This window comes from Squalius cephalus (genome assembly GCF_949319135.1).
Source record: "Squalius cephalus genome assembly, chromosome: 24".
Classification (NCBI taxonomy): Eukaryota; Metazoa; Chordata; class Actinopteri; order Cypriniformes; family Leuciscidae; genus Squalius; species Squalius cephalus.
In genome coordinates, this window is record NC_137145.1 from 20,000,601 (window position 1) to 20,144,779 (window position 144,179).

The 144,179-nt window shown below is 38.2% G+C and overlaps 5 protein-coding genes across 8 annotated transcripts; 1 reads left to right on the plus strand and 4 right to left on the minus strand.

Annotated features, from left to right (window-relative positions):
- The first annotated feature begins 27,724 nt into the window (after positions 1 to 27,724).
- ppp1r3c2a (protein phosphatase 1 regulatory subunit 3C2, duplicate a) lies at positions 27,725 to 30,047 on the plus strand. Of its 2 annotated transcripts, none has more exons than XM_079862045.1 (3): positions 27,725 to 27,927; positions 28,122 to 28,187; positions 28,645 to 30,047. In XM_079862045.1, the coding sequence occupies exons 2-3, from the start codon at positions 28,174 to 28,176 to the stop codon at positions 29,624 to 29,626; spliced, it is 996 nt and encodes a 331-aa protein (XP_079718171.1). In that variant the 5' UTR covers positions 27,725 to 27,927; positions 28,122 to 28,173; the 3' UTR covers positions 29,627 to 30,047. The 2 variants fall into 2 exon arrangements, with proteins under 2 accessions (XP_079718171.1, XP_079718172.1); XM_079862046.1 differs by having other exon boundaries at positions 27,809 to 27,927; positions 28,125 to 28,187.
- Positions 30,048 to 47,272: 17,225 nt separating this feature from the next.
- Positions 47,273 to 52,678, minus strand: prkab1a (protein kinase, AMP-activated, beta 1 non-catalytic subunit, a). The gene is made up of 8 exons (XM_079861067.1): positions 52,514 to 52,678; positions 51,117 to 51,322; positions 50,819 to 50,988; positions 50,363 to 50,456; positions 50,168 to 50,282; positions 49,914 to 50,047; positions 48,602 to 48,670; positions 47,273 to 48,511 (listed from the first exon to the last, which is right to left on the minus strand). Exons 2-8 carry the CDS (start codon positions 51,261 to 51,263, stop codon positions 48,434 to 48,436), a joined length of 807 nt encoding a protein of 268 aa, XP_079717193.1. The 5' UTR covers positions 51,264 to 51,322; positions 52,514 to 52,678; the 3' UTR covers positions 47,273 to 48,433.
- A 6,467-nt stretch (positions 52,679 to 59,145) lies between these two features.
- phf24 (PHD finger protein 24) lies at positions 59,146 to 97,639 on the minus strand. 3 transcript variants are annotated; one of them, XR_013820094.1, is made up of 10 exons: positions 97,236 to 97,639; positions 81,804 to 82,231; positions 75,483 to 75,668; positions 67,729 to 67,807; positions 67,342 to 67,544; positions 66,633 to 66,799; positions 63,938 to 63,973; positions 62,948 to 63,037; positions 60,832 to 60,990; positions 59,146 to 60,215 (listed from the first exon to the last, which is right to left on the minus strand). XR_013820094.1 is itself a non-coding variant. In XM_079861988.1 (9 exons), the coding sequence occupies exons 2-9, from the start codon at positions 82,227 to 82,229 to the stop codon at positions 60,894 to 60,896; spliced, it is 1,284 nt and encodes a 427-aa protein (XP_079718114.1). In that variant the 5' UTR covers positions 82,230 to 82,231; positions 97,236 to 97,639; the 3' UTR covers positions 60,399 to 60,893. The 3 variants fall into 3 exon arrangements, 2 of the variants coding, with proteins under 2 accessions (XP_079718114.1, XP_079718115.1); XM_079861988.1 differs by lacking the exon at positions 59,146 to 60,215 and having other exon boundaries at positions 60,399 to 60,990; XM_079861989.1 differs by lacking the exons at positions 59,146 to 60,215; positions 63,938 to 63,973 and having other exon boundaries at positions 60,399 to 60,990; positions 97,236 to 97,637.
- A 26,123-nt stretch (positions 97,640 to 123,762) lies between these two features.
- Positions 123,763 to 125,169, minus strand: ccl19b (chemokine (C-C motif) ligand 19b). The gene is made up of 4 exons (XM_079861917.1): positions 124,949 to 125,169; positions 124,596 to 124,716; positions 124,388 to 124,497; positions 123,763 to 124,170 (listed from the first exon to the last, which is right to left on the minus strand). Exons 1-4 carry the CDS (start codon positions 125,025 to 125,027, stop codon positions 124,148 to 124,150), a joined length of 333 nt encoding a protein of 110 aa, XP_079718043.1. The 5' UTR covers positions 125,028 to 125,169; the 3' UTR covers positions 123,763 to 124,147.
- Positions 125,170 to 132,549: 7,380 nt separating this feature from the next.
- On the minus strand, positions 132,550 to 143,098 carry pigo (phosphatidylinositol glycan anchor biosynthesis, class O). The gene is made up of 11 exons (XM_079861068.1): positions 142,892 to 143,098; positions 141,769 to 142,250; positions 140,026 to 140,169; positions 139,747 to 139,870; positions 139,480 to 139,639; positions 138,707 to 138,886; positions 137,028 to 138,573; positions 136,314 to 136,517; positions 135,944 to 136,131; positions 134,837 to 134,907; positions 132,550 to 134,324 (listed from the first exon to the last, which is right to left on the minus strand). The coding sequence occupies exons 2-11, from the start codon at positions 142,247 to 142,249 to the stop codon at positions 134,195 to 134,197; spliced, it is 3,228 nt and encodes a 1,075-aa protein (XP_079717194.1). The 5' UTR covers position 142,250; positions 142,892 to 143,098; the 3' UTR covers positions 132,550 to 134,194.
- Between the last annotated feature and the right edge of the window lie 1,081 nt (positions 143,099 to 144,179).

Below are 144,179 nucleotides of genomic sequence, written 5' to 3' on the forward strand. Positions count from 1 at the left end.
TATTTTAAAGAACTTTAGAGTTTTTTTTCCTGCATACAATGAAAGTCAATGGGGTCCATTGTTTTTTTTGTTTTTTTGGACCCCCTTGACTTTTATTGTATGATGGGGGGAAAAACATATATCTTTTTTTAGCTCCACAGAAGAAACAAAGTTATACTAATGTAAAGCATCATGACATTTTAATGTTGGGTAAACTATAATTTTACATTTTGCTCTAAAAATGTTTTAAAAATATATGTTTCTCTCTCGCTTTGCCCACGTTTAAGATGCTGAACTTAGAAAATAAGTGCCATGATTTCTTAGACGTGTATAATTTCCATCAAGAAGACTTTGTGGCTTAATTAATCTCTCTGGCTCGCGGCTCACTTCCTCGCACCCTGTCACTTCTTCCTCCAAAAACACAAACGTCTATTTGTTAAATCAATTATTCCAGGGAGGGAAATGAGGCATTTCACACACACGTATAAAGTCTAGAAGAAAAATGGGGATGTGTTATATGCAGGGCTGTCAATTTAATGTGTTAATTTAGTTAATGGAAGAGAATTTATGGGTCTCAGTGCATTTTTCCTCTTAAAATGTAGTATAAATTTGGTGCTCCGGGCGTGAGTTGCTAAAAATGTTGCATTCATCTTTCTTATGTTTAAATAGACAAAAAAATCTAAAACTTAAGTCTACCTGATAAGGAAATATAACAGTATTTTGACATTTAAAGCCACATTTTGTCTATTAAATGATTCACTTGTCGGCCATAATAATATAATGTGTTAAAGTGCCCCTAATATGCTATTTAAAAGGTTCCTAATTCTGTTTTGAAGGTATCCTACAACAGGTTTACATGCATCAAAGGTCAAAAAACTTAAATTTTTTTATAATATATAATGCACATCACCTAATTTCTCAAAGAGTCTAAAACGACTAGTTTAGAGATTCAGTCTCTCTAAACCCGTCCTTTCCGTGAGCCTACTCTGCTCTGATTGATCAGATGACCCAGTCTATTGTGATTGGTCGACCGCTTACAGCGCATGTCAGAAATTAAACGACCTTTACCATATCTGAATTTCTGCTCCCGAGGCTTCCTCAGTCCTCCACTGTGAGGATAGTAACGATGGCATAGATTTTTTTGGAAGAACTTGTTATTTAGCAGGATGTAACATTAAAGTTTGTACACCAAAATCTTGCTCCATCCTTTATCATTACTCAAAGTAATAAGAATGACAGACAATCTGCATTAATCAACACCATTTTAGGCAATAGTGGTCCCACAGCTACAGTAGCATAGTCAGCAGAACTATTTCAGTAAGCCAATAATAGTGTGAGTTAGCCGATTAGTTGGAGACCCATAGCAGCACAACTGTTTTGAACACTCAGTAGAAAATATAAGCATTAATAATTAAAGCCTACTTACAGGTTGTGATTCAGGGAAGCAAGTTCCACATAAAGGGGTACTGTCCCTTCTTTAATGGACTACGCATTTTGCAAATCCTGCGTTGAGCTCGATGAGATTTTGAGAAGCAGTCATTGGTATGACGGAAACACAACAATACTGCTGTTGTATCGCTGTGGTCATTTTAACCACTGACTCTTCACATCCTTATCTTTTGGAAGTGTATAAGAAGAGAATTTGCTTTTGCAGTGCAGAGAACAGCGTCTTCTCAACATGTACACAATATGAACAAAGCTACAGTGTTTGAGGGTGGGTCATAGATGTTGTTTGCAGTCAGGAAAAGAATCAATTCTTTCTTTTGGGAGACAATAACTATTGTGCACTTTGATGCACTCTTTAACACTTTCCAGAACTTTTACATTCACAAACAGCTATATTATACACTGCATGAAAGGTCCTTTCTGAAAAGCATAATATGGGGACTTTATTTCAGAGCTTTTCTCAGCAATTGTTGGTATATAATGCATTTAATTCAACTAAAATGGATTAATAGCACTTGTTATATGTCATCAGCAAAGGGAGGCTTGTTGACTATAAGTGTTTGTGAAGTGTGGAGTGGAGTGTGAGTGTGCCTCTTCTCAGGGCACACAGCCACATGAAACAGGGAAACAAGCAGCATGGATTAGAAAAGGAAACTAGGAAATGTGGGATTTGCCCCATGGAGCTCTGGAGGAGAATTTGTAAACACCAGTGCTCTCGAATTTGTAAACACCAGTGCTCTCGAATGTTGTCCTTGGCCCTTTTTCCCTCTGTCAGTGCAAACAGAGCCTTAGGCCCCCCAGGAGACCCCATCACCACACAAGGAGAGACACTAGGAGAAAGAAAGAGGCGTGTAGCAAATGTCCCAAACACACACAACAAAAATTTGAATCAAGAAGATCAAGGAGAATAGTAATCAGTGTTAAAATCAACAACAAAATTACTGACGGAAGTGTCTGGTGGTAAATGTTTTTTTTTTTGTTTTTTTTTTCAAGGATAAAGAAGACAATGCAAAAATAAATAAATAAAATACGTACTGTACCATAACTATAATTAAATGAATCGGAACATTCTGTTCATGTAAAAAAAATAGAAAAAAGTGGACTAACAAAGACTTTCTTTAAAAGAAAAATGTAGAAATAATTTCATAATTATAATATAAATAATTAATCCACTCACACTGTAATACTGAACCACTTGAGCTGAAAGCCAGTGAACTGAAACTCTTCCCTAGTTACTTAATTAGCTCACTCAATCACACATCAGATATATATCATATATATATATATATATATATATATATATAACCAGATCCTCCTGATCAACAGTTCCTCCTGCTCAACTGTGGCGGTCACTAGTTCCTCCTGCTCCACTGTGGTGGTCACCAATTCCTCCTGATCACCAGGTCCTCCTACTCCACTGTGGCGGTCACTAGTTCCTCCTGCTCCACTGTGGTGGTCACCAATTCCTCCTGATCACCAGGTCCTCCTGCTCCACTGTGGTGGTCACCAGTTCCTCATGATCACCAGGTCCTCCTGATCACTAGTTCCTCCTGCTCCACTGTGGTGGTCACCAATTCCTCCTGATCACCAGGTCCTCCTGCTCCACTGTGGTGGTCACCAGTTCCTCATGATCACCAGGTCCTCCTGATCACTAGTTCCTCCTGCTCCACTGTGGTGGTCACCAATTCCTCCTGATCACCAGGTCCTCCTGCTCCACTGTGGTGGTCACCAGTTCCTCCTGCTCCACTGTGGTGGTCACCAGTTCCTCCTGATCACCAGTTCCTCCTGATCATCAGTTCCTCCTGCTCCACTGTGGTGGTCACCAGTTCCTCCTGATCACCAGTTCCTCCTGCTCCACTGTGGTGGTCACCAGTTCCTCCTGATCACTAGTTCCTCCTGCTCCACTGTGGTGGTCACCAGTTCCTCCTGATCACCAGTTCCTCCTGCTCCACTGTGGTGGTCACCAGTTCCTCCTGATCACCAGTTCCTCCTGCTCCACTGTGGTAGTCACCAGTTCCTCCTGATCACTAGTTCCTCCTGCTCCACTGTGGTGGTCACCAGTTCCTCCTGATCACCAGTTCCTCCTGCTCCACTGTGGTGGTCACCAGTTCCTCCTGATCACCAGTTCCTCCTGATCACCAGTTCCTCCTGCTCCACTGTGGTAGTCACCAGTTCCTCCTGATCACCAGTTCCTCCTGCTCCACTGTGGTGGTCACCAATTCCTCCTGATCACCAGGTCCTCCTGCTCCACTGTGGTGGTCACCAGTCCCTCCTGCTCCACTGTGGTGGTCACCAATTCCTTCTGATCACCAGTTCCTCCTGCTCCACTGTGGTGGTCACCAGTTCCTCATGATCACCAGTTCCTCCTGATCACTAGTTCCTCCAGCTCCACTGTGGTGGTCACCAGTTCCTCCTGATCACCAGTTCCTCCTGCTCCACTGTGGTGGTCACCAGTTCCTCCTGATCATCAGTTCCTCCTGCTCCACTGTGGTGGTCACCAGTTCCTCCTGATCACCAGTTCCTCCTGCTCCACTGTGGTAGTCACCAGTTCCTCCTGATCACTAGTTCCTCCTGCTCCACTGTGGTAGTCACCAGTTCCTCCTGATCACCAGTTCCTCCTGATCACCAGTTCCTCCTGATCACCAGTTCCTCCTGCTCCACTGTGGTGGTCACCAGTTCCTCCTGATCACCAGTTCCTCCTGATCACCAGTTCCTCCTGCTCCACTGTGGTAGTCACCAGTTCCTCCTGATCACCAGTTCCTCCTGCTCCACTGTGGTGGTCACCAGTTCCTCCTGATCACTAGTTCCTCCTGCTCCACTGTGGTGGTCACCAATTCCTCCTGATCACCAGGTCCTCCTGCTCCACTGTGGTGGTCACCAGTCCCTCCTGCTCCACTGTGGTGGTCACCAATTCCTCCTGATCACCAGTTCCTCCTGCTCCACTGTGGTGGTCACCAGTTCCTCATGATCACCAGTTCCTCATGATCACCAGTTCCTCCTGATCACCAGTTCCTCCTGATCACCAGTTCCTCCTGCTCCACTGTGGTGGTCACCAGTTCCTCCTGATCACCAGTTCCTCCTGCTCCACTGTGGTGGTCACCAGGTCCTCCTGCTCCACTATGGTGGTCACCAGTTCCTCCTGCTCCACCGTGGCGGTCACCAGTTCCTCCTGCTCCACCGTGGTGGTCACCAGTTCCTCCTGCTCCTCTGTGGTGGTCACCAGTTCCTCCTGCTCCTCTGTGGTGGTCACCAGGTCCTCCTGCTCCACTGTGGTGGTCACCAGGTCCTCCTGCTCCACTGTGGTGGTCACCAGTTCCTCCTGCTCCACTATGGTGGTCACCAGGTCCTCCTGCTCCACTGTGGTGGTCACCAGGTCCTCCTGCTCCTCTGTGGTGGTCACCAGTTCCTCCTGCTCCACTATGGTGGTCACCAGGTCCTCCTGCTCCACTGTGGTGGTCACCAGGTCCTCCTGCTCCACTGTGGTGGTCACCAGTTCCTCCTGCTCCACTATGGTGGTCACCAGTTCCTCCTGCTCCTCTGTGGTGGTCACCAGTTCCTCCTGCTCCACTATGGTGGTCACCAGGTCCTCCTGCTCCACTGTGGTGGTCACCAGGTCCTCCTGCTCCACTGTGGTGGTCACCAGGTCCTCCTGCTCCACTGTGGTGGTCACCAGGTCCTCCTGCTCCACTGTGGTGGTCACCAGTTCCTCCTGCTCCACTCTGGTGGTCACCAGCTACTCCTGCTCCACTCTGGTGGTCACCAGTTGTTGGCCCCTTGTTGACCACCTTGTTGCCAAGGTGCTTTAAATTAAGAAACTGATGGTTGTTCAGGTGGTTAACTGACTCTTACATTTCCATAGCTTCAGTCCCCTGTTTCTGTTTCATTTTCGTTCATTCACTTTCCATTTTACCCATGTATGCGTGATTGTGTGTATGTGTATGTTTAGACTAGTTATGTGTTTATGATTTAGTTAAATAAAACTTTTGTGCACAATCACACGAGTGTTGATTCTGTTGTCACTGCTTGCAAAACAAAGTCCCTTTAAAGATGTGATTACAGCTATATGCTGTACAGCACTAGATGATTCATTCAAAGTGTTTGCTGGACAAAAAAAGTTAATCCTAAAACAGGCAACGTGACCTGGGAATCACATAGTTTTTATTGTCTTTTTTATTATTCTTATTGGGGTATAAGAATGATTTTTTCATCAGATCATTTTATCATTTATCACAGCCTGGTCTGTCTTGAGTATGCTGGTCACATGATTTGCTTGAAGTTTTTTGTGATAAATTAGTCAGCCTGACCTAAATCCAACATGGCTACCGGTGGTGCAGGACATTCAGATTTTGTACATACAGTAACAGATGAATTTATGACCTCAAAAAATCTACATCATAACAGGAGTTCTGGCTTTGTCACAAAAAGTCGACGCACACACTTTTAATACTTGAAACTTTGGTTTTCATGCTAAAAGTTCATAATAAAACATATAATATAGTATTTGTCAATAAAAAATTATAAAATAATATTATCCTCTAAAAAGTATAATATACATATTATCCTCTAAAATATAATATTATCTTGTTTATCGCCTTTTTTTACATCACATATTTTAGTAGTTATCATAAATTAGGTATCATTTGAAAGCTTACAATCTCAGAATTCATCCTGTGAAAACTTTTGAAATTGGACGTTGCGTTACCATAGAAACGGTACTCTAAATTCTTTTATCTGGCTCCACCCCTTTTGGGCGTAATCATGTTTCATAATTTATGATCAAAACCTTTTCTAATCTTGACAAAATATTGTCAGAAAGGTCTGAGTCTCAAGGTTCGATATTTTGTGACAGAAGTGATATTTGGACAGAAATTTATTCATTTGTTACGGCAGAATGCAATTAAATTCAATGGAATGTATGTCACCCGGTGGCTATTTTTGGTATTACGCCTAATTTGGAACACAACTTGGTTAGCTATATGGCTTTGATTTTATATTAATTTTAGAATATATATTTTATATAAAAGAATATTAAGTACAGTATATTTGATTTACTGTAAATTTAAACTTCCATAACTTTTTCATATTTTCAATTTTTTTGAAGTGCTTTCACTTCAGCAATAATCTGCTGAGTGTTTTCTTTAAAACTTAGGTCTATACCCATATGCATTCTTGAATTACAACCATTTAAGTTTGAATAGTGCATTTTAATGTCCATTCTCAAAAAGGGGGCTGAGAGTTAAGGGGTTAAAGTATCATTTTTATAGTAACGCAAGGTCTGATTTCAAAACAGTTTTCACAGGCTGAATCTTGAGTATAGGATATAATTGTTTTAAAAATGCAGTGGCAAGTGGGCCAGTAACAGTTAACAGATTAATGACTTGGTCCTTTTTTTATACCCTAATCAGGCAACGTGACCTGGGAGTCACAACTCATAGAATCCAAAATATATCAAATATTTCACAAATTCTTTTGGATGTGTTTTACTTAAGTCCAGATGATATAAAAAATTACATGAAATGATTTTTTGCTTATCATTTTCCACTCTTGCCTGTTTAAGGGTTAATTGATTGAATATTAATGCTGCAACATCAAGTTCATTTTAATAACTGATCCAAATATTATGAGTTTTGATTAATTATTAGAATATTTCCCTTGAGCTACTTTGCTGGATCATTAGTCTTGATTGTTCCCAGGTGTGTCGTGTTATATTGTTAGCCCTTGTGGACTTAAACCCCAGTGTTTTCCCATGTTCTTTGTCAGGTCTTGTCCTTTGTGGATGTTTTGTTGCTGCATGTGCTCCATTCGGTTTCCCTAGATCCCTGGATTTTTTCTTGGTTTGGATTATCTTTGTTTAATACTTTAGTATATTAATTTAGTATAGCATTAAAATAATGGAAAAAATATATATATATAATGTAAATAAAATTATATTTTATTTAAAGATTAGTGTAAAGATTTCCAGTGTCCTTGTTACATATGTTAAATGTACTTCCCGTAGTAATTAACCCAATTAACCCTCAACCAAAACCTAATCCTGCCCTAACCCTATAATAAGTACATGTAGTTAATTATTATTACTTAGTACTTAAATACTTAATTACACTGTAACTTTGACACCTTAAAATAAAGTGTAACTGATTTTTTATTTAAATGTATTCACACATGGAATCCACTGGAGAGCTAAGCTGAGGACATGAAGACTAAATGAAAATGTTCTTTGCCTTTTTCTTTTTTACCTGAAAACACATGGTATGTTTCCCCTGCCCAGGGGGCCAAATTTGATGCTACTTGATGGTAGAGCACGTTTTCTGACAGGTGAATTAAAATATCAAAGCTGTATTCACAATGTTGTGTGTGCGTTATTGTCGCCTGTTGTTTTTGTACTTATTAGAGAGTGTATTCAAATATCTAACAGCTTGTCAAACATGGAAAGCAATTTTCATTTACTTTATCTAAATATTATGCAGAATCAAGTATGTGATGTACACTCTGAAGTGGGGAAATAGACTATTTCTAGGCTCATTTGAGGTAGAGAAAGGCAAGCCTGGCTGGTTCAGTTTAAATCACTTTACTCTATCTTGTCATGGGACACATTTCATTAAGCAGACCAGCTGGGGCAACGGCGTGCGATGCATCCGCTGATCCGTCACACAAATACATCTCTCTCTCTCTCTCTCTCTCGCTCACTCATTCGCTTGCTCTATTTCTCCCACTGACAGAGTGCGAGTGATCGGTGTCGATCCGTCTGATGAGATGACTGACTGCTAGGACATATTTATTTCCCTCTCACCCTCCCACTCGCACCCTCCACCTTTTCTCGGCTTTGTTTATTTGTCCATCAGACTCATATGTTGCCGTTTTAGAGCCTAAGTCAAACACAGATACTGTGCTTTTCATGATTATTAATGTTTGTTTGTTCTATTCATTTTGCTTACTCTAGGTGAAAAAACTTTACCTTATGATGCATAATTCCAGTTGGTGCTACAAACATGGATGACTCCTCAAATCATAGTTTGCTGAGAAGAGGTGTCCTATTACTTTTTTAAGCGAATGGATATACTGGTTTCATCTGTAGGACAATGTAAATTCCCAATGCAACAAATTCCCATAGTCCAGGGTTTCCAACCTGAAGTCACGACACCCACATAATCAAATGACCTGGGCTAAAAAACTTTTGTTATCTGAAAAGAGAAGAGTATATATTTATAAGTAGTTTATCTATCAGAGGGGTGTATTTGGTCTTTGTGTCATGTCTTGCTGTTTATTTCTCTGTATAAGACAATGCGTTCAATTCAAAGACAGTAAGACTCTGTGTTAAGTTCAAAGACAGTTCAACTGTGAAAAGCGTGTCTCGAGACCCTTTGCGTTCTGTTCCATTCCATTGCGCTCCGTCTGTTTCAAATGCAAGAAAGCATCTTGTGTGAATGGCCTCTAATAGATCAAAAAGCAATGACTAAATACCAGACAGAATACAGCCCCTGCCACAAAGAAAATACTCTGCATGCAAGAGCAAATTCATCTAGGGGCCAAAATATCAAGTGCGTGCATTTTAAATTCCAAAAATAAATTCTTAAATTGGAATTGAGGTATAGCAAACAGGATGCAGAATTGCAATTTAAAATTGAATGTAAGGAAACAATTTACACTCATTAATTGGACTCATTAATTAAACTACTCATTAGTTTAAATTCACACTCATTAATTGAAAGGTAGCCATTTTGATAATTCTGAATTTTGCACAACCTGGCTGTCCACATAGCAACATGCTAATGTGTTAGCTCATGTGTGAGCACTCTGGACACCTTACTACCATGGTTCGAATTACGTGGGAGCCAGTGGGAGCTGAGCTCCCATGAAAGCAGTAAAATCATACACCTGTGGGGGTCTCTAAAAATCATCAGCACCATTATTTTAAATTACAAATAAAGCACTTTTTCCTTCAGACTACTGTAGCATGACTTGAAGATAGGACAAGACGCCAAACACATGGATCTCACGGGATCTCGGATCGTCACACTACATCCTTATGCTTAAATCAAGTGATCAAAGTGCTCGTTGCCGCTGCGATCAGTGGCGCGGATACTGTGTTTGTTTGTGGCTCGCGCACAGTCTTCACTCGGACGCGCGCTTCAATCCGTTGTGTAGACTCTCTATTCGTTCCAGTGAAATTACAAAACAAAATGCTCACAAACGTGTCTCTGCCTGATATACAACCACTGATAAACATAATCGGATTTGATAAAAAAAACAACCTATATGAGTACGGATTCGAACTCAGAACCTCTGACACGCTTGGCAAAAGTTCTACCATTGGACCACTTAAGTACATGCTTAAATCTGTCGGATTCTCACAACTTACAACATATACGATAAATTAAACCAAATGTACTATTTAAATTGAATTGTGTTACCAAAGCTTTTTTTTTATTAAATTTGTATTATATTTACAAATTTTTATATTTTTATATTACATTATTAAGTTACACCGTGCCTGCTCATAGGCTACTTTTTTTTTTTTTTTTAAAGAGACCCCCACAAAGATGAAATCATAATTCGAACCCTGCTTACTACACATGTGGTGAATTGTGATAGTGAGTTTTCTGTGGACCACTCAAATTGTATTTTAAAGCATAATTTCAGTGGTAGAAACTGTAACTCCTGCTCTTTCATTCTATTTCAATACATACACCAGCTCTGATGGCTTAATTTAGTCTAATTGGAACAGGCCAGCAGCAGGAGGGGGATGAATTTCAGGCCGATAGCTAAGAAAGGTCAGGAAAGGTGAGTAGACTGGTACGTGAATGAAAGTTTTATGGTTAATAATTAAAGGGAAGTCTCTGAAGCAAATTGAACATGAGGCACTTCTTTCATCTAGCTTAAAGTCCTTATACATGAAAGGCCAAATATGTTTGCGACAGTTTGCATCTGTTAATTGTGCACAGGTATCTCAACGGAATATCTGTTTCCAAGTCCGACATTTATATCTTAAGAGATGTCAAATATCCCTCTGAGGGGGAATAGAAAATGGTATTCCGCACCTTTTGTTCCCTCTGGAACAAATACACAATGAGCCCTCCCATTTTAAAAAGAATAAGCAATGATTTCCCTCAAGGAATCACCTCATGTGCTCTTCCTTATGGAGGATGCTATGCTAGGGGGCATATGGGAGGGGGAATATAAACAGAGGAGAGAGAACATATAAGTCACAAGCTCACTAAAGAGAATTCCGTCAGAAAGAGGGACAGGGGAAATGGGAGAGGAGAGGTGAGGTGAGATGAGGAGAAAATGAAATTGCAAGTAAATCCCTCAACAGGCTGGCATGTTACAGGGCAGAAGAGGAAGGGTGGGCGGAAAAAAAGTAGGGGGGGGCAAAAAAAACAGGGTGGGAGGGACGAATGGAACAAGGAAAGAAGAGGTGTTTGATCGAGATATGGTGGCGAGACTGTTTCCCGAGCCAGCTGTGGAGTTAATCCGTTTAGAGGCCTGAAGATTGAGGGAATTGCGTAGAGGTGCGTCTGGGTCAGGGAAAGGTTTCTGCAGCAGTCCTGCAGGTCTCCAACACACTCCGGTCCAGTCGACCTGGCGAACTGAGGTTTGTGTGTGTGTGTGTGTGTGTGTGTGTGTGTGTGTGTGCATGTGTGTGGGTGGGTGTGTGTGTGTTCATGCGTTCTGCCTCTGACCCTATTTAACGGAGTATAATCCAAAAGCCTCAGTGGGTTGACTCCTCGACAGCACCAGATGTGAGCCTGAAACCCGGCTGATACTCAGCAGCCCGCTAAACACTCACGTGTTAACTGACTTTTAGAGGACATCCAATCAAATGGCAACATCTAGGTTGATTCTGCCAGTAGAGTATCTGTCAAAATAAGCCAGCTGCATCAGTGAGTCAGTGTTATGTTATGTCCAAGTACACAGGCTGGTATTGACACAGGGATAGTCCACCCAAAAATGGATATTCTGCCATAATTTACTCACCCTTATTTCTTTCCAAACCCATGTGACGTTCATTCTTCTGTGAAACACAAAAGAAGATGATTCAACTAATGTTTTTGTCCACACAATAGAAGTCAATGGGGTTCAGAAACAACAGTTTTGATCCCATTTACTTTCATTGTATGGACAAAAAACTGATACATTTCTAACCTTTTTTTGTGTTCCACAGAAGAAAGAAAATCATACTGGTTTGGAACACATTTCACTCAGTGGCTCAGTGGGTAGCAATGTCGCCTCACAGCAAGGTCCCCCATTCAAGCCCCGGCTTAACCAGGACGCCTTTCTGAGTTTGCATGTTCTACCCATTTTGGGTTTCGCCCCACCCATTACGTCCAGAGAGGGGGGGCTGGATTTCAAGCTCCACTCATTGGCTCTGCAGTGAGCAGCCTCTCCAAGCATTACCCAAAATCTAAAGCTTGTGGCCTGAGATGCTGGGTTAGGTTCCAGCATCCTCAAGACATAGTACAAGCAGATGGATGGATAAATGGATGTTTGTATATATTGGGCAAATATGCCAGAGTACAGAAGTAAAATGGGTTGCATTGCAATAGCATTTCACATTGACTTCAGGAAAACTCAGCCCTCATTGGTCCTGTGCTGCAGGGTAACGTTAAATCAAAATTTACAGCCGAAAATTTATTTACCATTGAACAGACAAAATTGGCCGCAGAGGATGTTTGCTTAACATTAAAAGTGAGGATGAAGCAATCACTGGGGGTAATTGAGAAAACATCGAAGGCCAGTGGTGCTTAATGGACATATGACTCTATGCATGAAACGCTAGCCTTGCTCATTTGCAAAATCGCTCTCTTCTCTAGTTTGCTGTTTACCCCCGAGGTGCCACATCGCTCCCAATCTGGTTGTCTTAGTCTAGGGTAAACCCTATTAAAGGCATTGAATCCCAGAGGGAATGCAGAGCTCCCTGTGCGCTAACACACAAACTCAAACACAGACACAGCCAGACAGCAGGCTAAATCTCTCAAACACCTCTACTCACCAGCCGGGCTGCAGCAGCGCAACATCCTATTCAGTTGTTTTGACACTGCTGTCAACATACTGTTAGTCCCCATATGAAACCTTGACAGTAAATATCATTACGTGGGTAGCAAAGAGGTCCCGAAACCCATTCCCTATAATTAACATGTGCTTTCTCTTGGTTAACAACAGTGGTCCACGAAGAGTAGATTGTGTTAAAGGAACCAGTCAACACACATGACATATAAACTGAGCAGAACTACGGCGAGTGATGAAAGAATTTTTCGGTGTGTGTGGTATTATACTGATAAAATCTGACGAAAACAGCAGCAATGTTAAAAGATTACACAGGGGAGTAGAAGGTCTTTATTCTGAATGTGTTAAAGCAGGGCTGCCAAAAACCACTAAGGATGGTTAGGACAATTCCAGGGGCCATGATCAGAGAGCCACCACCCCTGGAACGCAATTTCGAAAGGGCCCAGAGGCAATAAGCTGTCCAGGGGGGCCAGAAAACCTGTCGGCGCCACTGGGTTAAAGGATAGATCACCCAAAACAAAAAAAATCTGACATAATTTACTCACCCCTTGTGGTGTTCCAAACCTGTATGACTTTCTATCTTCTGCTGAACTCAAAAGAAGGTATTTTGAACTGTTTTTGTTCATACAATGAAAGTCAGTGGAGTCCAGTGTTGTTTTAGACCTCACTCAAAAACCTGGGCCCCAACCACTTTCATTGTATAGAAAAAAGCAGCGTGAACTTTCTGTGAAACTTCTTTTGTATTCCACAGAATAAAGAAAGTCATACAATGTACGTATACAAAGATTTGAAGATTTTATTGTGGTTTCCATACATTTTCTTGGAAAAGTCTCTTTTGAGATCCTTGAGTTGAGTTCTTTTACACATAAGAGGGATGAACTACAAATTTCACAGTCTTTTTCTCAAAGGAAAATGGCTTGTGTGATTGGAAAGAAAACTCATCTCAGCTCACCAGCAGCCCTATGGTGGAAGGTCAGGTCTCAGCCAAAGCAATCCCAAAGACTGCATTTGGCTCATCATCTCGAAACACAATCGTCAAATAAGCAGAGGTCCACCGCTATTGCGGTTTATCTTGGCAATGACCAAAGTCATCATGACAAGGGGCGAGGGGAAAAAAAAGTATTTACGAATCCAATTACTCAAAGAATACTTTCTTTCAAGAGGTGAAGGGTTGCGAAAGTGGCTCCAGTTTGTGGTAAAATCAAAGTGGATGATATTCATTCCTGGAGCCAATTGCATTTTCAAGTCAAAAGTTCTGCACCAAAGACTGCTGCTAGCCGGAGTGAACAATCACTAGGCATGCTTTTCCTGTGACTGATAGCTATGAATCATTGTCTTCGGTCTTTGAATAATCAGTGCATTTGTCACACATAATGTCCACACCTAATTGGCCTGGGCTGCTATGCAACAAAGTGTATGAGTCATAGCAAATATATCTAAAGCCATTGAGAACATACAGTTTGGTTTAAGAACATTAGCATGACATTACCTCCTAGTACACCTTGCCATGTACTCACAGTTTTTGAAGAGCATGTCTCAGCCTTATAGTGTATCCTGTGATGTAAAATTGCAAAAAGGGAAAAGAACATCATTCAAAAGGGTCGTGGGGTACTGGGGACTATCTTTGTGCTCTGAATGACTGATATGTGCTCACAAAAGAGCTCTTTGACAGGAGTGCCATGCTTCAATAACAGCAAGTAGCATTTTCTTTCTCTTATTCTATACTGTGACTCGCTTTTGCTGTCGGGGAGTATCGATGTACTATGAAGCCTGATAAGGTGCGGTCTGTAACCACTGATTGCCTGACTACAGCTGTGATTGGCATGTTAAGGACAACATTCCTCCTGTAATTCACTGCATATACAGTAGGTATGGTTAACTTTGGCATGTTGCCCATTTTTAATGTAAGTTTTAAATTAGCAAACATACAAACCAATCCCAGTTGTAATCCTTCTATTCTTGGTTCCTAAAGTCTTAAGGGTTTTGTTGTTGTACATATTATATGGCCTTATTGAGTAATTCAAAAGAAAACTGAAAGGAAATGAAATCATTAGATGCTTTTTAGGGTCTTGGCACTCTAAATGTGTCATAAAAAGAAATCTGCTCCGTTTCAAAACTTAGTGAGCTGCCAACAGGTGCAGCATTTTAAGGCACAAAAAGAATGCGTTTTGAGTTATGCTGAATTTGATGGCTGTATCACGTATATCCTACATAGCTAAAACAATCCTACATGCATTTAGTTTGTTTAATATGGAAAAGGATTCATAAAAATAAATGTTTAAAATAATTAAAACAGTATTTAACCCAAAATATTTGTGTGCCATGTATATTTATGCAAATAAATGTATCATGCTACGTCACATTTAGATGCTCTTGACTAACATGTGGCAGGGGATAATATTAACTTCACAGTTGTGGCCAATATATTTCTTTATTCACAAGTAAACCATTTTCTTTGGAAAACTTAGGTTCTCTGGCATGGACCCTGTTTTGGTTTTCTGTAAGAGCTCCTTGTGAAGCTCCTTTAGGAGACTCTTAATGGAGCAACAGCTGTGCTGTAGCAGTTCCTCATTTAGATCACTTAGGGCCTGTTTTCTCTCTCAGCCCTTGAGTAAAGCACAGCATAGCTGTTTTCTCACTGTCTCCTGCCCCCTGACCTGATTGCCAAACTTCTGTAAATAGTAGGAAGTAGATGATATTCTTCTTCATTTGTCACGTTCCTGCAATAATGAGGACACCATCTAATACACTCCTGAATAAGGGTTGGTCAGGACTCATACATTTACAGGGTTCATACATTTTGTTCAGTGTAGTGGTACACATGCAAGGGACCGGAGCCCTTTTGGAGGCCCCAGAAAATGTATTAAGGGCCACAAGATTACTTATGAGGATTTAAAATAAGTGTTTTTAAAAGAATCTCACTTAATTGAAATTGAAAAGTGGGAAAAAGTGCAAAAGATCTACAACATGTAAATTGCCATCACATTTCTCACTCTGGTGAAAATATAATCAGACCATTTAAATGTTTTTCACTGCAATATAAAGGTCTGTGCAGACTTGTTTTTATAGACTACTGCGAATCTCATTCCACACCTGCCCATTCCCACAGAGCGGTACACATGGTCCCTGCTCACTATGAATTTGTTCCTGGCTGAACCTGCTTATTTTAGGTCTCATTACTGTAATCCTGCATTTAATTATTTTACTTTTTTTTGTCTTTTTTTTTTTTTTACTTACTTTGGATAAACCAAATAAATTGTCAAGTGGACACAAAGCTGTTTATTCTTTTCAATATAATGTCAGTAAGACTAGTGGCCTATAGTATTGAAAGCTACACATTTTTATAGCCTAAAATTAAATTAAATGTTTAAAGGTAGGGCAGCAATTTTTTAACACTTTTTGTTATACTGGTTAAAACTATCTTTACATCCTGAAAGCACTCATCAAAAAAGTGGTCAAAATATTAAAATATGTTCATGTCCTCACTCTCGGATTTATGCATTTAAATGTCAACGCCGAAATGAATCTGCAGCAGTCGGTACATTAAGAGCTCTGTAAGTTGTTAACGTTCATTATTATCGTGATGTTATGTGCTTTGAGACATGAGGTAGTGGAGGATGGGATCTCATGCTTTCAAAGCTAGCTCATTGCTAGCCTCTCCGAACTTGCCTACCCTACCTTTAAATGTTAAATGTTTAAATTAATTGTCAGAATTGCAGTCTGTTTGTTTGTGTGGCTCAGACACAATGACATAGCGCAGATATCACATTTGGGAAGGGGGCTTGGGACCACTTATATGTAGAAAGAAATCAACTTTTTTAGAAATGATTGATGCATTAATGCATGATTCGTGGCCGTCCCTATAAAAAAAAACATCAGAAATGTTTTTTAAACCACTTACCGACAGTGCACAAAGGATGTCATTACAGAAACCTGTTATCAAGCATTGTTGAAAGCCATTTTAAGGGATTGCGCCCACTCATTGAAAATTAATTATGTCCTAGAGCCGTGGATAACTTGTTCCGAACAACTCTCTGTCTTATACATCCCCTTCTCACTGCAGCTGTCTGTCGGCCCATGAGAAAAGTCTCCTCACCTGCTAGATGTCAGATGTGAAGGAGGAATGAATGTTAACGTGATGTAGATATGTAATGTAGATATCAAGTTAAACTGCAATATATAATCCAACCAAATGACTACCAGCTTCCTTGTTTATTAAAAAACAAGAATAACTAAACGTTATAATAAACACTGAATGAATGAATGAATGAATGAATGAATGAATGAATGAATGAATGAATGATTGGACAACTACATATTATATTAAATGCTGATTGGTTGATCTGTCAGTCAGTCGATTGGTCAATTGATTGATTTGTTTGTTTGATTTATTTATTGATTTATTTATTTTGTATTGTGTGATCTTTATTTAAATATCTGTGAATTAAAATTTTCAAGTGATCATTTATTTTAATTTGTTTTGTTTTTTTAACTAGAAACTATATTAAATGCTGATTCGTACTTATTTATATACTTATTTTTTATTATAATTGAATATCATTTAAGGATGATAATTTGTATATATATATCTTTGACTTTAAATTGTCATGATTGTAACCATCAAATTAAAGGCTGATGTTTTTATTATTATTGCTATTAATGTAATAGTATTTAAGTCTGATATTTATATGTATCTTTGACTTTTAAAATATTTTTTAGAAAACATTGTTCATTTGGTTTATGAAATGTGGTTAATATATATATATATATATATATATATATATATATATATATATATATATATATATATATATATATATGTGTGTGTGTGTGTGTGTGTGTGTGTGTGTGTGTGTGTGTGTGTGTGTGTGTGAACACTTCAGATGCAAATGCCTCTAAGTCTGTCTATAGTTTTTGTTTAATATTAACATTTGTATCATTTAAAAAAAAAACATAAATTTGTATCATGTATAGGTTTCTACCCAAGTATCGGCATTTCTGAATGGGCTGAGGCTGGGATTTAGTGAGTTTGAAGTGAAAGTATTTGATGAACATATACTATGTGCGGGGAGCATACAGTCAATATTATTATCACATTTTTGACAGAGGTGGCTTTTAGAGGCTTTTGCATCGGTGCTCTTCACAAATATATATACATATATATATATATATATATATAATTTGATTATTTGTATATATTTCTTTTTATATTTTATAATGTTCATTTGTGATCTATGTATGTATATAAATTTGAGTTACAATTACTTTTTAAGTATTGCACAGTAAGTAGTATGGTAGTAAGGTGGTTATAACATCTTTGATCTTAAGAAACTCGTAAACGTTTTTGTTGTTCATACGCATAACATTATGTGTCAAATAGTTAACCCTCACCCTTCCCTTTTAAACCGGAATTTATTTTTTTTTTCATTTTTTTTTTTTTTTTAAATCGAGTATTCATCAGTGGGGTCCAGGACCCCTTGACTTTTGTCGCACTTGAACCACGGATACACAACACCCCCCACCCCCCCACCTCCCCACTCCCCCACTATAATCATAGGGCTTTGGGTCATTTTGACCCATGAGGGAAGGATTTGTTACAAAACGCGAGGGAAGGATAAAGTTAAAGAGACTGTTGCTCAGTGGCAGATACAGAAAGTGGATGATGAGTGAGCCTCTAAAAGTGTGGGTGGAAAAATTAGCATCACCAAAAGTCTTTCAACCAGCTTAATTTGAAAAAAAATTATTTGACGGACCGGTCCCTGCGCGGCACTATAAATGTAATATGACATTCATGGGTTTATCTCCCCTAAAGTGTAAACATTGAGCCTCCCAGATGCCATCAAAACATTGAAAGCGGTCCGCTCAGATCTGTTAATCTCTTGCCAGCTCAACCAATAGTGTGAGTTTGGGGGCGTGGCTACTGGAGCAGGCAGAGCCAGAGGGTGTTTATCCACTATGGGACCATGGCTGATGCGTTAAAGTAATTCAGCTTCGGTTGCAGCAGTGCAAGACAAAGTTTGCTGCATTTATACCTTAAAAGATTGAACAGGTCATGAATTGGGCATTGTAGATTCACCCAGGCCCACACATAGCTGCTGTTGATACTAATGCTGGGTACTCACCAAAAGATTTTTTACATCTCATAAGATTTTCAAAATGTGATAGACCACAAACATGAGGACAAAAAATCCTAGATTTAACCGTTTTTGCTCCTATAGTGTGTGGTGTGCCATGATGTGACAAAGACAGCACACCACACACGAACAGACTTTCAACCAGAGTCTCGACTGTGAACACAGGAAATCTCACGAGACTTCAGAATAAGCATGGCGGACGATATGCAGGAAGAAATTGCGATGATAGTGTTTGGAATGATCTTCACAGAAAATTCACGGGAAAAAAGAAAAGTTTTTTTTTCCATCCCTCCATCTCTGCTGTCCACATCAATTTCACTGTGTATTTGTGCAGCGCCATGACTCCGTTTCTTATGCTTCTGTCTTCCATCATCTCACTTTCTGATTGAATATTGTTTCGTTTCACGTGGTAATATCCAGAGCGTGCGTTTGTCCTCGGGGTTCCCCCCACACATCAGGTTTTCTGATCGTTCGATTCGCGATCGGGGCGGCTCCGACGTTCTTCCGAGCACGTTCGGACACTTAACACACCTCACACCAAGGGAAAATCTGATAAGATAATCTGTAGAACCATCAAGATAATCGGGACATAGCTAGGATTGTTGGAAGGGGGGAAATCGGCCCAAAATCAGACCGATTATCTTTTGGTGTGTACCCAGCACAAGTCACTGAAATCAAATATGGAAATAATCTACTGTGCTCAAATGAATGTGACTAGCACAGACAAAGAGAACAGAATTCAGTGCCATAAAGACAAAACCGATTAGGCTGAATGATTAAGGTATTTTCACAGTAAGAATAAAAATCCAAGTCGAAAGCAATTTCTTCTCTATACTCCTCTGCACTCAGCCTTTTCAGCTCCAATATGAGCACAAGAGACTCACGGCCCCTACTGAGGTTCACCTGGACCTGTAGTCAGAAAACCTCGGCCGGGGTTTCATTCACAGCCCTTGAACACAACCCTCAGCGCTCAATGGCAGTCACTCAACAGACACAAAGGAAGTGCCTTTAGAAAGAGCTTTCGCACTTTACAGTAGTAAATGGTAGGAACGTCTGTTCCTCCTTGACTTTTCATCTGGTTCCGTTTTAACCTCAAGCCCTCAAGAGTATCTCAAAAACCATTGCAAACACCAGACTCACAGCAGAGGCTGCTCAGTGTGCACAAAAAAAATGAAGTATCATGCATTAGCACGTTTATCACTTCATCAGCAGCCCATATGTTCTTATGCAAATGGGTTTATGTGCATTATCAGTCCAACAATGTTATAATGAAGATTTGTAAGAGGAGGTTTGCACATGGGAAGCAGAATGGTTCCTATCGAATTTCAGTTCCCAATAAACACCTCTCTCATTTCTCAAGCAATTAAACGCTTCATCATTTAAAACCAACACAATGTGATTTCAATGATATTATTAAAAATCGAGATGGAATTTCTGGTCCCTCTGGTTTTGAGATTCATTTTGAGATAATATCATTACCTTTCCATTTAAACCTTTAAAAACTCTTTGTATGAAGGCAAAAATTGAAAGATCTCAGAGGATTAAACAAAACCAGGCTTTGCAGTTGTCAGGCAGCATAGCTGAAGATAAGTTGGCTTCACGACTAGCAGTTGAGTGCTAAGCGTTATTTGCTGATGCGACTTATAGTGCACTTATTACAGGGACTGTCCTCCTGGAGCAACTTGAGGTTAAGTGCCCTGCTCAAAGGTTCAATGGTTCATAGATCAACTCTTGCGGGATCTGAACCCACAGCTCTTCTGTTAGATCTTTAACTACTAGGCTTTGCTAATTTCTTTGACCTGTCGCTATGTTGGCATGCCGGTGCTGCTAATAAAGCACAAAAGGAAACCAGTCACTGTGATGTAAGATTTCCTTTCAAACAGAGATGATCAAACAGCTGCCAAGGTTTACATAAAGAGTGAGGGAGCAAAATGAGCTGTGATTTCCCAGAGTGCTCCGCTAACATGCTAATGAAAGGCAAATTCTAAATGGCATTACTATTTTCATCCTCAGAAAGCACTGTGGTTTTCAAACAAGAGCGAACAATGGAGTCACTTCATAGAGGGCCCTTCGACAAAGCCGTACTGATGTAACTGCTTTAAAGACCAGCTGAAAACAGCAGTTGTTTGTCCTGCATTGACTGACTTCCTTTTAAAACACGAAGTTGGGGCCAATGGATATATCACAGAAGTGAATCGTGTTTTGCTACATGCTTTTGTTAGTTAGGCAGGTTGTATTAGTGGGAGGGGCATTTTCATAGAGAACATTTGATTGGACAAAGATGTGGACACACCCACAAGTGCAGAATGACTCATCCATATTTTTATTCTGAATAGAATAGAAAGACATTTTAAATGCATATACATGTCACATTTCAGGGTTTTTTGTAGTGTGAAGGTAACATGTAACGCTTAAAATGAAAAATGACAGTGAGATTATATGGCGCAGGGTGTACCAAATGTGGCATGAGTAGGGAATAGCGCTCAAAAAAATGGCACATGTCTCATCTTTGGGAAACAATCAGTCTAGATGCAGCACAGCTGTGACCAAGGGCGGCGAGGGATTTTGTTTTAGCATTTCAGCAGGTTCAAATACCATTGATGGCTTCAAAATCTTTAATGGCAAATTATTTGTAGGTTAAAAAACATGCTTTAACCAGCATTACCTAGAGCGTCACACTTTCATTATGTCAAGATCACACATATGTGAATCACTTGGAAAAATCTCTGATTCCATCAAGCATAAGCTTTTCCAGCACAAACACAACAACATAAGCTTACCCCCTTTGTGTCAAATAAGGAAATAGCTAGACAATGCAATAGAGCCTCACTCAGGTTCTACCACTTACTGCGTATAATATCACAGCCGTGAACATTTGAATTCGGTCTGTGATGTTTCTGTGAAACACAACTGTGCAGAACCTCAAAGATTTGATACAATTTTCACAGGGTGCTGCAATCAATCAACTCTTCCATCAGATCTGTTCTATAAAAATGGATCACATAACAGTTTTCCTCCTGTGAGGCATTATTTTGCATGGTCAGTTCCACAAGCATGGGCAAGCATATTTAAGCCTTGATTACGGTGATATAGTTTAAAGGTAGTTTATTTTGTGCTTCCTGTACTGCACTGCAGATTGAAAGTGTGTGTGCGTGCGTGTGTGTGCACTTAAAAGTTGTCTGGTGCTTTGCTGCCATCATGTGGTTACACATTGTCATTTGTTGGTTGTGACCATATTGACTTAATGATTCTCAAGCCCTATTGTTTTAGCTCATATTTTCATATGCACCAGAAACTGTAGACTTGGAAAATCTTGTTAATGATTTTATCACCAACAGGGTTGACTATATTGTAATGGACTCCTCACTGGCCTTCCCAAAAAAAGACCTGCAGCTCATACAGAACGCCTCTGCCAGGATTCTGAGCAGAAACAGAAAATCTGAACATATCACACCAGACCTCGGGTATTTACACTGGCTTCTAGTTACATTGTACATCTAGAATTGATTTAAAATACTATTACTTGTTTATAAATTCCTCAATGATCTAGGACCTCAGTAGTACATTGCAGATAAGCTCATTGAATATAAACAGATCAATAAGTCCACTTTTCCAACAGGAACCAGATTCAAATCCAGACTCAAAACACATCTGTTCACTGTGCTGCTGTACGTCTGACTGAATGCACTGCATCTATGTAATACTTTTGAAATCAATTTTTATAATTTGTATTATTTGCTTTTATAGTCAATTTGCATTTGCTGTGATTATTTTATAATTATTTTCTTTTTATTCTTTTCACGAAAAGCACTTTAATAAACTTGCCTTGCCTGTCTAAAACCTGTTTAAAGACTTCTGATTCATTGATTAGTTTGGCAGATTAATGATTTTTTGGGGGCATGGCCCACATGACTAAGCCTGTATTTATTTCCGAATGCAACGATCAATCTTTTTGGACATTTTGAGGGCATGCAACAAATTTGGTCAAATTCTGCCTAACATCTAACTCTACTGCCATTTAATTGAGACTCTTAATATTCACTCCTCATATTCAGCCAATTTTTAAAACTGTGGTAATTTCTCACCCCCACCCAGTGCATTTGGAGCCTAGAAATATAATATAAAAGAAATAGGAAAAAATGTTACATAACCTGACCTAAAACGCCTTCCTAGACAACCAGTTCTGCATAATCATCCACATTCCAGATTTAGGAGTGACAAACAAAGGCCTAGTAATTAGAATAAATTAGGCTGCATTATTGTCAAGTCTTTTTACAGGAAAATACTAATATATATATATATATCTGACATAAAAACTAGTTTGAGTAGAAAAAAGTTGTGCAGTACATTATAGCACAACACTAATGTGACACTAATATGTCTTTATTTCAGTGGCACAACATGAACACAAGGGAAAGCATTAACCTTCCCATGTTCTTTCACTAGCCAAACTGGGAGACTGAAACCGATCAAAGTGTGCACAAAGGTCCAGCACCCGCACAGATCAATGCAGAGATTAGTAGCGGAATTGGAGAGCAGAGATGGTGACATTTGCTTTGCCAGTGCTGCTTTTCCAATAAATGAGAATTCCCAGATAACAGTCTACCTGTTGAGGAGAATTGATCACCTGAGTTAGCTGAGGCAATCCTTATTGATTTCGTTCAATCAGCGCGCGTGCAGTGGTTTTACAGACTAAGATGATAGATTCAGTGAAGTCCACACAGCCAATTACTACTTCAATAATGGTGTGTGTGTGTGTGTGTGTGTGTGTGTGTGTGTGAGAGAGAGAGAGAGAGAGAGAGAGAGAGAGAGAGAGAGACCAACCTGAGGCCTTGTCCACACTCCGTTCGCATCTTTTTCTCTGCGTTTTGGCCTTCAGTCCACACTGAGACAGCGTTTTTATTGATAAAAAAGAAGATTTTTGGACTAAGATTAGTCATGTGACGCATATTGTACCAATAGATATTCATGTTTATACCGGTAATTGTGCCTGTTATGTGCTATTCACTTTCACAATGTTGCTCAAATATGTTACTTTGCATACTCTTCATATCACAGTCCTGCAAACATGACAGAAAATGTACTCACATTTGCTGTCCTGCGGCAAACCATGAGAGCATGTTGTGACTGAGTGCGACCTGGACGCATCAGTGAATGGTGAGATCTTTTGCTAAATAAAATTATCTTGTCAGAAGAACTGCGCGTTAACGTTATTGTTAATTTTCCGTCTGTACCATCTCAGTGAGGTTTTACGCATGCGCAGTAAGGTGAATTAAGTGTTTTCGGGCGTTTTCCAAAAGTTTCTCATCCACACTGAAACGTCAAAAAAAATGCTAGTGTGTGTGTGTGTGTGTGTGTGTGTGTGTGTGTGTGTGTGTACAGAGAGCGTTTTTAAATGAAAACGCAGTTTTCAAATGTATCCGGAGCTTACAAGATGTGAAAAAAAAAAAAAAAAAAAAGAATGATGATCTAGTAGCCTAAATGTTTCAAACCAAGCTCACCTTATTATGCTGATGAACAGATGCAAAACCATACAGACATTGACACCAAAAAGTATTTGATTGCTTTAACCACTTTTAGCAATGTATCAATGTCATTGCACACAAAATAACAAACCAAGTGGCATCCAGATCCTATGACAACATAACATCAGTTGGGATCTGCATTCCAAAAGTCATAAGGAGTAAGCGAAACTTGTTGGATGAGAACATAGAGGTCTTGGTTGCACAACCAAATGCAAGATCCACCTATATACTCCTTCGCCTAATTGTGATGTTATGAAACAAGAATGCACACACCTCTATACTGAAGTCACAGCTTTTGTATTGTTGTAAGTTATGCCTGACATTTTCAAAATGAGCATGTGAAAAACTGCTTTCAAATATTTCAAACCTGCAATAAAATATGAATTCATTTATTTATTTATTTATTTATTTATAATGAAAACAGTATACAATTTTGCATTTTATGCAAAATGTTGTCAGTCTTGGATCTTAGATGTTTCTCTTGTTTACAGGAGCAATTCCAAACTTCCAAACAGTTTTATAAGTTTATTTGCTTTACTTGCTAACTTACAACAAATTCAAGAACCCTACAGTGAAAACAGTTCATATCAGACGAGGGTCCTGTACTAACCGTACTAACCCTAATACTGCACATTTTATAGTTTATCTCTCTACACTCACTGATTTAAGCACATCTGATTCAGCTCAATGTGTCAGATATCTATTATAACGTCAAGAGATGATTTCACCCAGTTTACAGATGTCACAAAATATTTTCAACTTGAAGTCACCACATTAATCATGTTTCTGTGGAGCTATTCCCTTCCCAATGTCTTTTGTTATACCAACCTATTTTAGCCAGAAGCCCTAGTGACAGTTCTGATGACATACAAAAATAAATGTCTTGATTTCTATATTTTAAAAATATATATTTATCTGCCAATCCTTTGTTTGCAGGTGTAATGTGAATAAAAAAGAAAAAGGTGAATTTTATAATTTGCTTTACTGTAGAAATTAGCTCCTTAGAAAAGTAATCACTATAATAATGTTTTGAAGTTTACATACATGTAAATGTATATATTTTTTTATCTTAGGGACCGTTTACATGACAGATTTCAACTAAAAACGTTAAATGTTTCACGCATTTTGGCCGTTCATTTACACAACAGCTGTGTGTTGTGGGCCTGAAAACGCAAACTTTTTAAAACAGGTTTCAAAGTGCAAGTTTTTGAAAACGATACCGTTATCGTCTCCATGTCGCCAACTACTGGTCTGGCATGAGTAATACAGCGTTTTTAGTTGTTTTTGTGGATCCTTGTGAACAGAGATTGTTTTAACAATGGTGTTGCCTGGAAAATGCAAAGGAAAAACTTTTCTGTTTTTTGCATCGTTGTCATGTAAACGTATCCTTAAACGACTTACATTGCATTCAATATATACATTTTATCAGTAACCTTTATGTTGCTTTACTGTGTGAGCTTTTGAAAATCACAAACATAAGAATTCAAAGACTTGCTGCTCACATACAATTATGTAAGCATTAAATGTAGCATTGCATTTGAGCATGAATCTTGTTAACAATTGTTATATAATCAAAACTTAGCAACCAGTCCTCACAAACTGCAGATACAAAATGGAAAAAGTCAGAGTAGCCTAATTAACGTTTAGATCATCAGACTACGTTCTCATTCTAATAGGGTGAGTTTTTTTCCAGAGCTTTTGGAGATTTGTGTGTTCTCTGTAACTCAAATCCTCTAGATCACCTAAACTTTATAACAGGCCTGTAAACTGAAATGATCTCATTTCAATCTCCAAAACTGCAACATGTCTTATTTAGCTTGTGATAAGTAAATTTTGTGTTTCTTATAAAATGACAACTCATTACTTGTGACCTCAAGTGACATTTTTTTTTTTCTAAAAGGACAGCGTCATTTATATTATTATGTGCTTATCTGCATTTTACAGTGACCTCAAATATAGCTCAACCAGTTAATAATCGAATCACCCAATCAAAATGACATCTATCTATTTTATAATTGTTGTTTAGTTTACCTTATCCAAATTATGTAATGTTATGCAATCATGCATTGTGTGAGTAAACTATTTGCCCTATTGTGTATTGTGAAAAGTCAAGAGAAGTCATTGTTTTAAATATACCCAAATAAATGTTTCACATACTATGTACATATATGGAAGATATGGGTGATTCTTTAACTATGGTCCTGTAATGTCAAAGAGGTTGATTTAGAACTAATTATCTTTTTATTGAGTGAAAATTACATAAATTGTCCCAACAAATTTGCACCCTAATAAAGTTTTTCAAATGTAAGTGTGCTTATTCGCCAAGAAGACAACAGATGAACATTCCTTAGATAAAAAAAAAATTAGATGTGAAGTGTGAAGAAAACAAAGAAAAATCAAGGTATACATTGTCAATTCATGAAACTCTTACCAAGAATACACTGGTTTGTCTAATGCCGTGGCATTAGCCAATGAGACGTTCTTCCTAATCCACATAACCATATGTTTTGTACCTTAGAATGCGATCACCCTGGTGCTTTATTACAAAAATGTATGTTTACAGACAACAGAGACTTTTCCAGTCATTCATGTTCAGTGTTGGACTTTTTAAGTAGTCGAATCAAGTCAACTAGTGTGAACAGAAGAGTGTTCTTTACAACAATGGCTTCCAACTGTGGCACTGTCCTAACCCATTACACACTATCAAACACACCTATCCATCTTAATGAGAGTGTCAGATAAGGGGTTTATTACATGTTTGGTGTTTTATATCACTGATACAATGGCACATGATGATTTTACCTAGTCTGGATGCTGCAATAATATTTGCAATATGAAGTGACACCACATCATGTTTCTGTAGAACTTAATGTCTTAATGTCTTCCAATAATATTTGCAATATGAAGTGACACCAAATTGAATAATGTTTCTGTAGAACTTAATGTCTTAATGTCTTCTTCAATAACGACAGATCTTAGTCAGGGGGGGTCCGGGGCCCAGAAACCCTATAGCAACAGCCCTGTTAGCATGCAAAAAAATGTATGCTTCTTATTACAAACCTTGTTAATAATAATTTTTAAACCAAAGGAACTTAGATTGCATGTAAGGTTATTTCTTTTTTTTTTTAATTAGTTAAATCTTGTATAACCTATAAAAAAAGTTAAACTTATTTAAACTAGTATAAAGCTAAACATGTTGTCATAACGTGTTGATCTTTTTTTTTTTTTTTTTTTTTTTACAGTGTAGTTTTGTTTCAACATTTTATTAAAATAACATTTCTAAATGTTCGTGATTTTTTATTTTTCCAAAATTTTCATTCTTTCATAAAAATAATTATCCTGTTATTTATGTTCACCGATGACCTTTTTAAGTAATATTATATTAACTACTAAGGGTGTGAAAATTCATGACTAACTGTTTTGTTTTGTCAATCCAAATTGTTACTCATTCAATATAAAATGATTAGCATTAATATGAACTTAAGGATGGTGGGTCTTGTAAGGCTTCTTGGAGTTTGCGCTACTTTCGTTGAGAGACAAAAAATACGTCATTCATTCAATAGCCTAGTACACCGTGTCCTTAAAGCCTCGAAGCTCGAACACATGTACTGGACATAAGCCACGCCCCCTCTGAGTGCGCTTTAAAACCCTTGAGAAACAACACAACGCTAGAACACACGCTTTAGTTTGGGGAAGGTTACCAGTGAGGGTTCGTTGAATGGAAAAGAGTAATGTTTACTTCTCATAACTACTTCTGCAGTACATTTCTTTGGCATTGACCGCGTTTATACATTGAAAAGTTAAAGGAAAATACATTTCAGCACATCTTTCATTGATAGGTAAGTTAAGGGCTTTCAAATAATTCTGCATGTTTTAACATTGAAGACCTACTAACCGTCTGGCGTACGTAAATAGTTTTTACACTTAATTAATCGTTTTCACTAAATAGATTCACCCACAGGTCTAAGATTGTTCCCCCTTCAGTGTTTACTTCAACTTTTACTTAGGTTTTTTTCTTCTTCTTCTTTTCCAGCAGACATTTCACTATCAACAATCCTCTTCATCCGACGTTCATCTGAGCAAAAATGAGCATCACAAAGTAAGTTGAGTAGTTCACTGCACAACAGAATGCATGTGATAGCCTATTACAGAAAGTAAATTATTTGCTTCAGTTACAGTTTGGGTTAAAATGGATTTTCGTATATTTGATCACAAAACTTTGTCACATTGTTCCACATTGTCTGGGACCTCTTGTGAGAATGTTAGTACTTAAGAATCGGAAGAACCTTTTTCCACCATAAAGAACCTTTTTTTGGGAATGTGGATGTTAAAGTTTCTTCATGAGACCATAGATTTTAATAAAGAACCTTTAGTTTTAAGAGTTTATAGTTAATATATTAGTCATTTATTTTATAAATCAACAAAAGTGCAGAATTTCCCGTTTTAAATTAGATTTGATTATATTTTCAATGTCATCTAAGACTTTTGGACCCCACTGTATGTCTCTGTATTTTCCAAATTGTCTAACATAGCTTTTTCTCCACGTGTTTTCACAGACCATATGGATTCAGCAGTTACTCTTTCCCTGAGGTTGTGATGCCAGTGGATTTGGCCATGCATGCGCAAGTTAGCCCACCGGTGTCTCAGCTCCTTGGCATGTCCTCTCTCAGGCCCTCTTCATCCAACATGTCCTCACCGGAGCTTCTAAGAGCCAGACTTTCGCCTCCTTCCCCAACATCTTCAGTGTCTTCCTCCAGTTCTGGCAGCTCCCTGTCCTCGTACTCTCCTGGAAGCGGCACGCTACGCAAGAAGAAGCGAGTTGTATTTGCTGATGCTAAAGGCCTCGCTCTCTCCACCGTGCGCATCTTCACCACTGACCCATCGGAGACTGAAACAGAAGATGCCCCACAACCAGAGGAGCGCGTGATGGCTAGAGCACCCATACAGAGCATGAGACTGCGACTGAAGCTTGGTTTTCCACAACCTGTTGTAGACCGTGCAAGCTTGAAGGAAAACTTTGTGCAGTTGGAGAGCTGTAGTGTGACCGAAAGGGTGTTGAGCGGAACTGTACGGGTCTGCAACTTCAAGTGTGACAAGACTGTCTTTGTCCGAATAACTTTTGACTCATGGCGAAGCCACAACGACATTGCATGCACTTATGTGAGGGAACAACATACAATTTTGGAGACCAAATTGTTTGCTTTTAATGTGTCTCTACCGTCCGAGCTGGACCAAAAGGTCCGCCTGGAATTCATAGTGGCGTTCCAACCCAGCAATAGCAACTTGGTACTCATAGACAACAACAAAGGTAAAAACTACCAGATTTATGTGGAAAACGTGGCATCGGAACCTCAGCTGGTGATGCCAAGCAGGCGGAACTTCGTTATACCAAGTCCTCAACGTCTTTCTGTGTGGCCCGGGGTCAGAAGTCATAGTCTACAGATCACGAAAAACCTGCCATGCAGAAGCCCACACTACCCAGACCGTCTGGTACACAGGACCTGGGGAGGAATGACAAATGTTGCTCCATTGTGTTAAGATGGGACTGAGACACTTGTGTGGTCCATATTTCTACCTGATCTTTATTAGTTGTAATTGCTGATTCAACAAAGTACGAAAATGAGTGGTTCGAAAATTCAACAAAGTACACTTACTTGAATGGACTATCTTGTTCAGTGCTTGCTAGTTTGCACATGTTGCCGAGGCAGTGAAATGTGAATGTTTACTATGATATGTATATTTAAATATGTTTGAATTGATGTTAATTTGCACATTACACTTAATAATACAATAATACATGTTTAATGGGGAAACTGTCTCTTTCCCTATCGTCACCTGTCGTGTCTGAAGAAGTAAATTAACATGTAAAAGTGAAATGCAGAAGAACCTTTTGTATGTATGTATATATAATTGTTTATTTATTTTGAACTCTGTCATTAAAAAGGAACAGCTTTATATGAACTTTTGCATGATTTTTGTGTCTTGCACTGCATGAACTGTGTCATTCTGTCAAGGGTTGTTGAGCAACATTTGTTGCACAAAAGTTAGTACGTGCCTGAGGCTTTGTCATGCCTAAACTGGTCTCACAACTTAATGTATTATATCAAGACACTCCTCTGGCCTATGATCTAACTGAAACCACACCTAGCAACCAGCCAAACAATTAGTGTGAAAGAATGTTCCAGATGTTCTCATGGATTAGAACATTTCATACCAAACCACAACCCCATTTACATACTGTATGTTACTTTATGTCTGTCTCCTGACAGGTTATCAATGTAAGTTAAATAATAATAGATTAGGTTACACTTTATTTCGATACTCCACTTCAGGCTTCTACTAAGTAACGTGTCAGCTAATTCTATTTATTTGCAACTCTTATTAGAGTTTTAGAAGACTGTTAGTTTAAACAGTAAAAACAATAATAATGTGAATGTATAATTATGTATATATAAACATTTGACTCACTGACTGAATAAACATTCACAAAGAGATAATATATGAAGACCTCCGATGCAAAAGCCTCTAAAAGCCACCTCTGTCAAAAATGAGATAATACTGAATGCTCTCCACACATAGTATACGTTCATCAAATACTTTCACTTCAAACTCACAAAATCCCAGCCTCATCCCATTCAGAAATGCCTGTACTTGGGTAGAAACCTATACACAGGAGCCTGATAAAAATGTTAATAGTAAACAAAAACGTTAGATGGACTTAGAGTATTTTGCATCTGAAGTCTTCATATATATATATATATATATATATATATATATATATATATATATATATATATATATATACATTTGTGAAGGTTTATTCAGTCAGTGAGTCAAATGTTTATCGTGTAAAGAATCGTTACACTGTCAAAGTGATTTCAAAACAAGTTTGTGAGTGCAAGTTTAATTAGCCGTGCAGGAAACAGTCAGTAAAATATCTTGCTGGATCAACATCTTTGTTGTTTCTGGAACTACATTCTAATGCATTCATTGCCCAAGGGATGAGAGTAGAGTTTATGAGTTGAAAGAATGTTGTTAGGGGTAGAATAGAAAAAAAAATCATATTACTGTAAATTTAAAGTGTGTCTTTTGCTTGTTCAGTGTTCAGTGGAGTGTACAGGAGTTAATTGCACTCACACGTACATGTATGTGCATAAATACACTGCTGAACTGATTAACTTTACAGTTACTGAACTGAACTGAATCAACACTGAATTGACTTGAGCTGAATAATGACTTATTTGCTTGTTAGAGCTGCTTTACAGCTGAATTTGAAATTGTAACTATTGTGAAGCTGCTTTGAAACAGTTTGTACTGTATGAAGTGCTACAGAAATAAAGGTGCCTTGACTTGTATCCATTGTGATGGATTTTTTAAATTGATCATAACTAACATTTATTTTTCTTGCAGGAACAACATGTTATATGCTTTTGAAACCTAAATGTTTCCAAACCCTTTGGTCAAAGTCAGTCATTGTGTGTTGTCTCAATCATGTCCAAATAAAGTAAATCAAAAAAATCAGAATTTGCTTCTAACAGAAGGGTTTCTTTCTTTCTGAAAACACTGAGATTTGATCTCTAAGTGATCAAATTTATGTATAAATGTATATGAGTGAATGGTTTCACTGAGTTGGCCTCAACTTAAGTATTACTTTTAGTGTGTAAGCAATTTAAAAAAAAAAACAGTATTTTTTCTAGCTAACTAACATGCTTTAGTTATTACTGTAAATGGCTTTCCTGAGGTAGGCTAAATGTAACGTTACGTGACATTGTTTACAAGCTGTATTATTGACCTGTATTATTGCGGTTGAAACACTGATTGAGCGATTACATGAGACATGATACATTTCGGTAGTAAAGTAAAGAGATGATCAGTTCACGTGCCGCTTGAACTGAGGAGCTACAGCGATCTGTCACGTCACATTTAAGAGTATTAATTGTTTGAATTTCATAATAAAATTTACAGAATCTGAAAGTCGAGACTTTGTTTCATATCAAAGTAACCTGTCTTGTCTGTCGGCGTCTTTGCTTTACGATTTTTCACTGCGTGAGAAAATGGATGTTTGACGTGAGAGTGTGAGAACAATGTCAATTGCGTGAGTCTCACTCTGAATGAATGCGTGAGAGTTGGCAGCCCTGCCATACATTCAATAAGGTATGCATAAGCCTACACATTGGCCTAGGTATTGTGATATCAATGCCTCTGAAATGAATCTTCCCTCCATCACATTCTTTCCATGTTCTGTGCTGAGGCAATATTGAGAAACTAAATTCCACAACCATTAGAGGTTTCGTGAACTAAGTTGCACAAGTGTGTGGGTGAACACCTCTCTCTGTTCTCCATCTCAACTCCAGACTTGAATTTGTGATATCAAGTTTTTGTGTGATTTGTCCTGCCCAGTACTGGAATGCTCTAGGCGTGAGAGTTTGTCATATAAACCTGTCCCTTGTAGTTCAGTGTCTCCAGTTTGCACTTTTAATTATGTAAGAAGCTAACCTGGGCTGTGTTTCTTAAAATCATCGTAAGCCTAAGTTGATCATAGAGACCATTGGTGGCAATTGTTCTATGATCAACTTGGGAAACGCAGCCCTGTTCTATCTGTGAACAACCTATAACCACCACACATGTGAACATGCACAGCAGTCTCTTATACCTTATCTTATATCTTGTATGTAGATAATGGGGAGAAAGGTGGGAACATTTCTAGGTCCTCTCAAGTCTCCTGAAGAGAATGATCCAATGGAAATGCTGTACGTAATAGAATCCCTTTGCAAAGTTCCAGTATTCAAGCCTGTTAGTGAAGTGCACAGACAGGGCTGCTCTCCAGGGGCATTTATTTGAGTAAATGCAATTACTGGCTACTTTGTGGTTTCACTAAGATAGGCTATTAGCAACTTTTTCTCTCTACTTGACTACATTGTTGAGCAAGTACTGTAAATATACTCTTTACTCCAATACATTTGTAATGAGCCTCGTAACATTTAGCATGGCACCTTTTTCTGCAGCAGTTTATTTCTGCTACAAAAAAGTGATATCGCCATCTACAGGGTATTGAAGTTACTACATCATTTGCGTTTTGCCCTTACTCACCCAAACTTGTCAACAAGGCTACTTTACACAAATATGTATGGAAGCTTGTTTCTGCCACATAATTAAAAAATAAAAAAGGTAATTGCAGGAAATAAACTTTTTTCAGAATTGCACGTTTATATCTCACAATTTTGACTTTATATCATGCAGTTCTGAATTTAGAATCTCCTTAGAATTGGACTTTAACTCGCAATTGTGAGTTTATATCTCACAATTCTGAGAAACAATGTCAGAATTGCGAGATTTAAACTCGCAATTGCGTGTTATAAAGTCAGAATTGCGACATATAAACTCGCAATTGCGAGAAAAAGTTGCGAGTTTATTTCTCGCAATTTGAGTTTATATCTCGCAATTCTGACTTTATAACACGCAACTGTGAGTTTATATCACACAATTCTGACTATAACTTGCAATTCTGAGAAATAAAGTCAGAACTGCGAGATGTAAACTCGCAATTGTGAGATAAAAAGTCGCAATTATCTTTTAAAATGTTTTATTCTGTGGTGGAAACAAGCTTCCATAAATATGAGTGCATTAGCAGGTGTTTTAAGTTTGAGATGAGGACATGGCTACAGCCAAAACCAGCATGTCCAGTACAAGTAGGCTTTACTATTTCACTTTAAAACATTATTTTACTTATGTGTTTTATTAAAGATAACTTTTTGAAGGATATTGGTTTACTTATGCCCTTTTTGAGCTCTTGAGCTTGACTGAGTGAGACTTGAGTGTGTGTAGACGTTTAAGAGGCTGTTGTGTCGACCTTGGTTTATTGCAATATTGAGGTGTTCTGTTTTATTTTGATTCCTCACAAATCAACTGTTTCTTCTTTTTCATTGGCATGTCTCTTAGGTGTTGAGGACACCTAACATGTCCCATAATGTGCATCTTTGAGCCTACATTCAGTACGAGTAAGATACTTAAGTAGCCTACTGTTAAAATCAGATAGGCCTACTCTAAAGCCTGGTTTCACAGACGGGGATAGGATTAAGCCAGGATTAGACTTTAGTTCAATAAGGGCATGTAAGTAGCTTTTATAAACGTGCCTTAGGAAAAAAAAAGCATTACTGGTGTGCATCTTGAGACAAAACAATGGCAGTGACATATTAGATATGCAAGGTGCTTTCAGTTAAAACAGCGGACGTTTCACGGACGCAGGCTACTTTTAATCCTGCCCGAATCTGTCAGTGTTTTTCTCACACAACCTCTGTAAAAATTCCATCGCAAATTGCCTATTGTTTTCCGGCAAACTCAACGGTCCTCTGAGAAATCCAATCTGTCTGAATGTGAATGTCTGTGAACGCTTCTCCTCGTGCGTTTTTTGACCTAGTAACCGTTTACGCATTTTATTTCGTTTCAATATGGATGTATTCGACGATCAAAAAATAACATATTACAAAGCATAATAAAACCAAATCATGGAAACTGCGAAACCCCATTTTAATGTCAGTGTCCAGATTTCTCTGCTCACTTATGCAAGTTTATTATAAACAGCCACTGCTATAAACTCGTTAGTGTATGGTTAGGGTTAGTGTAAGTGGATAGAATATACAGTTTGTACAGTATAAAAATTATTTTGCCAATGAAAGTCACCATAAAACATGAAAACACAATGTGTGTCATATTCAAATTAAATAGATTTTTTTTTTTTTTGTCAAAGTATCAATTTTAAGTTGTCAAAGTAACATTGTGATTAAGAATGATGAGGTGATTATGCATTTGATTAGAAAGAGGCCCTTGTAAATCTTACTTGATGTGATTCATTCTTACAGAAATTACAGGTTCTGCTCAGGAACCTTCAGGACTGATGTGACATTCCTACTGTATAAAGTCACCTCTGATTATATATGCAAGCGAGTTCTTAGAAAGGCCAAACAGTCGACATGAGAGCAAACAAATCATGGTCACCACAGCTACCCATTCATTTATTTCAATGGACAAACTGAAGATAAATTAAGGCTATACATATATATATCATTTTGCCCATAGAAATGAATGGGTATCTGGCCACCGTATGGACCACCCACATGTGGTCTTTCTAGAAAAGGAGAAGCTGAAAATGACTTTCACATGAGTCTTCCCTCTTCCTTCTCCTGCAAACTCTAAAACAGGGACAAGGGAATCATTGTGAGTCCCAACCCACCCGGAATGAAGCAATATTGCGTAAACAGATACCGCAGGCATTAGAGTAAAAGGTTTTGTGCCTGGATGGTGTGAATATAAAGCAGGGAAAGCCACTATGTTCTCCACCTCCCACGAGCTATAGTTATTTGTTCAGCCCAGTGCAGTGAGGCGAACACACTGGAATGTCCTCGAATCTGTGAGAGTTTGTCATTCACACCTGTCCCTTGTCATCCGAGTTGATTTATGCGTTTTCGAAGTGTCTTCCCCTCTAGCTGTTTACGTCTGTAATGATGTCAGAAACAAACCTGTTTAACTCCTAATCAATCTGCATCCACAACCACTTCATATACTACTTACAGTACAAAACTCACATGCTTTTCTCTATGGGTGTGTATTCAGTTATGGGTACATATTGTACTGAGGACACACCTAAAGTCCCCATGAAATCAAAATTTAAGTTTTTGGCTTTTAGTATCAATAAGTTAGCCTTAAGGTCCTTGCACATTGAGTCCGAAATTTTCGCATGCGCTTTCTCATATTCGTGATTCGGTGGCTCTGAAAGGTCAAACCACCATTCAAAGTGCTTGCTATGGATGCGTAAAACGCAGAAAATCGAACCTGATCCAAAAATTTTTATGACGGACGGAAGTTTCGGAGGCAGTGTGCAAGCGTGATTGACGTAACGTGAGGTTGTATTTATTTTTTAACGTGCGAAAATTTCGGATGCGAATTTCGGACTCAGTGTGCAAGGGCCTTTACTGCTCCAAAACAATGACATTCGCATTTAGAAGATATAAGCATTCAAAACGTACAGTCTCTCACTTCCGCCAACATGGATCAATGATTTTGATGACATCACTCTGCACTTCAGCTTCTCATCAGATTTTCTGTCCAATCAGATGCTCTCTAGAATCTAAAGCGTCCCGCCTCCTACATTACAAATAGACACTGAAGCTGCGGCTAAAATCGGTCATTTGTTCACACATGTACTATTTTCTATATGGGTAATGGCACACAGTGCACTATATAGGGGATAGGGAAGAATTCTGACTGTGCAATATGCTTTCTATTGGGGTCTGGTTATAAAGTCTGGTTTTGCGTTAGTGTCACGTGAACCGCTACAGTGCACACACAGTCTGCTCTGGTTCAGAAACATATAGCACAGAGCAGATATGCGCGGATCCGTGCAAACCTCAAAATGTATTGGATCTTTTGAATTCTACTGCACAAAGCTGTATTTTAAAGCGAAATGGAGGAGATTAAGAGGAGAACTGGTTATAGATTAAGAGAAAACTGCGGCTTTGCGGAGCTCAACGGCTCTGGCCGAGCTGTGATATAAACGAAACGCTATTGGCTATTTTTAAAAAGGGGAGGAGCTGCTCAATGTGTCCCGCCCTGTATTCCCGTTTGAGTGGAAATTACGTCCACACACTGAATAATGCTGCACTTTTCATTTAATTTGTCCACAAACAATGTTTAAAAGTGTATAGAAGAATTCTGTCATTTTTCAATCAAACATCATGGACATTACCACCATTTTCATCACAAATACATATTTGATAGGATAGGAGCTTTCTGATGCACAAAAAGTATTCTCGCCACTTCATAATTGTTATTTTACATTATGATAATATTTCTCAATATTAATGTTACTGTATTTTTGATCAAATAAATGCAGCTTTGGTGAGCAAGAGACTTTCAAAAATCTTTGGAACGGTAGAGAATGCTCAATGCTAAACAGAGACAGAGATTTGTGGATTTGGACACTGTATAATCTCTCTCAGTAACCTCATCCTCTCATGCTAAACCTCTGAAATGATTCATATGATGATATATAAGCAGCATCTGGATTCACGACTGAGAACATCTCGTCTGCTCTCACTGTCTGTGTGTAATTGAGTTCTTCGACGGGCCATCATCCGCATGATGAAATATGACTGTACGTCATGTCTTCCCACAGCAGGGACGACTGTATGGAGAAATGCTACATGCAAACAGATGAACTGGGTGTATACTATCTGTAAGACATACTATATAATGCTTAGTTTCTCATTCAACCATTACACTCAATGTTTTTTTTTTTTTTTTTTTCTAGTCCCAAGATACTGCAGTCATGTCAGGGAAAGTCTCCCATTCCTCCACCTCCCTGAATATGATTTCAGCAAGTTTTGGTGATTTAATTTAATGAAGCAAGCAGACTGGAATGTCCTTGTGTGACAGTTTGACATTCATACCTCTCCCTTGTCATCTGAGGTGATTTATGTAATTCATAGTGTTTCTCCTCCCAATCATGCTTGCATTTTTTTAATGTTCGGTCTATGTGTGGACTGAATAAACTGCCTTATTAAATATTATATGACTCACAATCATACGCGGTGTCCTAGAACCAGCTGCACAGCACAGATTCTTTGTGTAATACCGTTCTTAGACAGGGCTTCATTCTGACAGAATGATATATGATGTCTTCAGGAAAGGAGGAAATATTGCTGATGATTCTCAGGTGTATTGGAAAGATCATTGGTGCATGCTGGGATGTTGATGTTCCCTGAGTTTAGTCAAATTCCCCAAAGGCTTCTGGCGTAGTGCCATGCTCTTGGCAAATGTGATTCCCTGAATGAGGCTTCTCTGTGCTTTAGGAATTTCTACGAAAAGAAGAGACACTCTCACGTGTTCAGACTCGGTAACCTGATAGCACAAGGGAATTGAGGGCTTTGTTGTCATGGACAAAGGAGAGGGGCGGGGGAAAGGAACAGTGAAAGAAAGCTTTTTTTTTTGTTGGTATGTCCTGTAGGCTATACATGTTCTTTGACGCAGGACATAATGTATATTATATTGCCTATACAAAATGTCACGTTGTAACACCTAGTAAAGAATAACTGAATTGCCAATGACCTAACCAAGGACACTTGCAATGTTTTTAGAATCATCAATTCATAATTTAAGTGCATACTGCCATATAATACAAACTAACAAGCATTTTAAAATAAAATATCAAATACAATGTGTGTGTGTGTGTATATCGTATAGCTGCTATATGTCACTATTATATTCAGTCTTGTCTGCACCTGTTCTCGTTAGCGTTAGTCCCTAATTAGTTCATCTTCCTCCACCTGTGTCTAGTTCGCGAAGCCGTGTTTAACAGTGGATTTAGAACAGCTAAGGGGCGTTGTTAGGCACGACGCAGATCCGAGTGCCTAAAACCCCCCATTTCCTTCCCCCTTACCCCCTTTATTCATAAAACAAACGCCAGCAACAAAAAATATGACGTTATAACCAGTGGTGTAGTCTACGTGATACGCAGGTATACGCCGTATACCCACTAGAAAAGGCCAAGGATTTGCGTATACCCACTTAAAAAAAGCGTGAGGATACGTATCAACTTCGTTTTGTGTCAGAACTTTCACACTTTCATTCATAAATTCACCCCGTCTGTGTTTGCGAAGCGACGGGTCGAATCGCGGAATCCAGTCACAAATGTATGGAACGCCGTTGGGGACAATACTTATTTTATGCAACGCGTGAAATTTGGACGCATTAACACGCACAGTTTGTACGCGTCTTTTTGGTCCGTGTAAACGCGAACGTTTTGTACGTCTAAACGCGAAGTTTTTTGACATGTTATTTAAAGACACGATCGTTTGTATCGCCTTAACGCAACATTTTTGGCCGTGTATTTTTGTTACGTGTTTCTAGACGAACGTTTTCGTCGTGTAAACATTACATTTTTGAACGTGTAATATTTCTGAGTCTTATTTGATGTCCAACATACAAATTTTTCTGTTTTAGTTAAACTGGTGATAATTTAGAGTCAATGATTAAATACATCCAATGACTGCATGAATTAACATTATATTCTTTTGTAACGTTAAAGGAATTTGTCCTGTAGGTAAAGTGAGTGGTCTCTGTGATCCAACGACCATATTTCCCCTCTGGTTAATACATTTGAGGTGTCTATTTGGACCACTGCAAATAGCCTACTTGTTGACAGAACTAATTACACTAGGCCATATTAGAAAAGCAGAGCGCATGTGGCGGAAGACAAAACTTGTAGTCCATTATAACATCTACAAAGACAGCCTTCAGCCTTCAACAAATAGTAACGTTATCTGTCACTATTTATAAGTAAATAGCATCTAAATGTCTACTGAATCCACAACTGTTGCTATTTACACTTGGACTTGGACTGGCTGCCCCACAGTTTACGTGGTCCGCCTGCTGTAGTGATTCTGTAATGTTTATGTGTCGTATGATTGTGTCTGTGTTTAAATGTTGAATAAAGATTTGTAAATTGTCATAGGCTACTGGTGCTTTGTTTTCTGCTTTTGTATTTGCCTTATTGTTATAATATAATTGTTAAATTTGTGATTGTTACAATATATTGTTATTTTTTATCTGACATATACAGTACACAGTATATGTGTATTAATTATTTCCATTCAAACTGACATCCCGACTTCAAGGAGCATTCCAGAGTCTCTCATACCAGATTGATGCTGGCCCACTCGGAGATTACTCCAGTCATTTTGAAAGAAAAAAAAAGAAAAAAAAAAAATAGCCACAGTATTTAGTATTTAGCCTTTGCTAACTTTATTATTCATTGTATTTATTAAAGTTGAATGATGTATGGCATTTATTGGCACTATTATCTATAATTATTGACACCCCACCGTGGACCTCACTATAATTATTATACCCTGGCTATGGCCGTATCCAGTGTTGTATGTTGTATACGTTAACATATGTTATACATGTGTATATAGCCTGTTATAAGAGGATGCCAACTGAACGCAGTCTGTAAAAGTTCTTTGAAAGTTTAATAAAAAAATTCTAAGAGCCATCGTAGAGAGCAATCCACTTTTCCACGTTACCGGAGACAAAAAACCTGCATGAGTACAAACGGGATGAGATGACACAGCATGACACATCACTGACATCACAACCAACGTATAAATGCATCATTGACTCTTAAGTTTTACGCTTGCCTATGTACATGCCAACGTAAAATTACGATCTCATTCACGAACAAATGTTACGTGTGACGTTTGCATAGGTATTTGCTTACCTAACAGCACATCATCCCTCACGGAAAGAAATGTCGTCTGATGTTTATATATGTATACAGCAACGTGCCATCGCATCACAAATGCAAATGAAATCCTAAATAGAGCAACGCTATTGGCTGTTGTGCGGTCTGACGCGACACCCGAACATATACTTCGTATTTACGCGTACAAACTGTGCGTGTTAATGCGTCCAAATTTCACGCGTTGCATATAATAAGTATTGTCCCCAACGGCGTTCCATACAAATGGAACTTGCTATATAAAGCAGAACGTCACGGAATTTGGCTATTTTTGAACGAATAAACCAAAAGTAGGGCTGTACAATGAATCAAATCTCGATATGGACTAGTGTCTAGGAATATTAAAGTTAAAAGAGACTGCAATTGTTCTACGCGTCTCTGGGAATGAGCGCTCAGTGTGTGCTCCACTACACACACACACACACACACACACACACAGAGAAGCACGCGTGACTCACGCTCGTGGTGTTTTCAGCGTTTCACTGTATTGAGACATGATGTAAGCTACACATGTGCATTTCATCGCAGAGCTGCGAGAGTCACTTGATGAGAATTTCACCATTTCATTTGATAAAACTATCGTCATTCATTCGTTTCATATACACACAGAAACTGTTATGTCTTTACGACAACCTGTCAAAATAAAAGTTCTGTATAACTTGAAGAAATTATAACAGAAATATATTACTATTGCACAGAGTATACTTCAGGCCTAATAATAATAATAATAATAATAATAATAATAATAGTTTATTAAAACACACAGAAACTCAAATGTCTACAACCCACCAAAATAAAAGTTCGGTCTAACTCAAATTAATTAGAAAGAAATTGCACAGTAAAATGTATTTTAAAATAAAAAATTTTTTCAAAAACACCATTTCTAAAAGTAAATTTGTATTTGTGCCTATAATGCTTTAAAAAAAAATGTTGAAAATTGTCAACTGATAAAACCTGTGCTTCAGGGACCATATTCATATAACATCTAAGGCTAAAGGTAGCTCTTAACTGACTGAGTTAGATGGTGATTAACACTAAACAGTAGAAAATCTGTCCAGTCTCCCCAGCTGTAAATGTCATTGGCTGTTAAAGTCTTGTGTTGCTTATAATAAATTGACATGTTGATAACACTTAGTATTTCATAATGCTCTCAATTACATGTCGATGCATACTGTATGCATTAGTGAGTGTGGTGGTGCTTATGGGGTGACGCTCTGGGATGGGTGAGTATGCGGCGGCGGGGGGGGGGGGGGGGGGGGGGGTGTTAAATTAGAGTATACTCACTACAAAAAACTAGACTACACCACTGGTTATAACACATTTATTCCTCCGCCAAGCAATGTAGTTCCAAAGAGGTTGCTAAGCAACACATGCAGCAACAAAGAATCACAAACGGCAGTTGCGCTGCGCAGTAATGCGGTCAAAATAAATATACATTTTACACACACACACACATATATTCAAAATACGATATTTTATCATTAAAATCATATATACAACTATATGATATACACACACACACACACATAGATGGGGGGTAATTATAAATAAAAAATAATTATACGATCAAAAAATTATAATTATTTTATTTTCTAACGCATTATTGTAAAGAAAGTGTTGAAATAAATTAATACTTTTATTCAGTATGCAAGGATACGTTAAACTGATCAATATAAAACATATGTATTTAAAGCAAGGACTTTGTCATACTTGCTTATGGCCAAACTGGAGTCACATGAGTCAGAGATTGTTGCTATGGGAACACATTTTGCCTCTCTGGTATTTTCGCCTCACCTTTTCTTTTTGTTATGGGATGGTATCAGTTCTATTTTCTGTCTCTCGCCAGAGAACTGTCTCTTCTCCACCTTTTCTGTTAGAAACCACTCACCCTCCTTTAGAATGCCACTGACTCAGACAGAAAGGCTATTCATAAATTCTAATTCTTTATAAGGTCAGGACATTCACTTCAGGACAGTATGGTTATACAATGAGACCTGGCTAAATGGCATATAATCTGGCTGACACTACACGTATGAAATCCTGCAACTATCAAACCAAGTTTAAAATAATACTAAAGTGGAAAATATCAACAGAATGTCTGATAATAATTATTTTCAAATAGTTTTTTTAAGTGTACATCTTTGATTTTTTAAGCAAACCTAGTAACCTAATATCTGTTTTTGCAGTAACTTGCATTAATCAACTACTGTTAAAAGTTGCATATAGCATAATCAACATATTTAAATCAATGACTGGTTATAATTAGCGCTTATAAATCTTTGAAGAAATCAAAAAAGATAGCAGTTTGTCAGCTCATTTTTGATGTACACAAGATTTTTATGATGTACACAAGTCTTTCAGGCCAGAAGTATTCCTGTTGTTTTTCTATGTCTTATGGGAGAATATACCTTGGCTTAAATCAAAGGTAAAGTTCATGACATGTTTCCGTCAGCCTGATGTTTGAACTCAAGCATACTTTCCTTCCAAAATCTCAAGAATCTTGACTAAATCACAAGACATTCTCGGGTGTATTTTAAAGTCCCAGAATGATCTGAAATCCAGCTGGTTAATTGCCTCACAATCTCTTCTTGAAATAACTTTAGTTTGTAATCTTGTTTGGTTTAAAAGTAGATTTTTTTTTTCAACGGTCAGACCATTTTTTGCATTTCATTCTTTTTATCATATCATGACAATGTTTAGGCCTGATTGTAAACCTTCCTTAAAACCTTAAAGTTGATTATAGTGTCTTCTAGTGGTGAACTTTTAAATTACAACCTAAGAATTTGTTAACCTTGTTCACAAAATTACACAAAATATTTCTCGAGATATTTCCTCAGAACTGGAATCTAACCATGAATGTTGGCTTTACCAATGCATGATATCCAGAGTTTGACCGACATACAGTTCCTCCATAGACTTACTAACCTGATTTTACACTGAAGCCTCGAGTGAAACCTCAAACTTTCAATTTTAAATGAGTCACTAATGGTTACAAGCACATTATGTCCTTGGCAGACACTTAATTATCCCAAATTGACCTGCAGTGCAGCATTTAATGAACTGTCAACTAAAACATCTGAAAACAAAAGGTTTCAATGTTCAGGAATTCAAACATTCCTGATTTTGACGTGTGTAGTTTTACCAGCTCTTTTAAGACATCAATAGCATGTCTTTGTGGCCTCATTATGCTGCTAATAAAGAGAAAATGACTTATGAGTTCAAATTTGTCAAGATTAACCCTTCAAACAGATCATATTTACCTATTTATTTAATGCTTAGGCCTAAAAGAAAAAAAAAGAAAAGTGAAAATCGAGGACAAGGACGTCCATAATCAGGTCATTCCCTGTCTGTGCTGTTCAGCGGGTGTCAGGAGGACATGGGTCCAAATCCTGTACAGTGGTGAGGAACATACTGACATGAACAACATTTGAAACGTGATTTCATCAGTGAATGCTTTCAGATCCATGTATTCATTTTTATTTTATTTATTTATTTATTTTGCCATGCACCTGCACAAAAGTATTGATTGCTTGTCAAAGAAAAGTTTACCAGCATATATGAATCAAAAGACATTATTTAATGACACCTACAGTAAATATCTACCAAGTGTTTGGACACATTTGGACATACAGTATTTATCATTATTTTAACAACCTTTTGATATAAAGGTTATGCATACATGCATCTCGCTAAGTAAATAGTTTGTAGACAAATATACAGGTTTCAATTTATTTAGCCAGATGAACCTTTAAAATCCATGGAACCTTTCCATCACACTAAAGGTTCTATAGTTGTACTATAGTACAGTTTCTGTAGATTATTCAAATGCTCTTCACACTAAGAAAAAAATTATTCTTTTTTTCACTGTTCAATTGTTCATTGTTCACTCAATTGTTCTTCTTTGGGGAACTAAAAATTGTTCTATATGTCATTGCTGCAAAAACAACCTTTTTGAACCTTGGATTTGGCTTGGAAAGTTGGACTTTTGGCAAATATGAAGGCCCACTTACGCCAAAAGTTCCACAAATCCAAACATGTACAGTAGAGGGCGCTGAATATAAAATGATGAAACACAAATGTGATGTTCATCTAAAGTCATTTTTTGTTTATTGGTATGGTTGAATTAAATACATAAAGTGTATTTGTATTATTTAACAGATTTCATTATTTCAGGTTTGCGTAATATTCTGAATTTGCATTTCACTGTTTTTATTCATTTTGAGGAATACAGAATCTGTTTTTGTGCATTTAAATGAGAAAACAAAGTAGCTTGTGTTACTTTTTTGAAGGAAAGTAAAAAAAAAAAAAATGCACTAAATCTTGACCGCATAACAGTTCCATATCACTTTGCGTAGTTGACTGTAATAGTGGAAAATAGGATACGATTCATAACAAGAAAAAACATGCAGCCTCATGCGCTTGATCTGCAATTTCACAAAATTGTCATGGCCCCCAGAATATTTTGTTGTATGAATATCTGAACATGCAATATAGCAAAAGAAAGAATATAATATATATATATATATATATATATATATATATATATATACACTCACCTAAAGGATTATTAGGAACACCATACTAATACTGTGTTTGACCCCCTTTCACCTTCAGAACTGCCTTAATTCTACGTGGCATTGATTCAACAAGGTGCTGAAAGCATTCTTTAGAAATGTTGGCCCATATTGATAGGATAGCATCTTGCAGTTGATGGAGATTTGTGGGATGCACATCCAGGGCACGAAGCTCCCGTTCCACCACATCCCAAAGATGCTCTATTGGGTTGAGATCTGGTGACTGTGGGGGCCATTTTAGTACAGTGAACTCATTGTCATGTTCAAGAAACCAATTTGAAATGATTCGAGCTTTGTGACATGGTGCATTATCCTGCTGGAAGTAGCCATCAGAGGATGGGTACATGGTGGTCATAAAGGGATGGACATGGTCAGAAACAATGCTCAGGTAGGCCGTGGCATTTAAACGATGCCCAATTGGCACTAAGGGGCCTAAAGTGTGCCAAGAAAACATCCCCCACACCATTACACCACCACCACCAGACTGCACAGTGGTAAGAAGGCATGATGGATCCATGTTCTCATTCTGTTTACGCCAAATTCTGACTCTACCATCTGAATGTCTCAACAGAAATCGAGACTCATCAGACCAGGCAACATTTTTCCAGTCTTCAACTGTCCAATTTTGGTGAGCTCGTGCAAATTGTAGCCTCTTTTTCCTATTTGTAGTGGAGATGAGTGGTACCCGGTGGGGTCTTCTGCTGTTGTAACCCATCCGCCTCAAGGTTATGCGTGTTGTGGCTTCACAAATGCTTTGCTGCATACCTCAGTTGTAACGAGTGGTTATTTCAGTCAAAGTTGCTCTTCTATCAGCTTGAATCAGTCGGCCCATTCTCCTCTGACCTCTAGCATCAACAAGGCATTTTCGCCCACAGGACTGCCGCATACTGGATGTTTTTCCCTTTTCACACCATTCTTTGTAAACCCTAGAAATGGTTGTGCGTGAAAATCCCAGTAACTGAGCAGATTGTGAAATACTCAGACCGGCCCGTCTGGCACCAACAATCATGCCACGCTCAAAATTGCTTAAATCACCTTTCTTTCCCATTCTGACATTCTGACATTCAGACATTCCTGGAGTTCAGGAGATTGTCTTGACCAGGACCACACCCCTAAATGCATTGAAGCAACTGCCATGTGATTGGTTGATTAGATAATTGCATTAATGAGAAATTGAACAGGTGTTCCTAATAATCCTTTAGGTGAGTGTATATATATATATATATTATTCTAGCTTCATGCATTCTTTTTTTATCAACACATGAATATTGGTGAGTTTCTTCTTTTTTTATTTAAAAAAAGCAACATTTTGAGCAAAAAGATGAGAAAATCATGTTTTTGTCAAAGACTTTGTCTAGATGGGATTCAGAACGATGATCTACAGATGCAGTAGATTGATCAACACTTGATCCATTGCTCATAGACTGATCCATCAACACCCCCAAAGCTTCACAGTCCTGAAATGGGTCAGCATTTCATTCAGTAACATTAGGCAGTTTTGATTTATATGCTGTATAATGTTGATAATCGTATGTGTAATAGCGCCCCCTGCCATATAACAGTGAAAACACGGAAAGCCTGAAATTTCCGTCTATGGTGGGGAAGCGCCGTCTCATAAATGGCGGAAATTTCCAAAGAGTTAATAATGCTGATGCAAATGGTGAAAATAACATCAACTAAGATTAATAAATGATTTACAAGTATTTTGCATTGTTAGGTCATGTTAACTAATGTAGTTAGTTAACTAATGTTAACAAATAGAACCTTATTGCAGTGTTACCAAATTTTGTCAAGAACATTGATTTTGACAAAATCTCAGTGTGTGCTATTAAGCCATGCACACACACACATACACACATAATGAATAATGCAACATTCATGTGGCCTGGTTGGATGTTTTGCGTCAGCACTCCTATAAACTGTAATTGTCTTTTTTTTATACACCAAAGATTGCAGACAGACCTGTTTGTACTGCGCACCTTGCGTCATGAGTGACCTAAAAATAAGCAATTTTATCCATCTTCTGTGCTAGAAGTGCCAAAACACATTAGGATTGTAATTTACTTAAGCCTTTATATGACCGTGTAATTGCATGAGTAACTACATGGATTGTTCTCACCTAAATATTTTCTGTTATCTAACAATGCGATAAGTAGGCCGAGCGAAACATTGTTATTCACTGCAGATGACCTTCTTTCCTGGCCTGTCACAGCTGTAGACATAGGGTATGTTGTATGGGTGGTCCTGGATGGACTAGCATTTTATGCATTGCATAATCTTGTGATGAATTTGACAGCATCTATAGAGGAAATTGATCAAATGTTAGCATGTTTATTAGCCAGTTAACGTTAGCCAGAGACTTATGTTACAACAGAGTCTGACACTTAAGTCATTAGAAAATCAAATATCCAGGCTTATCAACTGGTCTCAAGGTGCTTTTTAGTGGATTCATGAAGTCAGTTAGCACAGGTGTTGTTCGTCACAGTAATAATTGATAATCTGAAGAACATTTTTCCACTATAAAGAACCTTTTATGCAATGGAAATGTTCCATGGATGTTAAAAGTTCTCCAAGGAACCATCAATGACTATAAAGAACATTTATTTTAAAGAGTAATGACAGATCCATGAGCATAACATTATGAGTCAATAAAGATATTATTATGTGGATATTTTTTATTTATTTTTTTTTGGAAAGATTTCCATTTGCTGCTGTGCTTACCCAGAATGTCCAAAGCCAGCATGAAGGGCACTCACGGTTTCAAGAGCATAAAATCTCCACAACTCAATCCACCCTAATACGACTGTAAACGCGATAATGAAACGGAGCCAAAATTGGTGGAATCATTTATTAAAAGTGATATTTAATTTCAGAATTTAACATAACACAGATTAAAAGTTAAATCAAGATGTATGCAATAATTATTTTGCTCTGTTCTAATAAAAATGTAGAAGATTAAAAGATGGATTTAAAAAGATCAACTTTTTCATGAAATTGAAAAAAATGTAATTAGTTTCTTGAGTGAAACATTTTCTTAAACCCTTCAGTTTTTCTATATTAGGGTCTCAGACACAAACTGCTGATAACAGGCCTTTTTCTGGCCGATAATCAATATGCTTACTAATAATATATTAATATTTATCTACACAGCTATATCATTATTTTTTTAACACTTAACTAAACAAAATAATGAACATTTCAAGCTCTATTTACACTCATTTTCACATTCAAGAACACCTCCTCTTATCCAAATACTAGTTTAGATTGAGTCAATTTGGCCCAGTTCCACTGAGTAATAATTTTATAAAGTGTACCAACCTCTAAAAGAGCAGATATGTCCTGTAGTTTCTGATTAGTGTATACCCAGTGCGGTGGGGTTTTTCTCTAAAGTGCATCTCTGTACATCCATATTTACAATAATACATACTACTGATATCAGATATATCAGAGGTCGTATAAACTGAGCGGCCATGTTTCTCAGATCGGCTTGTACAGCAGGGTTGTGACATATTTCTTCTTATACCGGTGGGTGGCACTCAGAACCATTACGCCATCCTGTCAGAGAGCCAGACGAGATACAGAGTCATCAGAACAGACTTGAAATCAATGCGGGTTCATCTCACAGAGCTTTTTAAGTTGCTTTACCTTAATGGACAGAGCGTACAGGTGATTAAGCATGACGTGATTGGGCTCAGGGAGCAAAGCTGGATCACACTGTAAGAAAACAAGAACGCATTTCTATTAGCAGCATCTATATTGGACCTTACAATGCAATTATGCAAATGAAACACTTTTTAAGTAATAAAGTGTAGAAATAAAAATGACATCAGAGTTTCCCAATCTGGGCCTTGATCCCCAAAAGAGGGTCATCTGAACTACGTCGGTCATTTATAATGGGAGTCTATTTTGACCAATTAAATAACATGCCTTTTTATATAAATACCCCATGCCTTTTTCAATAATTAAAATTCAAATCACTTTGCTAGTTAATCATGTGATTGTGATCAACTGTGAACCAGATCAACCTATTCGCTAAAAAGACAAGAATGACCCACATCACTATGTCAAGCAAGTTTTAAGGTCCGTTCACACCAAGAACAATAACTACAACGATAACTATATTAGTGTCCACACTAGTGGATTATATTGATATCTTTATTGTTATAGGTATCATCCTTGGTGTGAACGGACCTTTACTCTATTCAAGAGCAATATTTGCAGATAAGAGCTATAAGTGCACAGAATTATGTATATTTAAGCTGAAAATTTTATTTAAATTTTTTTTTATAGCAATAATTTGATATTATTGATACTTCTTGAGTGCTATGAAATACTATTGTTTAAAAAAAACATTGTTTTTTCTAATTTCTTTGTTGTCTGTTTTTTTTTTCTGGATTCTGTTTTATGAATTAATACAAATGAATTTATAAAACTTAAAATTTAATAAATCTTTAAAAATGTAATTCAACTTCTTTTTTGTCAAATAAAGTACTGCACATCTACACTTTTATTGTATAAATAACAGCAAGGATTGAGAAAAAAAATGAATTGTGAGATATTCCTTAAAAATATTAATATTATTCTTACCTATTATTCTTATTATTTTTAAGAAGTACATTTTACTACACAATAGTCCATTTCTGTCATAACTTCCAAGTTAAACGAAACTTTTATTTTGGCGGGTTGTAGTGAGTTTCTGAGAGTATGTGCAGTAGACAAAAACACAGAGCATGTTGACTTCGAATTATTTTATAATGTGATTTAATAACCAAAGACACTAGTCCAAATATCGCAATTTGAATTTGATTAATTGTAAAAACCCTACTTTTGATATATAAATTCCTTACATTCCAGTAAAAATCATAGGGCCTTTCATCAAATCAAATCATTTAGTAGAGAATGGTACTATGATGGTTATCTAACTGTCAATAATGCAAGGTCTTTTGCAGATACTCACTGAGATGCCTGTGTCCTTATTGAGGATGACCTGTAACAGATGAGGGGGCAGGATGGGGGGGGATTTGAATTTCTCCTCCTGTTTGGGGACGTAAGAGTCCTGATGGTACGGCCCAGGAGGAGAGCTGGACAGGTCTATAATCAAAAAATACAGTGTGTCATAACAACCCACGACTGACCATTTTTTGGCCATTAATGATACATCATGTAGCAGATCGTTTGGAAATGGAAATGTGGAAATGGTTGTGTTCAAACCTGACATGTCAGAGCATTTCTGTGAATCCACCATGAGTGCATCGAACACCTCAAAGTCTGTCTTCTTCACCTGGATGATGTTGTTGACTGTGCCGAGCTGGTTGGTCACCACAGGCTGAAGAGAAAGAAGGTCAATATTATGCTGGTTTTATAGTACTAATGGAGGATAATGATGATGATTGATGTCTCCGTCACCTCTGTTGGGTCATGTGTCCACTGTCCATCCACGAAGAATTTATACTGGTGTTCACCCTCAGGCAAATCCACAATCGCCACAAAGTTGTTTTGACTATTGAAGAAACAGAAGTAAACATTAATGTTAAATGAATGAATCTGTAGTTAAAAGATATCAGAAGAATGCTTTCAGCAGAAGACTTCTCCATTTTTAACAGTCAGCATAACCAATCATCTGTGCCCTACAGAGAATTATGTGATTTAATGACCTATCAGCGCCATCTAGAGTTTCATGACAGAACTTTGTATTTATATACTATTATATTTTTTATTAGCTTAGCAAAAAGTTTTCATTTTGATTTTAGTTCAATTTTTAGAAATTTTGCTTTATAATTTATCTATTTAGGTTTAATTTTATTTATTGATTTATTTACTAAACTTTTTTAATAGTTCTAGTTACCGTTAAATGTTACTTACCTCCTAATCAAAGGAATCTTATTGGTCCAATTATTAAAAGAGCCAGAAATATAGACTTCTCTTCCAGCTCCCGTCCACCGAAACACAGTGGGTCGATCTAAAGTGAGAACCTTTTCACTGGTCTCCAGGTCTGACCTCCAGTCAATGAATTCTTCTTTTACTAATGGTGCCTAATAGAAAATTAAAGATAGAACACATGGTCATCATATCTAAATTATGATATCTTCATAAGCGAACAGATATGAGATAATGAGCCAGCACAGATGAGATAATATAACAGATGTGAGCCAGCACACACTTTGATGTCCTCCCCATGAAAAATATCGGCATCTTCTGGGCTGTCCATTAGGATTTTGGGACGGTCTCCTTCCTTAGTTCCTCGACTGTCCCTTCTGTGGGCCTTTTCCTGGCCCATGCCTGCCCTCTCACTGCTTGTGTTCCCCATAGTGCTCTTAAAAAAAGGTCACAGAGGGTAAGCAGCCAGATGGTTGGGCTAGAAATGATCTGTAACCCAAAACAAACACCACAATAGTGTAAGAAACATGGTGATCTTAATGTAATGCATCACTAATCCTATATAAAACATGGATTTCCCCCAGCTAACAGGGAACGTTATCAGAGCTTTGGCTAACGTTCTGGCAAGGTTCTCTCAAGGTTATGAACAAACGTTATTCCAGTAACATTAATAGAACATTGTTCAAAGCCATTACGCTCTCAAAATGTTATTTGTACATCCTTCAAGAACATTTTTGAGATTTTGCATATGCCCAAGACACATTCAACATCATCAAATTTGCAGTAAGTCATGAATGTTTCAGATCCATTTTTCCATGTTCATTAAAAAGCTATGTTTGGTTAAAAAAAATAATAATAATAAAAATAAAAAAACATTTTGATTTCATTTTTGATTGGGTCCCAACATTTTTGGGATTTTAATACATACACTTAAGAATTTAAAGACTAGTTTTAAAATCTTCATTGAATTAAACTGATAATTTGATCAAATCGATGGCTGTCAGGTCATTGCAATTTTAGCATACTAAATAGTAATTGGTCTTAATCAAACATCTGAGTTCGTAGTCCAAATTGATGTGAATGTGTTTTAGGTTATTCATCTTGCAAGCTCTGGCATTTCTGATTCTACTGCTTACTCAACAAAACAACATTTTGACAACGCTGACAGTCCCATTAATTTAACTGCGTACCTCGAGGCACAGTTTTTTTTTTTTGTTTTTTTTTTTGCATATGTTTTTAGAAAACCTTAAGTTACTCTACTGCAAGGTCACAAGCTCTAAAAGGAAGTCTGGCAAAAAAAGAAAAAAGATAAAGAAGAGCCAGTAACTTCAGCTTCAGGTTCAAACGTATGAAAGAAGATGTATCGTCCTGATATTAAATGCATTATCCAGTCGATTTGCCTTTAGTGGCAGCCAGCCTTCATCTAAATTTCAATATCAATCTTCACTATGACGGGAAAATAATGCAAACGCTTTGACAGTGAAACTATGCAAATACCGTTGTATTGAAATTATAAACAACCCTACGCTGTCGCGCGCCACTGCAACAACACTGTAGTAACGTTAGTGCTATATAGTTAGCCGCATCGAGCATTCTTACCGACTGCAAGATTGCCACACATTTTTCATTTTTTGAAATAATTTAATTACGGTTGCACATTTTTAATGTGACAGGACTTACATTCCCTTTTGCGCAGTACTGTATGAATTGTATTCACGAGTCGCGACCGCTACTAGCCCTCGATCACAGTTATTTCGTCATTTTTTCATTCACATTGCTTATCGTCACAAACTGTACATCCTCGCAACCACTCCGCCCACCGCGGACTTTAACTCCACTACGCATGCGCGACTTTAACTACGCCCGCTAGGGGGAGAGACGCAGCTGTTTCTCTGCGCATGCGCGTTTCTTACAGCAAACTAGGGGTAGCACACAGCAGTATGAAAGGGAGACTTTGAGGGTCAGACTTACCGTGGTTTCAATAGCGTCCGCTGTAGAAAGCTCCTAGATCACTTATAGTTTTCCACAGCTCATGTTTTCAGTTTTTTTGTCTGCTGAATAAATGAAGAGATGCTTTCACTCACAGCCTTGCTTTCATTCCCGTTAAAGGGATAGTTCACCCAAAAATGAAAATTCTGTCATCATTTACTCACCCTCATGTTGTTCCAAACCTGTATGAGTTTCTTTCTTTTGCTGAACACAAAAGACGATATTTTGCAGAATGTTGGTAACCAGACAGTTGACAGTAGCCTAGCCTATTAATAGACTGGTGCAGATATGAGGTCACTTTGTAGGCCAACTGGCAGTTAGCATCACACTGGTTCCCTCAACAAAAACCCAATAGGAATTTCCCATAGGGTTTTGGATTATCGCTAAAAACAAGCTCTGTGGCCAACAAAAGTTTAGGATACTTGAACGTTTTGTCCATCAAGATAATTATCACAGATAAACACAACTTTTATGAATTTTGAAGCCTAAATGCAGTCGCCAGAAGTAAAAAGCTAAAGGTAGGCTATAAACGAACTACACCACGGTCACACGAATTCAACGTCACCATCACTAAGCTTCCGAAAATTCTTTATCTTATAAGTTTTTATCTAAAAACATTTTCACAGAACATTTGAGTTAGAATAGTTTAGCACAATTATAAGCATAACGAGGCTGTAAAAGTGGACTGAGTTTCAGCGTGATGATAATCTCCTCGACAGCCTCTGTAGTCCCATTTAGCCAGTTAGACCACCTTTTTCAAGACACGTAACAGCTTTTAAAAAATCACGAGTGAGGTAATACTGATGTTATGTCGTAGAATAAAATGTGTCTTGAGCTTGTGTTCAACACAGACCTTATTTCAGCCATTTAACCAAAACCCTATTCAAAAAACCCACTGACGATGGAACCGGAAGTGCTAAAATGCTAACTCGCTTGCGCGTTTTGGCCTACAAATTGATGTCATACCTGCAGCTGCAGTTCTCTATACACTGATTTCACGCAGCCGTTATTTTGAAATCGAAAGCGAGGCTCCGGTGGGAAGAAAACCGGAAGTGTCGCCTTTAATCACAGGAGAGTCGTGAATGCGATGGCGTATTGTTGTGTTTAATGAGGTTGTGTCAATTCTAAAACTGTACATACATTTCTTTTATACTTTAGACTATATACAGTGAAATTCATTTATAAATAGCCTATTTTTTTTTTTTTATATAATTCAGAAAGTAAAAAAAGAAGCAGGAATGAACTATATATACATATCCTATATTGATTATTAACATCCAATAGTGTAAATCGTGGCAGCAGCTTCAGGTTGGTAGTCCAAAGGCATTGTTGTTTATCTTTACTTCCGGGGTTTTTCCCACCGGAGCCTCACTTTCGATTTCAAAATGGCGGCTGCGTGATATCAGCGTATTGACTTCCATGGTCCATATACCGTCAACTCTCTCGTTATAACATTCTTCAGAATGTCTTATTTTGTGTTCGAAAGAAGAAAGAAACTCATACAGATTTGGGACAAATTGAGGGTGAGTAAATGATGACAAAATTGTAATTTTTTGGGTGAACTATCCCTTTAAAAATCAAAGATGGCGCTCTGTGAATAAGGTCTATAGGGGATTCCTTAGAAGCTAAATCTTTATTAAACCATGTAACGTAGTAATAGAACACCCATGAAATGAAGTGTGCAGCAGTTTTCACATTTGTTTCCACATGAAAGGTCTTTTTATTTGTTTTCATGGCATTTGGAATGAAAAGTGCCTAGGTATTGTCCATATGGGAATATGTGCAATGTCCATTAACCGCCACTGGATGGAGGCATTTAACCACAAGATAGAGAAGAGACAAGAGATGATGGTCTCGGGAATTAAATTAAATTGATTTTGCTTTCATTTTAAGATCCCAAAGATATCTATATTGAATGTGTATAACTTATTTGATAACAATCATCTTGTGTGCATGGCATGTACATGTATCTGAGTTATCCGCTGTTAATGCTTTTCCTCAGTCTCAGTGTGTCATCAGATTCACTGTGTGTCATGCAAAGTGCAATTACTCCCCCACTGGCTTTCCCTCTGTCATAACCAGTGTTGCAGACCAACCACTACACACACACACACACACACACACACACACATTCTTTCTCCTCTTTCTCACCCTCCCACTTAAACATGTAGTGAAAAAATGCTGTTTAATTATGCATTAAAAAGGAAGATTGCTGTGCAAAAACAAGAATGTATCATTTCTTCTGCTTTTGTAGTGCTTTTCTGAGTTGAGCAGTTGCCTTACAACCAGAGAAGGCAACATTTGAATACCAGAATTTGCATTTATGATCCCCTTCAATTTCATCCTATTAGACACCGTTTTGCTCACACACAGACACGCTACACACACCAGAAAATACTATAGGAAAAGAGTGGGAGACAAGTAAATCTCAAACCAACATGGCTTCAAAGTCAGGAAACCTAGCATTTTAAGGGCGGAAAATTGCAGTTCAACCAGAGTTTCATTTCATATTAATCATCAACGCCTGACAATTCACCTACAGCAAAAGCATACTGTTCTTTTTGAAATGACAGACTCTCTGTCTCACTTCCTTTCATGCACTGCTGGAGCTTCAGTGCTATTTACATTATTTATGATGATAACCTAGCTTTACATCAGTATACACATTACTGTACGTCTCTTTGTTTTGGCCATACAATAGCAAAACAGATGTAATGACCTTGACTGACTAGATAGTCTACTTTTGGTCTGGTAAATGGTCTAATGCAGCTCTTGAAGTAAAAACCACTATGAAATAGGTGTCAAATGATTCTGTGTAAAGAAGGAAATTATAGATAGAAATCTGTGGCACTGAATTTATGATCAGCCTGTGAAGGTGAGGAGTAGCCTATTTTTAAGGTTACTGCGTGCGTCATATATAGACAAAAAGAGGTCAGGAGAGTGCATTATAGCTGAAAACGCTGAAAGAATTGGTTGAATAATTAATAAAATGTGCTTTTAAAAATAAAGACAAAGATGTGGGGCTAGACGACTAAGACTCCGTCAGCTGCATCTCCTGCTCTGTCTGATTAGTGTGTGAAAATAAATGTAGCATTAAAAAGGAAACTGGGTTTTAATTATGCATTTTTGTTTTCATATTTCACCCCAAAATCAAAAGAAAAAAAATAGAAATTAAATTTCACAAAAACTAAATGAAGAGTATTACATTACAATACATATGCAAAAAAAAAAACATAAAGGCAGTGCAACATACTGTATTCTGTAACATACATAATATTCTATAAATAATATTATTTCCTTATATATAGCTTATATAAACATGAAAATATGAAAATGTATGTATCTCTACCTCTCTCCAACCTCCAATCTCTAGGTATGGTGAAGGCTATGTGATGATGTGGGGCTATTTTAATTCCAAAGGCCAAGGGAACTTTATCAGGATGCATAGTATCCTGGATCCATGAAGTAACTGGCCTTTAAAAATAAAAATCTGCCTGCCTCTATGGGAATTTAACATAGGGGTGTCCAAACTTATGCACCCTGTATTTTAAGGAAGAACATTTATTTATTTACGATACATTATTCATTCACAAAGAAAATTGGTGTCCTTAAAGGTTGGATTTTTCCTAATTTTTTAAATTAAGGCATTAAGTTCAATTTCCAAAAGATGATTTTTTATTCCTCTTTTTAGTCAACTTTAGCATGGGTGTCTAAACTTATGCATAGCACTGTATATCTCTTAAATTCTTAAACATTCCAAAAATTAAGCTGAACATTATTAATTGGCATATATTACATGTATTTTGCATATTTACAAGATAAAAATACTGTATTTGTGTTTTAATACAAATAACTAACAAATAGCAATACAAAGCACCCCAGTAAACATTAAATAAGGGTAAGCTTATTGTCATGAAAATGCAAATATTTTAATGGACCTAAATTAAGCCAAATTTCCTTTAAAAAATATATGCAAAATCTAAGTTTTTATTTTTGTCTATTTTTTTTTTTTTTTTTTTTTTCGTTTTTTTTTTATTTATTTTTTTTTTAAATGAACCCTGCTGGTATTTTGTAGTTGATGCTACGTTGAAAGTTCAAGTTTTACTTATATCTTTAAACGAATCCTTCAGAAAAATAAGCACGACAAGTGTGTGCTGCTTTAGTTTTTCTTCTTTACATTTAGGCTACACTAACAGCAAATTGAATTCTGATCTTTAATCTAATTCACCTACTGACATTCCAAGCTGGTCTAGAGAGCATGAATGAGTGCTGAGGAGACACAGAGTGATGAGGCTCGGCTTTCAGCCAGACTGTCCTCCAGCTGATGAGTGATGCCATCTACCGTGCTGTGAAACGTCTTCGCTTCAGTGGATCTCAAGACACAACTTCCCTCAGAATCAAAGGAAGGTGCTGTCAGTAACACATCATCATGTGTACGAGTTATCCATTACTCCATATCCAGACTATCTAGACAAATGAGCATCTAAGCTGATTCAGGGTAATGCAAAAAAAAAAAAAAAAAAAGCACCGCAAGCTAAGCTAAGTGTTCACTTAGAGTCCTTCAACATATTGTTCCGAATGGCAGTCTGATATTGCCAAGAGAACGTCAGATGCAGGACAGGCCCCATGGGACAGCGCAGAGGCAGTGACGCTGTGCATTACCAGATGTGTAAAAAGCTCCCTGCCAGGGGCCATGTCTGTCACATCTGCTACTGCAACTTCCCTTAGTGCTTTCCTCTGAGCTCAACTTTTATTAGTTTTATTACGGCCATCACCATTTCCAGCTGTTCCGTCCCGACAAATATTCTGTACATCATGAGGGCCGACATTACACATCTCAGTTTTTAACGGCATTTCACATGATCGAATTTGTTTTGAATTCTCTGTAGTGAAGAGCATATAGATGGAAGTGAAATTTGTTGAGCAATTTGTGTACCAGTCTTTCTATTTAGGGTGCTCGGCTGTTTAGGGTGCTATGAGTGTCCTCAGACTGACAGACAGGTAGGCAGACACACACACGCACACACACACACAGAGAGAAAGAGAAAGAGAGTCCAATTGGCAGGTAGGCAGACAAAATCAATCTTTTGTCAAATCAACTTAGATCATTTATGTGGTTCAGATAACTTGATATTTTGTGTTTCTGTTGATTTATTCAATCTCCTTCATTGTATTAACTATTTTTTTTATATATTTCAATTAACTTAATATTTAAAGGCAACCAGGTTACTCACTTTTTTAAGTAAAACCAACAGTAATGTTTTTACAGTGTATAAATGACTCAGACCCACACAGCTGAAGTGTAATTTTTGGAGTTAACGTCATGCATTTATTTTCAACACTACCAGCAAAACTCAAGAGTATTGCACAGTCCCTTGAAATAACTGCCTAGCACAATCCAATACAAACCTTCTATAAGCAAATACAGTGGATATGACCATATAAACAAGGATATGTTTCATATATACCCCCCTCAAACAGTTCGATATAATGAGCGCTTTAACCCAGGTGCCATTTTACAGGAGTGTGCATGATTTACGCCTAATAAAAAAAGATTTGAGATATTATAAAGTGTTTTCATCTTCAACATGATCGTACTGGAAGAAAGGAAGAAAGATCTGAGTCGTTTTGTTTAGGCAGTAAGTTCTAATCCTTTCAGGGCTCTTTCCTTTAAATTAGCATTTTAATCTTTTGGAAGATTGTACATTTGCATCAGCTATTTTAGGTAAACACTGAGTAAAGTCACCTCAACAGGTGTTACATTTTTTTACAGACCCAGTAAAATATAATAATTCTGAAAGTAGTGAGTTAAAGAAACATCAAATGAAAAATAAAACAACAGGTCAGGATGACACAAAGAATGCAAGGAAGGATTATGGTTTTACGAGACCCCGTGTTATTGCTTTTTCCCCAGGGATGAAACAAATTATAAAATTAAATCTTATAATACTTTTTAATTGCGACTTTGCATGCCACAATTGCTATAAAAAAAAAAAAAAAAAAAAAAAAAAGTCGTTTTTTTAGACTTTTTATCAACATAGTGAGCTGCTTTGCTATAGGCCTATACATATAGGTAGGACAGAATCCTGAACTGAAACCTTAAAAGTGATGACTGGATGAAACACACAGGATAGACTTGACTGACAACTGATTTCAACAGAGTCTGGCATTAGCATGTTGCTAAGCTAACTATACCTACTATAAAAAATATTGGGTAAAATAGTTGATTTCAATTAAATCTTTAAATAGAATTCATAAGTATTTTATTATTGAAATAATCATACCTATTTTAATAAATAAAAAAATAAAAATAAGTAGGTTGGAACCTTAGAAGCATGCTAAGACTTGACTCAAAGACTATTGAATTACACAAGATGTGTCACTCGTATTGTTTTGAATGGGGAAAAGTCTAACGCTCCATATGGTGGAATAAGTCCCGCCTTCTAAATAAGAGCCAATTGCCGATTGGTAAAATCATCGCGTCACTGCAGCAGCCGTTAGAAGCTCCGGAGTCAGTCAGACGCGCTTCCACTGCGCATTAGCTTGATCCAGCTTGAAAAATGTTGTTTTCTGTCATGATTTGAGCATTTAGAAACATAATGTATGAGACAGTTGTTGTCAAACTTCATTGGTGATTTCAAATATTAAATTTAATCGTAAGCTTGGCGACCAGTTTTGAAAAAATTTATGTTTTCCCATTCAAAAATGAACGAGAGGAGTTTCAAAGATGGCCGCCGAGTGAAATTACTTGTCTTAAAGGGACTTTGACTGATTTCAATGGAGTTTGAAATTAGCATGTTGCTAAGCTAATGACATATTATTCTTAAAACTATAAAAATACATAGAACACACAGATATTGGGTATAATAATTAGATCTTTAATTTGTGTTCTTTAATATTGGATCATATGATTTTTTGTCAAAATTAGGTATCTTAGAAAGCTTCATAATGAAGTTTTTGGTTGCTAAACTAACTAAGAAATACACTAATAACCATAAATATTCACAAACAAATACTGGGTAAAATAAGATTCAAATAGATTAAGTTGGCAGCTCACTAAGTTTTAGAAACGAATCAAAAAGACCTTATTTCACAATCCAATCAATTCCCCATAGATAGAAATCAAGTTCTGCCCGACTTTTTCCACATTACATATCCTCTTTCACTCAGAAATATAATATGGAAGTAGAAAATTGAGAATCACAACTCATAATGCGACTTGTCAAGTGAATGAAAACTGATGTCGATCTTCTTACTATAGTATCTTAATAGCAATGTTTAAAAGTAGCGCTTGTCTGTCAATAACAATTTTTATGTTTCCTTTGTTTTCACTTGACTCAGCTTAAGGCCCCTGGCAGTCTGGAAGCTCCTTGGCCTGGTCCATGATCCATCCCTGAATGTATGGGAATAAATACAAATACAATATTTCGTATAATATATATACATATATATATATATATATATATATATATATATATATATATATATATATACAGTATACATACATATATATACACATATATATATATATATATATGTATGTATACTGTATATAGTATCAATATATAGCATCTCACTTTGATTCATGTCCCCACCATGTTCTCTGTATAATCATATTTTATGGTGACTGAAATTAGGTCAGCAATGATCCGACTACTGCTCACACACTGATCCCACAACTCATTCGGCTAGAGCCACAACTGGAAAATGGTATAACACGTCAACATCAAAAACACTACGCAAACACTGTGGTGCTGTAATTTTGCAAACGTGTGACAGGTTCTCTGATCGAAACAGTTACTTGGTCACAAAAATCAAACAAGCTTGTGAAAGCTCAATTCTGAAGTGCTGACAGATGTGCTATTGTTCAAGAGCGTTGAATTTGTCAGTGTGTCGCTAGATTGGGTTTTTAGAGGAAAAATCCATCGATGGCTTGTACAGTCTTTGAGTGTGGTGGCGCACTCATTTGCTTTTGACTCTCGTGTAACTCTCGCTTTAGTCCTCTGTACCTCTTGCTCGTGAATCTGGACCCAGGAAGCCCCTCTGGAAGTCTCAGGCTATGTGGCCGCGGTTAGAGTGGCAAACGGATGTGCATGGCTGAGCTGTTGGGCCTGGAGGCCAGGATGTAGATGGCGCTCTCCCTCAGGAAGTTATCCCAGGTAAACGGTCTGGAAAACATGATGGTACAATTACTGAGAAAGCTAGTAAACCACTTATGAAAGCCAAATCTTACACTTGTGATAATTATAGACCTATTTCAAACCTTCCTTTTCTGTCAAAAATGTTAGGAAACTATGTGTCCGCCCCCAATTCTCCTTCTGACAGAGACATGACAATCTTTTGTTAAAGTGTTATAAGCCATGAAACAAGCTAATCAGCCACGAGGTGAATCTCAACACAAACTGTGATTTGAAGCAGAAAAGGTTTTGAAAATCGGACAAAAAGATAAAAGTACAAGACTGTACTTAACAGTTTTAGTGAGGGAAAGAACTACAATCCCATTGTGTACAGCATAATCGAATTAAAAACGATGGAGAAATATAAAACTGCTCATTTACAAATGTTGATAAATATATTTTAAGTATATTGCTAAATATGCATATATATTCAAACATTTCAGTATTTTGAGAGTGTAGCGAGATCGACTTGATTACGTCATTCGCATTGCTTCGTGGGAGTGGGCAGAGCTAAAGAGCTTTTTTTGGAGCGTGTTGTTTTTTCGACTATAATTGGTGCGCAGTATCTGCACAGCATCATGGGTAATGTAGTTTTTCACCAGGAATTCTGCTGTTAAACACAATTATTTTAATATAATGTGGGCTGACGGCTTCAGTATAAGCAAATACCATGCATTTACAAACTCTTAGTTCACATTAGGTCTAGGTCTGTTCTAGGTGCTAACTAGAGGTTCATTGACAGCATTGTTAAGTGGTTGCTATGGTGTTCTGGGTGGTTTCTATGTTGTTTCTAGATGGTTGCTAAGCAGTTGATGGGTGTTCTGTATGGTTGCAAGAACATTTCTATGTGGGGCTTACGTTCTAGTTGTTCTGAATGGTTCTCTAGGACATTGCTAGGTAGTTACTAGATGGTTGATCGACATAGCATTGCTAAGCAGTTGCTAGGGTGTTCTAGATGGTTGTTAGGGCATTTCTACACAGTGCTTTGGGTGTTCTGATTGGTTGCTAGAGCATTGATGGGGTTACTTATGAATTCCGGTTGATTGAGGTGGTTGCTAGGGTGTTCTGGTCGGTTTCTTTGCTGTTGCTAGGTTGTTGCTCAGCAGTTTATATGGTGTTCTGGATGGTTGGTAGGGATTTTTCACTCTAAAAAATGCTGGGTTGTTTCAACCCAATTTTGGGTCAAATATGGACAAACCCAAACGTTGGGTAAAAAAAATAATTTATAAATGTAACCCAACGGCTGGGTTTGTCCATATTTGACCCAAAGTTGGGTTTAATCAACCCAGCATTTTTTTAGAGGGGCTTACTAAAGAGTTCTGGTTGATTGACTTGGCATTTCCAGGTGATTTCTATGGTATTCTGGCCGGCTTCTATACTGTTTCTAGGTGGTTGCTAAGCAGTTGCTAGGATGTTCTGGATGGTTGCTAGGGCGTAGTAGAACTAACAAGTTCTGGTTGATTGACTTGGCATTTCCAAGTGGTTGCTAGGGTGTTCTGGCTGGTTTCTATGTTGTTGCTAGGTGGTTGCTTAGCAGTTGCTAGGGTGTTCTGGATGGTTGGTAGTAGGGCATTTCCAGGTGATTGCTAAAGCATTGATAGGGAGTTACCAAAGAGTTCTGGTTGATTGGCTTGACATCTCCAGGTGGTTGCAAGAGTGTTTTGGGTAGTTTCTATACTATCGCTAGGCAGTTGCTATGTTGTTGCTAGGCAATTGATAGGGTGTTTTGGGTTGTTCCTTGGGCGTTTTTAAGTGGTTGCTAGGGTGTTACTAGGCAGTGCTTAGGATGTTCTTACATGGTTCAGATTCCTCCTATATTAGTCTATGACTTTTTTCAACAGATTTGAATGGGAATCATGGAAAATGGGATTTGATCATTATGGGAGCATGCAGTGCATCTTGGGTGATAGACCATCTGCATTGTAAGTGAATACACACACACACCAACCTGTTGTCATTCTCCATGGCTTTATCTCTGCTTCTCTCGCTGCTGGAACTGGCAGGACTGCTCTCAGATATTGGACCAACATGGCTGATACTGCAGATGAAGAAAGCAAGCTGAAACACACGCTGTTTGATTCAGTCACACCCACACAGACACACACTACTGGACAGCTCACAGCAGGCATCACTTCTACCGGCTCTGAGTTTTCACAGTCTCATTTGTTGTTCTTATGACACCTCAGAGCCCGGGGAGACGATACCTAACCACCGGCAAGACAAAACTAGTTCACTCATGCATTCAGGACTTGAACTGGAATTCAAAATGCATTCTCAATTCAACTCTGAATGGCTCACAATCCTTGTATATACAGTAGTCTCACAAACTGCAGACTTTGCATGCCATTCAGTACACTGAAAGGATCTGACAAACTTCATTGAGTGAAATAAATTCATTTGAAACATGAACTTCTTGTAATTAAGTTCAATGATGTGTGAAGCAAAACAGAGTGCCACCATGACCAGTGCATTGAACATCGACCCAAACATCTCCTGCAGAACTGGGACCGCTCAGAGTCGAGACGGTCTGCTTTGATCTCAAGCTCTCAGTTGATTTTAATGAGCGTAAATTAGGATGCAAGCTTAGTCATGCCATGAACAAGCCAAACACCCACAACCCCATGCACCCGCACACTCAGGCGCTCATTTAACCTGCCGTTCCCCTTAAAACTGATGAAGAATATAAGGTTTTCTCTGAGGGGAACAAAAGCTCCTCTTTTGATCTTGATAATGGGAGGACAAGATCTCATTTAATACAGCCATAGTGAACAACCATTACAGCCAGTTTAGCTTTGATATTTTTAGCCACTGATTCCTTGGCCTCCATCATGGAATATTTAGTAATTGAGGTGATAATGATTATAATGAGAATAATGATGGTGATGGCAGGGAACGTAAGATGTTTCCAGGGGAGGCCCATGCATATCGAGTGACTTACCCCATACTGAACAAAGGGGAACACAATCCCATGAGTCTGCAGGGCAAATGGACATTCAGCAGTGGTGAAAAGGATGGGATGATTGGTGAAAAAATAAAATAAAGCATGGAAAATGATGTCAAAACAGACTGTCCAAATACTGAACTCACAGATATGTTGATAAGTTCATCAAAATTCATGTTCAAAAAAGTAAATAAGCTGATCAAAAGTGGCTGTAAAGACAATTATACTTTTACAAAAGATTTTATTTCAAATAAATGCAGTTCTTTTGAAATTTCTATTTATCAAAGAATCCTGAATAAAATCGTATCAGTTTCCAAGATATTAAGCATCACAACTTGTTTCATTATTGATGATAATAATAATAATAATAATAATAACAACAATAATAATAATAATAATAATAATTTTTCAGCAGCAAATCAGAATATCAGAATTATTTCTGGAGGATCATGTGACATCAATGATGCAGTAAATTCAGCTTTGATCACAGGAATACATTACATTAAAATTTAAATAAATTAAATTATTTCTATTACAATATTATTGTTTTTCTGTATTTTTGATTAAATACAGCCAGGTTACAACAAGAGACTTCTTTCAAAAACATCTTATTTAAGTATCAACCTTGTCTTAAAGGGACACTTCACCCATTTGCATTAAGCTTTGCATTGTTAGAAACCCAGTCATACTATTGAATGGTCATGCAACATTTTTTCATTTTCCCCCGAGACGAGAGAAATCTGTATTTACCTCTTTACACTTCCTCCTACAATGACGCAAAAATCGTCATTTTGCGTCATTGTAGGAGGAAGTGTAAGAGGGGGGGATTTCTGTTAAGACTACAAGCACTAGATCCACCCTTTCAAACCCGCCCATAGGGGGTTGGACCTAATGCGCTAACAGACCTATCACAGATCAGTGCGAGTGCGTTTGATTTCAACGGCAGAAACCTGCAGAAAACAGGGACGAAGAAAGCTGAGTAGTAGGGGTTACCATACTCTATTTCCCGGACATGTCCGGCCGTCGAGATCGACAAAAAAGTCCGGGATTCAGCTTTTGCTTTCTGCGGTCGCCATCCATTGTTTACATGCTCACCTTTTGTTTCAATCTAACTGAATTCACCCCGATTGGTGAATCTGAATGTAATGTTTACATGAATGCTAAACAAGTAATCGGTTGATTTGCGTTTTAACATTGCTAAGAAAATACCCGCACCTCCGTGAGAGATAGCCCATGAGACCGGTGCATCTCACAGGCGCGCTCATCAGTAATCACAGTAATACAGGGAGCAGGACGAGGCTAGCGCCGCGGGAGAAAGACGCGAGGCCGGTGGCGTGATCGGTTGAAAGACGCGAGGCCGGTGGCGTGATCGGTTGATGTGTGTTTTACCATTGCTAAGAAAATACCTGCTCCTCCGTGCGAGATACGAGAACAGTGCCTCACAGGTGTCGGTCGTCAGTAATCACGCCACCGGCCTCGCGCCGTTCTCCCGCGCCCCTCAGCCTCGTCCTGCTCGCCACAGTAAACGTGATAAATGGCGACTGTAGAACGCAAAAGCCGAATCCCGGACATTTTGGGCAAACTCGTCACGGAGACTCACTCGTAGCCTAGCCTTGCCTTGTTGTTTTAAACTGCGCTCTCTTACCGGTAGGTGTGGCTTGGGAGTGGCCTTGTAGGGCAGCGAAGCAAGTGCATTCTGGGAGTTGTTGTCTTTCATCCACATAAGCCAAAAATACATTTTCTGGCTTTTCTCAGTCTAGAAAGCTCCAAATTCAAAAATAATTTCACATTTCTTCTACATAAATGACCCACTTTCAATACACATTCATGTCTCCATGGGTGAAATGACCCTTTAAGTATCAACCTTTCTCCACAAATTCATAATGAGGAAAAAAACTAGATACAAACGAGAATATATACAGTATAGCACCACTAAAAATGTAATTATATATATTTAAATAACCTAATTCATTTAATTTAACCTCACTGCTGTCTAGGAGAAAGATGTAAGCCATTAAAGACGTCTCATTTGTGATATTTCTTTCTGGGTGATGATGGCTCTTGAGGAATGAAGGATTCAAGAGGACAATTTCTATATTTGAGGTACCTGGCTCCATTTTCGCCCACAAATCTCTGCAAAAATGCATCATTCTGACTTTTGGGCTCTTCGAGCGAGGTTTGAATTATGATATGACTGGCAAAGTACGCTCTGTCAAAGTAAGTCCTTGTCCTTGGATTTAGCCTGTCATTGAGAATCTTTCTCCTTTCCACGGATGACTTATCCAACCGGTTATATCATCTAATTTACGTTATCCATTAATCCCAAAGTCAGAACTGTCAGCAAATGCGCTGCTTAAATGATTCATATTCCCCTGGTAGAGTTACTGAACTCAAAGTTAGCCAGTAATTCATGAGAAGAGATGGGGGATACATGCTAATAAAGTGAGAGCAGTTAGCATTGGCTAGCAGCTTGTGGAGGCATTGGCAGCTTGACATGGCTATAAAAACTGCCGAGCTTGATCCGATTTGTTGCTCCCAGAGGACAGGCAAATTGGACGAGTCCCCTGAAATGATTTTGAAGTGTTTTTCTGAAGTTTTTTGTTGATTATGTAGGCTGGCTGTGATTGAGAACCGTTTAGAAATGTCCCGCTAACTGTGATTAGCATCAATGTCTCTCATTTAATTGGCTCACCTGACACTGCAGGACTGTGATTCTTTGTTAATCTTGTGGAACCAGGAGGTTTGGGCTCTTCTGGCTTCTCCGGCAGTAATGATCCCATCTTTGTCCTGGTCTAGACTCTGGAAAACGGCCCGTGCCCGATCCCTCTCCTTCGCTGTGAGGATTCTAACCAGCGAATTCTGTAACCAGCGAAAAAATAAACACAGAAAAATTTCCATAATGCTTTTGGTTGATTGCTTGATTTTTTGGTATAATTTAGCATTTTGAAAGTATTGAACATTAAAAAAATGCTTATAAAACAGATGGTTACGCTTGTAAACTCTGATTGGTTTAGCCACGTTTAAAGCTGTTTATTCATATAAACGCACACCTCACATGTTAAGTTGCTATGTTGTAATATGTAATGTGCAAACTGTAATAATATTTCACAATATTACTGTTTTTACTGTATTTATTATTAAATTATATTTGATTGATAAACATTAGTTTAAACGTTTTGCACTTTTTTTGTTTTTACAGGCAGACATATTATTTCATTGCTTTGAATAAACAATTTAATGCGGTGCATTCATATTTTACTCATCTTTTGGCCTCAGAAGACAAGTCAAAAGCAACTGAAATTATACCTTTTAAATGAAAATATATATAAAATATTACGAATATTAGTAATATTCAAGTAAAAAGTTCTAATTTGGTTTTTCAGCCATTTTGAAAGCCCTACCTCAGTCCGGAACTTCTGCAGCACTGAGAGTGACTCGTGGTAGAGGAAGTCAGACCACTCAATCTGACCCTTCTTCTCTGGATCCAGTGCTGCAAACTGAGCCAGAACCTCATCTTCCTCTTCATCGGTCAAGTCTCGTTCAAAGAGCTGCTTGGTCACAAAGTGCCTGTACTGAAGGAGTTCATCTGACACCAGGCACGACTCTGAGCAGAAAGTGGGTGAGAGGAAAGTTACAGCATCAATCAATGGAAACAGTTCAGGGCTAATTACAGTACTGATGTGATAAATTAGTAAACCTTTAATTAGCTTCCTTAGTTTACTCCCCAAAGTCACATATTTAAAGCATGACTCTAGAAGAGGCTGTTAAAATGGGACTGAGAGAAACACCTGGAATGATCTTGCACTGCTTGAAGGTCTCCATCAGACTGTACATCTCTTCTTCAGTAAGCAGCAAGTTCACATTATCCTGAGGGATGAAGCGGAAGAGTCTTTCAGTTATGATAGAGCAGGGAGTTCACTTTAAAGAGAATATTACATTACACTGCTTCCTTGCTTGTGGACTAATTGTTGAAACAACTGTTTCAACAGGAAATGTATTTTTAATACTAGTAATAAAACAATAAGATGAGAACATTGTGCTTTCACTGCTAAATTGTAAGATATTTAGAGATGATTTTAGCATGTACAGGATGATGATGCATAATCCAATATATGTACAAAGTGGAATAAATGGAAACATTTGCTAATTTAGTGAGAGCACAACATTTTAAATCGTGAAAAGGTAAGATAAATAAGATCTAGTTTAACTTGATGTACTAAAATAACTAAAACTGAAATAAAAATGAATATAAAAAATCGACATTAAAAAATTAAATAATGACAAAAACTGAAACAACAAAATGAAAAAAATGAAAATGGAAAATAAAAACTAAATTCAAAAGTATCTCAATTATATTAATATACACTACACAATATTTACTGATTAATAATACCAATCACATACTGTACATCAATATTTGCTGCAAAAAGCCTGTGATGTGGCAGATTAGTAAACCATGGAATGGATATTACAAAAAGTGGTTCATTTGTTGATAAGAATTCTAAATTAACACATTAAATTGACAACTCTTGTAAAAAGATTTTTTTTTTTTAAATGACTTAATGAGAAAAACATCTTACATAAAGCCTCTGGGCCCTTCAGACTGAGCCTTAAAACACTGTTACATTATCAGCAGCAGCAGGTGATTCAATCTTTCTCTCTCCCTTTATCTTTCTAAAAAGGCTAAAAATCTCTGAACTAAGGGTAATGAACGGCCTGACTAACTCGCCTCTTAAGAAAACCTAATGAGTTTGAGGTGTAAGAGGTGCAGGAAAAAGCTCTCAGTGATCAAATGACAGCTTGTCCTTTCATATCAAATTCAGAGCGAGATTTCTTTCCTGGCTCAAGCTCTGCCTTCAAACAAATGCTGTCAGAGCCCAGTAGCACTGGGAGTAGCTGTATGTTCAATCAGCTTTTCTCAGCCTGATGAGAACTCATCTGAACAATGGCACTAGAGCAGATGGGGAGGGTAATTCTCAGAGGTTCCTCCATTTCCTGTCAGCGGTGACTGTGAGATACACTCCTTTTCTGAGAACGATCATTGAAATGAGATTGGATTTCATGTCTATTGTGTTTTCTATGTCCCATTCCCAACAGACAGGGGTCAGAAATCCCAAAATGAAGAACAGATGTTACAAACAATGCTTAGCGAGAGGTGGGATTTACCATGGTCTCGAAGGCCACAAACATACTCTGAGCAGGTACACAGATGAGAATGTTTGCAGTCCGTTGTTCATATCTCAGTGGTAAATTCTCTGCCCCTCTGGAAGTATGTGATTTGAAATCTGCCATCTTTGCTCATGGGTGAGCACATTTTCCCATTAGTTATGGGCACTTTTTTGTAACCAATAAATGCCATGTGACTGGATCTGCGGGAAGTTTACATCATGAGAACACTGATTGGCTGATGGCACCGCAAGAACATACAGTTCCAAGTCACCAGTGACTACCCAATTCTCCACAACACAAACTGACAAACACATCTTAATAGCAAACACACACACACACACACACTCCCCTCCTTCTCTCTGCTCTCGGAGACAGAAAGTTTCCAAACTCATCCTTTCCAATCATCCTACTACCTGTCTGCTTGATCCTACCCCCACTCATCTCCTTCAAGCCATTTCTTCTTCAGTTGTACCTGCACTCACTCACATGATCAGCACCTCTCTTCACACTGGTACCATTGCCACAGCATTTAAGCAGGCTCGGGTAACCCCACTGCTTAAGAAACCCCCTCCAGCACTTTCATTACTAAAACACTTCAACAAGTCGTGTTCAACCAAGTGGACAAGAAGAAACTGTGGAACATGTTATGCTATACTGTCAGAAATACAAGGCTGAAAGAAGGATTCGAAATGCAAAATCTAGCAAAAATAAAAATGCAATTTATGCTAGGAGATATTTTACAAAATAAATTAATGTTATAGTTTTATTTTTCAATATCTTAAAATAAATAATTTGTGGGAGAGGATATTATTTATTTATTTATAATTTATTTATATTGTTTGTCAACCGCCAATAAAATTTCAGAAGAAGAAGAAAAAGTTCAGTGTCCGGTATTGTCTATGTTCATTGTGTGTTGCTATCCGTTTGCCTTCCTGTTAGATCTTTAGAGAATAAACCTTTTGAACTGAATCGTATGCGTCTTCCTCATCTGTCTGCCAGCAACCACCCGTGACAGAACATCGGACCAAACAAGTGAACGAGTTTGTAAGATTTTTTCTTTTCCATTTTTCGTGTTCAGTGTTTTTGTTCCGTTTTCACCCCTGCTTGCACCGTGGACTTTCCGGCAGTTAAACTCATGTGCCTTGAGCAGGAAGAATGCTCTCTCGAGGAACATTTAGAAAAATTTCTGGATCTCGCCCATCAGACCACCTTCCCGGATAACTGTCTGTGCACCTTCCTGAATGTCGGACTCAACGCCGCCACATGTGCACAGTTATCCAGGGAGGTTTCTCGAGGGAGCCTCGCAACAAATGTGGAGTCGGTGCAGGGATCCTGCGGATCTCCTCAGCCGCAGCCTCACTCCCCATCCAGTGCCCAGCCAGAACCACCCAGACGGCAAGGATCGTCGACCTGAGCCCACAGCAGGTAGCACGACGGAGACCGCTGCGATGAATGAGCCCGCGCCCACAAGAACGACCGAGGACCACTTCGCCACGGAGCCCGAGCAGTGCGCGCCTGACCAGGTGTGAGAGCAGGCCGAGCCATCCATCGCCGAGGGAGTGCTGGTGGATGTCGAGAATCATAAGTGAGCTCCAACTCGCCCTCAGACCTCCTGATCCCCACCTCGCTCTCGGGAGGTCGTCGCTGCGGTTCCGTCACGGCCTCCAAGATCTACACCATCTCTTCACTACCTCAGCTCATCGGCTGCGCGGTGGGCTCCATCCTCGACGTCGTTATCTCCGGTCAGCCTCATGGCGGCCCTCATCAGTATTCCTCCTTGGCTCCTCCGTCCTCCCTCCGTCAACGCTGCCGTGGAGCACCACTCTGGCTGTGGCCTGGATGAGCCATCATCCCCTGCTCAATGCCACCCCTTGGCTCACTCCACCTTCATCACCACCCTGGACTTTGTTGTTCGTCCTCCTCCCAGTCGTCCGTCCACCCCCAGAACCCTCATCTGCCTGTCTGTGCCACCCTTCGCCATCCCCTCATCCTCTTCATCTGCCTGTCTGTGCCACCCCTTCGCCATCCCCTCATCCTGACTACTGTAGGAGCACATCTGATCTCTTCTGGAAGGTGGTTCCAGCTGCGGCTGGCATAATAGCTAAAAGTGGACTCACCATGCTTAGAGTGAACCTTTGGTATTTCTAGCTGATGTGATCCTAGTGATCTGAGCCTACCGGGAGGGGGCGTTCTGTCACATTCACGTTAGTTTGGACTCGTTATGTTTTGTCATCACCTGCCTTTGTCACTCATTTGTTGTCACGGACACTAATCACATTCAGCTGTGCACTCATCAGTCACCATCATTAACACCAGTATATATGTTCAGTTCTGTTTCAGTTCAGTGTCCGGTATTGTCTATGTTCATTGTGTGTTGCTATCCGTTTGCCTTCCTATTAGATCTTTAGAGAATAAACCTTTTGAATTGAATCGTATGCGTCTTCCTCATCTGTCTGCCAGCAACCACCCGTGACACTCGCAAAGGGGAAAAGCTAGCTAGCAAGATAATACACAGCTTATTCCTTTTGACTTTGTGCATATGTTGCTTCAGCTCAAAGTTTTCTTTGTTGACGTTCCCCATCATCAATGACTTTTGAAGCTCTTTATAAGCATATCTCCACACCAGGTTCATGTCATATCAGTTTGAGATTTTACTGCGGTTTTTGAGCAAGAAAGGGCTGTAATTATCTAAATTGTCACACGACTAATCACAGTGCTTATTCTATTGAAAGGCAAATCCCACATTTGACGCCAAGTGCCAAAATCAGTTTGACAACCAAGCCTGGACTCTTAATTAATTTTACACCACGGTCTTCTTGTTAACACTTACTGATGCTAAATTTCATGCTCAGAGTTCCTCATCCCGCTCTAATTTCACATTAAGCCCTAGTTTGTCCCACTGCACTGAAATACTCCTGAAGACAGACCAGCTTAGTTTTTCTATGTTCTCTAGCTTTAATATGTAAGGTGGACCAAGTGACATTCATGGCAGGACGGAGTTCATACATTATTTTATTTTTGTACCTGTAACAGATTTCGTAACTTTGTTTTATAACAAAAGGGGAAGGTCTTAAAAGGGACTATAAACACACAGGGCTCAATGCGAAGGAGATTACTGGTTACTTGCTCTGTCAAAATTTTCACTGGCCCCACCACAAAAAAAAAAAAAAAAAAAAAACTATTTTAAGAAATAATGTTAAATAAAGTGAAGTAAACAGTCCCTAATAAAATAAGAACGAATGAAATGTTGAATTAACAGATTTCGGGTAGGTCGGGTAGGGTATTCAGGTACAAAATACTATAATGTATAAATTAAATACATATTATTTCAATTAAAGCTAAGAGGTCATTCAGTCAAGAGTAGATTTGAGCAAAGTTTTTAAATGAGCTTTTGTTCTGTAACTAACATTAAAGGAGAACTCCGGTCAATTTTAACATTGAGCTCATTTTTTTGTACATTTGGAGTGCTGTCAATACAGAGAACAATGACAAAAATCGGTGTTGCCTACACCTTGTTATCCTCTTTTTAAAATGTGCACCCTGTTGACTTCAATGGGGCAAGTTTTAAACCTGCTGTTAGCCTCTTAACATCCTTGATGTTTCATTACAAGTGCACCAGCCATGTGAGTGATTCCTTCGGAGTGAACGCGGGTCAATCTGACTGCAGTTGAAAGATATGAATAAATATGATATTTATTTAGCCAGCGCTCATACCTGTATTTACATCCTGTTTTCGGTCAAAGTCCATAGTAATCGATTGTCGAGTTCACGCGCATTGGTTTAGTACCTATGATCACGCGCGTGAACTCGACAATCGATTACTATGGACTTCGACCGAAAACAGGATGTAAATACTGGTATGTGCGCTGGCTGAATAAACATAATTTTTATTAATATCTTTCACATCTACTGCAGTCAGATTCACCCGCGTTCACTCTGAAGGAATCACTCACATGGCTGGGCACTTGTAATGACACATCAAGGATGTTAAGAGGCTAAAAGCAGGTTTAAAACTTGCCCCATTGAAGTCAACAGGGTGCAAATTTTAAAAAGAGGATAACACGGTGTAGGCAACACCGATTTTTGTCGTTGTTCTCTGTATTGACAGCACTCCAAATGTACAAAAAAATGAGCTCAATGTTAAAATTGACCGGAGTTCTCCTTTAATGACACAAGACAGCAGCAGGTAAGCTACTGTCACTTTAAAACCTAATGCACGATCTGATACACATTAGATTTTCTCCCAACTGTTTACGTTCATTAAAAGTTTTTATTTTAACTCAGTTAAGACTGTGCTTTCGAGGATACTTGTCAAAACGGGCATTTTAACATAATTTTGTGTGTATTCGTCTGTTTAATCACGGTAAGACGCAAAAGAGAACTCAATGGCGCACTTTCTGAGATGCAGCTCTCGGTGTGTGTGTTTGGTTGTAGGAATTGAATTTCTTTCGCGTCTTCTTGCGCTTGAATGGTTTAAAATTGTTTGAATTTTTGAATGTTTGTGAAGACCGTGGTCACGTACTGCTTTCTAGTTTCTAAATAACAAGTGGATTTTTACCAAGTGGCCGAAAAGCATCTGGAGCTGAACTGAACATAGCACCAATTTTGCAATTGGACTTTTTTTGGCGTGGGGCCAGAGTGGGCCAAGCTCCTGATTGAGTGGGCCAGGCCCATCCTGACCCCCCCTTTGAAGCAGGGCCTGCTTGAAGATATTGAATGGTATTACATGAAGTAAAACACATGTGTCCCTTGAAAGCTATATGACAGCGTAATCCCTAGTCTCAACATCTCTTGTCCTCGACACACACACACACACATACACAGACACGTGGATTAGGTTGTAGCGAGGGCAGAGTGAGAAAACCAGACACATAAGCTGTGAATTAGCCCTCCAAGGAAATGCACGCCAGACATTTCGCCAACAACAAGCCGCTTCACATATTGTTTTGAGGGATGTGTCCACAGCTGTTAATGTTTGCAATGCAGCATGGGATACATACATCCCATTTGATGGTGTGAGTCTACTGGAAAGCAGCGAGTGCATCTGGAGTGTGTAGCAGCATCCTCAAGAGTGCTACAAAAATGTCTTACTCGCTCAACAAATGATTTAAGCATCAGCAGCCTGTGCGACCAAGATAAGCGCTCTACTTCACACTGAAGGACGCTTGCACGCTTAGGCAGCCCACTTTTTAATTTCAGAGCCAGACTCCTCTAACGCTGGGAGAGAGAGCACTTTGAACAAAGCCCAGACTCTCTAGCATTACACCATCATCTTGACACGCTCGCCACGCTGACCTTTGCGAGGAGCTGCACAGGGTAAGGATCTGTGAATATATGCTGGGCAACAGGTGGTTTATATGCTTGATCACATTATCAGCACTTTTTAAAGAATAAGGATATTTAAAAGAAGCCCTATTTTGTCCCTGGTCCTTATAAATGGTCCACAATAAATGTCATTATTGTCCCTCTCAACTTTGCTCTTCTGTTGACGTATCTATAATTTGACCAACATAAATCTGCTTGGTCTGAAAGTGACTTTTGTGTCAGCACACTATTGACCTTTCTTGTCCACTAAATTTAGCTGAAATTACGCTGTGACTGCACCTTAAGGCTGAAGGAAAAAACATATATAGACAAATATATTGTAGAACTTTTCCACACCAAGGAAGGGCTTTTTTTTTGTACAAGGACCCATTTGAAATTAAAAACAGTACGTGTGATATTACAATAAAAAATCTATCTATCTATCTATCTATCTGTCTATCTATCTATCTATCTATCTATCTATCTATCTATCTATCTGTCTGTCTGTCTGTCTGTCTATCTATCAATCTATCCATCTATCAATCTATCCATCTATCTATCATCTGTCTGTCCGTCCGTGTAAATGACACGATCCAATCAAATCCCAAAAGATACAGTACATTCATTACCTCCCACTGAATATTTCAATTGGAAATATGTTACAGAAGTGATATGCTTTGTAAATGCTATTTCATAATGCTATTTAAAGGGACAGGTCACTCACGCCAAAATTTATTCAGCCATCTTTTATTCAGCAATGTTTTTTTGTGTTTTTTTACAGGGTCACTGAAAAGTTTCTAAAGAATCTATATGAATCTTTCCCATACAATGCTAGTTCATAGTGACCACGACTATGTCACAATCATGTTGCTGTAATTTCTGAGTAAACTGTTCCTTTAAGACAGCCGCAAAGAAAATTATAGGCTGAATATGCCACTGAAAGACATATACTTTACAGTAACAGCTCTGAAACAACTTCAAACAGCCAGTGACGTCAAATGTGCTTGTAAATATGTTTGTATGTGATTTTGTGCACATGTATTCATGAGAGAGTGTTGAGAGAACTCACGCAGTAATAGCAGCTCCAGCCGGTGGTGGTGTGGGCCGTCTCTCTCATTTCCTGCAGGGCTTCAGTGCTCAGGTAACCCATCTCCCGCAGACAGCCGTCGTGAAAGACACGCGTGCACGTCCCGCAGGGGAACAGATCGTCCGCCGTCCAAACCTCACACACCTCGCACATCTCATCATTGATGGGCTGACCGCAAAACAATGAGAGACAAGACAGATCAAATCATTCCTTACTTAGCAACGAGACTGTTATTGATCCACTGAGAAAAAGGCCCAAGAGCGCATTGAAAAATGCATAATTGCACATGAAAGGAAGTGTAGTGACTCATCAAAAAGCGAACACTTCTGTGATCAAACTTCTATACCTCCCTGCATTAGTTGCTTTCCATTAAAGGTCACCAAATATAGAAATAATCTTACTTGACATTCACTGCTCATTTAAAGTCTCCTGTGGTGCACTGGGCTACAGCATCTGAATCTGCATGTGGTTTGCTTTCATCTCGTGATATGAGGACGTCATGCTGGTTTGATGAATGCAGCACAAGATAACGTTTTACTGATCCCAGGAATTTAATTTTTTTTAAGTGTTATGAATACTAAACTGTGATATAGAATAGAATAGAATAGAATAGAATAGAATAGAATAGAATAGAATAGAATAGAATAGAATAGAATAGAATAGAATAGAATAGAATAGAATAGAATAATTTTGCACTTTTAAAATGGTTGGCCCTTTATCTTTACTGCTTTAACTACTGCCGTAGTGAAACTGCAGCTTGCTCAAACCAGTGTTGTTATTAAAAACTAAAACTAAAAACTATTAAATATATTTTTTTATAAATCTTAAATAACATTTTGAAAACTTAAAATGAAATAACCTAAACTAAAATTTGAAATGGTTTTGGCAATTAACTGAAAAAAAATAGGTTAAAGTTAAAGTTCAAAATTTACGAAAAGCGAAAACATAAATAAATTTAAATTAAATTAAAGCTAAAAAAAAAAAAGAAATAAGGACAAAAGGGAAAAAAATCACAAAACATTAACTAAAAATCAAAATGAAAAAATAACAGCTATTAATTAATAATAATTAATTAATTGATTAATAAATACAATAATAGCAAGCAAGATGGCAGTTTAAGAACATAGCTTAGCAATGTTTAACATAGCAAAACATACTAATAAAAATGTTATTAGTAAAAGTTAGTAGCATTGTTACTTTTAGTTAGTTACTTTCCGACATGTATAATTCCAATTCCAATTTATTTATAAAGCATATAATAATACAACAATGCTGACCATAGTGCTGCGCAAACAATAAAACATTAAAATATAACAAACACAAATAACTATAAATAAAGAATATGCAAAATATCTACTCTCAGATTATCATACCCACAGACTCTTAAGAGTCTTAAAAACACCTAAAACATCTTCAGACTCTCTCTAAAAAACTGATTCCTGTGACAACAGTACCTCAACACTAAAAGCTATCAAAAGCTAACATGAAAAAAAATTGTACACTAAGAGTTGATGATAATCTAATAAATTGTGGTAAATTGTTCCATAACCTTGGGGCGGCAGCTGCAAAGGCACGCTCCTCTTGTGTTCAGATTCGTCCTTGAAACAACTAAAAGATTCTGTGACTGGAGGGGCTGTACCATGTAAAGATTTAAAAACAAATAAAATCTTCAAATTAATCCTAAAAGAAACTGTTAACCAATGCAGCGATCTTAATACGGGGGTAATATGATCATATTTGCGAGTGCTTGTCAACAGTCTTGCGGACGCATTTTTGACCATCTGTAATCTGTCCAAGATTTTAGTTTGAACACCATAATAGAGTGAGCTGCAAGAGTCTAATCTCTAGAAGATAAATGCATGGATAACCTTTTCCGGGATAGAAAAGGCTTAATCTTAATTATGAGTGTTTGACGTTAAAGGTGGTCAATCACTGATGGAATCTACTGTACGTCTCATGAACTGCATCTTGCATCGTCTTATTTCATGCTGCTCGTCTTTGCTGTATAGTGTCGCCCATCTAGAGACAGACTGTGGAGACTGGACATTATTGACAACCTGTCACATTAATGCAACTCAGGGTCAGACATTTTAAAGCCTTGGAAACGTGTGGAGACAAAACATTTTAAGGACTTTTGATGCAGACCCAAGTGTCTCCAGAGGATTTTAGTTGGTTTGAGAGCTGTTTTTATGATGAGTCACTACCCGGTTACAGCACTACCGCTAGATATGATGAGTCACTACCCGGTTACGGCACTACCGCTAGATATGATGGGTCACTACCCGGTTACAGCACTACCGCTAGATATGATGAGTCACTACCCGGTTACAGCACTACCGCTAGATATGATGGGTCACTACCCGGTTACAGCACTACCGCTAGATATGATGAGTCACTACCCGGTTACAGCACTACTGCTAGATATGGAGTTGGGGCTCCACTAAGGGCGGGGGGAGTTAGGATGATTCTAAGAGCCCATGTACTTTTGGGGCCCCAAGAGATCGATTTTATTAATGAAATGGGTGCGGAAGGGGACCCAACCTCATATTCTTTCATAGGGCCCAAAATTGCCTGCGGCGCTCCGAGTTGGTATGATGCAAATGTAAAATCAGAGCTAAATATTACAAAGTGAAAACTGAAGGGGGTGGAACTAATCTCTTGTTCATAACCAAACCAAGCCTTAAAACAGCACATGCAAACTTTTCTAGAACCACTCCTCCAGAACCATGGCTAACTAATCGGCTTAAGTAATTAATTCCTTTGCTTATTAAATTGGAGCATTACACACTTTTTAAGTATATTGTGGCTCTAGGAAACCAGGGATCAAATTGTCTGACATTCCAGATGCAAAATTTACTGGTGCTTTCTTGTGTAGGCACCAGACACTCTCGCTCTTCAGATTGTGACATGTGTCTCAGAGGAGAGTGAGGACTGTGATATGAGCGCTGGGGAGAGGTGCTGTATTTAGATCAGAAGAGCCAAAGGACGTCACCTTGGCAGTGTGCCTCTGAATCTGACTCCAGCTCTGCATCAGTGCTCTGGGCATCTGAATGGTGTTTAATACTGGAATGGTAATGGACTCCATGAATGATCAAATCTGGGAATTTTGTAGGGTTATCATCATCGCCCTGGTTATTTATAGGCAGTGGTATCATCGTTAACTAAAACTAAAACTGTTTAAAAACATGTTAATTGAAATAAAACTGAAATAAAATAATATATACGGTTTATTAGATGAAAAACTTTAACCAAATGAAAATTAGAAATGTTGCATTTCAACTGAAATAAGGCAACTTACTGAAATAAGTTTGAGTTACTGTAAAGAACTAACTAGAAATAAATAAAAACTAAAACTAAAACTGAATTTAAAAAAAAATCATTAACCGAAATAGTAATATTTAAAAAATAACAAAAACTAATACAAATGACAAAAGCACATAAATAAAATATCCCACATGATATGACCACCAAATGACATACCATGCTTTATAAAACCATATATATAGCCTATATATTTTACATTTATTAAAAAAAAATAATAATTATAAAAAAATAACTGAATGAATAAATTCTTACAGTTTTCAGTAGATTATAGAGTTGAATAGATTACTCAAAAATGGACTTACATTGAATGAGTGTCATGAAATGTTCAGAAATTCACACTCCAGCCATCAAACTATTTAAATATAAACACACATAAGTATATGTTTGCTCTGTTCTTGTAACAACCTATCAATGCCATAGCAATCACAAGAACACCCTAGCAACACCATAGCAACCATTCAGAACAACCACTCTGAAGCCCTTAAATGTCAGCTAGCAACACTCCAGCAACCACTCCAGAACTCTCACCAAATGCCTAGTAACACCCGAACAACCACTCAGAACACCCTATCTATCTCCCAGAACACCCTAGCAATCACAGAGTTAACCACTCTGAGGCCATTAGTGACCAGTTAGTGACACCCTAGCAACCAGTTCAAAACTCTTAGCAACTGCCTAACATCCTCCTGCTTCTCAGATTTCTCTTCTGATAAAAAAAGACCCTTAAAGACCCCACAAGAATCACCGCAGAGATCTCAGCATTGTCTGAAACTGTGCTCAGATTTGCCAAGATACCAAATCTGCAATCAAACATTAGAAATGGAAAACACTATGGACATGTCTCATCAAATTTGTCCAAATTCAAATAATCTGATGCTAAGGACTATTGTAGTTCTGTACTATATGACAAAGAAAAGTTATTGTATGTGTCTATTTTTATTTATCCTAAGGTGATCTAGGAAAAGTTTATTCCCCTTTGCCGAAGTGAAAGTGATCTTTTTTTTTTCCTTTATCACAATCACATTCACCAGCTGTTCTGTTTTTCTTTCATGGCAGTTCTGTCTGGTTTTTTATTCATTTTCCTGAACCAAATTTGAACATCAGCAAATGCATCTAGACATAACTCACAAAGACAAGCCCAACTGCATCTCATTCTGCCTGCTCTTATGTCTTTTATATCTGCTGAGAGAGAGACTGGAGGTAATCAAAAGCATTCTGTTGAGTGGAGTTGTGTGGAGTGGCTCTTCTCTGGCTCGCTGTGAGGCCTGGCCCCATCACCACAAGCTTCGGTGACCCCAATTAATTTCGGACTGATCTCAGACGCCATTGCAGCTTACACAGCCAGATTTTTCCAGCACAGCCGTTACCCACTGCCCACGTACTGTCAACAAAAACTGGGCTGCCATTTAGGCTGAGCTGGGATCAGCTTACCTAACTAACAATCTTGACATTTCCTCACGTATGTGCGTCACAGAGCAGGTTTCAGCTCCGAATAAAAGGATAACCTCCACCAACACCCCTCCACAATGAATGTTGAGTCATGAACCAAACCCATATTAATTGTTTGCTGCCAAAAAGCTCTGAAAAGCTTTGAAAAGTAACAAAGACACTACTGGAACTTCAAACGGGACAGGTTCTATGGTCAGATGAAACAAAAAAATTGCTTTTTTGCCAGCAAACACTTAAGATGGGTTTGGTTCATACAGGGATAAAAAAGTACCCCATGTGTAAAATGAAATACTCCTGAATAGGTCCTGGACATCTTGTTCAGATACATGGCATCACGGATTCGATCAAATACCAACAGATAAAAAATCGAAACCTGACAACCTCTGCTAGAAATCTTATAACGGGCCATGTTTGGATCTTCCAACAGGACAGTGATCCAAAAACAAACATCAAAATCAAATCAAAAATGGGTCACTAAGCACAAAACCACGCATCTGCAATGGCCATCCCAGTCCCTGACCTGAACTCTATAGAAGATGAGTGGACTGAACTGAGGAGAAGAAGCGCCAACATGGCAATTAACAATGTTAATTGCAACATTTCTTAATTCATTATTAAAATCAAAAGTTGCATCTGTTAATATTATTTAATGGAGCTCACGTGAACTAACAACGAACAGTTGTATTTTATCACCTAACATTAACAAAGATGAATAAATACTGTAACAAATGTATTGTTATAAGGATGTTTATATGTATTTAAACAAAAGATAAAAACTTTTACAGTGAACACACTTCTAATGACAGATAAAGTCTTCTCTCTAAGATTAAATCCTCTCTCTCTCTCTGAGAAAACCTTAGAGATTGCAATCCATGCGCTCATTACATCTCGTTTGGATTATTGCAACTCTCTTTACTATGGCATGTCCAAATACACTATTGCTCGTCTCCAATTAGTACAAAATGGCGCTTCAAAGATCCTCAAAAGAAAATGTAAATTTGATCACGTTTCTCCAATTTTGAAATCGCTGCATTGGCTACCTGTGCATTTTAGAAATGAGTTTCAAATTCTTCTCTTTGTTTTTAAATCCTTAAATAATCTGGCACCGAGCTATTTGTCTGAGCTTCTCTGTCCATACAATCCCACACGAAATCTGAGGTCTGGTGATAAGAGACTTTTATCTGTCCTCAGATAACGATTAAAGCGTAGAGGAGATAGGCTGTGGAACAGCCTTCCGGTTTACATTACAACAGTCTTTAACCGTTTTTAAATCTTCTCTTAAAACCTACTTTTTTTCTTTAGCTTTAATTCACTGTGAGCTTCTGTCATGAATGTGTGGTTTGCCCTTGTCTCTTTATCTTGTGTTTTGTTCAGCACTTTGGTCAGCCATGTTTGCTGTTTTTAAATGTGCTATATAAATAAAAACAAACTTGAAACTTGCGAAAAGCGGGCAGCACCAAAAAGAAACAAAATTATAATTTTTTTTTTAATGATTATATCATCATTATTTACAAATATGGAGCCATTTACCTGCTCGGTTTGCCCAAGCGAGACGTCTAGCGGTTGGTCGTCGTTGACCTCTCTCTTCGGCCGAACAAACGTCGGAGGAGTGAGCTGATGTGCCTTCTTTAGATCCTCAGGCTCCACCCCCTTCCCATCACGGAGACGCCCCCAAGCCTCCTGATTGGCCCTGTGTTCCTCTCTGGATGAAGCTGACGCCTGCTGATTTGGTAATGACCCTGGTTTACTGTCCTTGTCTTTCTGCTCAGTGTGGTCTTTGTTAGCGTGGTGGGATCCTTCAGCAGATTCATCCCCGTTCTCCGCTATGACCTCTTCAGTCTGGGCCGCATCTGCTGGGACCGCCCGATCCTTCAGACCCTCTTTAAACGCTGAAACCACCACACTGCACTTCTGCACCTTCTCCACCTGCTGCTTCTTGGACATCAGCACACCCATGGCTGCAATATAGTGACACAACATTATTATAGCATATCAGGCCATGCAATCATCTTTTCAGCTTCAAATCCTTCATTATATTAATATAGTAAAGAGAGACAGTCCTCATGCTTGCTGCGTCGGTGTTAGCACCCTGTTGCATAACAAATATTAAGGTTGAAAACAAGACAATGTTCTATCGACTTTGTCTCTAAACCATTGCTGTGGCAATTTACGCCCACATGCTGGATCAAGCAGATTTTGTGATCCACGGCGAATGTGTTGCAAACGCTTTCTTCACACAGATCTCTCATATAATTGACACTGGAAAGATTTTCTTTGTATTGGTGCGCTGCCATCACAGTTCATCATCTTCACTAATGGCAACCTATGACGACTGCAGTGTGAACAGGGAGCAAAACCAAAGCAGAGTTGTTCATTCGCAAGGTTTTCTGATTCAGAATCAGGAGAAGAATATTACAATGAATTCCTGAAGAATACAGAATATTAATTTGATTTTAAGAAAGCAGAATTGAAATGGAATGGAATGAAATAAAAAAATATATATATATATAATAACTATAATGGTAGTTTTTAAAAATAAAACGAAAAATCCTTTTAAAATGAATGAACCATAAATAGGTTGTTATAAAGAACATAATATGGCCTATATTAGAACAGATTACATCATTAGATGATATTATTAATCACTGTATATATGTGATCACAAAACCGGTCACAAGTCACACGGGTATATTTGTGGCAATAGCCAACAATACATTGTATGGATCAAAATTATAGATTTTTAATTTATGCCAAAAATCATTACGGTATTAAGTAAAGATCATGTTCCATGAAGATATTTGTATATATATGTTTGTGAGTGAATGCAGCACAATCGCGAACATAAATGGACAACTTTAAAGGCGATTTACTCAATGTTTCAATTTTTTTGCACCCTCAGATTCCAGATTTTCAAATATTGTCATATCCTAACAATCCATACACCAATGGAAAGTATATTTATTCAGCTTTCAGATGATGTATAAATCTCAATTTCAAAAAAATTTACCCATGTGACTAGTATTGTGGTCCAGGGTCATATATATATATATATATATATATTATATATATATATATATATATATATATATATATACAGTATACACACATTAAATATAATGATTATTATATCATTCACTATCAAAAAATAAGTCTCTTATGCTCACCAAGGCTGCATGTTTGTGAGCAAAATTACAGGAAACATTGTAATATTGTGAGATATTATTACAATTAAAAAAAAAAATCTCTTTAAAATGTATTTTATTCTTGTGATCAAGGCTGAATTTTCAGCATCATTACTCCAGTCTTCAGTGTCACATGATCCTTCAGTAATCCTTCATTAATATGCTGATCAAGAAACATTTATCATTATTATAAATGTTATAAACAGTTGCGCTGCTTAATATTTTTGTGGAAATCGTGATACTTTTTTTCAGAATTCTTTGATGAACAGAAAGTACAAAAGAACAGCATTTATTTGAAATTGAATTTTTTTGCATACAATGTAAAAGTCTTTACTGACTTTTCTTCCAAAATCCAATTGAACTTCCTGTGTCTGTTTCAACTCAAATCCCCACACGTTAATTGCAAGCGAGCCAAATCTTGTGTTTTGCTTTGGTCCGTTCCCTCCCTGTGTATGGGGCCGATTGAGCTGATTTAGCTTGTCCGAGGCAGACATCACATAATCTTGAACGCTAGCTCCATCTATTCAGCCTTTAATCAGGGTAATGGTGTGAAACTGCTTCAGTTGGCATTCTCTCGCCTTCTAAACGCAAAGCACAGCATGCTTGTGAATTTCAATAGATATTTCCTTCTCTCATTTATTCTTAACTATCAACCCAAGCTTTGACCCATCGCGTTCTTCTCTCTCAATACCCACCTAAAAAAGCCACACTGTAATATCGCTGTTGTCCCTCGGCACCGTTCCGAGAATGAACTTTAATTGTTCCTGAGCCTCATCTCATCGAAGGCTTGGGAGTGACAGAGAGTTTTTTCCAGAAATTACCCGTGGCGGTATGATGTATTTTACCCTGTTAAAGCTCAGTGTGTTCTTGCACTCCGGTTGATAGATGCCGCATTAGCTGGCTGAGGGAGATGTGGTTTAATGGTTTGTCACTGAATTAATTTATGTGTATCTTTTAGGCACAGTTTCAAAGCTGCCAACAAGCAGCATATATTACTGTCTAAGAATAACATTATTTTTCTCTTAAGTCGATAACAAATTGCAATCTGTCTACTCATGTTGAGGAAGCTACTTTAAAACTGAATATTACCAAACAAACAATTATTTTTCAGTGGGTAAATGACAGTTTTTACAATCAAGATTCCTAATTAGGGTGGCAGAATTAAAAACCACCAATAAAACAAACACGGTCATTTAGTTGGCATTTAACTTATTATGACCGCCGCTAGCGTAGCTAGCGAAAGCGGTCATATAGGGATTGTCAAAGTTTTTTTTTTTTTTTTTTTTGTCACCTTACTGAATTTTTCGTCAACGATACCAGGGACACCGAAACACCGGGGAACATGAAATTTGGTGGGCATGTAGCCCCACTAGACTTGTACGGAAAAATTTTGTTTGGTCCCCCCCCCCCCCCCGCGCTGGGCCCCCCCCCCCGCGCTGGGCCCCCCCTAACCCCAAAAAATGCAGTTCTTCCTAAATAACTACCTGAACCGTGGCACCGAGGATGAAGAATTTTTTATGGTATGTTGGTCTACTAGACTTTTACGGAAAAATTTCGTTTGGTCCCCGGGGGCCACTTCCCCCCCGCGCTGGGGCCCCCGTGAATTTTTCGTCAACGATACCAGGGACACCGAAACACCGGGGAACATGAAATTTGGTGGGCATGTAGCCCCACTAGACTTCTACGGAAAAATTTCTTTTGGTCCCCGGGGGCCACTCCCCCCCTGCGCTGGGCCCCCCCAAACCCAAAAAAATGCAGTTTTTCCTAAATAACTACCTGAACCGTGGCACCGAGGATGAAGAATTTTTTATGGTATGTTGGTCTACTAGACTTTTACGGAAAAATTTCGTTTGGTCCCCGGGGGCCACTTCCCCCCCCCCCCCCCCCCCGCGCTGGGGCCCCCGTGAATTTTTCGTCAACGATACCAGGGACACCGAAACACCGGGGAACATGAAATTTGGTGGGCATGTAGCCCCACTAGACTTTTACGGAAAAATTTCGTTTGGTCCCCAGGGGCCACTCCCCCCCTGCGCTGGGCCCCCCCAAACCCAAAAAAAGGCAGTTTTTCCTAAATAACTACCTGAACCGTGGCACCGAGGATGAAGAATTTTTTATGGTATGTTGGTCTACTAGACTTTTACGGAAAAAGTTCGTTTGGTCCCCGGGGGCCACTTCCCCCCCCACGCTGGGGCCCCCGTGAATTTTTCGTCAACGATACCAGGGACACCGAAACACCGGGGAACATGAAATTTGGTGGGCATGTGGCCCCACTAGACTTCTACGGAAAAATTTTGTTTGGTCCCCGGGGGCCACTCCCCCCCCGCGCTGGGCCCCCCCAAACCCAAAAAATGCAGTTTTTCCTAAATAACTACCTGAACCATGGCACCGAGGATGAATAATTTTTTATGGTATGTTGGTCTTAAGGGCCCACATCAACCTAGCCCATAATCGATTGTCAAAGTTTTTTTTTTTTTTTTTTTTGTCATCTACTGAATTTTTTCGTCAACGATACCAGGGACACAAAAACACCGGGGAACATGAAATTTGGTGGGCATGTAGCCCCACTAGACTTTTACGGAAAAATTTCGTTTGGTCCCCGGGGGCCACTCCCCCCCCCCCCGCACTGGGCCCCCCCAAACCCAAAAAATGCAGTTTTTCCTAAATAACTACCTGAACCGTGGCACCGAGGATGAAGAAATTTTTATGGTATGTTGCTCTTAAGGGCCCACATCAACCTAGCCCATAATCACTCATTTGTGATTTGCGCCCCTCCCATAAAAAATGAAAATGCAATATTATTCTGCTTTAATCGCCCCTATCTTCAGTTGAGATGTTCAGAACTGCACCATATTTCATGTGTATGATTAACTTGACATCCTCTGGGGGTATGCTAAGTTTCGTAGAATTTCATCCATGGGGGGGTATAAAATAAATTCATTTATGTGCACATTTAGTGACTGTACACTCATCGGCCTGTAGATGGTGGTGTTGAGCGAAGGGTTGCTGGTTTAGGATGATACTGTCACTAAGGTTGCCAACTGTCCCGAATTAGACGTCCCGTATTTTGGGCCTAATTTATGTGTCCCGTGCGTGACCTCCCGTGTCCTGTTTTTGGACAAGCTGATAAACCACTGACTGATACAACAGCAACAGCAGCAGTGCTGACCACGACACTTGAGAATGATCACCGACACCTGTCATCATCCAATCACAGCTTTTTTTAATCACTGTTTTGAGACAAATCATTGTTTGATTTGCGAACATCCTCTGCCGTCTGGTCGCTTCCGCTTCAAGCCGGACTCGTCTCACGCTAACGGTAATTTCCTTTCACTGTCCACGTTTTGATTTCGGCTAATCAATTTTGGCGAATGCAAACAACGTGATTATTGTTCATGAGTCTAACATCCAGCCACGCAAGAAAACATGTAATCTACATTGTACCTGAGGGAATAATATGCTCAAAAAACATTTCTGATTATTATTAATGTTTTAAAGCTTATAGAAAGTACATAGAAAGCTTTTGTAACATTACCTTAACTGTCACTTTTGATTAATGTAATGCATCCTTGCTGAATAAAAGTAGGCAATTACTTTCTTTATTTTTTTTCCCAAAAAATAATCTTACTAACCCCAAAACTGTAAGCCTAGTGTATAATGTTAAAAAAGCTTTCTATTTTAGATAAATGCTGTTATTTTGAACTATGGTTTGTTTGTAATGTGACTTTTTTCATGTATGACATTAAAATTATTTTTAGAATTAAATACATAAATAGGTTAAGCAATACAAATGTGTTTATGTCTGATAACCTTTTAAACACAAACTTAACTGCAGACACTGAAATGACGTACACTGTGTGATACAGTACAAATATTTTGAGTTTCCCTCATTTTCCTATAAATAACCACGATTGTCCCGCATTTTCCTTTTCTGAAGTTGGCAACCCTTCTGTCACACACACACATGCAGGAATACAAACAAACGCAAGCATGCACACACTGACATCCACACGCACAGACACACACCCATACACACACATACAAATCCACATGCACAGACACACACACACAAACACACACACGCACACACATGTACGCACGCATACATACACACACACACACAGACACACACATACACAAACACACACACATACACACACACACAGACAGACATGCACATACTACTACTTTTTTTTAGGTATATACATAAACACGCAATACAGCGAAATTGCTCCACGTCATTTATTTTTGTGGAAAGCCAGTGCAGGCCTGAGCGGCGGTCATATTTTGTACCGCCATGCGGTACATCTAGTTTAAAAAACATTTGTAGAATTGATGATTAAATATCTTGATGAATAAATATTTCGTACACTGCTACAATAAAGAAAATGTAGGCTAATGAATGAGTGTGTCAAATGTTTGTATTGAAATCCACTGCTGCTTCAATGTATACAGTATGTAATGAGTGATTATAATCAAGGTATTAATCAATATTTTTCCTTCTAAATATCAAATGAGTTGAATGACTTCTCTGGAGATTTTACTTTGTTATAGAAGTTACCAGTGTGATTACTGAAATGTTCTTTTCATGTATTCTTTAATGTCTGTATTTGATATCTGAATGCAGTAGCAGTGCTTGCTCATTCAGCCCGGCTTCCAGAAATGAAATAGGGACTTGTTTTGTATTTGAGAAAGGTCTTCAATGTGAAGCCGACCATTTCTTTGTTAAAGCCTTACTTTCCAGTTAGACTAAAGTGTAGCTCTCCTTGAGAGAAATGTTTTGAGAGGACTCTCATGTTTATAGTTAGAGCCTGGCCAAATCCAGCCTTGGAAAAGCTGTGTGTCGGTGTGTGTGTGTGTGTTAGTCCTTTTGGTTACAGGTTAAAGAACCACGGGCATTATTGGAGACTGACTGAGTTGTTGTTCTGGATATGCTGGCGCTCTGAGACCTGGAAGGTCACGACGTAATCGATGGAGATATGCTTCTGTCTATCTGTATCTGTGTGGAAAATGACTATGTTTATCTATTTCTTAGCCAATCAGAGACTGCAACCTGAAGCAAGGACGTAGCTTAGACCTTGGTGAAGGGTATAACTGCTGTGATCTTTGTAACTGTAAGTGGGGCGTCCTACAAACTCCTTGTGAGTCTTGAAGCCGACTTCTGCTGATGAAACTGTAAACTATCTTCAGTAAAACTTTTCTTCAATGTATTATAATTCTGACTCTGGGTCTTCATTCATCATATCTGGTTCTGCATCTTTGACTGTTACCCCCTAACAGTATTATACATTTGTTTGTTTGTTTAGTAATGTTTGTTAAATGATTTGTTTGGAACGGGTTCATTTAGAATCTTCACAAAACTTTATATGTGGGCGTTTTAGAAAGTCTGTGCATTCAAATAATGTTACCAAAATTGCAATGTTTGATGTTACAAAAAATAGTGAAAAAATAGTGAAGGATGAGTTGTCTCATTACTTTCCATGAAAAGTAACACAATTAGTTACTTTTTTAGGAAGTAACGTAATATTGTAATGCATTACACTTAAAAGTAACTTTCCCCAACACCTCTGCATGAAGCCTAGTCCTCTTTGGCTTCTTATGTAACAAAACCAATGTCAGCTTATTTTTAGTGGCGCTTAGGTGCATGCATCTGAAAATCCTTTTCAGAAGCACTCATTGTATCAGCCTGGGAAAGTGTAAATGCAACAAAATGTTGTTTCCCAGCAGACCTGCACAGCCCGAAGGGCGGATGTTGCATAGAAGCAAGACAATCAGTTCATGGACCTGATGATTTCAGCTGGCAATATGCATCAGACAGTGCTTGAATGGTCTGAGGCTAGACTTACTCTATGACTGTAGTGACAGATGAAAAGTCCTCAGAGACAGGAGGCAGAGGAAGAAAGGGGTCACTGCTGGCCGCCTCTAGGAGAATAAAAGATGAGAATCTCTCAGGCTACAGAGCCTCTGTTATAACGTCTCAATCCCTTTGTGAAACCCTTATGAAAATGACTTCTGGCAAGAATTCCCACTGCATCCGAACTCTCAGCACAGATTAAAATGTTCATTTCAGTGACGACTGCTGGTGCTTGCAGATGCAGGAGAAGCAATTACTGCTGAAATTACTGAAGGAAGATAATTGACCAGACAGGATTTGAACAATATTTAAAAATGGCAATTTAAATTTTATTTCTTCTTGTTTTTTTTACTTGTTTTTTTGTCTTTTTAATTTCTTTTTTTATATATATAAATAATTTTAAAATGGATTTTACATGTTTTTATTTTTCTCTCTCTCTTTATAAATCTAATGTAAAGAACATTATTTTAGCATTGTCTATTAAAAGAGCTATATTAGGTCAAATAAATTATCATGAGCATAAACGTATGTGTCACACTCAACAGGCAACAAATCCAAATAAAGCTATACCAAGCTAATATACATTTTTATTAGAATCAAAATAATGTTAATATACCTCTTTAATAAGTTACTGCTATTATTATGCACGTTTCATAAGTGCATGTTATTTAAAAGAAAAAACAATTCTTCAGAATCTTCAGAAAGGTATAATAATTTGCTCCACATTTGAGACATCTTTCCTTTTTGGAAAGATCCAATTCCCAATGGATAAAATTAAGTCTGACCCTACATTTTAACTCATTAAATATACCGTTACACTCAAAATCAGGTTTAAATGGCCAGTAAATGTAACGTTTCTTCTGTTTCGGGTTACTTTTCACTGTTTCCTGTTCTGGTTTGCCTGTGTTCATTGTTCACTTGCTTATTAGTTTCCATGGTTGTTAATTAGTTTCACCTGTTTCTGTTCAGCTGATCTCAGTATGTTTTCTTGCGTTAACGTTGCATGTTTGGTCAGTGGTTATCATTCCTGTTCCTGTATTCTCCCGAGTCTCAGTTTATTAAAGAATATATATTGAACTCTCCATCGTCTTGTTTGCTGACCAGCATATCGTGACAGTAAACAATCAGATTCTTTAATCTCTGCCTGGATTTTGCCTCTGGAAATGAAAAGGAAAAGACACCATATTTGTATTCTGAGCCACACTTATGAAAGATTTGCTAATGTTCCATTTTTTGATCACTTATTCAGGAATGAGGAGGATGAAATGTAATAATTAGAGAATCAATTATTAAAAAAAAAAACATTGTTTGAACTTTCATTTGAATATGGAGGTTTTTCCCTTCAATGTCTATGGTGATTGACACCAGAGAAAGTGCTTTTTCTGTAACAGATGGGCTTCCATATGTGATTCGGCAAATTGATTTTATAAAATAGACCTAAATTTTGCCCAATATCCAATGCTAAAGATTTTAAATGTGTCTGCCATTAAGATGTTTTACTAATAATAAATGATGCATTACTATAGCTGATGCAGGTCAGAAATAAAATTGTAAAAAAAGCACTTAATGGTTTAAAATACCACATTAATAAGTTTTAAAAGGTCTTATATAAATGAATAAATTATTGTTTAATAAAATCCCTGCTCAAGCAAAAACAATGTTCATTGACCTGAAATTCATACACCAGACAGAATATTTTTGTTGCTAAAATTGAAAAAATTGTGGTCCCTGAGAATGTTTAGATTCTGAGATGCAGTTTGCACTAAAGGATGTCAATATCCAAGTCAGCAATCTCACAGAAATAGAGAGAAAAAAGAGAGCAATAACTTTCCCATAAACTCGAAGGCAGCTGTCTCACCAACACAGTTCACTAACAGCTAGACTTCCCTGAAAAATTTAGATGACTCTACTGAAAAAGAAATGAAGTTGGTGGCGGTAGGGAGACATAATGAAAATTCAAGGCAAAGCCATATGTACACGGCTCTGCTATATCTCTCTCTTTACACAACATTTGACACAGATTGCAGCACACATTATGGTCCTGACCTTAATCTGCGATTTGTGACACTTCAGGACTGACTTAATTGGTTGAGTATTTCTATATATTACAGTTTTTCTCAATCACTTTGGCACAATTCTCAAATGAGATTTTTCTTCCTCAAAACAATAAGTTCAGATCTCTGAACAGCTTCCTGTTCACATCAGATTAAAATTTCTTGTTGATTTTAACAAATTGCATGTTGTGCAAAAGAGTAAGTAATTGTCTAAATTGTCTAAAAGAATGCTGGAAGGAGTCAGTAGTTGTGGGATCCCAAATTGTCGGTCACTGACGATTAACCTAGAACGTGACTGACTGATAAGGAACGTCTAGTTTAATAATTTCCCCAGTAAATGTTTGCCTACTGTATATAAAAAGTCTTGCAAAGTATAGAAAGCAGTGTCAACAAAAATGTTGAACAAACATGAAATTTGTATAACACAGTATAACAAATATTTCCATGGTGGAAAAACAGTTTGACCAGTGTGGCTGACACGATGACAAAAACATTTTTTTTTTTTTTTTTTAGTGGCATTGGCCAATTTACTAATGCAGTACTTGGGGTTTTGAAGCATGCATTAAATGTTTTGGGGCGAGTTACTATATTTTGCAGACATGCAATAGAGTTCTGATGTTCCAGCAAACAGTTGTGACAATTGAGTTAACAGTTTAGAGAATGACCGACGGACTCAAAAAAATGTGCCACAGTGATTGAGAAAAACTGTTATATACGAATTTTAAAAGGAGTATAGTGTTTTTTTTTTGTTGTTGTTATTGTTTTTACAGACAGACAGACTAACATATAGATAGATAGATAGATAGATAGATAGATAGATAGATAGATAGATAGATAGATAGATAGATAGATAGATAGATAGATAGATAGATAGATAGATAGATAGACTGGTTATTATCAACGCTTGCTTTCAGTATCATGTTGACATACATGTATTGTGTGAAATCATATCTCATAAAGTGAGGCTGTGAATTGGAGTTTATAGCCAATTTATGTGAGGGCACCGGGGACACCTTGGCGTCTAATTATTATTCTGTTTGAGGCATCTGTCTCCACAGATGTTCAGCAGAAAAGGGGTTATGTTAGTACATTTAATTCACATAGAGACAACGCTTGCTTCTTCTAAGTGTTCAATTAAATAAATTTTTCTGTATACTTATTCTCTCTCTCTCTCTCTCTCTTTCTCTCTCTCTCTCTCATATCTATGTAAAGTGTGGCTTTACAACCAAGTGAACTGAGGCAATAATCAAAGATGATCAACTAAAAAAATAAGATATTCTCTCTCTCTCTCTCTCTCTCTCTCTCTCTCTCTCGCTCTCTCTCTCTCTCTCTCTCTCTCTCTCTCTCTCTCTCTCTCTCTCTCTCATGTATTAAACTTGATTCATTTTATTGAATCAGTTCATTTAAATAAAGCAGCTCGAAAAATGATCAGCTGATTCCCTGTACAGACATTTGCATGGCATTGTACATCTTTTTCCAATATACCAAATTGCATCAATAAAAAAAAGAAAGAAGCAGCGAATATCAGGGGTTCAAGCGCTTTAAGGCCTTTAAGCATACATGTAAAAAGGTATTATATTTTATATGGCAAGCATGTAATCACTTAGATCATAGATGGAAACGATCATTTACAGCTAATACAAGCAGTTTAATAAGGAAATAATATTCACCTTTATAACAGTTAAAGTGACACCTATGGCACCAAAAGTTTCCATACTTCTTTAGGATCATGTGCTGCATGTGCAGACTCAATTTTGTGAAGTTCTACGCAAATCATTTGCTCACCTAATGAATCGAAGTTCTGAGTTTTCGTTTAGGAATGATAGGTTTTTGGGCGGACTTGGCCACACCTGTTTTCTAAATGACACAGTTATAGCTATCTAAAGGCCAAAGTAAAACATTATTTTTGGTAATTATTGACCTAGAGAGTCCCAAGAATTGTACCTCAATGGTTTTATCGAGGTTGAGCCAAAAACCTAGGACTGGTTCGCAAAAGTTGTTTTTTTAAATGATCTCCAATATTTAAAGAACGATTCGATTGACAGCGGTCCTAGAGGCAAATTTGCTCAGAATGAGGAGTTCTCCCTTGCGGTATGAATGACGTGGGCGTGTGCCAAAAATCGCGTGGTATACAATTCTTTACATATGTGAAAAACACGAAGATGCCCCCTGGTGGCCGTTTTCTTTTGAATTTCTCACAGGCCTCTAGGGCCATGATTCAAACAGGCCCAGCGAGTTTCATTCTGATCGGCCTCCGTTAACCTTGTCTGATAGCTGCTTTTTTTGAGATCCGCGAATGTCTTCAAAGGCAGTCTTGGCACCTTGGACGAAGACACCCCATGCCAATTTTCAAGTCGATCAGACTTAGGGTTGCGTAGTTGTGGCCATATTTATGTTTTTTCCATGTTATAGCACCACCAAGTGGCCAGTCGCCGCATACTTTTTCAAGTGACCACAGAATGAGCTCTTACATACAGTATGTTCCCCACGAGTTATAGCCATTTTAGTAAAAGTGGCTCCTCCCACTTTAAATGTTTTGTCGGCCCTTAGAGACCGTGAATCGAAACTTCAGCTTTTTTTATAATTATCGACAATCAGACTCCAGAGAATCTTGCTGCACTGCAGGTTCCGATCACGCCAAAAACATAGGACTAGTTTGCAAAAGTAGGTTTTTCAAAAAAATCCAAAATACCAGAAAAATCAGATGCATGTCTGTCTTGAGCCGAGGATTCCGACGATATACGACACTTGAGTCTACGTCTAACTGTTTAGGAGTTATGAGCGATTTCATACTTTCCACCATTGTAGCGCCCCCGTCAGGCCGATCGGGCGAGCCTTGGTGACGTTGTAAGCGGTGTGAGTACTACCAGCCCTCAAAGTTTTAAGTCTCTACAACTTATGGTTTGATATGATATTATTATATTATTATTATTAGATATTATTAGCTTGAACCCCTAATAATATCTTCAATACAGTTAGCCTTTTATTAGTAGCTTGCAAACTAAATATTTTTTCAAAATGGTAGTGAGCGAAGTACAGGTGCCGATTTGCCGAATCATTCATGAATCGAAATGATCCGGTTCTCTGATCAGCATCCTCTCATGATCCATAAATGAATTCAGAAGTGCTAGTCTCCAAACAATTGAAAAATAGCCTGCATGGATAAAAACAGTAAGTATTTCTTGAAAATATCTATTTTTTGCAGAATAAAATTCAAATGGCAACACAAGGGTGACTAAGTGAAGAGGTTTTTGGTTGAACTATCCCTTTAAATTATGAGTACCTTTTAGTGTGTTGAGCTGAAGCTTGTTCTCTGCAGAAAAACATCTGAGTTTGTGTGAATATTCCTGCTTCAGATGCATTGCACCTACATGTTCATCAGCCTTTGTCTTCCCCTCTAATATTATTGTAATACCATGTTTCACAAATCGGCTTCGCACTGTCAAGTTGTCGCTGACTTGAATCCCAACAATCCCTGCCTTTCATGTGTTACTCCTGTGAGGAACCGTTCTGTGAATAGGATGGCGACAAAGCTTTCTTCTTTTTTTTTTTCCATGGGAATGCTTCCCATTGATGTGAATATCCCATCCCCAAAGGCCTGGAACTAATCACACTAACGAGTTCACTAAGGCCACCTTCTGCCAGTGATTGGAATCACAAACACCCACCGAAAAAAAAAAAAAAAAACAACAGCCAAATTTCAAAAATAAATTCGCCAACGCTCTCTGTAAAGGCTAATGAGTAATAAAGTGATAAAACACTTAATCACGTCTTTCTATGCAATGTGGGCTTGTGAAAATGGATGAGCGCATATACGCTCATAATGCCTGACCTTGGACACTCAGTAGCCCAAAAGCAGAGTACGCTGGCCAAACTAAGAGTGCTGGGAGTTGAAATTCCACTCGCACGCTGGCCTATAGGCACGGAGGCGGCGCAATGTGGAGGAATTTGAATGTAAATGCCTCTAGAGAGAGGAGCCCCCACGTTGGCATTCAGTTGCTGTCAGGCACAGAGTCTGTGCCAGGCAATCTTCTCAGAGGAGTTGACAATGCGCGCTGTGAGAGAGACGAGGGAACCTAGAGTGTCTGCAGGGTTCCAAAGCTGACACTCGTGGTGCATTGTGGGTAGAAGGGCAGAAAGGAGAGACGCGAGTACCAAAAGGTGGAGGACAGTCCTGAAGAGCTAATAGAGGGTGTTTGTGTCAGATCAGCTGAACCACTGCTAAAGCTGAACCATTACTAATAGTAAACACATAACTAGAAAGGCCAGAAATAATGGAATATATCAAATGTTAGCTAAAATTTTGTCACAAACATGCACATGTGTTCAGGGATTATCAAGAGTCTGATTTGGAAAATGTTAACAAGGTAAAATGTATACATGAGTTCAAATTCTTCAAACTTCTTCAAATTGGAGTTTAAACACTCCAATTAACCCTTTCATTTGGTTTAGATCAACTTTATTTTTTTATGTTCTCTGTTGTTAATAATAATAACATTATGTTATTATCAATAATATAGTTTCTTATATAAACAAATAAAAATAATACTAATATAATAAAAATTATATATAATATATACTTTTTTAAATATATATATATATATATTATTATTTTCATCATCATCAAGTTCTGTTTAAATCAACTTTATGTTCATATAATAATCGATTATTATTTTGAAGATAATAATCATTATGTTGTTGTTATATTTACTGAAGTAGGAGTGATTATTATTATTATTATTATGCAAGTACTATAAAATTGCTCCTTAATTCTGAAATAATTGCTTACAATATGTATTAAATGATATAAAATGATTATTAAAAATGTACACAAGAGTTCAAATTCAGTACACTCCTATTAACCCTTTCATTTGGTTTAGATCAACTTATTTTTTTATGTTCTCTGTTGTTAATAATAACATTAATATTATTTTCAATAATATATCATTTCTATATGAACAAAAATAAATAAAAATCATCATCATTATTATTGTTATTTATTTTATTTCCATCATCATCAAGTTCTGTTTAAATCAACTTTATGTTCATATGATAATCTATTGTTATTGATGATAATAACCATTACTGTTGTTGTTTTGTAATTGGGGGAAAAAAATTTACGTTCTTGAAAAAATGAAATGTAATACTAATATTACTTATACTAATTATTAATACTAATGGTTAAAAATATTGTTATCTAAAACAAATAAACAAAATGAATGAATGAATGTTTGACCTTGAAATTCTATAAGATCTACATGATCTTCCGATTCTTCCCTAAATCTGAGCTCCTCAGTCCATCGCCTCAATGACTACATAACACCCTGATCACTCCGGACTGTGACGTCAGAGGTGATGCACAAGGTCTTACAAAGAGACTGCAAATGATCCAGCAAAACTTACCTCTGCAGTGCCGCTCAAACGAGCATACACACTTCATCACGCACAACTTATGTGTAGTCAAATCTTAGGAAAATGTCACTGCATCCATCACAGTACAGCAAATATGTAACGTGTCAGTGCAGCAAAAGTTATTGCGATATAAACAGCCTCATCTTACATTTCACAGTGGAAAATCATAACATCTCTCATCCACACCCGTCTAACAGCACTGACCTAGATCGAGTGGTATACACTGGGTATTTTTCTACACCCACACAAAACTGATGCATGAATGATCCGTCTCGTGATATTTAGCCACATCTATGCACAATAAGTTCATAACCAACAGTTTGAATGCATGGTAATATTCTGTTGCATACAATGCACGTCCTGCAAGATTTACTATTTGGCGTTAAACGTGGGACTGTGAAAATCATATGAGTCTAGATCTACTTAGTAGCCTACCTATAGTTAGAAAGGAACTAAGACTAACCTGGAGGAAATTGGATGGTGCTCCGGTACTGGGGACTGGATTTCTTCTGCTCCTCTCCTCACGCGCTGCCAGCAGTCATTTCAAGCGTTGCTTTCGTCAGTGAAGGCTATGCGTGTGTAATCGCGACGGTCACTGTACCACAGCCTACTGTTGTGTGTTTGTGTTTGTGTGTGTGTGTGTGTGTGTGTGTGACCCAGTCAAACAAATATCCCGCAGCCGAGGAAACCGCGTTGTTTGTAAAGCGCGAGCTGAAGGCGCGGAAGCTGGACAGCTCCAGTGCTGAATTCTGGAGAGCAACTTTGCTCTGGAAAACCTACAGCTCTTGTAAATAAACACAGCCCTGCTAAAAGTTGTCTGCTGCCTCAGCTGACGAACCGGATTTACCAGGGTCCAATGTTCTTCGAGCCTCTTATGGAACTTGTTTTCAGCCTACGAAAGGAGACGTTTCATTGGTCTGTTCAAATGACGTTGGCACTGGGAGATGAGAGGAGCCAATGCACGGAATATGGATGCTTTAATTAGAGATTAGCATATATTACCTTGTTGATTTTGTGGTTGTAATCATTACATCACTAGCTAAATAATCAACACCAAATACCTAGATAACAGGGTGTACAAGCCAATTAATTTAATAATCATGGTTGGTTAATTTAACACACCTAATCAATTTGTCTTAAAGGGATAGTTCACTTTGAAATTAAATTTTGGTATGTTTTAGCTTACCTCAAGGGCATCCAAGGATGTAGGTGTCTTTGTTTCCGCAGTTGTTTCAATTTTTATATTTTTAGGTCAAACCGTTCTTGTCTGTCAGTCATATAATGCAGGTCTATGGTCACTATCTGAAAGAGCATGCACAGAGAAGTCCAAATTAAACAATTCCCCATCGTAAGTACACACTGATGGCCTAAGACACGAAACGAGTGGTTTGTGTGAGAAAACGAACAGTATTTATATCGTTTTTACCTCTTGTACACAACCACATCCAAGTGATCTGAGGGCGCGCGCGCTTCCGGCGCTTTCTTCTTCTTGTTTTTTTTTTTACGGCGGATCGCAAACAAATATGTGCATTACCGCCACCTATCTCAGAAATGGACCATTGACACTTTCCTATACTTCTTTAACCTATCAACCGACATAAATTCCCCTTATTTACCCGCAGAAAGGCTTAATAGAATTTCAAAGAAGTATAGGAAAGTGTCAATGGTCCATTTCTGAGATAGGTGGCGGTAATGCACATATTTGTTTGCGATCCGCCGTAAAAAAAAAAACAAGAAGAAGAAAGCGCCGGAAGCGCGCGCGCCCTCAGATCACTTGGATGTGGTTGTGTACAAGAGGTAAAAACGATATAAATACTGTTCGTTTTCTCACACAAACCGCTCGTTTCGTGTCTTAGGCCATCAATGTGTACTTACGATGGGGAATTGTTTAATTTAGACTTCTCTGTGCATGCTCTTTCAGATAGTGACCATAGACCTGCATTATATGACTGACAGACAAGAACGGTTTGACCTAAAAATATCAAAATTGAAACTACTGCGGAAACAAAGACACCTACATCTTGGATGCTAAGCTAAAACATACCAAAATTCAAAGTGAACTATTCCTTTAAATATAGGCTAATGGGCTACTCTGCTAAATATAAACAGTATAACAACTATGTAAAACAAAATTGAGGACTAAAATAAAAAGGTAAAAGTTAGCATACAAAAACATCAAAACATTGTTTTGGTAAACAGATATTGTAATATATTAATTAAAGGGTCATTTCACCCGTGGAGACATGAATGTGTATTGAAAGTGGGTCATTTATGTAGAAGAAATGTGAAATTATTTTTGAATTTGGAGCTTTCTAGACTGAGAAAAGCCAGAAAATGTATTTTTGGCTTATGTGGATGAAAGACAACAACTCCCAGAATGCACTTGCTTCGCTGCCCTACAAGGCCACTCCCAAGCCACGCCTACCGGTAAGACAGCGCAGTTGAAAACAAAAACATCAAGGCAAGGCTAGGCTACGAGTGAGTCTCCGTGACGAGTTTGCCCAAAATGTCCGGGATTCGGCTTTTGCGTTCTACAGTCGCCATTCATCATGTTTACTGTGGCGAGCAGGACGAGGCTGAGGGGCGCGGGAGAACGGCGCGAGGCCGGTGGCGTGATTACTGACGACTGACACCTGTGAGGCACTGTTCTCGTATCTCGCACGGAGGAGCAGGTATTTTCTTAGCAATGGTAAAACACACATCAACCGATCACGCCACCGGCCTCGTGTCTTTCAACCGATCACGCCACCGGCCTCGCATCTTTGAACCGATCACGCCACCGGCCTCGCGTCTTTCAACCGATCACGCCACCGGCCTCGCGTCTTTCTCCCGCGGCGCTAGCCTCGTCCTGCTCCCTGTATTACTGTGATTACTGATGAGCGCGCCTGTGAGATGCACCGGTCTCATGGGCTATCTCTCACGGAGGTGCGGGTATTTTCTTAGCAATGTTAAAACGCAAATCAACCGATCACTTGTTTAGCATTCATGTAAACATTACATTCAGATTCACCAATCGGGGTGAATTCAGTTAGATTGAAACAAAAGGTGAGCATGTAAACAATGGATGGCGACCGCAGAAAGCAAAAGCTGAATCCCGGACATTTTTGTCGATCTCGATGGCCGGACATGTCCGGGAAATAGAGTATGGTAACCCCTACTACTCAGCTTTCAAACGCACTCGCACTGATCTGTGATAGGTCTGTTAGCGCATTAGGTCCAACCCCCTATGGGCGGGTTTGAAAGGGTGGATCTAGTGCTTGTAGTCTTAACAGAAATCCCCCCCCTCTTACACTTCCTCCTACAATGACGCAAAATGACGATTTTTGCGTCATTGTAGGAGGAAGTGTAAAGAGGTAAATACAGATTTTTCTCGTCTCGGGGGAAAATGAAAAAATGTTGCATGACCATTCAATAGTATGACTGGGTTTCTAACAATGCAAAGCTTAATGCAAATGGGTGAAGTGTCCCTTTAAGTAAAATTATATAACAAATAAAGATGTGGCATATTTTTATATTTATATAATCTATTAATGCAGATTTTAATGCACCAAAGTTCTCAGAATTCCTCGACTGACCAATCAGAATCCAGTTGTCACTATTATGAACTTCTGTCTGGTCTGCACCTGTTCTCGTTAGTCCCTGATTGGTTCATCTTCATCTAGAGACCTGTGTCTAGTTAGTTCATCCTGTGTATTTATACTCCCTGTTCTGTTCAGACCCTTGTCGGTTCTCGTTGATGTTTGATGTGGTTGTTTCTGTTCTGCTTGAATTTAACAAGTAAAGTCTGTGTTTCACCCTCATCTTTATTGTGTGCTTTCAACAACCACCAGAACGTTACAGAATTCCAGAGAGCTCAAAATTCATAAGACTGTATTAAATTAAATGAATGATTATTTTACAAAACATTTACAAAATTAATTGTCTGATGTTTAAACTTTTGTTTATGGGCCAGTGGGGCACAGTTAATGTTATGATGATAATAAAAAAATAATCAAGATTTTATATACAAATGCACGTATAATTATGTATAAGGCAAGGGTGTAATTCATGAGCTGTAACTGGTTACATTTTAATTTTAATTGCCTTTTTATAGTTTTGCAGTTTAATAGTCCTTCAATATGACAATTTACTTTTGATAAGTAATACATGTCTTTGTTAATAATATGAGGTCATACAATCTTTATATAATTATCTTGAACAAAATTAGGTTGAGGGGTTATCACACATGATTTGAATAGTACATTATCCTAACACCTCTAATTTGTCACATTTTGTTCTTGTTTGTACAGGTAATAATTATGACCACCAAAAGTTTGTGGGTTACTTTTGAATCGATAAATGTTTCCATGCACCTTCATGAAGATCTCAAATACCAATGGGCATCTCATTTTAATCCTGCGTAGGCAGTTATATCCAACACTTCCCAGTATGTGGTCCCAGTGCATGCTGGGTCAAATGGAGACACATGCATAATTAATGCTGAGGTAAATGCACATTGAGCAATGGATGCCCTAGGGAACACTATACCTTACTGCCAAAAAGGAAATCAAAGAGAAGATTGTGAGCTCATAAATTAGTCCCTGTAATAAGCCCAAACTCATGTTCAAATGGATATTACTTTCTTGATATGCTGAGGCTAATGATGCTAATGATGCTTTGTGTGGGGGCATTTCAGCCGAAAATTACATGGCATCTGAGGTCAATTGCTGGGTGTTTTGCTGGGTGAAGGATTATTCAAAACAAGTTAAGCTCAATCAGCAGCATTTGTGGCATTATGTTGTGGCATAAAAAATTGAACTCATCACTCATTTTTTAAAGTAAAAACTGAGTTCACTTAGAATGAAAGTGAATGGGGCCCATTTTTAAAGCATCTAAAAGCCGAAATGTGAAATTTATAATAATTTTAATGCACTTACATTAAATGTTCTCATAAAATGTGTATTATTCGAGATATAAAGTTGTTCTCGTCATTTTTATGGTTGTTTAAGGGTTTTACGAGGTACACTGTGGCAATGGAATTATAAAATTGGATAAAACTTTACACCTATTAAACTTATTATTAAACTTTACAAATATTTTTTAAACTAAAATAATCTTAATTAGTGTTGGGGGTGACACATTACAAGTAACGCAAGTAACGTAAGATTACTTTTTCAATTAACTAGTAAAGTAATGCTTTTAAATTTACTACAAGACATCTGAGTTACTTTTTCAAATAAGTAATGCAAGTGACTTTGTTTTCACATTTATTGATTGACTCCTCTCTTGTCCCCATGTTGAGTGAAATTGGGAGTACATGCAGAGGTGTTGTGTGTGCTGTGTAAACATGATGGTTAATGTAGTTCCAGACTAAATGTGAGCAGGCATTTACTCATCTCACTTTTGGTTTGAAAGGGCATTTACATTTGCCAAAAAAAGGCTCATGAACTGCATTGTGTTATTGTTTTATAATGTTTCCTGGGGGTTTTACATCAGAAATGTTCATAATTTAGAAATAAAAAGGCATTTGGTCTGGCTATCACCAATTTGTTTGCTAAACTAAAGAAGCCATAGAGCATCGTCGAGAGGTTAAAAGGAATTGGATTGACGGTCGTGCGAGAGACGCTTCTCTATCGTCATCGTGTTAAACCCACCAATAGTGTGCCAGGTAGATAAGCCAGTTTGTGATTGGTCCACGCAGATTTGTAACGGAAGCAGGATAGAAGAATGTGCAGGTTTCCAGCCTGAGCTGCAGGACGAAATCAAATCGCCGGCAGATCGGGCTGGGTTTATCCAGTCTACATTTTTCCTATACCCTGATTTTATCCCTCTGATTTGAACGCTCTGTTTGAAGTCTGCTGAGAGACTTCAGTGTAAACGGCCACTCCTGTGATTGGCTGACAGCTTTGGATATGAAACAGCTAGTTTTACTATAACAGCTCTCAAGGTTAACTAATCGTGTTGATTATGGCTTTATATTTAGATCTATAGCATTATGTTTAGATATATGCATGAATGCATATGAAAGGTTGCGGTGCATTGTAGCCGATCACAGATATGCTGAGCACGTGAATGCAGTGATCTCATCATTTCAACTCGATTTCTGCACTCTCACGAATGCTTTCATCATAACTAAAAGTGCAAACACTATGTAAATAAGAGATTTGTTGATTAAAATGGGAGTTTTGGCGAGAGTCCAGAACTCAGTCACTTAGAAACTTGCGCTGTTTGATTGACAGCTTGTAAAGATTGTAAAGGGAGCATTCTTGATTGCTTTCTATATAATTTAATCACAGTTTAAATAACAGATTATTTTCATCCTACTAAGAGAAACAATGTGAATTTGAGTTGACTGTTAAGTCACTGATTTGATTTACTGCATAAACAGCAATAGGCTACAGTCCAGTGGTTCTCAAGCCAATCCTGGAGTACCACCTGACCTGCACATTTTGTATGTCTCCCTCATCTATCACACCTGATTCAGCTCATGAGCTCATTAGCAGAGACTGCACGACCTGAAATGGGTGTCTGATATAGGGAGACATACAAAATGTGCAGGGCTGGTGGTACTCCAGGACCGGTTTGAGAACCACTGGGCTACACGATTTTGAGACAAAGAACATCTTATGAATCATTACATATCAGAAACCACTGGTCACGGATCAGGCATTAGAATTAGCACAGTTACTTATATGTTGTCGCATTACTGTCAAGTTCAAATCGTAAAAGTCTGTTTGCAAAGCCTGCGCCGAAATATCGACTGATTTACCAAAAAAATCTACAGTGAAATGTACCGAATACAAATAAAAAAGGCTCAACTGAGACATTCACATTGTTGAATATAAATAACCACATTCTAAGCATTAGGATCCTTTGGTCTCAAAAGTAATGCAATAGGTTACTTTTTTTATGGAGAAACGCAGTATAACGTAACATTCTCCAACACTGATCTTAACACACATTTTAATGTTTACAAATTGACCCCATTTATTTCCATTGCGAGTGCCTCACTGTAACCCAGATTTGAGCTTTTTTAAAAGAAAAGGAAGGAAAAGTGGGAATTAATTTTTGTTGTCATCAACATTATGACAAAAGTGTTATTGATTGGTCTTAAAACTTGCACTGAACCCAGAATGTTGCATTAAAATATTCATCAGCATCTATGATAGCACACAGCTTGTATATTTTAGTCGAAAGTTGCTGTTTTTTGTCATGGAAAGTGTATAAATGTGATCATTTTGTCTTTGTATTTGCTTCATTTTAAAACATGACACACGATCAACAGCTGGTTATAGTTCAGGTTATGTTTTTGTTTTGTCAGGTGGCAAAATGCTACATCTTTGTCAAGTTCATATAAGGTGAAAACATGTCATAAATGCTGCAAGGGCAGCCAAACTTCAGTCTTTCAACAAGTGCTTCATGGGCCCTTTAATATAGACAAATGTTCCTGACAAAAACACAGGCACAGTGGAGCCAGACGCGGTGCTTTTACAACAAATCTCAGGGAAGACAGCATTTGCACTAGCTCCATCACCATTAGCAGCCCATCCACAGCGTGATCTCTCGACCATTAGTGTTCATTTGGCGGGACTCTGGGGAGGAGCTCGCCATCAGGCTCTCTGCTAACAACCAGATGAATGAGAATGCAGCGCCAACAGATACTAGTAATGGAGACTTCTCTTTTGTTGCCATTTGATGTGGACTGTATATGCCATGGTTCTGACCCAAAAGATAAATGTGACACACTGCGTTGTTCTAGCCACTGTTATAAACATTCAGTTGCATCACTATGAAAATATATGTCTGTAAACCTTTTTTTCTCTCTCTCTCTCTCTAATGCAGAATAAATCTCCATCATGTTCTATCAACTTCAATATTCTAAACAACCAGTATGACATTTTTCTGATCCTTAACTATAAACCCTAAATTTAAATGTCATTTTTGATCAAAATTTCATGTCAAATTCATGATGTGACTTCATGATCTATACTTAGAAAGTTCACACAAAATTTAAATAAATACTTCTATTCAGCATGGATGCATTAAATTGATCAAAATTGTCAGTAAAGACATTTGTATTAGAATTATTTCTGAAGGATCATGTGACACTGAAGACTGTGATTCTTTTTATGTATGTGTGCCATCTGCACAATATGAAGGAAAGTGAAGTTTTACCATTTTCCTCATTTGAATTAATAAATAATCACCATAAATAATCAATTCAGTGACATTCAGTTTTCACTGCATGGCTAATTCTACATGCAAAATTAAGATATTGATGTTTAATTCTGCCCTACACAATACCACGAAACATCAATATTTTCAGACAAAATACCACATTATGCATTCATAATCTTGTATAGTATATTTGTTCAGTTATCACTTCTAGACCCTCGGGCTCTACGAATAGACTACAGGTGATCCATCCTGAAATTATATAATTACTACATAAGGGAATTTGTTTTCAGTTTTAAATACTGAAAGTACAGGCCAAAACCTCTTTCTTAACAGCTAACAGCAAGCGAATGAATGGGTTAAGGCTATTTCAGTTCACTGCTCCATGCATTTATTGATTTCAAGAAGTGACGTCATGGATGCTGTCTGTGATTATGGTGAATTGTGACTAACACAAAGCTTTGGCAGAGTTAAAGTAACAGAGATCAGCTCAGTTTTGAGAAACAACCAAAACAAAATATGCTTTTAGCATCTGAAAAATTCACCACCTCTATGTTTCTTTAAATATTGTATCATTTGCCTTCATGTATCCTATGTTTGCCTATTTTTGCCCCCAAATCTGCCTTGCTTAAATTTATCTCCTGCTGTAATGGTTTTAGTCTACCGCCACAAGCGAAGCGGGGCAAAACTGTAACGAAAAATGAATGAATTCAGATCTGGCACACTGTGAGGCACTGCTGAAAAAAGAGCATGATTTTGATGCCAAGTTTGTTGCCTAGCAACTCTCTCTCTCTCTCTCTCTCTCCCTCTCTCTCTCTCTCTCTCTCTCTCTCTCTCTCTCTCTTTCTCTTCCTGAGTTTAATTCCGTCCCATTTGTGAAAATAAAAAAGAAACAAAAAGTTTTACCTAGAAATTCCCATCTAGGTAAAATTTATACATCAATGATGTAGTAAAACCGGTAACATTTTCTTTTGCGTTATTCGCATACAGATGACAACATTGTCCGAAATGACCCCCGTTCACACAGATCTGGTGACTAAAAACACTGTATTATTAATGCCAGGCCAGTAGTTGGCGATGTCACTTTGTAAAGAAACTACTACCTATTCGAACACGTAATATGCATGCTCATGACGCCAAATTTTCATTTTTGTAGATTACACAGAGATGATAACAGTATTGTTTGCAAAAACTTGCACATTGAAATCCGTTTTCAAACGTTTTCGTTCTCGGTTCCCCAAAACACAGTTGTCGTTGTCACGTCTGCCAGCCGGAGTGCCTATTATAGCCAACAGAGGGCACTCCTTCCGCCTTTATTATCTCATCATGGACTGCATTTCCCATATTTCCAGGACTCATTATTCTTGATAACTTTCAGCTGTTTCTCATTACAGTTGTTGTTTGGCCTATATTTGTATTCACTCTTTCATTGCGAAGTCTTGTAAGTGTCACTGCATTTCTAAGCGCTCGCTCTCTGGTTTTCTGTGTAATGACTTTCTGCCCGGTTTCCTGGATTTCCCTGCCTGTGTTTTTCTTTGTTGCCTTTTTGGATTATCTGCCCTGTGTTTTGAGCTATGCCTGTTTTATGGATTATGATTCTGGATTGCCCTAATAAAATTGCATTTGGATCCTCAACCTGTGTGTGTCAGAGCAGTTTCGTGACAGTTGTGTAAATGAATGGCCAAAACGCTTTTTAGTTGAAAACGGTGTTGTGTAAATGTCTCCTAAAACCCATTTCTCATTCTGTCCTTTCTGGGAAATCCAAGTTAATATGGTAAAAAGTGACATCGTCAACTACTGGCCACACATTGAGGACGCAGATGAATATTAATCTTTCCAAAACCAGCCCCAACACTATGACAAGCTGGTAGCTGGTTTGAGTTGGTTTGTGACCAGCTAGAAACCAGCTTAGATAGCAGCTACCATCAGGATTTAATGTCACACATTAATATGCAAATCACCGCATCCTCAATGTGTGGCTTCTACCAAAACAAGTCCAATTAAAACGCTCAAAATGGCATTTGCTTAAAACTCAAAATATAACAATAATATAATGTGTTTTAAAGATGTAATGGGCAGTGTAGTTTCCCAGCATTTTCAGAAGCTGGATATGCCTTCCTGCTTGGCCTAATCGAATGGCTTCGTAATTATATTACGGCAGCAATGCTGAAATTTGATATAGTCAATGGCAATATTTCCTCCTCTTCCTCTTCATCCTGATTCCTGTGCAAAAACCTCTTGTGAGGAGGTGCTTTGTGAGGCCACATAATTCAGAGGTACACTGTTTGCACCAAAGACATTAAGACTTAATCAGATGAATATTAGATTATGATTATGCCCTTGTTATTATCAGCAGATATTTCCACTAGGCAGGGCAAGATAACATTTGTTTTAATAACCACAGATATAGGAGGCCGATATGTGACAATAACCCTTTATCAGTATGATTAAGAATTTAACTATGAACAAAAAAATTAAATGACGATTAATATGATTTAGTAATATGGTGATTAATTCCTAAGCCAAAAACGAATATTAAAAATTGTGTTTCAATTATAAGATGCTCTACTGTCTGAGAAAAACCTTGCCGTCACTTGCCACCAGCCTTTTTAGTCTCTAATATCATGGCAACACATTATACTATCATGTTACTCAAGGAAGTTTTCCAACAGATAATTCAAAGACTGTCTTGGGAATGAAAAACCAAAGTTGTTCCGTAAGTGGGCGTTTGTCAGTGACTCATTGCACAGATAACAACCAGAAAACCTTTAAGATTTATTTATTTATTTAAAAATGCTGTTGAGTTCATGTTTACAAGGAATTGTGTGGCTCATTTATTTTCCTCAGAGTAATTGGGGGCAGATGGTTATATATCAGCAATGAGTCCAGTCTCTAATTAAGACCTTCCCATAAGGTTTATAATTCTAAGACATGTTTATAAGACTTCATGGTACTGATTCATTCAAAAAGGTATAAAATGACAACAAATATCATTGTTGACCCATTTCCTTGAGCTGCTAGACTACACCATGTGTGTTTCCCCCTCAGTTCAATCTGGCAAAGTGTTTTATTTGCACCTCTGGAGGTGGAAAGCTGTTTATAAACTCTCCGGCACAACTGCCTCCATCTGCCTCTCCCCGACCGTCCGCTATAGATCAAACCCAATGGATCTGTCTGCAGTGATTTGATTGGAATGGTGACATAAGCTGGATTTGGGAATGTATGACCTTGACAGAATTTTATGCAGAGCTTAAATGCAAGACAGTTTGGCAAGATGACCTGACATTCAGACAGCGTGGAGCGCAGATATCCATTAGAGGTGTTAGAAAGGATGGCAGGTTGAGTCTCTGACAGCAGCCCGGTCAGTTCCCTTCTTTAATTAAATTGTGCTAGATTGTGCTAGAACACAGAGCAGCATATTTATTTTAGTTTAAATCAAAAAGACACAAAAACATGCAAGGTATAAAAAAAATTATAATGGGTTTAAAAAAAAAAAACATTTTATTTTAGTCAGATACATATAAAAATATTCATAATTAAGATATACATACAGTATATATATTAAACTAGGAGTTCAATTAGGATTTAAATACAATAAAAGCAAAGGAAAGAGAGTCTAAAAGAAATAATATAACTGGGTTAAAAAAATAATGGACAAATTTACTGCTAGCAAAATACAGTACAGTTTGCATGAGACAGTTAACATTACCAAGCCTCTCCAAAGCATTTGCAAGGCTATTTATGACAGAATCAATAAAAGCGAACATGGAAATATAATTGTTCAATTTTGGTGTTCTCTGCAAATTGATTCTAATCTTTAGAGACAGCAAATTTGAAAGCAGAACAGCCAGAATGTTTTTATTAAAGATGGATTCAAAAGGATTTTGGATATTGGAATTGGATATAAGGATATTGGAAAAGGATATATATATATATATATATTGGTATATATCACTGCACATACTATACACAAAAATAATGAATGGTCCAAACAAGTCTTGGATGTCTCCACATTTTCACAGAAGATGGTCTTGGTGGTGTTGGGGGTGTATCAAAGCATTTGTGCAGGATTTTAGATTAATGCCTCGGGCTCACACTACTTCAGAAATAGTCATGCTCTGGATGTTTTCACAATCCATACCTAGAGGCAGATATGTGGTTTTTCGGCTCATATTTAAATCCATGGGCTTTTAAATGTATTTTTGGATTCCCTCACTGCCTCTGAAATCAGATATGTGAGAGTGGGCAGTGGGTAAGATTTGCCAGCTGAAAATCAGGCAAACTTAATGTAGCAAACTGCATAATTTTTGTCACATCACCATTTTTTTTCTTTTATCTTTTTTTTTCTTTTCTTTTGCTATCTATAAAACCATGAATTACATAGCTGAAGATTAGCCATGAAATATTAAAGCATATGGGATAAATCAAGTCAGATGACTTTGGGTAAACTGTGTCATTGGCTCAAATGGCTAATTAGTCCAAACAAAAAAATCTTATTTGTAAAGACCACATGAACTAAATTAAAATATTAAATCTTTGAAATAATTCATACTTTTGTTATATAAACGTGAAATATTTTATGCATTTCTGACACGCGTTGTAATTGGTAGTCCATCTGACCAATCAGAGCACAGTAGACCAATCGCAACAGTCTGGGTCGTCTGACCAATCAGGGCAGAGTAGACCAATCACAACAGACTGGGTCGTCTGACCAATCAGGGCAGAGTAGACCAATCACAACAGTCTGGGTCGTCTGACCAATCAGAGCAGAGTAGACCAATCACAACAGACTGGACCCTCTGACCAATCAGAGCACAGTAGACCAATCACAACAGTCTGGGCCGTCTGACCAATCAGAGCAGAGTAGACCAATCACAACAGTCTGGGTCGTCTGACCAATCAGAGCAGAGTAGACCAATCACAACAGACTGGGTCATCTGACCAATCAGAGAAGAGTAGACCAATCACAACAGTCTGGGCCGTCTGACCAATCAGAGCAGAGTAGACCAATCACAACAGTCTGGGTCGTCTGACCAATCAGAGCAGAGTAGACCAATCACAACAGTCTGGGCCGTCTGACCAATCAGAGCAGAGTAGACCAATCACAACAGTCTGGGTCGTCTGACCAATCAGAGCAGAGTAGACCAATCACAACAGACTGGACCCTCTGACCAATCAGAGCACAGTAGACCAATCACAACAGTCTGGGCCATCTGACCAATCAGAGCAGAGTAGACCAATCACAACAGTCTGGGCCGTCTGACCAATCAGAGCAGAGTAGACCAATTACAACAGACTGGGTCATCTGACCAATCAGAGCAGAGTAGACCAATCACAACAGACTGAGTCTTCTGACCAATCAGAGCAGAGTAGACCAATCACAATAGACTGGGTCATCTGACCAATCAGAGCAGAGTAGACCAGTCACAACAGACTGGACCATCTGACCAATCAGAGCAGAGTAGACCAATCACAACAGACTGGGCCATCTGACCAATCAGAGCAGAGTAGACCAGTCACAACAGACTGGACCATCTGACCAATCAGAGCAGAGTAGACCAATCACAACAGACTGGGCCATCTGACCAATCAGAGCAGAGTAGACCAATCACAACAGACTGGGCCATCTGACCAATCAGAGCAGAGTAGACCAATCACAACAGATGGGTCTTCTGACCAATCAGAGTAGAGTAGACCAATCACAACAGACTGGACCTCTTACCAATCAGAGCAGAGTAGACCAATCACAACAGACAGGGTCTTCTGACCAATCAGAGCAGAGTAGACCAATCACAACAGACTGGGCCATCTGACCAATCAGAGCAGAGTAGACCAATCACAACAGACTGGGCCATCTGACCAATCAGAGCAGAGTAGACCAAACACAACAGACTGGGCCATCTGACCAATCAGAGCAGAGTAGACCAATCACAACAGACTGGGCCATCTGACCAATCAGAGCAGAGTAGACCAATCACAACAGGCTGGACCCTCTGACCAATCAGAGCAGAGTAGACCAATCACAACAGACTGGGCCGTCTGACCAATCAGAGAAGAGTAGACCAATCACAACAGGCTGGACCCTCTGACCAATCAGAGCAGAGTAGACCAATCACAACAGACTGGGTCATCTGACCAATCAGAGCAGAGTAGACCAATCACAACAGACAGAGTAGGCTCTCAGAAAGAAGGAGTTTCGAGAGAGACCTAATCTTTGAACAAACTGTTTTCAGACTCTTTGAGAAATGAGGTGATTTCCAATGGATTCATGTAAACCTACAGTATTTATAGGAGACCACAAAACAAAATTAGGAACCTTTAAAATAGCATAATATATGGGCACTTTAAAGCGAGCTGAAGGTGGTTTCAACCAGCATGCTCTGAAAGGTGTCTCTTAGCAGCACAGGACGAGGAGACTGAAAACCAGACACTGTCATAACCTACTTGTGCAGCCCGGGCCTCTGAAGACGTGCATGAGCTGATTAATTAGAAATGAACTGACAACGAAGACAAATCCACTCTCCTTCATGGAGACCTGAGGAAGGGCTCTAGCTTTTTCTGTGCCTGAATGGAAATGAGGCTTGTACATAAATCAAAACTCAATCAACATTTTAATCTCAGGGAAATATGAATTTTAAAACACCCCTCAATAATGCTAAGGTGCCTTTCTCATCCTTTATCCTTTAATTTTGCATAAAAATTATGCCATCTACATCTTTAATTTATCATGACAGCACTTCACAAAGTTTACAGATTTATAACAGGAGGTGCTCTTAAAACTTTAAGTGCATAATGGAGTGAAATGCAAGAGGGGAGGGAGAGAGAAGGGAAAGAGAAATGAGGAGAGACATCAACAATCATAAGCTGACGTCAATACCTCATACAGTTTACTGTAAGACACATCCCTATCATACTTCGACTAAAAGCATATCTGTAATACTCATATTAAGAGCTTCCTTTCAACCCTATTAGACTACTTACCTAACACACAGCATAGCCATACTTTAAAACAAGAGACCACCATTACCCAATATGCTTAGTCTTTATAAGCATCGCAATGACTGATGACTTTGTATATACGCCTACATACATCACAGTAACTATAAAGATGTGTTATTACATATCCATCCTATTATAAATCATGCTTTTCAAAAGGTCACTGAGAAAACTTCCTCTGTTTTCCATATAAAAGTGGAAAATACCTGAAGGCGCTCAGTCGGTGAAAACTGCAGCTACACTACTGGACCGATGAGCGGAAAATACACAATTAAGCTGATCTGATTTCCACCTCCGCACATCCTCAACAATTAGGCTCCACAGCGGATGTCCTCGGAGATGACTCCACGCTACGGCAGTCATCATATACTTCACTGTGGCAAATTGACGGGAAGCTGGAAAAACACTGAACGGATTGAGGTTTAACGGCACATTATAACAGTACAGGAGGCAGGTATGTTGTGATGGAGGTAATCAGACACACTTTAGTGCTTGAGACGTGCTGAAACAACACATATAATAAATAATGAGACAGCAAACCTGTGGTGCACTTCAGTTGGAATGACTGTATATATTATTCATTAATCTTGTTCATAAATGAGACATTTCTATTGAGTTTGGCCAATTATGGCAGCCAATTATGAGCGCTAATAGGTTACTCCCCCGACAAACGTTAAAAATTAGGGAATCATATAATGAGAATGACTTTGAAGGGAAGAAGCTCAAGTAGCTAAACTAAACATGGTGTACATTTGGTGGAATCTTGAAGACCCTGTGAAATCCCTTTTTTTATCCTGTGTTGATGAATTTACTAGAGAGTGCAATAGCACTTGTCCACTTTTTCTGTGGCCTTAGGACCAGATTTACTATACCGGGCAAATTAGTGTGAGAGTACAATTCCAGAAAACCACCGATGGGAGTGGAAAGTTCTGAAATTAAAGAACACAGACGCAGCCGGATCATTTCCATAATGACCAACATAATCTATCAAGAGCAGTGCAAACTTGCGTCTGGTTTAAGACATGCTTTTTTGGGGCGGTAAATAATGGCGCAAATACCAGTATATTGACTACCGCAAACCTAAGTAAATCACCTTGATTCATGATTCATTTAAATACTCTCCCATAAATTTTGTGCCTGAAAGGGAAACTATGCAAATGAAATAGTCGCCTGCAAAGATTACTCTGTTCATGCCTTTTCAGCGCTAATTTTTCACAGCGTGCCTATAGTAAATCCTGACAGTAGGTTTTTTTAAGCCAAAAGAGGGCACAAGCTGTTAGTAAATCTGGCCCTTACACTGTAAAAAATTAAATGATCAATAAGTTATGACAATATGTGCTTTTACATTGCTTTAACTCATCAAAATAAGTTAAGCAATTTTCAACTTTTTTATAAGTTACACAAGATTCAACTATTTTTTTGAGTCAGTTTAATGTAATTTAAGTTGAAATGACTTAAACATCAAACTTGGTTGTACTTAAAAATTTAAGGCAGCAACTTTTATTTTATAGTGTATACATATCACAAGTATTTTTCTCATTCATTTTTCTAATAAGGATTTTAAAGTCTTCAAATAACGACCAAGAACCAAACCAACCAGCTACGAGGTTAATAACAACATTACTTTTATCAGAAGCAAAAACATTTTTTTTTAAATGAGATAAAAAGGTACAAGACTGCATTCTTAAAGGCTTTATTGAAGGAAAGAACTACAATCCCATTAAGCATTGGGAATGACATAATTGAATAAAAAACCTGGTGAAATATAAAACTATTGACTTAAAGATGCAAAATATGCATATGCACATAAAAAATAGTTTAAGAGCATAAAGGGAGACTGACTTAATGACGTCATTCGCACTGGTGCTCATGCTAAAGAGTTCTTCTGGTGCAATTTGATTGCTTCAATGCTCTAATTGGTGAAGATTTCTCTGCAGAATCATGGGTAATGTAGTTTTTCACCAGGAATTCTGCTGTTAAACATAATTATTTAACAAATGAGTTGAAATAATAGGGGCAGATGGCTTCAACAAAAGCATAAACCATTGGTTAACAACTGCTTATCTCACAGATCTATCTTTTATAAAGGATTATAAGTTATGTTGTAATTCTAGAAAGCATTTGATTAGAAACAAAAAGTAAATGTATAATGAGTCATTAATATTTTGGTCAATTATAAGAAGAGGAAGTCTGTTAATTTTAAATTTGTAATTCCACTAAAGTTAAATATGCATGTCAAAATTAAAAGCATTAAATGTTGTCAAAATTAACTAACATATAGATGACCTCTAACACACACAAATTAAAAGTCACAAAATGAGCAGTGTTGGGGCTCTTCAATAGCAGGATTGAGCAAACACTGTTTGCGCCATATCCAACTACTACTTGTCGGGGCATTACAATTTTTTCTGATCTCAAGATAGTCCTAATTCTTGTTATGGAAATTCCATAGAAGATGGAAAATAATTATCTTTTTCCAGGGCATGACAAAATTACTTGATATCATGTTTTGTTTTTTTGTTTTTTGTTTTTTTGTATGGCTGTTTCTTGAGAAAGATCTCTTTCCATGAACTGTGCAACTGAAAACTGAAAATAAACCAGGAAATATTCTCCAATATAAAGGCTATAAGCACTGTAAATAAGATGTCCTGAGTTACCTACCAAAATACACCAATAAACCGCTATTGCAATAATATGTATTTGAGGAAACTGTTCATGATTTTTCACAAAAAGAAAAAAGGATTTTAGGGAGGCTGCTATTAATTTACAGCCTAGTAAAAATGTACTTAGAATGGCTACATTCAACAAAGTTAAAAAGGATGAATATTAAAAGTTTTAATATGGGATTGATATTTCCTAAATTCACGCATAATAGCAGTAAACAGAACACATTCACACAATAGCTTTGCTGGGATCACCGGCACAATGTTCGACAAGAGCAGGGGAAACTGAGCTTCGAAGTAATAACGAAAGAAAAAAGCCCCCAATCCATTATCCAACTAGAGTCAATGCCCCAGATGTCATGTAAAGCCTGCATGCACACTGTCTAAAGACAGAGCCAGATTGGGCCCAATGAATGCCAGAGATTACCCTAAGGATATGTAGCCTAAGTAAAACAAACAACCACAACCCTATAAATACTTGACCAGAATAAAACTCTTATAATGGCTTTCTTATTCATGCTACAATGCTTTTGAATAGAGGTAAAACAACTGCCTGCTTGCCCGTGATGGTCAAGGTTGTTTGCATTGTTTTTTCAATATATCCTCTAATGCATTTTGTTTATGTTTCCAGGAACTCAAGCCATAAAAGACATCGAGATCTTTAATGTGGTCTGCAAGTTCACACCCTATTTCTTCAATTGAACGTTTGCTTTACTGCCATGTCTTTTATTCAGTAAATCTTTAGTTTTTATTGATCATCATCCTCTTGTCCTTTTCAGTAGAACAGACTGACCTTTTCTCGCAAACATCTCTGGCAGCTCTCTCTATGAGTCGTCTATGAATATGGTCAACCGTCACTTCCTGGAAAATATCTGTAATGAAAATGGAAGTTGCAGCAATCGAGGAAGCCACTATGGCTCTTTTTTCCTCAATCATAAAGGACTTTCGTGTCAGAGCGAGCAGACGAAATGCGATAAACATGTTATCTTGCGTTCTTGATGAGCAATAAGATCGTCCGCTGGTTAGTCGAGTTATCCAGTCACGTGAGTATTTTGTTGTAAATCGAGGGATTTATTCAGTAAAATGTTTCATCGATTTTTATGTGATATCCAAAAATGGATGTAGGTGGATGTAATTTGCATTGTCTTTTTTTTAAGTCGCCATGAAATAAAAATGGACAACTCTTGTTTTTTATGGAATATTGCAGTATTTATTATAATTGATTTATCTGTGGACATTATTTTTTGTATAAAAGTCATGTTCCCTCATTTTTAATCAAATTAAGTTCCAGAATAATCAAATTAAGTTCCAAAATAGTTCCAAATTAAAAGCATGTGCTTGTTGACATAACATTAAATTCAAACATATTCCATAGCATTGTAAAAAAAAAAAAAAAAAGATAAATAAGTTATAACAACATGTTTTTACGTTGCTTTAACTCAAAATTGGGTTAAGAAGTTTAAAAAAAAATGTATAAGTTATACAAGAATCAACACATTTTTTTAAGTCAGTTTGATTTGATGTTTTAAAGCTACAATATGTCATTTTTTTCGCTCTAGGGGTCGCTATCCTCTTACAATAACAAAGGCGTAGGTTGACGACGCATAAGCGGAATTATGGAACTTGTAGTCATGCCGATGGATCTAATAATGTTTATAGATGAGTGAATACATTTATGTTTTTAACATGACTGTGGTATGAAGCAGGGCGCGATTGCCAATGAGAAACAGATATGAGCGCCACACGCGAGTCCCACGGATAACTACCAGCAAGTGGTAATATGTCATATTCTAACATTTCATCATGTTGAGCTATATAACATTGATTCATTTTATGTACATTTGCTCACCTATCTAATAAAGTACATGCAAGAGCGGCGTCTCTGTCAAGTCCAAGTTAGTCGCAGACATGGAGCTCTCAGCATCTTGAAAACGCCACGCTATTATTGATCTTCGTTTTATTTCTCCTTTTGTCCCAAAGTCTGCTTGCCATGGTCCATAATGTTTGAACGAAACAACAACAGCATGAGCGTGCCTCTAGATGTAACGCAGTTGTCCACGTCTGTCGCCATGGTTACTATGGCAGTACAAGCGGAAACCAGGGATAACGCAGATATTAACGCAGATATTAACGCAGATAGACGACAATGACCAGGGACGAGCCATAATTTAAAATTGGAATTTCTCTGAAATTAAAAATCTTTGGAAACTTTTGGGATATTGTAAGTACACAACTGCAGGAAATATATCACACTGTGCAAGTGATTTTTGGATGTTTTATTACAAAAATCGTACATATTGTACCTTTAAGTCAGTGTAATTTAAGTTGAAATGACTTAAACATCCAAGCTGATTGCACTTGAAAATTTAACGCAGCAATTCTTTTTTTTACAGTGGTATGGTACATCATTAGTTACTAGATGAGAAATAAAAATGGTAATTTTGTGAAGACTCACCTCTTGATAGTCTGGTGAGTTAAGGAGCTAAATACAGGAACAGGTGGACTAGGGTGGGCACTAAAAAAGTCCGCCTGCCTTGCCATTAAGACATTGTGCTCATCTTTAAGATGATCGCTAGCAAAACCAGGTTACTGTGCTATTAGCATGAGAAACGTCCTTGCTTTGACTGTCCTAGAGCTGCAGCCACAGGTAAAGTCAGAAATATGAAGATAAAACATCTCACAGTAATTCTTGAGAAATTCTTAACTGCAAATGTAACATTTTTCCTCATCATTCCTTACTGATTATCATAATGACATTGGGTAAAAACACCATATGGTCAGGCACTTCAATTTAAATGTCACTCTTTGTCTGTGGAAAGGTCTCTGTGGCTTGACAGCAGTTCTAATAGCACATGATTTATTTTGGGCTTCTTGATTTAGATCTCAAAGCCTGATATGTCTTGCAGATGAAGTTTAAAAGGAAGTTAACCACAAAGCTTCATCTGAGAGAGTTGCGTCATCTTTTTTTGCAGGGGTGTGCAAATTCATTTTTAATGGTTGAATTATCTTGTCACAGCATGTCCTGACCATGCACTATCCACAAGTTATTGGCAAACTGAAATCGAATAAACTGTGTGATGCAATACATTTACAGCAAGATTTCATTGTGGGCAGGGCAACCCAGGTGCAACACAACAGAAATAACATCTTGTCTCTCATCACAACTGGTTGTATACACCACTGTTCAAAAGTTTGGAGTCAATGAGGTTTATTTATTATTATTCTGTTTTGTTTTTTAGAAGAAATTAATACTTTTATTCAGCAAGGACGCATTTAAAGACTTTTGTTTCTTAGGAAATCTTCGGAACCCAAATAAAGATCTTTTTAATGAAATAAGAGCTTTCGGTCCCTCCATTGACAGCTTACGCAAGTTCCACTTTTAAGCCCCTAGAAATGTAGTAAAGACATTATAAAAGTAACATATGTGACTCCAGTGATTTAACCTCAATTTAATGAAGTGACACGAGTGCTTTGTTTGCGCAAAAAAAAAAGAAAAAAAAACATAATTTACCACTTGATTTGCAAATTATTAATCTCCAACAAGGGCTGGAGATTAATATTTTGTAAATAGCAAATACAATACAGGACAATCAACTGAAACAAACTAAGGGCTTCAATACACCGGCTAAAAAAGGACCCAAAAAAGAACCAGGTGAACATAATAAGAAATCACGAAACCAAGCAAACAGGAACTGAACACAGGAACCACAACATAGGAGTCTACAAACAGAACATAACCATTACATTTAAATTGTAATAATATTTCACAATATTACAGTTTTAACATAAGAGACGTCTTTCAAAAATATAAAAAAAATCTTACCAACCCCAAACTTTTGAACGGTATAGACTTTATGCCGCACATCACATGAACAAACAGGAAAACAGGTCTCGTTGCATCCGCTTGTTGGAGAGTGTTAACGGCTGTATGAACTGACAGCGATATGGATTATTAAGGTAATCAGCCAACCTAGCTAGTTCATTTTATTGTTGCCATTTTATTCGATTAAACAGCCTATCTAAATGTCAGTGAGAAGTAGGCTTGATGCAATAGTCAGTGTTACCGGTGTTCAGCCGCAACAACAGTTACTACATCACTCACCCACGGCACCGCCCCCCACCGTCGTTTTGATTATGATAATAATAAAAATAATTTAGTTCAGTTTGAGAACAGACTCTGCAATTAAAAACTGATCGTGTCTGCTCAAAGCAAAGTGAGACGAACAGATCAGCAGCAGGAGACAGATTTCATTTATCATGAGAGTGAGGAATTGACTAACAAGACAAAGACAGAAGATTTGGTTTCAAAGCCAAATGTAACCTAAAAGCGCCTATTTGGCAATATTTTGAATTTAAACCCAATGTTAATAGGGAACCTGCAAAGGATTAGGCCTAGCTGTGTTTGTCTAGTTGTTGTTTTTTCATTACGAATAATAACCCGGCAAACATTTGGACATTTAATGACCGTTTAACGCTCCGACACGTCCCGTCATGGTTGAAAAATAGTTCTAAAATGAAAGTTGAACAGACGTCTTTGACGTTCTCTGTTCTGTGTTACATATTTTTACCAATTTATGCCGTCAACTTCCACAGGAATTAATTGAAAACGCTCGCTCTGCTATTATAAATGCCTGTGCGAATTAACGATTTAAAAGCTAACACGTCGATTAACCGGTGGGAAAATGTCCTTACCGTCACATCCCTAGTGAGAAGAAGAAAAAATTAACAAAAACTTTAGATATCAATCTACATATGCAATGGACATTGGTTATGCTCATCTTTGCTTGCTCCTTTGAAAGTATCTTGAGTAAAACAGCTCTATATTTAACAAAGCACGTAGAAAAGACCCGAACCAGAAGCGATGTGACCTGTTTTACAGAATACGGAAGTTTATTGCACATAACCCCCATGTAATTTTGTCCCACATTCTTTATTACAAAAAAAAACATTCATTTTCAAATCCAAAGCCTATAAAACATGTTTTTGTCGGTCAGTTAGGCCTAATTATGGATTTTTCTGGCAGGGTCACTTGAATAACAGAACATTCAAATCTTTGGAAGAGAGAAAAAGTCATCAAGGCGCAAGATGGATGACGCAAAATAAATCCAGAGAAATACGGCGAACTCCATCTCATCATCCCCTTGCTCTACTGTTCAAGGGTCCAAACGATGCCATAAATTTCCCACCATTATTGATCTCTTGTATTTTATTATTTTACTCTCTGGAAGTAAACTAGAGCAGGAAAAAAGGCTCTCGCCGTTTCTCAAGCCCCTGCTTTGAGTAGTTTGTGTAATGGCACCTGACAGATAAAGAGTTTCAGAGAGCCACTCTCACAACGTGCTTTGTCCTCCACTCCACTGTCAATAAGAACAAGAGACACTCTTGCTAATTCTACCATCATCACTTTCCTTTTGTAAGGTTTCCAGGGCTATATGTACATGTGTATGGCACTTAAGGGAATTACAGGAGATGGAGGGCCAATCAGAGAATCCATTCAACTGTCAGAGACTGCAAAGTGTCCGTCAATAAAACTGCATCAATTAGACAGGAACCTTAAAGGAACAGGTCACCTAAATAAAGAAATAAAAACCCACCCTCATGTCTTTCCAAACCTGAATGAACTTCTTTCAAATAGATGAATTAACGAATTAGCCACCTCGTAAAATACGTACGTTGGACAATCCCAGTCCTCGTTTTAGAAAAGACTGCCAAGGATACTCCTAAAAAATACACCTCGTACAGGTTATTTTGGGGCGAACTGTTCCTTTAAACACCCTTTGAGAACTCAGCTTGATGTAGTAATAACCCTGAACCTTTGCATTTGGAGATATGAGCAAATTATTGTTCTTTCAACATCGACTATTATCATAATTACAGAGGGAATATCAGAGAAAGCTCAGTACTCTTTTTGCACGGCTGTTCAACTTCATCCAACGTGCAGAATAGCTCCATGGTGAGCGAATGCGGGGGAGGAAGGTCGTAATTGGCCTGTGAATAGATTTGTCATTAGAGGCGCGGTCGGGGAGACCCCAATCATGGTCGTCCTGTGACACATCTGCCTGATTAAAGAGGTCAATAAGCCAGTGCTACGACACAGATTGACAATTTCGACTGTCCTCGCCCCGATGTTACATAATAAGGGTTAAAAATATTCTCTACACAGATATTTTTGTGCTTTGTTACCACCAGTTGGTGTTTTTGTCCTAAAAGTAGCATTAATCAAAGTGCTATTGATTTTGTACAAATGAGAGAATGATTGATCACTGCCAGATTGGTTATCCTTGGGAAAGAAAATCAACATTTATAGCACGTCTCCTGGTTTCATATGATGCTTTCTCAAGGGAAGTCAAGGGGAAACTGACACCTTTGCCACAGAGGTCTGATATCCGTATAGCTATTCATAAATGTTTAGAATATTCCCCTTGTTCTGTAGAGATTGACCTTCATATAGGGAGTCCCATGCAGACACCTCAGAAAATGTGTTCAAAAATAATAGTAATTAGCCTCTTATTTTCGTCTATAATTTTTGTATCATGTAAAAATGTGTTGCATTATATTCATGTTTTATATTCTGGGGTCTGTATGTATAAATTATATAAAAAATCATTTAAAAAAATCTAACTGTTGAATGTAGTGGACACTGTGACACAGTTCAGCTTTGCATCACATGAATAAATCATATTTTAAAATGTACTAAAATAGAAACAGTTATTCTAAATTGTAATAATATTTCACAATATTACTGTTTCTCAAATCAACTTAGATAATTAATGTGGTTTAGATAACATAATATTTAGAGATTCTATTTATTAAACCAATCTCCTTCATTGTGTTAACCAAGATTTTCATTTCAGTGAACTCAAAATTTTAAGGCAACCAGGTAACTTACTTTTTTTTTTAAGTTAAACCAACAATATTGGTTTACAGTGTACTGCATTTTTTGTAAAAACATTTTTTTTTTAAATTGCTTCCTTGATTAACGTCTTTCAAGAACATTTAAAAATCTCAAAACTTTTGTATATAATCATCTTTAAAATATTAGGATGAAATCATGAAAGTGTCAACCTTTTACTGATGTTTTTCAAGCTATTAAAATGATCCCAGAACGTGTATGCCAAAGTATCTCCTGCTTTATATTCTTCCTCCTGTTCTGTTTCTATTTCCTATGAAGGTATCCATCCACTAGATTTCTCTATGAAATATTAACTATAACTAACTTTAAAATATTAACTATGCTTGCAAGGGTGACTGACCTCTCGAGCACAATTTAGCTCTCATTTTAAACTTCTTTTCAGGAGTATAGCGAGATTGTCCATCTGGTGGAAATTGTATAGTGAAAACACTGACCCCGGGGTTACCTGAATTGAGTCTTTCAAAACATGTCAAGTATTGCTCTGAAAGACATTTTGGTGCATTAGATCAAACTCAGATGCAGATGAAATGCTTAGCTTAAGCTAGCATAAATCTTTAGCTGCCATGTGATCCAATTCATTTATTATCCCTTCGATTAAAAAACTATCTGTCCTAGATTAAAGTACATCAAACGTTGCAGGAGAACACACGGCCAAAGCTACCGCAGCAGCTTTTAAATGTATGACCTTAAGTAATAATTAATTTTAAGGTAATACTTTTTGCTGTTGACTATGGGGATTTAGCTTTTTACTACTAGGGGGTTTTGCTAATTGCTTTTTATACAAATTAAAACATAACATGTCAGCATTACAAACAAAAACATTACATACAGTTTGCAAATAATATTCATTTTTAAAGTATGCTAAAGGGCATACCTGTAGTGCTTAGTATAAGTAAGCGAATTGGGATTGGGCCCGGGTCTCTTGACCATGTGGTGCATTAGCGCATGTGTAGGGGGTCCAGGAGCTGTAGCATACTGAATGATCTGACCCCACAGGCTTCATCCATTAGATCTAATGTGCCTCACTAGTCCATTTAGCCTGCTAACCCCACCCCCCTCTCTCTCTCTCTCTCTCTCTCCGATCATTCCCTTGCTCCATCAGACTTCTCCTCCAGGATACAGAAAGAGAAAGCAGGGCAGAGACCGGCTCTTTTATTCTCTACCAGGTCTGCTGGGCACTGAGCGATGCTGAGCCTCGAAGACTGAAAGAGTGGGAGAAAGAGAAAAGACAGAAACAAAAAAAGAGATTCTGAGAGGATGTTTGAGAAGCATTAACTCAAAGAGGAATGAAAGGAAAGAATAAAAACGAGAAAAAATAGAATACAGAGGCTGTATAAGGGCAGTTGAGTCAGTGAGACAGTTCCTGTCAAATATAAATCCGGGGAACTGGAGACAGTTCCTATCAAATCTAAATCTAAATCTATCTATATCTATATCTATATCTATATCTATATATCTCTATATATATATATGCCTACGGGTCTTACTCTTCATGTTTGTTCTGCAACAGAATCCAGTGATATTTCACTTCAGTAATCAGTCCATTCCTTGCTGGAGGGCTGCAAAGAATTCTGGGGCATCTGGATTGTGGGTTTCTGGGTATTTCTGTGCACATTTGTATGTGTGCATATGAGTGTTTGTGTGTACAAAACCACTATCCATGGGGTAAAACTTTCTCCTAATCCTTCAGAAAACTGGAATCAAATGCAGCTTCATCGCACAGCTGAAAGCAATTAACGCCAGCTGATGGGATGCCACAATGTCGGCAATAAGAAATAGTCAACGGTCTTCTATCACATGCACAGAGCTGATATTACCATACACAAAATATTAGTCATATAATTGTTTAAATATTGCACTTTTTATGACTTAAAAGAATATATAGAGAAAAGCACAACAAATAAAACTTGACTTGACATGACTACATTTTCCATTAGGGGGAATGCAGCAGACCGGCATGGCCAAGCTCTGCTACTGTGCATTAATGCATTGGTTGAACTATATAGAAATTATTGATAGTTCAAACAGGGTTGAGTACATCTTCATAATAAGGATAAATAGGCTACTTCATATAATAACCATTTTAAAGGTAACTCTGGCTGCTTGAGCTGTCAAGATGTGAATGCTGCTGTTACTTTAAGCAGTGCTTGTGTCGCACATATCGTAGTTATATTGATTTTGAGAATGATTTGTTTTACGGTCATTAGTTCATTTTAAGATTATGCAAATTGACCGCTCACCAAAAAACAAACAAGAAACATGTGCCCAATTTTCATGTTTAAAAATTTATTTATATTCGCAAATACAGTGAAAATGTGAAAAAGAAAAATATATATTTTCATTCAATGGCTCAGGAAACACACAGTAACTTTATACAACGTAGACAAAATACAAACTCCACAAGTGGTGGAAATATTAGCTTAAAATCTCTTCATGTAGACCAGTGGAGGAAAAGGTTCACATTTAAAAAGAATATCTCATCTTCCTATTATATGACAGTAGATTCACACTTTGACCTGCTCTAGAGTACACATGTAGTAAACCTGAGAATGATCATTTACTAAGGATGAGTGTTATCAGCTATCTGTTCCAGGATCAGTTCTGTACATGCACACAGTGTGCGAGAAGGCTGGACCTGCGTAATCTGATTCACTGTTGTCTCGCTTTTTTTCCTGTAAGAGAAGAGAGAAAACTTGAGTTACGTGTTGAGTTCAAAATGTTATATTATGTTATGTATTGTGTTTTATGTTTGTAACATTGTTATGTGTCATAAATGTTATGTTGTGCCATAAATTATATTATTTTTATCATGTGGTGTGTTTTCTACTATGTAATGTTCTAAATATTATCTTTTACAAACATTTGATGATGAAATATACAAGCACATACCTTTAGGTTTCCTTACAGGTCTTGCCAGTATGTGGTCAATCAGTTTGTTTACCCAATTATTCTCACTGGGAAAGGGTGCGCAGAGCTTCCTGCCCTTCTTTGTGACAAATCTGTGGAAATGCATCCATATTTAAATATGCAAAATCCTATCCACCTTGAAGTCTGTAGCACTATTGAGGCATTTTGAAATGCATGTAATGCGACTTACATAGTGGCAGGAATCCTGCAGGCTCCATCACTGGTCTGAATGGTGAAGGACGTCACCACCCTCTGTGGGATGCGCCGGTCGCTGGTGGTTAAACAGCAATCCTCCGCCCCATCACTTTGAGCTGTGGTGGTTAAACAGTGCACAGAATGTTAACCATTAGCCATTTTCACAGTCTCGCCTGCTAAACAATAGCCAGATTATCTTTACAGATAGTTAAGAATTGTAAAAAGTTGTTTTATAAATTATTGTAACCTTCAGTGTAACCTTCAGATGCGTTCAAATACATTTTAAAACTTATCCATTTAAACTTCTTGCACAAGGATATTGCTAAATAATGGTCAATTTTTCCTCACCTGTTGTACAGCTCCATAGACTGACGCTCAATATAAGCAGAGCACATGTCCATAGTGTCATAGAGTTAGAGAACATCATGTTGTCCCTCTGTATGTGTTATTTCACCTGTCCTCAACAGATGTGTGGCTCACTGGCGCATATACACTCCTTTTATACGTTTCATCACAAACTTTCACTTTCTTTATCCTTTAAGGCAACCGTTTCCTGTAAATCCATCCCCATTAAATGAGCCCTTTCACCTTCTTTTGTTAACTGGAAATGAAGGCTCCTCCCAAGCAAGTTCATTCATCTGAAGCGAAGGGAAAGTTTCGACATGTCTTCAGGGCTTTTAAAATGTGCTTATCAATGTCACTGTCTCATGAGAAACAAACATGGTGAAGGTAAAGTTGTATTAACGCGTGTCGCTCATAGCTGGAGGGAACAGGTGGCACATTGAACAAATTAGATGTTGCTTAAATTCCACTAAGTGATCATTCTAGTGTGCATCAGCCCACTGTTAGGTTTCTTTTGTCTTTTAATCAGAGGTGTCCACACTGAGTGGATTCAAATACATAAATTAAATTAAATAAAAAATAAGAGCATGCTGCTCTGCATTGGATTCTCAATTGCTCATGGGTTTGCAACTGGTCTTATCTGCATATGGTGACTAGCAGTATCGGGTTAATCATATGAACACACTTTGCGTGTGGATATCTGATGAGATATACCAATTACTGTCATAATGGTTGTGATAATGTTCATCTTTATGACTCTTTTATGTAACATATTAACGTTTAAAGAAACATACCTTAATATCAAAGCTGGCAAATTCTTACCAAACCACGTATGGTTTGATTGACAGCACCACTAATTTGTGGGTTCATGTGCTTTTGGATGTGACCCAATAAAAGCTGCGAGAACATGTACTGTTGCTGCTGGCAGGTAAGCAATGATCGCTGTTGGAAAATTATGCACTTTGAAAATTATTATCAAGTTCCTTCCAGTCATTGATATTATGTTCCTAATAATTTCACAGATTTGTATCCTCTGCTATTGTGGTTTGAAGCACAAATAAAGAAATACTTGTTTCCTGTTCAAAGCAGCTGAAATGTGCATCATAATATTCTTATGCACAGAAATGTCCAGTGTTTTGGCAATACTGGTAGTGTTATGTTTCAGGCGTGCATCTACATGTAGAAGCTAAATATATGCATGGAATGCAGCCAGCAAACTAAAGGCCTCAAACATGCAGAACTAAAATTATTATTTTTTTTATTTTTTTTTTATTTTTTTATGGTCCCATAGCCTGAAATCCTGCTCGATTAACAGCCCTTCCACACGCCGGCCAGGTCTTTATTCTGTGATGTGATCCAAGTATATCTCATGAGCAGTAAAGAAGCGTGAAGAGGGGAACAGATGACTTTGATCCTCTACTTGAGTTCAAGCAGTTTAATTTCTAACCACAGCTGCGTTCACTTTTCACTCATCACTTCAGGATTGTCGGGGAATGAGCAACATGCCGTGTCACTTCCTATTTGATGGCTCACTTCCACCTGGGCAGCAGCAACTTCAGCAGGTCCAGAGGTAATCAAGCTGCTTTGTCAAAGCATGTGACGAGGAAATTACAGACAATCAGGACTATTTGAAGGCTAGTCAAAGTGTGCGATGAGAGACTTTTGCTCATGTTACAGCCCCTCTAATGAAAGTTTTTTTTTTTATATGAAATCTAATATAAATAACTTTGAATATATGCATTATGTGTTTTGCATATTACACATTTTGTATATTGGCCAATATTGAAAAAGAAGCCTGTGAAAATAAATCTGCATTGTTAATGCTTTTGATCTTTCATTCAAAACATTGGCAAAAATCTAATATTTCAAACAAATTGAAAGTTGGGGGGAAATTACATTATGAAATAAATATTTTTCTCCAAAACACACTGGCCATAATTGCGTTTGCATTCAATCATTTAGCAACGCTTTTATGCAAAGTGACTTACAAATGAGGAGAACAATAGAAGCAATCAGACCAACAAGAGGGCAATAAGTGCTGTAACAAGTCTCAGTTAGTCTAAAAAAATCAGAAAAACTAAACAAATAGAATAGAAAAGAAAAGGTAAGTGCTATTAATTGGTCAGGTGCTGACAAAAAAGATGTGTCTTTAGACATTTAGAAAATGGCATAAGACTCAGCTGCTCGAATTGAGATAGGATAGATTCATTATTTAATGGCACCCTTTTATTCAGTACTTTGTGTAACCTCCTTTTTCCAAGATAACACCTCTGAGTCTTCTCCTATAATGTCTGATAAGTTTGGAGAACACCTGACAAGAGATAAGAGACCATTCCTCCATACACAATCTCTCCAGATCCTTCAGATTCCCAGATCCATGTTGGCGCTTCTTCTCCTCAGTTCACTCCACTCATCTTCTATAGGGTTCAGGTCAGGAACTGGGATGGTCATGGCTGAAGCTTCATTTTGTGCTCAGTAACACATTTTTGTATTGATTTTGATGTTTGTTTTGGATCGTTGTCCTGATGGAAGATCCAACCACGGCCCATTATAAGATTTCTAGCAGAGACAGTCAGGTTTTGATTTTTTATCTGTTGGTATTTGATCGAATCCTTGATGCCATATATCTGAACAAGATGTCCAGGACCTCCAGCATAAAAATATAGGCCCAAAATTTCACAGATCCAGCAACTGTGGGCATGGGGTACTTTTTATCCCTGTTTGCACCAAACCCATCTGGTTTTGCTGCACAAAAGCTCTTTTTTTAGTTTCATCTGACCCTTTTGAAGTCGTGTCTGACTCTGACTAGTTTGTTTTTGGATGAGCGAGGAGGATTTTTCTTGAAACCCTCCCAAACAACATGTGGTGATGGAGGTGCTGTTTAATTTTCTTTTCCTGAGGCTAATTTCCGCAATTCTCCATCTGTGATCCATGGAGAGTCTATGACCACTTAAACTATTTTTTTACAGCCACTTGCTGTTTTGTGAAGCTCAACAATCTTTTGCAGCACATCAGAACTATATTCTTTGGTTTTACTCATTGTGTTGGATGATTAAAGGGGGGGTACAATGGTGTTTCATTGTATTCAGAGTTGTTTACAGTGTTAAAGATATGGATTCTCATGCTTAACATGGCCAAAGTTTTTAAAAAATATTTTGGACGAATAACGGAGAATTTCTGTGCCGAAAATCTTACTTCCGGGTTGGTACAAGTTTCGGCTGTTTTTTTTTTCGACCGTGGATCTAATGACGTAGACCAGAGTGGAACTCCTTATATGAGCATTTATCCCGGAAAAGCGCGGCCGCGCACACGTCGACCAGAGGAGAGCGAGACCGCGCACATCAACGCGCTTCAACAGGAAATCATCGGCAGCGCTGCATAGTGTCTCCAAAGTGTGTTTTTGGATGTGAGGGAAAGCTTCCCAAAGAACCCAGCGTTAGGAACAGTGGATGCAGATTGTTGTGTAGTTGTGTAGACTGTTTGTTCCCTGCATTTCGACGATGAATGTTTTATAAACAAAGCCCAGATCGACGGCTCTGGCTTCGCCCACACGGCCCGCCTCCAGACGCTCGGGTTTTTCCGGAAAGACTCGGTACAGCCTATCTTTCTTTTATAAATATAATAAAACTAAAGACTTTTTGGAGATATGAAGGATGCTATACTACTAGGTACTCAAGATTAACAGGAGATTGAGTGAAAATGAGCATTTCACCCCCCCTTTAAGGAAATTTGGCCTTTGTGTTTCTTCATATTTACACTCCTGTGAAGCTTTTTTTCTTCAAGTAAGTGGATGTTTACATGATAATGATGTACTAAAAACAGAAAAGTTTTTCTTTTGCGTTTTTCGCGCACAGATGACAACGTTGTCAATATGATTTCCATTCACACGGATCCGCCTAAACGAGTAAAAACACATTATTCATGCCAGGCCAGTATGGCGATGTCACTTTGTAAAGAAACTACGCACCTATAGACTGAACGCATAATACGCACGTGCATGACGGCACCGTTTTCACAAACTTGTGTTTTTTTTTTAGGCCTAAAACTTTTTTGTTTTAAAACGCTGCTATCGTATAAATGAACCAAAAAGCATTAAAAGATTTCCGGTTTTAGTTGAAAACTTTTCAAGAATCTTTTTTTTACTTTGACTCATTTTTTTGCATTTTTGAATATTATTACTGTTTTAATGTAATAATAGTTTTAACAGATTGCATTGCATTATAACATTCATCCAGTTATACAACAGATGTGTTATACAACACGTTTCTTTCATCAGTATTGATTTACGTTTTCTCATCTACTGTTGAACACTGGTTGGCTTTCATTTACACTGAGAACAGATGTACATTTGAAAGAGATGTTTTATGTATTCTCTATCAACAGATATAGACTTGTCATAAGTTCCGAGCAAGATTGATGAAATATTTGAGGTTAGTAATTTGCCAAAGATGTTTAACTTGCAAAAGGCTCCAATAACAAAACGTTCTGTTCGTTTGGAGGTTCAACTTTCATTGTGCTCATGATGAACAGCAATGATCCATCTTCCTTGTGTAGACTCGCCCACGTCTCAAAGCGCTTGTTTATACTGGAGGCTCAAATTCACTTTCCTTCAATGAACAACAGAAAAAAAAAATACAAAAATCAAGCCACTTCCCACAGTCAGGTTGTGCACTTGCCAGATCTGTTTGGAATCTATACAAGATAAACTCATTGCAGAAATCTACAGGTCACCAAACAGTGTGTTCCTTATCACTGATGCCCTAAAGCTAATGAGTTTCAAGTTAGTCACGTAGACACAAACCTCACACTTACAATTACTATATGCTGGCTGGGTTAAGTTTAATGGCATTTTCTATTACAAAAGCATTATTTTTGTTTTTATTATTGAGATGTATATGCATAAGAGGTCTACGGATGGAGATACAAATGTAATCGAAATTATTCACCCCCTGAATAATCCTCTGGCACTGGAAACCTGCAGCGTGTGGAAGGCAAGATGGATTCATTGAAGCTGAAGCTTGGACGTCATTGGACCTTCCAACAGGACAATGATCCAAAGTATACATCCAATTCCAAGAAGAAGTCCTGGAAGATTCAACAGTGGCCACCACAGTCTCACAGTCACCTTACTTGAACCCCATTGAACATCAGTGGGATTTGAAGAAGGCGGTTGCAACACACAAACCCAATAATATTACTGAACTGGAGGCTATTGCTCATGAGGAATGGGCTAAGATTCCTCAGAAACGCTGCCAGAAGCTGGTGTCTGGTTATACATCTCGTTTGCAGCAGGTCATGACAGTCAAAGGGTGTTCTTCTAGTACTAAAGATGCTTGCCATGAAGGGGTTGAATAATTTTGAGACTGCAGAAGTCATTAAAAGTTGCATTTTCAGTTGAATTTGTGGAAAACACTTGAAACATTTGTTGTGTTGAGCTATTTCAATTACTTTTGTTTGATTGTAAATTGCAAATAGTTGAAAATCTATACATTCTGCCAATAAACCTGATTTGCAATGGGGGTTGAATAATTTCGATTGCAACTGTAAACAGACAACGGCAATCTTCACAGTTGCATAGAATCAAGCTATGTTTGCGGAAAATCCCCTTTTGACTGCCAGATAAAGTTACACGGGAGTTTTCAAGAAGTCAGCTGTCAGGCAAGATTTTATAGATCTTTCTCTGCAGATAAGCAGGATATTCCGAGCACACTTTGCACCCGTAACACAGACTGGACCTGAGGTCTGACTTTAAGCACATTCAGAATCGTTTGGTTGATAAAATGCACTTAATCTCTCATCTTTCCTTGTTTTGAATCTGTTCTTCTTGTGTGTGCAATGAGTCCGCTTTGATATGAGACATCTTTTGTAGTGCCGGGACAAAGGCCACTGGAAAGTCCGTAAGATTAGTTTGTTTATGTGCCAACCACAGGTGGTCATTTCTTAACATGACGGATGGGTATTTCCCACTTTGATGTAGGGCACAAAGGGGGACGTCTTTTGGTGCCCAACTTGTATTGGTTAATTGTGTTTTGTAGGGGTGGAAATGTGAACGTGTTTTCTTTTCTTTCTGCATTCCTGTCATGTGTAACAAACAAACTGAAGCTGGTGGGAAAACACTGATCATTTTTAAATAAATAACCTGGTTTGGTTTTGGTTGCGTTTCTGCAATGCGATCAGAAACATCACGGGTCATTCCGCATTTTCATGTCCCAATATATAGGATAAAAAATGTAACTCGTATTCATTTGTTTTCTTTCATCATTATTTTACTATTTTGATTGGGTGTTGTAATTTTTCAATGTCCCTGCGCACTGTAATTCTAAGAACTCACAATTTGTAAGCAAATAATTTTTAATTTCTCTATTCAAAATGTCTAAATTAAAGCATGTTTTCTGGTATATATTCTTATCTGTTAATCCATCCATTATTTCTATCCTTTTAGTTTCTAGTAAAAATAAAATAACTAGTTATATTATTAATAAAATCCAGCTCCTAAATCTGTTTTTTATTTTTATTCCAATTTAAGTTTAATTGTTAGTCATTTCTTCATGTGATTTTGGAATTTTATTATTATTATTATTATTTAAATATTGTTATTGGTTTAATTTATATTTATTTCAGTTTAAGTTTTAGTAAAGTTTTTGTCTTTATTTAATTGCTTCAACTTATTACAGTTTATTGCCAAGGCAACATTTCTAATTAAATAAGTTTAACATTTACTCTATTTGATTTCAGCTTTATTTCAATGAACAAATATGATTTTAGTAGTTTTAGTTAACGATGATATCCTGTCCTGAATGACGTCATATTCCATGAGGTGACTCCATTCATGGTGGGAAAACAATAGCACAAACTTCAGTAGATATTAGCAATGTATTTGATGAATTATATGTTTTTATGAGTGTTCTCATTTTAAACACTGATATACAATAATCTCAATTAAAAAAAATGAAATGTTTGCATCAAAATGAAAAAAGTTGAGTCCCTCATGTAAGCTCTCACTGAGCATTGACTAACTTTATTTTTTCCATTCTGTTTGCTCCCATTTTCTTGGCATTGTGTAAATAAAGTATAAATATTTAGACAGACAATGTTTTGGTTGTGGTTCAGCTCTGCGTGACTATGCGGATGAAATTACCTTCACGATAGATAATGTTTCACAAATTAACTCTTTTAGAGAGTGGCAATTTATCAGTTCAATAAAATAACTCACTCAGCTGTTGAGTAATAAAAACACCATCTCCGCATGGCTTTTACAACATTTCAAATCCCTGTTCTCACCATTTCCCAAAAGCCAAGCCCATGTTGATTCTTGTTTTATTAAGGGCTCTGTTGTCGCTCTCTTTTTGCCAGCAGATTCTCTGTTCTGCGTTTTTTTGTTTTATAGATTCCCCGGAGGTTCAAGATGAATGCATTCAAGATTTAGCAGCTCCATGTCAAGCTTTCTCACTCGTTGTGACTGACAACTACCTATAGCACTCTCCACTGGCGTAATTTGCGGGTGGGACATGTCCCCACCACTTTTTGCCAGGGTCTATAGCAACCTTTTGGCAACATTTTTTATTTTTTTGCCACAGGATCAATATAACAGAGCCATAACTACCATTGAAATTGGAGCATTACACCAAAAATAAATTTTTATTTCACTTCTTACCAGAACTATAAATTCTGCTTGTTGGTCATTCCTTATGCAAAGAGAAAGAGAACGACCTATGACAGGGCACTTTGTAATGAATTTACCCTGGCACTTGCAGATTTCATAGGGTGTTTTTCGATAAAACAGTGCACTCTGCAGGACAACAGCTGCTCCTGCAAACACAAAGAAACTAGAATACACACACAAACCACCATTTCAAATTGTACAAAATATTTAATTGATTTTTTTCCCCTTTATCAATGAATTTAAACAATTTTAGGACAATTAAAATGATTTCTTTCACAGCTCTAATTCAATCATCCACCACACATTAAGATGTTATTAGAAGCCACTGTATGGCTTGACTGTATTTTGCTTTAAAAAAGTAAATACAAAAATTAGCCTCTCACACACACAAAAAAAATGCACACATGCAGAACAGAATATTCTATTGCATTATGGCTAAATTAACCTGAGCATATGATCATGTAATTATCTTCCCCATGCATTTCTCACAAAAATGAGATGAGTAAAATCATTTAATCCATTAGTGAACTAAATATATGACAGCTAAATAAATAACAGTCATTGCAAATTGAATGAACACAGATTTCATTCACTAATATCAAACAAGGCAACCGTTAAAACTAGTGACCTGATATCTAGGTGAAGAATTTACCTAGCCAAAAAACACACACAAAAAAAAAAGGTGCAGAACACAACATACATGTTATTTGTTCAACCCTGATGCTTGTTATTGCTAGGGAATAGACAGGACACCACATTAACAATGAGCTATTAAATAAAAAATAAAAATATATATAAAAAAAAAACACACACACAATAAGAAGCAGGACAATAAAAGAGAAAAAAAGAGAGAAAAAAAATCATGAATAGTTCAGTCCACTGCTGAAATTAATGATGCCCTCAAGCATGGCTTTTAAAGAGACAGTTCAACCAAAAAACTAAAAATAATTCTGTCATTTACACTCCAAAGCCTGCGTGCCTTTCTTTCTTCCATAAAACACAAAGGGGGCGCTGTTGCAGAATGTTCAAGCTGCTCTCTTCTATTCAATGAATGTAAAGTGAGCACAATTTTCCCTGGTTACAATCCACCATTATTGCATGGCTGTTAAAATGATGACAGAATTTACATTTTAGTTGAACTAGCCCTTTAAATCTTTTGGTCAGTGGGGGGTTTTATGAGTTCACATTCGCAACACTGTGGATTTCATGTAGCCCTTCAATAAAATAACTTCTAATATTCTCTTGAATGACCTTGTGGGCATGGCAGTAAAAAAGCATGCACAAAGATCATCTCCCTTTCTCTCTCTCTCTTTCAATACAAAGGCAGTAAAGCAACCAATGCCTGTCAACAGTTCAATAGCTTATTGAAAGCATAATGACTGTTGCAGTCTTATAAAATAGCTTCAGGTTATTGACTTCTCTCACGTGTTCAAAAATGAGGAGATGCTTTAGAGCTCTTTGGCCCAAAGTCAGATGCGAAACAGATCTGGTTTTCATCTGTATGGTTGGCAGTGGAGCTGAGGAGGATGGCCAGGTGTCTTCAACACATCTCTGAAAAGTTCTAGATGAGTTTTTTTGGGTGACAAGTGCTACCTGGAGTTCTGAGGGAGGAGTTTCTTGAACAGGCCGCCCACTGACATGTCCACCCTCATCACCATGGCAACCCCCAGAATAACAAACACGCTGCCCACGATGAAGCCGGACGCCTCAAACATCAGTCTGCCGAAGAGAAAAAAAAACACAGCTTAGGATGCAGTTATGAGGAGTGTTTTTTAAAAATTAACTTATGCTGCAGTTGCGCTGTGTCATAATTACAGCAATTACAAGATGAAAACTACTCGGGGTTTCTATGCCAACACTCATAATGCCACAATGGATCCCTGTGTGGGTTTGTTCGTAATGACAGCAAAATACTTCACTGCATAATTTCACCTCATGTGAAAGTCAGAGTTGTCAAAACTCAGAATTTATGTTATAGTTATAATTCAGGGTCTGTTTAGAAAGCACTGGACTGGAAGTCTATGCTGACAGTTAGCTTGCTAAACCTTCTCAACATGAAAAGCAAGTGCTGCGTGGGTGAATTTTAGAAAAGTTTTAAAGGACCTTGTACAAAACAACACTGTCAAACAATACTGAACTATTCGTTCAACCCACCAAGTCCATTTCAAAAATGCTTTTTGTAAATGTAACAATACATTAAAATAGAGAAAGAGATGGAGATGGCAACTCACTTCGGTGCAAACACTTTCCACACCATCAGGTGTCTCCTGAGGATAGCAGCCGCACAAACTGATGCAAAAACCTAAAGGTAAACAAGTTATTTATCATTTTATTTTCCATTTTACAAAAACGTAATGTTAGATGAGAATACACTAGCCTGCTAAGCCTCTTCACACCAAGTCTTACGCGACTCAACACAAATGTATGACATTCGCAAAAAAAACTTATTAGAACAATTCACATCTGGTGAATTTATTTTTTTTTAATTACCTAACCTACAAAATAAATGATCACTGTGGAATGCCATTTCACTGTAATGGAGACCACAGAAACATACTGTTTTGTTTAAAAAATGTTCTGCATGAATTTGGTGTCTGACTTATGGTTAGTTTTTGAAGCTCCAAAAAAGTACATCCACCCATCATAAAAGTAATCCATACGACTCCAGGGGGTTAAAAAAGGCCTTCTGAAGCATTTTTCTAAGAAAAAGATCCATATAACTTTATAAACTAGAATCACTGGCTTCCATTCGTGAGTCTAGCATGACGTATTGACGAACACGGAAGTGCAGAGGACAGAGCAAAACAAAACACCAGTCACAAATTAGAAGTCTAAATCAAGAATTTTTAAAGAGAAATGTTGGAGGAGCTTGAGTTTTTTGCCCAGCCCTATTTGTTTGAACCGCGAGAGTCGTCTACTCTCATCTAAGCTTAAACCCTAAGCTTAATACGCTTCATTCGCCGGAACTCGACTCTCGTTAATGGATGTTACCGGAAGCTAGTGACGATGTAGTCATGTGCGATGGCACGTGCGTCATTACTACGACACACCCCTTACGGCATTGGTCCTGCCTTTTGTTCACACAGGGCGCGTTCCGGGACTGATCCCGGCAATGTTACTAGGTCCCCATCCCGGCATCAATCCCGGGACGTGTTTGCATTCACACAGAAGGCACACTAGCAATTTTATGGCAATTTCCCGGGATCAAGGCGCTGTGTGAAAGGGGCTTAGGATAGCTTGAGGGTGAGTAAATTACGGGATAATTTAAATTTTTAGGTCAAGTAACCCTTTAAATGTGAGCATAATGCAATGTGAATGTAGGCATAATTTGAACGCACCTGTGCTCCATTCACAAAGAGGTAGCGTGCAGCGAGCTGCAGGAGACTCGAGCTGAACTTCTGAGGGTTCTCTCTCAGTCTCATCTCCATGACAGCGTCCTCACTCTCATCTGCTCCTGCTGAGCATGTAGATCGGGTCCCACGCACCTCGCACACCAGAGGCCAGAACAGCAGTAGAGGACAACCAACTGCATGTGCGAATTAGACAGTGATCATTAAAAATTGAGAGAATGTATGGACACAAGGGAGAATCTCATAAGCTTCAAACAAATGGCTGATCAAAGTTATGACTGGTTGACCAGTATAAGGTGATACAGAAACATCAAGTGTGAATCATGCCTATCCTGCACCTAAACTAAGGTCAAGTTACCCGCAAAGATGATGTGAGAGGAGAAGGTGTTGAGGGTCACCAATGAGGCAGGAAGCACAGTGCCTGTATGACCTTGAGGAAAACCCACAAATGCAGCACCCCACTGAATGGAGGGGAAGGTTGGGAGGTGTCCTGTAGCGTGGAAAAACTGGGTGGCTGCCAGAGACCATGAAACCACTGGAGCCCATGGCACACTGAAACCATCTGGAAGGGTTCAAATAAGAATATTTGAGTCATAAGTAAAATGTGAAAAAAATTGTTGTTGAGCGGAATCGTGAACACCCCTGATCGGCCATTGTGCTCACACACTCATCGGATAGGTCGGTGATTGGCTACAATGATCAGCATACGGGAGCATTTGAAAGTGTTTTGAAAGAGGGAGCGGAAGCGTTTGAAAGCACAAGCAAGCGTCTATCAGCAGACCGGTCCGCTGATAGACGCCTGCTTTCAAATGCTCCCGTGTGTATCTGTGTAAGCGCTCAGTGAAGAGCGTCATTGATGTATGTTTACAACAAGTTTTTGAAGCGCTGATCATTGTAGCCAATCACAGACATATTTGATGAGCACGTGAGCACAATGGGCTATCAGAGGTGTTTCTGATTCCACTCAAATTTCAGTACTGACTTGGTACCGAAGTCGGTACTTTTTGACAACACTAGTAGTAATAGCTTAGCAAGGCATAAGGTGTGAAGGTAGAAATGGAGTGCATCTTACTGGAGTGTTTGTGCAGGCTGGAGAGGGTGGTGCTACAGGCGTGGATGTGCAGCACAGCTCCGGCCTCCAGCAGGAGAAGCAGGAAGGTAAGGGCCATTCCCTCTGGATGGAGTAGCAGAAGCGCCAACCCCAGGAGTTCGCACAGCAGGACCAAGGGCGCTGAGTACACTGTACCCAGACCATAAGCCTCCACGGCTGGCCTGCTGTCCTCTTCGCTACCTTCCGTGACCCCATCCTCCAGCGAGTGTCGGATACGCTGATACAGCTGTGGTATAAGGTGGTGCAATTCAGCCTGTGGACTGATTCCCGTGCTGGCTCGGTACTTGGGGGGTGGCAGGGATGTTCCTCGAGAGTTCAACGGAGTCCTTGACTTGAGGAACACAGTCATGGGGTCCACCCACAACAGGAGCAATCCCAGGCCCAGCAGACAGAAAGTGGTCCGCGGCAGGTACACCTGGGCTAGGCCGATTAGTTCGGACAAACTCCGGAAGGTGTCCTGTGGAGTGGCGCTCACTGCCCAATGCAACCCCATGCAAACACAGGCCAGTGGTACAAGGAAGCAGGCCAGAAACAGAGTCACGCTGAAACAGTTAAGGTTCCCGTAGTGTCTGAGCCAACGATGTAGAAGGTACCCCCACATGGCCAATGAGACCACGGAGAGGACATAGTGGAGGTTGCGCAGTTGGCTGTCCTGTACACGTGAGAGCGGGGAGAGGAAAGGTGAGGGTTGGCAGGTGCCCTGCTCCTCTCGGCAGTTGTGGAAGGAGAGGGATAGGTAAAGCGATCCAACCAGTACTCCCAACCACACCAGCAAGATGGTGGCCTCCCGTCTAACCACTGAGGACGGCAGTGCTGTTGGGAGCAGCCGAGGTGGCTTCTGGGTGTCTGGTGGAGGAAGTGGGACCAGGAGTCCATCCCAGTTGAGACGGAGAGGAACATATACGCTCAACGTGAAGAGCAAGAAGGTAACAACATGGCCCTCATAGATGACATAGCTGTCCGAGAGTAGCGAGGCACAGCGCAGGAAAAGAACCAGCAGGGCCGGCGTGAGGAGGCCAGAAGGTGACCACCTATCTTTTGGAGAAACTCCATGAGTTCTCCATAGAAACAAAACCTCAGAAGAAAGTGCTGCAACTCCCAAACACCATGAGAGCTCCAAATAACCTTGCATGAACAGCTGACCTGCAGCTACTACTAGTCCCATCACCAGCCCTGAGAGTATAGGCAACTTCAGGACGTTTTCCTGAATTACTACATGAGACAACTCGGAAAGGACGTAGCACAGCATACAGGAAACCCCTAAGATTAAGAGCCCAGCAGCCATTTTGAAAGGGTTGAAACGGGCCCAGGAGGCTCTACAAGTCTCTCTGACAGCCGTCAGATAGTTCTGCATGGAGACGACAAGCTTAGGAGAGGGAAGATGGCCCTTGTGGGCAGCGGCTAAGTACTGGGAGGAAATGTTTGAGAAGTCAGCCCGCAGCTGAGACAGACTGTCTGGTGGGATGTCTTTGGCCATGTTAGAGTAGGTCTCCAAGAAGCGGTGTACCTTCACAGAAATGGAAGAATCAGACAGAATTAAGCTAAGCTCAGCACAATTGTTTAACAAAAAAATATGAAATATAATGGAGGCAAAAATATAATTGCACCCTAAAACATAGGCTAAGAGAAATTCCTCTAACCTGTTTGACGTTAATCCACAGCGCCTCAGCCTGGCTGAGTCCTGTAGGTGCACCTCGGGAGCCATTCTGAGGAAACAGTGGCAGAAGAACCTGGCCCACACTGCTATAGGGAATGGGAACTCCCAGCAGAAGTGCCAGGGTGGGCACCAGATCAGTCTGAGGTACCACCTCAGGTTCCACCTAAAAATATATAAACATGCTGAACTCCAAATGAATGGAAAGAGTCCAAAGATAACCAAAGGTTTTATAGATTTTTTTTCCTCATTTTATGAAGTGGATATTGGAAGTATAAAATTGAGAAAAGGCTAATAATTCTGCTAAAAATTAAACAATTTGTTTTTCTTATTTTAGATTTTGATATGGACTGAACGTAAAATATACGGATTATGATTTTCTTTCCAATTTGAAATTATTTGAAATTAAGTATCTATGTTTTAATGTCACATCTGAATTAAAGCTGCACCTGACTTTTGATTTTGGGGAATGCTTCTGACTTAAAGCTCTTGTACAGTCAGATGTGTTTAGACTCGTTAACATAATTGTTACATTTATACACCAACATTTTTTTTTATTTCATACAACATTAAAATCTCTGCACTTATGTGTAACACAAGTAAATAAGTGATGCTATTATCATGCAACACAGACCAGTAGTGTTGACTACAGTATCTCTACTCTATCTTTACACCCAGCCATTTTTTCCTGGACACCACAACTGGTTGTGAAATATTAAATATAGACAAATATGGACAAATCATAACAGTGTCTTTTACCTGGGAGCCTGGTGCTGAAAATAAGGGAGAGGAACTGTAGAGAAACAGGGCAGCATCTGTTTCTTTCTGGCTCTCTCCACCATGATCCCCAGTGTCTGTCATTCCATGATCACCCATCACAACCAACAGGGTGTCGTTCTTCAGACGCTTTATCACTGACCTGGGGTTAGCGGTGAGACAGCAGCAGATAATATTTAAGAGAATATATTGAAACTGTAACAGCATGCCAGAGTGTGGGTTAATGAAGCTAACAGCCATGCAGCTAACCTGATAACTCCATCCATCTGGGAGAGTTTCTCAGCCATCGCAGGGTGATCCGGGCCAAATCTGTGCCCACAGTGATCCACACCCAGGAAGTGAGCAATCAACACGTCCCAATCATCCCCCTCCACTGAAGAGAGCAGACAAAACCTCTTAGCCACTCATTCACCCACTGTGTTTACAGTGTAAACATGAGATGTGTACGTCTATTTACAAGGTAAACAAAGTGAGATCTTAAACCAACCAGGCAGGTTCCTAATGGATAGGTGAAATCATTCTGCTTACTGGTAGGATAAATGTTTTGGAGAATGCCATTGTCCACGGTGTGCAAGTCCTTCACATTGAAGGAGGGGAAGGGCAGAGATTTGTGGAACTTCTTGGGGAAGAGACTCACCCATGTATCATCCCCCATAAAAACAACTCTCTTGCCTTTAAACCAGGAGAGAAAACAACTATTAACAAACACTCTAGCAGAAAAGCTACATTTTATGATCAATTCAATCTAAATATTTAAAGCACAATATGTAATATTTGTAGATTTAAAACATCCAAAAACCACTATAACAATATTATATATTTTGTTGTCTGAAAATTTGACAAAATCCCAAATGTTTGCAACAATGTTTTAACCAGTGTGATGTTTTAACGGCCCGTGTCTTGGCATCGCCTGTTAATGATGTCATATCCGTGTTACCCTCCATTTCCGGTTTTACTTCCATAGAAAACACCAAAGAAGCTTTAATAAACATTTGATAGGCGAGCAACTGTTTGGATACCTTTATCTAGAGAAAACTAATCATTGTTATAGCTCAACACGGTTAGTCATTGTTAGAATCTCTTGTTTTCTCAGCCACCAAGCGAACACACAGAGTAACAATATAGCCTAACATAACTTTTAAATGTAACATTTTTTAGCATGATTGTTTTGACTAAGTAAAACAGCTGTTACCCCGTAATTTTAATTCGTCAAATAAAGTGACCGGAGTAGTAATTCAGCACTCAAATTATTTGATTGCAATGAAATAAAACAATGTGAATTTAAGTGATCAAACGTAACTATAGTAAAGTAAAAGTTCAAGGGCGGATGTTAAGATTAACTTTAATCGTACAATAAACATTAACAACAAAACAAAATGAGCGGCAGCGGCCAGGCATATATACGGTCGGCCGTGAACACATGGGCTGTGGCATATAAACATAATAAAAACAGCAAAGTAAAACGTCTCAGGCTCTCTGCCCCGCCCTGCTTCATACCACAGTAACGTTAATAAAACTTTAATAGCTTATCCATTAACATGATTTCTGCCTGAGTCCCGTCGGATTGCTTTCCATCCGCTGTGGAGGTGAAGTTGACAAATTCCCATGATTCCACATTCATTCACGCTGACATCAAGCTACGCCTTTGTTATTGTTTTGAATAAGCGACCTCTAATGGTGAAACTTGCATACTGTGCCTTTAAGATTCATTTAATTCAATAAAATACAGTGACTTAGTAAATAAAATTCCATTAGTTCCAATAATACATAGTAAACAACAGAATTATGGAAATATACTGTAATGTTATAAACATTGCTTTTTAGCAAATCTCACAAATGTAACAAAAAAAGGCCCAAGTCACATTTCACCATAAAAATCCAAAGAAAAAGGAAAAAGTTTGGAGTTGGTAAGATTAAAAGATTTTAAGATTAAGTCTCTCATGCTCACCAAGGCTGTACAGAAATATGGTAAAAACAGTAAAACTGTGAAATATTATTTTCAGCATCATTACTCCAGTGTCACACAATCCTTCAGAAATCATTATAATATGATGATTTGGTGCTCAAGAAACAAGTCCTTATGTGTTATATACTATTACTAACATGTTCGATTTTTAAGTTAGAACATTATTGTATGTAATATCTGCACACACACAAAAAAGTGCACTATATATAAAATTCTGAGTGGCCATAGAATACTATAGTCTTCATTTTCTATAAACTCTTGACAGGTTTGGTGAAAAGGAAAATGCCAGTTGCAGATTCACTCACCCACTTGGCCCAGCTGGTGCACTAGATTGTCTTCCAGGATGGCATTGGATGCAAAGTTGTTCCCCACGTCAATGAACGTGGGCAGGGAACCAGTCGTAAAGCCTTTGATCCTCTGCATGGTAGTGGTGGGCGGATCGGCCCGGAAGGTGTAGAGTCTGGCATGTGAGGGGTGTGATGATGCCATCTCATCTAACACCGGCAGCTTGTTCTCAAACGGTTTGGGTGCTGTGTTCTCCGGATCATAGCGGGTGAAGTCGGCCTTCAGGGCGTCGATGATCAGGACCACTGCCCTACGAAAGCGAGGCTCGCTCAGGCAGAAATCTCCCTTCATCCGGGCTCCTGGAGATAAGACGTCCGCACAGGTGCTGGTTCTGTTGACCTCCAGCCTGACAAGAAGGAAGCCTCCCACAAACAGGAAGATGCCCACATAAAACACTGAGCAGACCCAGATGAGGGCAACCAGGACAGGAAGTCTTCTCATTCTAGGCAAGACAGAGATCATGGAGAATCAATATATGGCTCGTTGTAAAATTGGGGTATATTTCACATCAACAAAACTGTGATTTAAGGCAATTCCAAACAAACTGAAACATTAGGTGCAAAAAACATTTGTGTGAGATAATATGCTTTCCTTTAATGGATAAAATATGCTTTTTCTGAAGAAAATTGTTAGAAACAATATAATTTATCAAATAATACGAAATATATTCTAAACTGTAGAATGACTCACATATAGAGACATAGAGACATATTGAGTGCCTTTCCTAGACACCCCAAGTGCATTCACTGTTCACAAAAACGCTGTCTAGGTAGGCAACTCACTAGGTTTTGAGACACAGACCGACACAAGCAACGCTCCATAGTAAGTCAAAACTGAAACAACACTAACCTTTAGGACTTTCTCTAAACGTGACGTTAATGTGAAATGTGCTGTGTGTGTGCCAGGCCAGACAAGTATATACTACGGAACGCACTAGAAATTGAGTCCATAAATGCAGGCGAGTGGCTGCTGTTGTATTCATATTGTGTGTGTGTGTGTGTGTGTGTGTGTGTGTGTGTGTGTGTGTGTGTGTGTGTGTGTGTGTGTGTGTGTGTGTGTGTGTTGCATGCATCCAGTACTGACCTTGCTTCTCTGTGTTCGTCCTCTCTCTCTTCAGGGATGTAAATGTACACCGTGCGTCCACTGCAGGGGGACTGAAGTGCCGTAGGTTCACCCACATCTGGCGGCGGTGCTATCAGAGCCTCAATGCTGTTCTACACTTCGGGACATGCAGCCTAATCCATGTCGGTTTGGTTTTAATATTGGTCATCTCGCAGCCCGGTTTCCACTTCCGCTGACATGCGCAGGACGACGGTTTCAGGTAAAGCCAACTGTCAAAATAAAAGACACTTACTGATGTTCAGAATAAAAGCCTCTCTGCTCGCGCAGAATCTGTTGTACTGGCTCGAATGTTTGTCGATTGTAGTAAAAATCATTGTGTCCAGGCAGGATTTTTATTATTATTTTAAACTAACTTATTTCAATACAAGTAAATACCGTTTAAAATATTTTTCACGTTAGGTTTAAATTAAATAAACTTAATTTATCCTAAAGAAATTACTGGGTATGTTTGTTAATAGACATTATACAGTTGTAAAAGGCCACACCAACTAACGTTATACTGCATTTATTCTGGCGTAGAACCAGTGGCGCAAAAACGGGGAATGAACGCTGTGTCCATTTCTTTTACTGTCTATATGGGAATGAAGTGTATGCAGAGCATAGGGGAGCAGGAGGGGGGCGCCATTGTGGAAAAATAATTCTTTGAAAATCTCCTTTAATAAAACTTTATAAATAATCCAAAATTGTTTGTTAAAAATTATGAAAGGAAACGTTTTATTTAACTTTTGTTTAGCATTTTAACTGATTATTTTATTATATCAATCAATATCCACCTCTCAACTTCCGACTACTTTAAGTCTGTCCCATGACCAAAAATGGATAGATGTGGGAAGCGTTCTGGGGCGCAGGAAAAGGTAAACTGATAAGCTGAACCTATTTTTTTAATTTTATTTTTTTATATTTGTCAATGTAAGTTTTTAAATTGATAAACATTTAACATTTACAATGGTTAACTTTGGTTCAACTTTGCATTTCAGGGCTCGACAATAACGCTTGTTTGCTTGTCCGGAGTGGTGAAGTGATGAGTCCCACTGAAGTGATGGGTCCCAGCTAAGGACCCAAGCAATCTGATTGGTTCAAAGCATGTTTTATGGATAATCGCTTTAGTGCCTGGTTACAAATCATACAAAATCACTTTATTATAGAAGACGTTTGAACTGTTATAACGAGTCATTAAGTAAGGGATAATGTAGAGCGAGGCGGTTGTTATAGCGAATACAACCCCGACAGGCTGATCAGGACCCCCACG

What these genes read in the sequence shown, in the direction of transcription:
- prkab1a (XM_079861067.1), bottom strand. Translation starts at nt 51,263, where the DNA reads ATGGGGAACACAAGCAGTGAGAGGGCAGGCATGGGCCAGGAAAAGGCC. An exon ending in TTCATGGGGAGGACATCAAA is followed by an intron (nt 50,989 to 51,116) that starts GTGTGTGCTGGC and finishes ATTTTCTATTAG; the next exon opens with GCACCATTAGTAAAAGAAGA. An exon ending in GGACACATGACCCAACAGAG is followed by an intron (nt 50,283 to 50,362) that starts GTGACGGAGACA and finishes CTTTCTCTTCAG; the next exon opens with CCTGTGGTGACCAACCAGCT.
- phf24 (XM_079861988.1), bottom strand. Translation starts at nt 82,229, where the DNA reads ATGGGTGTGCTGATGTCCAAGAAGCAGCAGGTGGAGAAGGTGCAGAAG. An exon ending in CGCTTGGGCAAACCGAGCAG is followed by an intron (nt 75,669 to 81,803) that starts GTAAATGGCTCC and finishes TTTTGCGGTCAG; the next exon opens with CCCATCAATGATGAGATGTG. An exon ending in GCTGGAGCTGCTATTACTGC is followed by an intron (nt 67,808 to 75,482) that starts GTGAGTTCTCTC and finishes TTCATCCCTCAG; the next exon opens with GATAATGTGAACTTGCTGCT.
- ccl19b (XM_079861917.1), bottom strand. Translation starts at nt 125,027, where the DNA reads ATGATGTTCTCTAACTCTATGACACTATGGACATGTGCTCTGCTTATA. An exon ending in TGCAGGATTCCTGCCACTAT is followed by an intron (nt 124,498 to 124,595) that starts GTAAGTCGCATT and finishes GCATTTCCACAG; the next exon opens with ATTTGTCACAAAGAAGGGCA. An exon ending in ACCTGTAAGGAAACCTAAAG is followed by an intron (nt 124,171 to 124,387) that starts GTATGTGCTTGT and finishes CTTCTCTTACAG; the next exon opens with GAAAAAAAGCGAGACAACAG.
- pigo (XM_079861068.1), bottom strand. Translation starts at nt 142,249, where the DNA reads ATGAGAAGACTTCCTGTCCTGGTTGCCCTCATCTGGGTCTGCTCAGTG. An exon ending in CAGATGGATGGAGTTATCAG is followed by an intron (nt 139,640 to 139,746) that starts GTTAGCTGCATG and finishes CGCTAACCCCAG; the next exon opens with GTCAGTGATAAAGCGTCTGA. An exon ending in CAGCCTGCACAAACACTCCA is followed by an intron (nt 136,518 to 137,027) that starts GTAAGATGCACT and finishes GAACCCTTCCAG; the next exon opens with ATGGTTTCAGTGTGCCATGG.